General features: G+C 36.1%; 2 protein-coding genes and 1 non-coding gene across 3 annotated transcripts in view; 2 read left to right on the top strand and 1 right to left on the bottom strand.

The window, feature by feature from the left end:
• Nucleotides 1-5828, top strand: part of LOC134755004 (uncharacterized) — a 7471-nt gene extending 1643 nt beyond the window's left edge. The window contains exons 2-4 of the mRNA XM_063691483.1: nt 1701-1868; nt 2192-2443; nt 5627-5828. Of these exons, the coding sequence (XP_063547553.1) occupies nt 1701-1868; nt 2192-2443; nt 5627-5736 (530 nt within the window). The 3' untranslated portion in view covers nt 5737-5828. The remainder of the gene's footprint in view (nt 1-1700; nt 1869-2191; nt 2444-5626) is intronic.
• A 43595-nt stretch (nt 5829-49423) lies between these two features.
• LOC134753940 (mucin-17) lies at nt 49424-142801 on the top strand. Its single transcript, XM_063689927.1, has 10 exons — nt 49424-49744; nt 113145-113392; nt 129330-132231; nt 132889-133127; nt 133595-133671; nt 134554-134923; nt 135061-135191; nt 135675-135824; nt 139671-139828; nt 141366-142801. Exons 2-10 carry the CDS (start codon nt 113317-113319, stop codon nt 141484-141486), a joined length of 4224 nt encoding a protein of 1407 aa, XP_063545997.1. The 5' UTR covers nt 49424-49744; nt 113145-113316; the 3' UTR covers nt 141487-142801.
• On the bottom strand, nt 126011-126083 carry Trnaa-agc (transfer RNA alanine (anticodon AGC)). The gene has a single exon. It is a non-coding gene; the product is annotated as a tRNA-Ala (tRNA).
• Nucleotides 142802-144179: the final 1378 nt, after the last annotated feature.

The raw sequence follows: 144179 nt of genomic DNA, 5'->3' as shown, positions 1-144179 counted from the left end.
ATTTCAAAATATTTATCAGTACGGTTTTTACTCACTATTATTTTTAGTCGCTTTTGGCGACATGTTTCGGATTCTTTGGGAATCCATCCTCAGGCACGAGTGTCCGTGGCGGTTGTACGTCGTGCACTGCCCGCGCCGCCCGCCTCGTCGCTCGTTGCGCACGCGCTGATGGGGCGGGGGCGGGGGGCGCGGAGCAGTCCGCAGATGGAGTCGTCAAGTGAAGGTCTGGTAGGCGGCTGTAAAACCGGACTGATAAATACTTTGAAGGTGGTCATGTTAGTGGTTATGGCGGTAACGGGCGTTGATCACTTTGCTCGTTTCTGAGTTTAAAACTGAATATCAGCTTAATTGAATAATTCGTAAGTCCAACATACCCATATAAAACACATAACTTAAATTCAATAATATGTACAACAAACTCGCTTACTCACTTGGTTTTGGAAATAAATGATCCGGAAAAAGTGCAGATCTTAGGCTAACTTGTAACAAAGCTATGTTTTTAAATAAGTGCGGATCTTAGGCTAACTTGTGATAAAGCTATGTTTTTAAATAAGTGCGGATCTTAGGCTAACTTGTGATAAAGCTATGTTTTTAAATAAGTGCGGATCTTAGGCTAACTTGTGATAAAGCTATGTTTTTAAATAAGTGCGGATCTTAGGCTAACTTGTGATAAAGCTATGTTTTTAAATAAGTACTTAATTTAACATTTACAAAGTTTCGCATAAAATTTATGCGACAAAGGGCCATTTAAACCTGTAGTTATCATGGTTCCAGTACAATTGGACACTGGGTTAACGGTTTAACCGGTCAACCCCGGGTTATTGGGATGGTGCAAGTGGCTCTAAGTGTGATATGGAAGCGAAGGAAATGGTGTTGGAAGGTGTGTGACTTACTAACGAAAATAACGCTTAGATTTATAGGTAACATAATTATCCGCACTTATCCCTAATCCTCATTTATCCTAACATACCTCAAGTTCAGCAATTTTTACGTGATTGAGTGGCCAATGTCTTAAAAGAGGAGCGGCATTTGATTTTTTTATCTCTCCTTAATTTGGTGCTTATTAGTTGTCTAGATTATTGCTCCGTAGCTCCATAGTTTTTGTAATGTAAATTTAGTATAATCCTGAGTATGTTCTGGTCTTGGTCGCGTTTTATTAAGCTACAGGTTTCCTGTTATTCTCTCTTTCTATAAATCATATTTAATGGACAGAGGCAAACAGCGAATTTGTACCATAGAAGGTAGGATTCTATAATATAATTATAGCAGTGGCCTACCGCGTGCGCCCGTGAGGGACAGAACATACGCAATGCGACAATATGATTGGTCGAGTAGAGTTGTAGCCCACCATAAACCATACAAATTTACGGTGGGGAACAAAAAAAATGTGAGACCGTAACAAGGACAAACAATAATAACGCCTTCTCTGCTACTCCTACTGAAAGATACATAAGACTATCCTGTTCTGATAGTTCCCCCCACCACTCATGCCAAATCCAGTTTTATACTAGATTCATGATTTGTATGGTCGAATTCACAAACTTTATTACAAGCCAACGATCCAAAATATATTTAGTAAATACACGACCTTATTGTCAGTTTCTTAGAGGTGTGGTAATATATTTTTGGAACATTGACTTGTAAAGATGTATGTGAACTCAACTGTAGCTGTAGCTTTATAATAATTATAAAACACCCAGGTGTGGATGTGGAGTGCATTCTCGCGCGCGAGTGCAGGGCGCGATGCTCGCGCACGCTGGCGCCGGTGTGCGCGCTGGTGGCCGTCGGCGCGGCGCGCGACCTTCGCCTCTACACCAACTATTGCCATCTCAATAAAATACGGTGCCTTCTCAATAATCACCTCAAAGGTAACAACGTTAATTTAAACTAAAACTGAACGTAAAGAGTAAATAAATCTTATTTGCAAAATGTTTGAAAATCACCCATATTTCTATCGCATCAGAGTCCATTTCCGGAATGCCTTTACCGGGGCCTCAAACTATCATTGATCTAATCGGTTCAGCGGTTTATGCGTGAAAAGGTACCAGACAGGCAGAAAGACAGACAGGCAGAGTTACTTTCGCTTTAATAATACGAGTATTAGTAGGGATTATTATGTTTTCGATTCTGCACTTTATTTCATTGTAGATAATATTGCTGAAACATTATCTGTGATGTCGACTTTTTACAGTTACAGTTAAGCGACTCCCTGATTACGTTTGTGGTGTAGAAAAGCCAGTGGAGGTAACGGACAGCAGACGTTATATCGACCACACTATAGTGGGGAGCAGAAACTTTTGCAACCACACGTGTCCCACACACTGCACTGACATCTACGAACCGGTGTGCGCCATAATCTGGGACCAGAATAGTAAGAACCGAGGAACCCATGTTTTGGTCAACCACTGCCATGCTGACTTGCTGTCCTGTTCATTACAAGCGAGTAAGTTACGGGCCTTTGAGTTAAATTAAAGCCTGCAGACAAGATTCTATTTGACCCTGAGATAGTGTCGATAAAAGCAGCTTACCTACATATGTTAATAATGTGCTTACGTCATGTATATAATAGTCAATAAAATGTCAGTACAGTCAGTAGTTATTTCAAAACATAGTTTATTGGAATGCTACGCAACCTTCGTGCTTTTATCGATGTACGTAAATGTTTTATTGTATTTCAAATAATTCTTGATATAATCGTTTATAAGTGCGAAATCTTTTCTACTTGTTTACACCGGTGACATTCGATGACTCAACATTTTATAACTACGTGTTGGATTGTAATGAAACTTTGCACATACAATGACATTAGGTATATCTAGTTCTGTAATTAGTTTATATAACTCTAGTATATAAAACAAACGAAATAGAGCAAATACAAGTTTTGTATGAAAACCTTAAATTCGCTGTTTTTTTTAACTATGGTATCTAGCTGTAGCTTCGTACATAAACTAATTACAGGACTAGATACACCTTATTCTGTTGTAAGTACAAAGTTTTAGAGCAATCTAGCTAGTCGTTTTAAAATGAGAGCGTAACTACGTTTGTATGGAGAACCGAGCTTGCCGGGGACAAGCGTAAAGAGGTAAAACTTCTGCATTTATAGTGTTATAAAACAGTGATTTAAATTTTACGTTTTGTACACATTATTTGCTAAAACGGGACTTATTCGCGATTAAGTCCCGTTTAAGTAAACAATAATACCTATAATATTATAGTAGGATAAATAAAATACACAAAAATATATATCTATGATATCATGATTTCATGATATTCTGAATTATTTTAAGTGTTCTTATGTTAGGGTTCTAAGTAGTTTTACTATATGGTGACCGTTTGCGGGTTAACTCCTAGCCTAGTCGGTAGCGTCCCTGCCTATGGAATAGAAGGTCCAGGATTCGAATCCCGGTAAGGGCATTAATATTTTTGTGTTAATCACGAACAATTATTTGTTCTTGAGTTATGGATGCTATCTATTGATATCATTAATTATGTATTAACATATATCATCGCCTAGTAGCCATAGTACAAATACAAGCTTTGCTTAAAGCTTGTCCCAGAAAAAAATGACGTTTGTATTCGCACAGGTTGCACATCAGACTTCTGACCAAAAGGCTTAAGGAGACTGCTATAATGTAAAAAAAAACCTGTTTTCTTATTCTTTATAAAAATAAATCCCTTTCGTTTACATTTTCGAAGATATCGCCATGACAGAAAAGACTACATCAAAAAATGTTGTACAAACACTTATAAAATCGAGGCATTTCGACGAAAACTATCAGTGAAGTTAATCTATGTAGTTAGTAAGACCTGTTCAAAGGGTGTTAAAACAATTCTAAGAAACTGATGGTAGACTATGGCGGACTGGAAATGGTCATAAGCCCGGGTTTTCTAATAAATAATATAGAGAAGCACATCATAGCTGCGTTGCAAAAAACGCCTATTACCCTGTCTGTACTATATTTAGCCAACAGTGCAAAACGTACAAATGAACAGTGCAGTCCTTAAAAAAATTACTCTATAAAGACCTACAAATAAACTAAAGTGCCTAACTAAAATGCAAAATAGTAAACTGAAGTGGAAACCACATCTATCATTATCAAAGAAAGCGATAAAGCGGCTAAGTCAACAATATCGAATTTGTGGCAAAATACCTTATTCCTCCCAACTGCTCTGAATTACGATCCATTGAAAAATAATGAGCTCGTATGAAGCAGAAATTATATACCATAAAACTAACGCAATATCAGTTGTAAACTTCAAGTCGAAATGGAAAAAAAGCTTAAAAATTAATAACAGTCCTATGTACAAAACCGGTTTAATTACAACAAAATTACGAAATTTCTGGATTGATAAAGTCACTCAAAACATGCTTACATACATGTTGTTCATTAAATTCGCAACAAGAATTTACCATCAAACAGTTTATTTTTAACAGTTGTGTAAGATTTTGTGAAAATAAAATGCGTCATTTTTTTCTGGGACAAGCTTTAGTTTGAGGCTAGGTTGATCTGTGTAAAATTATCTCTCAAATAATTAAACATCAAAAATTTATTCAGCAAATAGGCCACAGGGGCACTTTTACATGTCAATTTTTACAAACAATAAAATTAACCCAATGTTTATTACAAAAAAAAAACAATTACATAAATATAAATGTCAAATTACACAAAAAAAGCTAATAAAAAAATATACAAACAACAGAAGTACTAACATTGTTTAGAGATGTAAAAGTCTAGGTGTCAGAGATAAAATGTATATAATAATAAAAAAGATCATCAAATTATCCAGAGATGTAAAGGGTCTCCAAGAATTGAATTGTTATATAATTAATAAAAAGACTAGATATTAAATCAGACAAACAGACAAGAACCGAATGAAGTGCCTCACGTTAATGCCACTCAAAAGTAAAGTTACATAGGTAAAATGAAGCCCGTGTAAACTTAAACAGACCGGTCTCCACAAACAGCACCCGTTCACGAGTATGACGAGTATTAAATATATATATAATATTAAACTTAAGATAGTTAGTACTTTAAATATATAATATGGTAAGGATGTACATTACAATCACATCCGTATAGAACTAGTAATTTAGATATACAATTATGTTGGAAATTTCCCCTTAATTGATAAACCTTTTTTTACGTACAAAAATGAGTACGTATGATTTTCTGGAAGATCTTACAATATCCCTTGAAATCTCCCTCTTGACTTCTCTAGTCTTCTCTAGACTTATCTTGACATCTCTTTACATTTATAGACTTCTCTAGCCTGCTCTAGACTTCTCTAGACTTCTCTAGACTTCTCTAGACTTCTCTAGATTTCTCTAGACTTCTCTAGACTTCGCTAGACTTCTCTAGATCTCTCTAGACTTCTCTAATCTAGACTTCTCGTGACTTCTGTAGACTTATCTTGACTTCCCTAGATTTCTCTAGACTTCTTTTGACTTCTCTTGACTTCTATTGACTTTTCTAGACTTTCTAGACTTCTCTAGACTTCTCTAGACTTCTCTAGACTTCTCTTGACTTTTTTAAGGGAATTCCAAGATTACTTTTGTTTTACTTTTGATGGGAAACATACATGTACCTATTACTCGTAATTAAACCTATTCATGTTTTGATTTCAGCTGTTCAGATTCAGACTATTGACTATTGCTTAGGGGCAATGACTCAGTTTGCCTATAATGCAATGTCACAAGCCGCCGCTATGAAAAAACTGGGGCTCATCACAGTTTGATTTTTGTGATAGTATAACAAAGGAATACTGTTATAATGTTTATACTTACACTTTGAATTATTAAATAAGTGGATTTCCTAATATTAGAGCAGTAATTTTCATGGTGTACTCATGTTTATTTTATATCTCATTTTAAATTCTTTCTCCTCCTGTCCTTCTGTAAACATGGATCATATAGGGTATACTGCGGTCAATTTATTGAACCACGGGATACCTACCGAGATATGCATGTTTGTAGGTGTACACACTGTAAACAGGTATGTAAATTAAGCGTGCCTCGACCTAGAGGTCAATTCAAACTTGCATTTTGACATCAAAATGATATCTGCATGATGTCATTTTGTTATCATTCGCCCGTGTGTCTCGCTTGCATCAATACATGTAGATACGGACAATTAGGAACAAAATGCACGCGTGAATTGTAATTAAATTGAATTATATTATCTATTTGATGTCAGAAAGTATGTTAGAATTGGGTTCCTTAAATTATGTTCCTGTTCACAGAGGCTAACTAACTATTTACCTCATAAAATGAACGTGGTAGATGACCAATCTAGCGAATTATCTACTAGCGAGTTGTTGGTAAATATTTTGTTTTATTATTTACTATCAAATCGCATTTACGACAATCTGCTACTGAAGTATGATTTGTTATATTTCGATTTAACTAACACAATTTTTACTCATAATTTTAAAACTGATACGGGACTTAATCGCATGTACCACCTACGCTTATTATTTGCCTGCGCAGCTAGACGGAGTAGATGGTGATACAATTCCTAGTCTGCGCGTGACCACGAACGCAACGTCACATTTGAAGCGCCAGGCCAAATAATAAACGTAAGAGCACGCGATTAAGTCCCGTTTCAGTTTAAAGTTATGATTATTAGTTATTGACTTCATATTGTTCCCATGTAAATGGTCAATTGTAACAGATAGTTATTTAAAACAATGAAATGTACGACCATCTAGATAATGAAAAATACGGCCAGAAACATAATATATAGGTAGTGGTTTAAACTGAGAATGTTAGTATATACGATTATTACGATTTAAAAAATAGTAATTTTAAATTCTGTGATTATGTCAAAACTATCATCTTATGTAAGAATTATAATTATATTTATGAAAAATATACTTATAAGTAATTACGAATAACGAAAAACTGTCTGGATTGTAAAATATTTCTATACCTACTAATTTAAGAACCCATTTCAATGCAGGTATGTAAAGTACATAAATTGGCCCGAAAGTACAGTCAGCAGCAGAAGTTGCTAAGCGGGCGAGGTGTTAAAAATTACCTTGACACACTCTTATTCTCTTAATAATAAAGTCACGTCAAGATCATTTTGAACACCTCGCCCGCTAAGCAACTTCTGCTGCTGACTGTAAAAACAAAAATTCACGATACTTCATACGGATACTTCGTTGTAAACTTCAGTGCCTCAACTAAAATGGAAATATTGATCTGAGGTCAGCGCAATTTAAATTACGAGCACGTCCAGCGGTTGGTCGCCGACAGTGTTAGCTGGATTTAACGGCATTTAAGTCCACTTGGGGGTTTGGAAGGGATCCAATAAATCCTGACTGACCCTCAGTCTTAAATAATTACAGACTTGCAAGTGCCACGTGGTGTGGTGAACGGCCATTGATTTAGGTTCTCTTTTTATAATTCAAGTGCGTGTACGACCACGCATAACGGAGCTTCCGTACCTTGGCGGGTTTTAGGTCACTCTTTCTGGTGGTCTCTGATCTCCTATAAAAACTTACTGCGACCGGGTAGGTACTGCAATTGAATCAGAATCAATGACATATATATGTATAACTGTAACATACTATTACTTTTCCCGGCAAGACGGCAATCTGAAATCAGTCACTAGCTGGTGTATGCTCAGAAAATAAAAGGAAATCTTCGCCTTCTTTCCGACAAATGGTACCATTTGTCAGTAGAACGGTTAATGGGTTTGATCCGGCCAACCTGTCTCCGCGAATACATTTTCAGTCATTAGGTAGGAATCAGCGACGGCCAAATCAAACTATGGAAATAGTTGAAGATAAAGTATAAGATGTTGGTAAATAATAATAACACTAGAACATTAGACAATAAAAAAATAGGTTATGTAGACTATACCTATTCTAAATTCGTTCTTTCAATTCCTTAGGCAAGTGAGTAATGGAACTGGGTTTTAATTTTAAGGTTTAAATTACACAATAACGCTTTTGTTTAGCTTCAGTTAAAGTTAAAACTGACGGAACAGACAGTACCAAATAAAAGTACTTTGACAATTGACATGATTTTGAGGCGTTGTTACCCACGATACGGTTTTACGTCATCCTATAGCTATAGGCCAAACCACGGTCGAACAGTCGCCAAGACTTGCTTTGTCAGAACATAAGGGAATTTAAACGAAAACGCCTGCTCTCGGAAAGCACGCGTCACTACTCCGTCGTTTTTCATTTACAGGTCATTGAATGTACAGTTCCGAGGCTTATGCGACAGCTACCTATTACTCCAGTCATAAACATACACCATAGTCCATAAAACAACATGTCCCGCACGCCAGTGTTATTCATTATTATAAATTAATTTGTATTTCGTATGTCATATGACAAAAATTAATCAATTTTATTCGGGCACAGAGATATGTGGTTACCGATACAGTGGTTACTAAAGCAACAGATATTGTAGTTATTGCAGATATTGGAGTTGCAGGCGTACATAGGATACGGAGACTGCTTAACATCAGGCGGGCCGTATGCTTGTTTGCCACCGACGTAGTATACAATTGTGGTCGGTCGGTATGAAACAACGCAGCGATGAGTCTGTTTCCCTCCTAAATAAAGAGCTTTATGTAGGCAGTAGTAAGTTCATTAAGATCTTTGTTTTTTTACGGATCACTATTGTATTTACCTTAATAGCCTACGTTGTCAAAAAATAATGTATACCAATCGCTTCGAATTGCTTCGAATGATCCCTATGACAGTTCATTTCTACATGGAGTCTGTCACGTAAAATGTTTCTAGACATTTTTGGAAGTTTAGCACATTCATTTATTTAAAAATGTACCATTTAAGTAATAAAACTACGGTAAAAACACATAACCTTAATTATTTTTTAAATCAAGTCCAACCAAAAGCGACGCGGTTGTTTTTAGGTAACGTTTATAAACATCAGAATAATTCTGATTTTTGCAATGTACGAGTATTTCAAATATATTTTACAGTACATATGGTGCTAATTTACCGCCCTAGTGCGGTAACTAGCACTAGACGTGCGTATGTCGAAAATTTAAAGGGCCATATGTACTCTAAAACATTGTACAGGCACCTGCAATAATATGTTACTCTTCGAAGGTCGCCAAAATATGCGACAGATATTTTTGCGGTTTTCGTTGTGTAACATATTATTGCAGATGACTGTATAAAACACGTGCGAAAAGCACTTTTATTGGACTCTATCTAATATTCACTAGTGTGAATTCAGACGTATGGGATATAAATTATTTATAGGACCAAGTTAACAATGGCATTATGTTTGTATAGAATAATTTTTCTTTATTGTTTTCAGTCAATTCAGCGTCTACAAGCCGACCGTGGGCGGCAAGGTTGTTTCAGTAAAAGGAGTGTGAGTGACGGGGCGATGCCGCGCGCAGCCAGCCGCCGCGTTGCTGCCCACGTGTCTGAGCAAAGGGCAGCCACGCACATAGTAGGTACCGTCATACCTTCATGTTTCACATTTTGACAAACCTTTGTTAAACTTGCTGTTAGATATTACTGTTATTAGGTATGTTAGCTTATGGTCATGGTAAAAGAGTTGACGTGTATCATGTATCATCATTCATTACGCTCACAAGCTACAAAGAGTACCTACTAATCGCAAAAAAGGCAGTGGATGACTGAGTGAATGTTATTTATATGCACGTCGTGAAAATGAAATCGCCGCAATAAGAGAATGAAAACAGGGAAAAACTATAATTTTAGATCAATGAGGGCTAACGCGTATGAATTCGCCGCTAGGGGCGCTAGTGTAGATGGTGGTCTTCGCAAAGTTCGAAATGTCAAATGTCACTTGTCACTTCAATGACTGACAGCTGTTCTTTAGTCTTTTGGACCACCATTAACAGAGGCGCCGGTTATATTGGATTTTTTTGTTATTACATATACCTCCCTCCACGTTATTTGACATTATTTCAAAATTAACTGTTCGCACTGCCAAAAAGTTTTCAGATCTCTTGTAGAGCCAAGCTTCTAACTCTAAATCTTCCATCCCCTAATTAAAATGGATAGGGGTTGGTTTACTATTAAAACTCCTGAAATACGTACCTATCTCATCACGTAGCCATCTTTTATACAATCTGCTTTTTACTAATTCCCCATACAAACTTCAACCGCCTTTTCCCCCCTAACGCCCTTTTTCACCCCCTTTTCACCCTTACGGGGTGATTTAAAGTTTAAAAACTATTATATATCCTTCCTCATAACAAAAACTATCCATATACCAAATTTCAACTAAATCGGTTCAGCGAAGAGCGGAGCGGTATTGATTCCCCATACAAAAGTCCACCCCCCTTAGGGGCTAAAAATTTCAAGTTTTTGAATTTTTTGTTGTTTGTGTACTAATACTATCTTACATACCAAATTTCAGCATCCTAGGACTTCAGGAAGTACCCTAAAGGTTTTGATGAACATCAGTGAGTGAGTCAGTGACGAAATCGGGGTATTTAGATACGAATAGAATAGCGATTTCGGGTTTGGTCCCATGGTAAAAGTTGCTCAGGTTAATCCCAAAACCTCCCTGGCAACGGGAATGCACTTATTTTTTTATAAATAATGTGTTAACGAATCATAATATTATATTTAATAACCTTTCGTTTGATATAGCACAAGTGTATGTGTGACTCATGGTATAGTTATAATTTAGATTTTGCAAATTTCGGTAGTGGTCACGTATGACGCCATTATTTGTTACTCAGGCACTATAGAGATTGTCTCCCAGCATAATCCTTTTTATATTGCTAATAACATACTAGAAGCTTATGCGGAAATGAACAATTTCGATTTTTAGGGTTCCGTAGCCAAATGGCATAAAACGGAACCCTTATAGATTCGTCACGTCTGTCTGTCTGTCCGTCCGTATGTCACAGCCACTTTTCTCTGAAACTATAAGAACTATACTGTTGAAACTTGGTAAGTAGATGTATTCTGTGAACCGCATTAAGATTTTCCCACAAAAATAGAAAAAAAAAACAATAAATTTTGGGGGTTCCCCATACTTGGAACTTGGAACTGAAACTCAAAAATATTTTTTTTCATTAAACCCATACGTGTGGGGTATCTATGGATAGGTCTTCAAAAATGGTATTGAGGTTTCTAATATCATTTTTTTCTAAACTGAATAGTTTGCGCGAGAGTCACTTCCAAACCCCCCCCCCCCCCCGTAACTTCTAAAATAAGAGAATGATAAAACTGAAAAAAATATATGATGTACATTACCATGCAAACTTCCACCGAAAAGTGGTTTGAACGAGATCTAGTAAGTCGTTTTTTTTATACGTCATAAATTTTAAACCGTAAATTGCGGTTTCACTCACGTTTCACATAAAAAATACATTGTTAAAATTATGTAATGTACGGAACCCTCGGTGCGCGAGTCCGAATCGCACTTGGCCGGTTTTTTTTAACTTTTAATGCATTTGTTCTAGCAAATACCTACATTTTGATGCATAATTTGCACATTTTTGATCTGATTTTGATTTTTTTGGTATCAGTGTATAGCTTGAGACATCATCTTAGGTATGTTGTAGTACATTGCTTTAACGTCCGACATTTGGTTTGGTTATAAAACCCAAATAATCGAATATTCTTTTACATCATTTTGATTTCTTTTTAAATTATTTTTATTATTATTATTTAATAAGCAGGCAGGCAGTTATGGCAACTGATATGGCCTGTATCCAGTAATCATAAAGATATATATCATGAATGAGTATTAGATGTAGTGTTATGCTTGTCTAATTTATTTTTAAACTGGTTCACATTTTTTGCTGAAACTACGTCTTCCGGGAGTTTGTTCCAAGCCCTTACTACTTGCTCTTAAACTATTGTATATTTTGGTAGATAGTGTAAAAATGAAATATATAATATTTAATTGGCTTTCATTTAATACCCCACACGTGCAATGCATAGTTTGGGTGCAATATGCAATATTCGCAACGAGGCGGGAGTCATTTTGATGGCGTCATTCCGCTGAAGCAGATGGCCGGCACCGCAGTCTCCCGGCAGTAATGTATACCCAATACTATGCCAAATAACATACTAAAAGTTGAAAGCGGTTTCCGGATCTGAACTATATTCCCATAAGGCAGTGCACTACATTACAAACTTTTTTTTAAATTTAGATATTAATATATGACCCACATTCTAAGTTTCGTAGCTCTACATGCAGTCGATTTCGCAAAAACTAGTGCTTACGCCAATTCTTGGGATTAGTTGCTAAGCGTACCCCAGGCTCCCATGAGCCGTATTAGCTAAGAGCCGAAACAACGCGAAGGAAGAAGAAGTAGCTCTCCATGTTACAGACCGATGCATATATGTGACGTTTTCAACCAAAGGTACCACATTGTCGCTTGTCGATAAGGTTGATTTCTAATTGAAGCTATATGGAAATAGCGCCTTAGTGACAAGCGACAGTAAGTACCCTTTTGGTTGATAATGCCACATATTTTCTTAGATGATAATTATATAATATAATATTATTTTTCCCCTCACTAGCTCGGAAAGCTGTCTTTTATCCTTTAAAACAAGCGGGGAAAACCGCATTTTATCCACTAGTGGGGAAAGTAATTTGACCTTGGTTGGCGTGTTTAAGTAGCTTTTGACAGATAACAAAACTTGATCGCCACAAGTCTCGCTAAAGAAAAACAGTTGAACTTAGTTTAAACTTTGTTATCGGCTAGCATTATGTGCATGAATATGTCCAGAATTGAGTTGTAAAGGGACCGTATTTCGGGTCGCATGATGTAATTTTCAACGGAGCGACTTCAGAACGGGGGAAAGTATCGAGCGTCGTCAACGCGACGCCGGACCAAGAAGTTTTATTTCACGTGAAAACGTTTTTATTTTGCGTTCGACGCGCCGCTCGCTAACTGTCCGACGCAGCTTTGAGAAAACACTTTCTTTCGCTTTTACAAGCCTCAGAAACTATTTTATTGAGTGGGCAATGAATTATTTTTGTATGCCGTAATATCATTTATATGTAGTATCATGATATTATTATATGAAATATAATCCAACAAGATATCGTTATATGCTTAACAAATATTCTATATTTTATTTCTACACTATGTACCAAAATATACCGTAGTTTAAGAGCAATTTAAAAATATAATATATAATATTTAATTGGCTTTCATTTAATACCCCACACGTGTATGTGCAATGCATAGTTTGGGTGCAATATACAATATTCGCAACGAGGTGGGACGTCATTTGGATGACGTCAATGGCCGGCGCAGTTTAGGTATATTTGGCCGGCGCACCGCCCGGGCAGGTGTATGGCAGTGGGCTGCCGCTCGGCTCGCACGACAGTCGTGTCACGTGGCGCTCGCGCGGCTCGCGCAAAACAATAATTGAAAATCTTTAGTTCCCGAAGTCTTTACTTGTAATAGTTAGTTAAAATAAACATCCTTAATTTATTGAATATTGGTCGCCCAGAAACAATATTAGGAACTGACCGACATATTTTCAAAGGAATACGGCTGTGGCATACCTACTTTCGTGAGAATCAGACATACTATCTCCGGCTAAAAATGTTTACAAAATCAACGTTTGTAATTCCTACATATTTATCATAAAAATAATAAATCAGTAGGTATAGGTACAAAAACTTGTCAAGTGACAACCCCGTGCCGACACTCACAGCTCGGCCATAAAACTGCGGCGCGCAAAGAAGATTCACGGTCCGTGCGCGGTTATAAGTTTCAATTTTGCTTGCAGGCGGCTAGTGTAGGTATAATTTTATACCTAAATCTGGCTTTTGTGAAGGAGTTAATTTTCTGTACGGTAGTACTATTAGTTATTCTGTGGCGCCGCTGTCTCCCGGCAGTTTTGTAGACCCAATAGTATGCCAAATATCATACTAAAAGTTGATAGCGGTTTCCGGATCTAAACTATATTCCCATAACGCAGTGCACTACATTACAAACCCTTTTTTTATGACCCAAATTCTAAGTTTCGTAGCTCTACATGCAGTCGATTTCGCACAAACTAGTGCCTACGCCAATTCTTGGGATTAGTTGCCAAGCGTACCCCAGGCTCCCATGAGCCGTAGCTAATAGCCGGGACAACGCGAAGGAAGAAGAAGTAGCTCTCTATCATGTTACAGACCGATGCATATATTTTCTTACATGATAATTATATAATATAATATTATTTTTCCCCTTTTATACTATAAAACGAGCGGGGAAAAACGCATTTTATCCACTAGTGGGGAAAGTAATTTGACCTTGAATGGAGCGTGTTTAAGTAGCTTGGCAGATAACAAAACGTAAAACGCTCATAATAATGGTTCGTTCGATATTAAGTTCAACTATAGAATCCTGTGTTTCAATTCCACACTCGCGGGTAAAATACAACTTTGCACCCTTGTATAACAAATAACTATTACTTCTTGTGTATTGAAACACTCGCGAGTGAAATACAACTTTGCACCTTTGTATAGTAAAATACAACTTTGCACAAATAACTATTTTAGTTTCGCCATGTCCGTCCGTCTGTCCGTATTTGCTCCGTGATCGTTAGTGCTAGAAAGCTGCAATTTGGCATGGATACATAAATTGTGCATGGCGACAGAACGGTACAATATAAAAACAAAAAAAATAAAAATAAGGTAGGGTCCCATCCCATACAATTTGTTTTAAATATTACGCTTTAATCCAGTTGTATCGGGTCTCCTTGGATAGGTCTTTTAAATCAAATACGGATCTTCAATAAAAAAAAATTTGATAAATTAAACAATTTCGGAAATAATCGCTCCGAAAAAAAAATGTGTCTTCCTCTCACTTCTGAATCAGGGGTCCAAAAAATAAGAAAAAATCGTAAAATAAAAGCTTAACAAATACTTTCAATGAAAACTATACACAGCGAACATGATCGGTCTAGCCGTTTTTGAGTTATTGCAAAAATTCTTCTCTTCTTATTAAAAAGACGTACAAAGCGCTGCGAAGGTACTCCCTTCTGCTTGTAATGTACATAATAATTAGTAATAGTCCCCGTTTAGCCTATTCTGTCAGAATGGTAACTACGGAACCCTACACTGAGCGTGGCCCGACATGCTCTTCGCAGATTTTTATTAATTGTTTACATTACCGTAACCGTATCTTTTCCGAGTTTTAATTATAGTAACTAATTTACTTATGTTTCTAAATAGTACGTTATACATAACTTTCTGAAGACTTATTATTGATGAATATCGCGAATGATATCGTATGCGGCAAGCCAAGCAGCAATTAGTTTTATTTAGCGCACAGCTTCGCTGACGAGGCGGTTTACTCCCTAGCCCTAACACCCGAGAGCGCGACACGCTGATATCTAATCTGCAATTTGATTGTTTGTTACACAATGGATATTTACTTTACCTCCACGTTGTATGAGTGGAGAAACCTACCTACATATTTTAACGGTAGGTGTTATTGTGTAAACAACAAAAATATGGTGTTAAAACAAGCTTTTCTTTCCTGCTTGGGCCCCTAATCCTATTAACAGTTTTACTTACAAAGGTACAACATGTAATTTTTGTAATATGATAAGAACACTATCATGTCGAGCTTATAAAACAATATCAGTGAAGCATAAAATAACAATTACTTATGGAACGGTTCATAAAATCTTAATTGTTATGATATCTATTCATGTTACTCAACGTTATAGGTACTGTCGTTATTTTGACTTTAACATTTACGAGTATTCGTTTTGAATTTTTAGTAGGTAACAAATTAGTTTATTTAATCGGCAATGCGAAAAAATGCCTAAATAAAAATAAACAAAGTAGTCTGATACACTAGTCAAGGAAAACATTGAAAGTATGTTAACGGCACCAATCATGGGATACTTAAGAGAAAATTTGGAGTATTTTTTGTTTTTTCACCGACACCTGAAAAATTTCTACCGCTTTATGTGTTTAAAATTTAAATGTCCTATTTATCATTTGTTTTCGATATATTGAATGAAAGAAATTTTGGTTTAAATAATATTAACAAACTAAAACTATTTTTTTGCTTCAGTCATGGGCAGTATGGCGCCATTGATTATAAAACTATATAAAAGTAACAATATCAAACTTAAGCAGCTGTATGGCTCTGGTTTATGGTGAAATGTTGCCAGTTTAAAACCTGATAATATAGTATATTTCGATGCTAGTGCGGAAAGTATGTCATTAATTGCGAGTGGCAAGACTCGGGACGAGTGAAGAATGACATATCCGCACGTGTATCGAACGACGTTTTTTAATACAGTTGCGAAAAAATAAGAAAAGCAACCAGTATTAAGGAATGGAATTCGAAACTTTTTATATTATTAATTCTGTGACATCATTGACATTGACATTATGAAGAGGTGTTTTTCTAGCTTTTGTTCGACTAGAATAGATTTTGTTATTATTATTGAACCCACTTCAATGAAAGTTTTTTTTTTCAAATGCATGTTCTATAAGACAAACAATTGTAAATATTAAAACATTGTACTATTATTACCTAAATATCGTTATTTACGATTATTTGTGTATCGTATATTTATAAAAACAATATCGAATGTTGCCTTTGGAAACTTAAAATTTCTTGCAGTAAGAAAATACGCCTCTTCTTTGACAGGCGTTCCGTTCCATTCAGACAACTTATTAAGAACGGTTTTTCAACATTAAAACATAAACGTGTTATAATACTTATAATGATGAAGAGGTAAGTAATAAAATATGAAATATGCATATTTTTCGTATTCTTACATTAACAGTAGGTTTTTATGTTGATTACGACGTTTAAAGGAAACTAATCTAAACGCTCATCAATAAGTAGTCATGAATTGGACCAAGTATAAATTTAAAAAAATTGGAAAAGTAAAAAGCACTAGTTCGCGAAAACCAACTTTCCGCACGCTAAACAGCCACGAAAAGTAGCACTTTTTGAGCAACTGTATTAAAAAATATTTTCTTACATGATTTATCTATTCTCTATCCCATTACTGGTGTCACTTCCATGACTTCCATCATAGGGGTGTTTACTATAGGTATACCGACCGAACGTAGCCTATATTTCCCCTAAGCTGAGCTACATCCTGAAAAGAGTAAACAAAAGGATCATTGGTGATGCTTACAGCGAGGTGAATCAAATTGTCATGGCGTGGCGTGGCGTGGTGGCGGGCAGGACCGTGGTCGCGGTCGGAAAATAAAAAGGGCAGCGTCACACATTGCCGAGCACGTTTCCAGCCCAGGGAACAGCCCCTCGAAAAGGAATCAATTGAAACCTGAAAATCACGTGTTCGTTCGACACACGTGACGATAGAGAGACATGGTGCTCTATATAGTGAGGTACAATAAATACCAAAATAATGATAGTATAGGTAAATAAGATAGAAATACAAGTAAGTAATTTTACTCGTGTCATTTATAAACTTAAATAGTCATTTATGATACTATTAATTTAATAATATTTCCATTTTCCATCCTGTATTATCACGTCTTAAATAGATACACACATACAATTTACAATTATAAGGATAAGTTCGCCTTTGTACCTCTATTTCTGTAAATTTATTTTAAACCTGTGTTGTGTACAATAAAGTGATTAGGTCTACAACTACAATTATACATGCCAAAACTGGCCCTTAATGAAAAAGGACCATGCCAGAGAAGAATAGAAAACGCCATTTGACCAATACGCTAAATACATATAAAGGTACCTAACCTTTGTACCTACTAGTTAAACCGTGTATGTACTTGAACATTCTCTACGATCCCACACGAAAACTAAATTGCTATATAGAGGAATACGAGAACCGAGCGGCCCCTAATGTGCTGTTTATAGTTTTACCACTACATTTCGTTGGCGTTGTATTGTGTCGGTAGAGTCGGTACCTATTTTAAAGGCTTGGTCGCCGTTTCGGTCCTTTCTGAACCTTTATGTCACCACAGACAAGGTCCATTGCGAATTTACAAGAGTAGGTCCGTGCAATGGCTGAGTGAAGCTTAGATAGATACTTAGTCTGCAAATTCACTTACACAAAAATTAACTAAGTATTCGTAAGTTTCAACTTTAGCGATTACTATTAGAATATATTGCAAGCAGGTATGATTTCATCTATCCTTTGGTTTAGCTTTCAAATTTCGGCAATTTCTCACTTGGTCTACGATAAAACTACATATTATGTTTCATTGTGCGACTAGGGGGTGTTATTTAAAACAATTTAATAAAACCGGCCAAGTGCGAGTCGGACTCGCGCACGAAGGGTTCCGCAAAAAAGGCAAAAAAATCACATTTGTTGTATGGGAGCCCCACTTAAATATTAATTTTATTCTATTTTTAGTATTTGTTGTAATAGCGGCAACAGATATACATCTGTGAAAATTTCGGTAAGCTAAGCTATTACGGTTCATGAGATACAGCCTGGTGACAGACGGACAGACAGACAGGGTACGGAACCCTAAAAACTGCACAAAGGTCTAACGAAATTTATAAATACTTAGCTCCAAATAAACTTTAATACACATGGAACACAACAAAATAATAAATAACACCAAACTCGTTTTTATATCTTAGTTAAAAATCGCGAAACAGAAATGAGAAAACTTACTTTTGCCCCGAGGCGCGCTCGCGTAGTGGGGAGGCGCTGGGGGTCTCTCTCAAAACTCATGGCTAGAATAGTACATTTCGATGCTAGTGCGGAAAGTATGTCATTAATTGCGACTGGCAAGACTCGGGACGAGTGAAGAATGTCATATCCGCACGTGTATCGAACGAAGTTTATTAATACAGTTGCGAAAAAATAAGAAAAGCAACAAGTAAGGAATGGAATTCGAAACTTTTATATTATTAATTCTGTGACATCATTGACATTGACATTATGAAGAGGTGTTCTTCTAGCTTTTGTTCGACTAGAATAGATTTTGTTATTATTATTGAACCCACTTCAATGAAAGTTTTTTTTTTTCAAATGCATGTTCTATAACACAGAAACAATTGTAAATATTAAAACATTGTACTATTATTACCTAAATATCGTTATTTACGATTATTTGTGTATCGTATATTTATAAAAACAATATCGAATGTTGCCTTTGGAAACTAAAAACATTCCTGCATTAAGAAAATATACCTCTTCTTTGACAGGCGTTCCGTTCCATTCAGACAACTTATTAAGAACGGTTTTTCAACATTTAAAAAATAAACGTGTTATAATACTTATAATGATGAAGAGGTAAGTAATAAAATATGAAATATGCATATTTTTCGTATTCTTACATTAACAGTAGGTTTTTATGTTGATTACGACATTTAAAGAAAACTAATATTATTACTCATCAATAAGTAGTCATGAATTGGAACAAGTAAAAATTAAAAAAAATGGAAAGTAAAAAGCACTAGTTCGCGAAAACCAACTTTCCGCACGCTAAACAGCCACGAAAAGTAGCACTTTTTGAGCAACTGTATTAAAAAACTAGTTTTTTGGCCTAAAATTGTTCAACTTTGATGCCTAATATGTCGAAAACTATGAACTTTAAAGTAAATATTAGATACTATATTGCTTAAAGCCGTTGCTGTCAATGTGATAAGCTACAAAAAACATTAGAAAATTGTAGGTATACATACATTTTGTACATTGTACACACAGGAATGTAAAAAGATTGAATAGTTCCAATATAAAGTGCACTAGACTATCTCAATGTGTGCGACCACTTTAAAGAGGAACGAATCAATAGTTATTTGTTATACAAGGGTGCAAAGTTGTATTTTACCCGCGAGTGTTTCAACACACGAGAAGTAAAATACATTGCACCCGTGTGTAACACAAAACTATAGCGAGGAAAGTGCAACATCCACAGGTGTTAGATCATCTTCATCACTGGAATCACTCATTTTTTTACGATAATACGATATTATAACAGAAAACTGGAAGTTGTGTATTTTTATTTTTTACGTGTCGGAGTCGGTGAGAAAATTTTTGTTGACAATGTTGACATTTCTGACGATGCGATTTGAAATTGCATCGACTCAACTTGTGCGTTCAGAATTAAATTCAATATCATTTAAAAAACCAAATGTTTCTTATGGAATTTAAGGTATATGACTTAAAATCATTAAATAAAGCTAAATTTGGTATTTTTTATTAAATTCTCAAACCATTTATTTAACGATAATTAATATCGAACGAACCATTATTATACTTAAGCGGTTTACGTTTTGTTATCTGTCAAAAGCTACTTAAACACGCTCCATCCAATCTCAAATTACTTTCCCCACTCCTGGATAGAAATGCGTTTTCCCCCGCTTGTTTTAAAGGATAAAAGACGGTTTTCCGAGCTTGGGAGGGGAAAATATTTACAAGGTTCAGAAGTCAACGGCAAGTGAGTTTCCGGGCCGGCTCAATATTGATGCGTAAGCCGGCTCGATTCAATTTCCTTGGTACGTATTTGGTTGTTTATATACCTAGGGGAGAATGATTGACATTAAGTAACATGCACATATGGGTTAGATAAAATATTTAGTTACGGTTGTACAACATTAAGTTCATGCTGGTAGATTCGAGTGTTTTGGATTGGTCATACATGCAACAGAGACCTCTCATCGAAATAAAATTTATTGCATCGTAGCACTTACATTGTATTCTTTAGTCATAAAACTTTACAAGCCTCAATTAAATAATTTATGTTTTATCGCTTTTACAAATACATAAGTCAAAAGGACAGATAAATACAAACGTATAATAGCTCCCCACTACCTCAGGCCGAAGACTTTTAGGCTCAAATATTGATTTTATGTGTCATTTCTGCACTAACATAAGTACATACCTCGGCGTGATAAGAGATTGCCGGCCTCTATGTGTACCTATTTACACCGTGTTTTTGAACTATGTACTTTAATTCGGAAAGTGCATTCCTTTTCAAGTTATTTTTTTTAATAGGGAATATTACGCGCAACTCTGCGTAGAGGGCGCCACTAACACAATCCATCACAATCTGAGGCGCCACTACCACAATCCATCACAACCATTTGTCCCCGCCGCGCCGGGCACAGATGGGAATAGGTGCTACAATCGCTACATACACATCATTCCCATTTGTGCCCGCCTCTTGTATGGCGGAGGTCACGTGGGGCGGGCACAGATGGGAATACACTAATCTGAGGGTCTACCGCGAAACAAGAAAATCGAAATTTCTTTATGTAACGTCTATCACTCTTGCCTTGCATATTCGAGCGATAAAGAGGCAGATAACTAAATTAGGGTGCGCGACAGCCGCCACAGTCTCCTGACCGTCGTGGCTGACAGATGGGACAGTGGCCTGATAAGACACTGGTCCTCTCTGCATTTATCTTTAGCACCTAAGATAGTTATTTAATTTTTAAGTTAACCGTAGTTATAAGTTTTATTTAACAACTAACAAAATATGGACAATGTCTGAAATAAATGTTTTTTATTTTTTTTATTTTTTACGATATTTGAGTTTGCCAGTATGCCCTTTGTAAACAAACCGCCTTGATGCATCAATGTCATATTATTCATAGAGTTATGAAAAGTATGGTAGTGAAGGTATTAAAGTGTTCATTGGATACCTATGAATTTAGGTTTCCTAGGGTTTTATAACTTTTACATTAATTTTGCCCTATAATATAATGTTTACATACAATATAAAAGTAGTATCGTCTTGAGTTCTCTGAGAATCGCCTGTTTATCATTTGTTTGTAAGCGCCTCTCTTCGTGGTATAATGGCGATACTAGCTCGGATGTGAACTGCAGGTGGTCTGCACTTTACACAAACCATTAACTACAAAGACGTGTTTTTTGCGTATATGAATTTGTTGAACCTTAATGGGCTATTAATTTCTATTACTGGTTACATCAAATTATTGAATGATTCGTCTCTTGGGAACTCATCCAAAACAAACTAACTTACTTAAGGGACCCACTGATTACCAGTCCGCCGGACGATATTGGCCTGTCAGTTGTTCGGAACTGTGAAATTTTTGTTCTAACTGACAGGCTGATATCGTCTGGCGGCCTGATAATCAATGGGCCCCTTTATATAGGTATTCATCCATTAACACGTGTAAACAAAAACACGTTCGCGGACTGTTAGTGACGGCCACATGACGTATTTATAATGAGCGTAGGCCAAAGGAAACAAAAAAAATACGCGAATGCTATAGCATTCGTGTCCGCGAATGTGTTAAGATGAAACGGGCATCGCTTTGTTTGAAATTGGAATCACTTTTATTTTATTAGACGTCTTAATTACGTACAGTCAGCTGCAGAGAGAGGTGACCCCCCTGCAAATAAATTTCTATGCAGTACATGAGGGGGCATTCGTTTAGTGTACTGTCCTTTATTGTTCCGTTTACCTATACAGTACTTAGTACTATTATTTAATCTGTGACAGTACACAAGGCAACAATGAGCACCAACAGTTAGAGGCGGCCTAGTTTATGGTTTGCCATGCGATTTAAGATATTCGTCCGTGAACTACCCATGAAAAAAGCCTAAAGCCACCAAAAAGCCAAAAGCGAAAGGCGGTAAGTTCGCCTTTGTATAAATGATGTTTTTTTTTCATGTTTATGTTTCTTTTTGTACAATAAAGAGTTTTACTACTACTTCTTCATATCACTGTGAACACCTCAACAAAGACCATTCATATGCAACCTAAAACTCGTCATAGCAGTTCAGGGGGCCTAGCCAAGATGACAAACGTTCGCAGAAAAACGAAACGAAACGTAATATGGAAGTGTGAGTAAGAGTAAATAGCGTTTAATTTGGCTAGGCCCCCAGGACGCCATGCATTCGCGGCGACGGTTGGCCAACGCCCGAGCATCTCTCAGCGTCTTCGGGCCTAAAATTAAATATACAATAAAATTCCAATTGACATAAGAAATGCAGGCAGTGACACAATTTTCAAAAATAAATTAACTTATTAAATGTGCTTATTACGGTATAAATGAATTTGAAAACCTAAGTGATAATTTGCAGTATTAAGTAGTGGATATTTGTTGCATGCATCTTTTGTTTGTAATTTAATCGAATCCATGACACTGATATTTTGTAATTGAATTATTAATTTATAACATTATTCTATAATTTAATAACTGACATATTGAAATTGTATTTAATTATATATATCGTACATTTAAGTCTAATCTTAAAGCATTTGGAAATATGACGTGTAAATTTTTATATTATTTTTACCAATAAATAATCTGAATCTGAATTCAATATCGATAAAGTACCAAACAGCTTGTCACTTCACTATGGTTTGCCCGTGCTTATCGAAATCTTGTAATTACTTAATTGACTTCATCAATTTCATCATGATAAGATTGATAATAGACATGTTTAAGTAATGCTCATAATATATTATCACAAATGAGATAACTCTCGAACGTGTAATATGGCATTACGTATCACCCAAAAAAATCAACCATTACTTCAAATATCACTCATTACGCGAGCGCGTACCACTGGCCGAAGCGCTCGTAATAGATTCGATTCAATATAAATTGCCGCGCCGATACGAATGGTCTGTTCAAGTATACACACCTTGCGCGTAATGTATAATACCACTTGTGTCATATTTTTTCGCCATGCTATCAATGCTTTCGGCACTTCCTTCGGTGTACCGAGACCGAGTGATGTGATATAGCATTACTTTTTGAAGCACTGTTTCGCGCATGTCTAATTAATAAGTAACGTTAGAATGTTGTTTATTTACTTGTTTAAACAAGTAATCAATTACGGCACCAAATTATCGCACAACGAGGCCGTCTTGTATTTTTGAGATTTACGCCACAACGGTCGGGGCCCGGGCCGGGGTTTCCGACACTTCAGTTTTCTATAGAAGGCGTTACGTGATCACCATCACCTTAAAAAAATATGTGTAGGGCGCCCCGGCCCGGGCCAAGACCGTTCTGAGTCATCCTTTACTCTCCGACGGCAGAACACCCACTGATAGCGTGGTTGCGCTTTACGCCTCGGCACAAACAGGCATTTTGTCTGTCACAAAGAATCTATAACGCTCGTCACCCTTTATTTTTAGGGTTCCGTACCCAAAGGGTAAAAACGGGACTTTATTACCGAGACTCCGCTGTCCGTCCGCTTGTCTGTCTGTCTGTCACCAGGCTGTATCTCATGAACCGTGATAGCTAGAAAGTTGAAATTTTCACAGATGTATTTCTGTTGCCTCTATAACAACAAATACTAAAAACAGAATAAAACAATATTTAAGGGGGGCTCCCATACAACAAACGTGATTTTTTTGCCGTTTTTTGCATAATGGTACGGAACCCTTCGTACGCGAGTCCGACTTGCACTTGGCCGGTTTTTAGTATTTGTTGTTATAGCGGCAACAGAAATACATCATCTGTGAAAATTTCAACTGTCTAGCTAACTATCACGGTTCATGAGATACAGCCTGGTGTCAGACGGACAGTCAGACAGCGGAGTCTTAGTTATAGGGTCCCGTTTTTACCCTTTGGGTACGGAACCCTAAAAACATTTACAGCCACCGTTCAGGTAGGCCGCTTTGGCAACTTCAATCATATTTCAGCGATGAAATATGTATTGGGACGGCGGACGAATATCGATGCTATGCTCCAATAAAAAAGTGAACTACATGTCTGAAAAACGATTGCCGCTGGCGTTGCACATATTACGCACTCGGCTCCGAGCCGCCGCATCTGTCAAAGTAAAATACATGCATAAATGGAACATTAATTGACGGCCTGGGCCGACCCGCGCTGCACGATCGACCAGAAACAATTGAAAAATATATGGAATTTTCACCCAGCATTTTCATCGTGCAGTGGAAATTGTAAGGATGTTGCCGCGACAAGTTAGTGTATGACTAAATATCAAAAAACAGCTGCTCTATTAGTAATACTTACTTACTCAATAACTGTTACCTATACATTGATAGTACACACTACGTTAGCATCATCTGATTATCAGTTTCCATTTTTAATCATCATATTTTTTTATTCTATAAATCATCAATATAATACATAATTATAACAGAATGGCTTAAATGTAAGAGTTATTATGATACAGAAAACTTAATTCACAATGTTTTAGGAACCTAAACACACACACACACACACACACACACACACACACACACACACACACACACACACACACACACACACACACACACACACTCATATGGACTTGCAGGTCCATCTTCTCATTAGGTTAAATTAAGCTATAAGTAATTACTTTTGTTATTCTCTGATATTGTGTTAATTTTTATTTCTTTAAATTTATATTTATATTTTAAAACCGTTTATTACCAATTTTAAGGAAGAGCGGTGCCTCTTAACACAGGTATTTTCTTACTTAAAAAAAGGCACCAACACTCACCTGTATAAGTAATTCTTAAACGAAATAAACAATTTTTCATTTTTTCATTTTCATTTTCAATACAATTCAACCTTAATACGCTAGCTAAGGTGCAGCTAATCAATGAGAATCGTGGATGTTAGGTTATTGGCTTATCTATTATTCGTTTGGTGAAGGGAGCTCGACACAAATTAATCAGGTCTTACCATTGTACCGGGCGGGGCTCTTTGTTTTCCCTTCTATACCTAGTTAAACAAATATAAGGCTTATAGTTTTGGTTGTTCCATCGACCGTTGACTCGATTCACTGTTAATTCACGGAATTGAATACTTTCGGGCACTGTTTACTTTTTCTCATTAGGAATTAACTAATCTACTAATGCGAGTGGAAGCCGACTTTAAGTGGTATGTTAGTCTGCAATGCATTCAACAATCGTTAAATGGCGTGTTCAAAGGTAGTTTCTACTGGAAAACTATATTAATAAAGCACATAACGTTTAAAGAAACAGCAATAACTGCGCACTAAATACAGCTACGAGTCATAGGAAATAGTAGATTGTGTTACAAAGGAGCAAAATGACATATTTACGGCGAGGGCGTACATTGAATCCTAAACGAAGCGAACGATTCTATAATAGAAATCCCGAGAGTAACGAGGGGTTCTAAAGTAGAATCCTGAGCGTAGTCAGGGATTCAAGTGTGTTACGCCCAAGATAGAAATAATTTTGCCACCATGTGACACATACTGCTTTTCACATCACCTATGAGGTAATTATGATGTTTAAAAATATTATTTAAGCTAAAAAAACCGGCCAAGTGCGAGTCGCACTCGCGCACGAAGGGTTACGTACCATTACGAAAAAAAACAGCAAAAAAATCACGTTTGTTGTATGGGAGCCCAATTTAAATATTTATATTATTCTGTTTTTAGTATTTGTTGTTATAGCGGCAACAGAAATACATCATCTGTGAAAATTTCAACTGTCTAGCTATCACGGTTCATGAGATACAGCCTGGTGACAGACAGACAGACGAACAGACGGACGGACCGACGGACAGACGGACAGCGGAGTCTTAGTAATAGGGTCCCGTTTTTACCCTTTGGGTACGGAACCCTAAAAATAATGTGCACAATTTTTTTTAAATAGTGTCCTACAACAAAAAAGCGTTACTTTGATCCCTCCTAGCAGGGAAGAAAAGTACAACTTTGATCCCTTCTAGCAGTCCTAGCAGGGAAGAAAAACCCCTTTTTCGAATTGATGTGAAAAAGTTTATTTTAGGACATAAACAAACTTTCCTCTGTCGCCTCTTTAAGCTTTAGTCTATATAGGTACCTACCTACACAACTGTATATCATGCATTTTAATCATGAATCTAGTATAACTGGGTATTTCTGTAAATGGTCAATCACGAGAAATCATATCATATCATATCATTTATTCAATGCAACCATGGTATTTTACAAAGATGTTAAAAGTCTAATCAAGTACAAACATGGACCCTACTAGGGTGTAGTAGTTTACATTATAATTATTCTTACCCAGTAGGTAGTGGGTAATCATATATAAAGTATATAAATATTTTTGAAAAGAAGCGGAAACTTTTAAGAAAAGTGATAATTGTAAATATTTTAATAAAATTCAAGACCGGGTGATAGAAGAACCAGAAATTTCAAAAAATACATCAATAAAAATATTAAGATTCAAAGATCTCCCGAATTTGAAAAATTGTATAATTTTACCATATGAATTAAAATATGTCTGGTATTAACAACTATATGATTTCTGCCAGAAGTAGTAAATGACGGTGTGACGTTTTCAAATTACCTCGAGACGAATTTCAAATTCTAATTCTATTTTATTTAGATTATGACAAAAAATCTAATCGCAATATAGTCATCAACCGAATATTAAGCATAATGTCATTAAATTAGGGCTTATTTTACATTGAGACAATAGGTATCCTTAACTTTTTACGGTAATTTTAACTATAAAACTCCCGTCACTCAAATATATTAGATTATTTTAACGGTAAGTTTAAAACTTTTTGTGAGAAAGCAGAACAGCAGTATCACCTTCGCGTGTTACCGCCGATACCCGATGTATTTTTCTAAAATCCGAAGGTCATTCTCAGAGTTAACGGACTGTACAGTCGAGTTCATAAATATGTGTACATTTCTTCACCTTAATCCATTGCAATAAGGTGAGAAATCGACTGTGCCTAAGAATGTTCTATTTTTTATTATTAATTATTAATGCCAATAAAACATCAAGAAACCGTTCAGTAAGTGTCGATGTCAGGCTGGCTTGTCATGGTGGAGTAGAATGTAATATCTTACCTTTTTATACCGATTTTATCATTTTAGCCAAACAGAGAACCTATACTTTATGGAAAGAATACTTTGATAAGAGATCAACAGAAAAGGGTATTTGGTACAAGACGATCCAACCTCATCCTCTAATGACACCGTGGATTGATTGTTTTCTTAATAGACGTGACATTGTATTGATGATGAGACTACGTTCTGGACATATCCCATTCAACCAATTCGGTTACTTAATAAAGAAAGTTCCTTCTCCTAATTGTGATGAATGTGATGTAGTAGAAGACGTGTACCATGTTATAATGGAATTATCCGGAATGAAGCTGCTCGGATACAACTGGCTTTTTCAAGCCATAATACTATGTTTGATGTCGGGGGCTGCAATAGCGTTCTGGCTGCTCCTCTGTCACTCCGCCATGGGGCTACTGCAGCTTGTACGAATGGCTATTGGGGCATTTCACGTCAAGCGGACAGCAAAAAAATTGTTAGGTTCTGGATTTTGTTCATAGTTGGATTAATTGGACCTATATGTAAACTAAAAAATTTGGCATCATTACTTTTTTAATATATTGCTTCGTTAAAAATTTATACGCATTTAAAGAAACTACAAAATTTGAGGAACGGATTTTTTTTCTAAATTTATTGCAATTCTTTCAATGGATTTAATAATAACTAAATAGTGATTATTTGAGAATATTAGTTGATTTCCTTGAAAATTTATAAAAAAAAAATTTTTAATCATTTTTTCATATAACAAACCGGAAGTTAGTATTAAATATCTTTTTTTTTTCCATCTGCATTTTTTTATTTTTTTTTATTTTTACACAATAATGTAGCTTATGGTGTAGCTAATGTGTATTACCTACAACTTCATATGCAACACTACAACCTTACTCTTTTCAACGTTGGATAGTCTATATTCCTTCCGACTCGAGGATAAGAATAGGCATGATGACAGTAATTAAAAGTCACTAAACTATTAAATGTTTTGTTAAAATAAAATTACAAAATACGCAAGTCCGCCATGATTTGGTGAACACCAATCAGAGCGAATGACATCACGTTCATGTCAACAAATATCCAAAGTACTGGAAGTACTGGTTCTCCTATGGTTCTCCTGCTTTTTTATTTATTTACGATTCACTGATTCAATATTAGTAGTTTAAACCGAATATTAACTAATAATAATAACTTGAATCATGGAACAAGGATTTACTAAGGCAAACAGGGCTAATTTGCCTAGAATCGATGTGATGATGCTTGGAGAGTTGTTACAATCAAACGAAGACTTTTGTTCAGCAGAATTTAGAAATGTCAAAAGTTCCTTGTAAGTACAATAAACAATATTTATAATTTTATACATATATAAATCATACTAATTTAAGTAATTAACTAAATCCAAATCCTGTAAAATCGCTTTTTATGTGTATTCCATAGCAGGTTAATATTAGACTTTGGCATTATCTATTAAAGACAAAACTGGTGCAATTTGAAACCTAACCTCAAAAACCTACTCTCATGCAACTTTTATATTAAAGTTACGCCTCAAACAAGATAGATACCGTTAGGATAGTAACTGAAAAATAAATTAAACACTCACATCGAAATGATCTTCGCAAAAATAAAGATGAGTTTTAAGCGAGGTTTAGACTAGCAAGAACTTGCATGCAATTTACGTTACATTGCTGACTACTAAGGTTAACTGCATTCAAAATGTTTATCAGATACCGCAATGTAATGAGAATTGCATGCAAGTTCTTGCTAGTCTAAACCTCGCTTTAGGCAATACGGCCGTTGTCTCGCCTTGCAAGTGTAGCTACTTGTTTCGTGTTGTTTTATTGTGTGGAACATGCATAAATAACTTATTAGGAGTTGTAATTGATGTATTATTACACTGAGGAACTGCACAACATTTAAACACTTTGTTATTCATATTTAATAATACGAAATAAACAAATTATTTAATAAGCTTCTAAGGAACGCCTAGAACTTGTTTATATGAACTTGACGTCACTAGGGACGCCATGACACTTACAAGCGTTTTGGAGCGAATTTAAAATCTAAAAACTAAAATATAGTTTTTTCCTACTAAACCTTTATTAAATGCAGAAATATGTTATTCATAGTAAATAATTTATGATTTTTAACATTATAGGACAGTTTTTCAAAATCTGTCATCATGCCTATTTTATCGATACGGTTTAAAATTTTTGAAAATAGAACCATACATTTCGTTAAAATATTTCTTGTAAGAAGACTCGATTCAATGCAAATTAGCCTACTTAAACACGCTGCTGCGTCGCATCTGCTTTGTGATTGGTTGGCCAACAAAAACATTTTATTTTATGTTGTAGTAGAAACAATTGCTTCTTGCTTCATAAGTCAGAAACGCGCATGTACACCCTTCATATAAAACCGCTTAGCGTTGCTTGTTAGTCTCCATAGGCTACGGTGGCCAAAATCGAGAAAAAAACTGTCTTAAAATTGAATTTAGCGCGGAGCAGGTATCAGGGCCTCATGAGTTACGAGGAGGTGTCGTTGACCAACCTGCCGGGGGCGCCGGGCCCGGCGGCCGGGGCGCGTACGAGTATGAAAGTATCGCGGGCTGCGGCAAGCTCGCGTATCTTAGCTGTATACTTTTGGTTTGTTCACCTATATGATTTTACTAGTTCAAAGTATGAATTTTTTGTCTCGAAGAAAAAGTATTGTATACAATAGTGATATAATCAAGCTTTTCAATCTCGTACCTTAACTTAAGCAACTCAGCAAGCTTCGTTGCTTAACCACGGTGCTCGACTGAAAAGCTCTCTATTATATCACGATTGTATAAAATACTATTATCGAGATATTTAATTCATGGGAAATTATTTAAGTAAACTAATATAGGAAACAAACAGTCAATATTTAAAGTCAATGGGTACAAAAAATATTAGAAAATATGAGAGAAAATATTCTACGTGTTGCTTGTTAGTAATTTCTTAGAAATCTAAAAAAGGGTAGAAACTTGACGGTAAACAAGTATTGTCTAATGCAGAATGCACCCTTAAAGGCCGACTCGAGGCGTAAGCAGCTCTATAATTAGTATTGGTATTAGTTTTACTGTGCATTACGTGCTTGTCAGCAATTAAGTCGTCACTTTGCTATCCGGATGAGTTTAATTACAAATAGGTAGTTTAATATATAATAGGTAGGTTTTTTTCTCTATTCGATTTTTTTGCCCTACAGTGACCACACACGCACACAACGGGGAAGTGTTATTAAATTAAATTAGCCTAACTACTAAATTACACTTAGGACTTGTCGCTTGCACTTCGAAATGTAGCCCTAATCAGGCTAAACGGAAAAAAAACCCGACGTTACATGCGTTGTCAACATTTCTACTATACGAGCACCTACATAGGTATTTATATTTTCAACACACTTGCTCAAAACGACGTTTTTATTCCACCGATTTTTGGCTCATAATCCTAGATATTAAACACGCGTGCTCTTTCAGTGTATTATTCCACTCGTGCTTTTTCATTATATTATTGGAACGAGTTAAGAAACTAACTGATTGCTAATAATATGCATGGAAAGGGAGCCTTCTTTAATTGGTCGGACTGGCGGGCACCGGCGCGCCCGACCGCCTGCGTATCTTTTTTTTCTCGCAATTGTGTTGAAAAACGTCGTATGAAACGCGTGTGCATTGGTCATTACACACATCGGCTTTCTTATTGCGCGCTCGCTTACAGCTCGCGCTCACAATATCGCCTCGTGTGTAATGACCAACTTAGCACACTTGTATCATAATGTACTATTAATACCTACACCCACTTACACTAACACATTAAATTAATGCTTCCTTTTTTTCATTTTATAAAATTTATTCAGTTTATGAATAGAAAAATAATTAATGCAAAAAAGTAAAACTAAATTATAACAAATACAATATTACCCCCCACTCTGATTATCCCCCGGACCAAATGTAATAATAATAATGTAATAATATGTACCTAGCGGATGATATTGTCTCATCTGCTTTAATACCTTACAGCGACATTTTACGTGGGTAAATGTAAGTCTTAACTTTCATTTAATGTACTTATTTACCCTACACTAATATCTAAACATTCTAAACCTTATTCCCGAAGGTCGTCTCGAGGGCGAATAGCGAAACATTTTCAGAAAAAATCAAATCCCAAATAATATAGAACTATATATAGAACAGATGTTTACGAGCGATTTGTATCCTTAATTAAAATTATGAGAACATTTTCTCATTATACAGATCCGTAACTGTAATTAAAGCGTGACTTTAAATGGCATAAAGGATGTTTATAAATGACATAAATCATCCCTTTTTATTCTTAAACATGATTAAATGCTAATTTAATTGGAGAGGCGTCTAATAATTAACAGCAAGCAGATAACTTCTAAATTCGTGCCTTCTGGAGATTGACTATTATTGTGCAAGAGATGCTCATTCGAAAACTCTTTGGCGCTGCGATTTATGCAGAGCCCTAGCCTAGCGAGCTTTGAATTCACACGTAGATATGAGTATCAAAGATACACCGGCTATTGTGGAAGGGTAGAGCGAGCACGCATTTCAATGCAAAGGCTTGACTACTCTGAGCGATCCATGTCGAATGACAATAAGTATTTAAGAATGACGTGCTGTTGTACAACAGTACATATACTTCCGAGTACCTAATACCCAAGCAAACATAATACATAAAACTACTGAAAGAATTAAGAAAAAACTAAAAGATACTTAAACAATAAACAAATCACAAACTAAATAATAATACTAAATAATACTAAAGTAAAAAATAAACTTAAAAATACTTACATAAAAGGCCCTTCTAAATTTTGCCCCCTAGGCAAGGTGCCCATCACGCAGGCGGCATGTAAAACTACTAGTATACAATTAATGTAAATTGTTCAACGTGGGAGTGATAATTACTCTTATGAAAGGCAATTTTGACAGTCAATCGAATGAAAGAGCCCTTGAGATACAATGTAATGCGAGCATGAATAGCTGGGTAGCAATAGGGTAGTTTGCTGCTAACGATACAGTCGGGGCCTGACACGGCAGCAGACTCAACGCCATAAATATCGGAACAAGACTCTATTAGTTAGAGCATAAAAGCGTGTTTAGATGTTTGAGCTATTCGTCTGCTTCGAATATCTATATCTAGGTAAGTATACGATGCCGACTGTACCTGAACGGACCATTCAAAAACTACCCACCCGTTGATTGCGCCAGAGAGGTCGTACGTATACAGGTCAACAACAGTGTTTTGTTTCAGCTGATAAACTACTATTGGTTTTGTGTTCAGAAACTTTTCCGGTCTCTATTTGTTGTAAAAGTTGTATTTACGGCTTTCAAATGTATACAGCTAGATGCAATTCTAACTTGGCTATAATATCAGTTTTATGTTTCGTATACCGAACCAATCACGCGAAACATACTTAAATAATTAAGTATTAGGCACATACTTAAATAATTACAATTACACAATACACAGCGTTTAATTTTCTGTTGTAGCTAGAGGTACCTATGTAATATATAATAAGGCTTATTATTAACCGGGCAACTAAAATATTACACAGGAACTTTCATTGAGCATATAATAATATAATTTGGCCGTGCATAAATATTTTAGAGCCTAATAATTTATATTGGCTCCAAATATGAGCATCATATTATTTAAAAAAACTGGCATTCAAGCCACATGGCATGGCAGGCAATGTGGCAAATTCAAGCCGCAAAAAATAATAATGATTTTTAGTATTTTTTGTCATATAGTTGTTTACACCTAAGTAATCATATTGAGCACATCGTTACAGGTAGTATTTAAATTGCGGAAGCAGCAAAATTTAATGAATATTGGTTTATTTTTTGTAATAATACATCGTTTGTTTCACAAGATACTCAAATTATAACGCCTTTGTATTAACAGCCAGTGTGGACTGCCATAAGGTCATAGTGGGGAAGACCAGCATACTTTATTTTGGCACTTGGTCACAGATTAATAAATAGTTACTACACTTGGTTCGGGTCATAAGTACTTATCTAAACACGTTTCTCCTAGGCACACTCGTCGTCGTACTCTAAATCCTTCTCCTCCTCCTCCTTTAAGAAAATATTATCTGCAAAAAATTTATACCCCAGTCATAGAGAAAATAAGAATCGCATTAAACAATTTAGACTTGTGGCTTTCTGTAGATGAAACTTTGGATGTTGCTGGAAAATGTGTCGTTAATGTAATTGTAAAATCACTACAAGGGCTTCCATCCAGACCGTATTTCCTGTCGTGTAAAGTAATAGAAAAGGTCAATGGATCCTCAATTGCTAAATTAGTAGAAGATAGTTTATTATTAATAGTTTTTATCTGATTAATCTTTCCAATTTGTCGTTTAAATAAGTAGGAAAGTATAGACGGACACATGTTGAAACGTAAAATATCTTTCAAGTAAACAAATAATCAATGACATTAATGATATAATTAATTCATAACTTTTTTAATTGCGGAAGGTTATTTTCTTAGGTGACAGTTCCATTCACTTTCGGCTCTATTGCAAGTATTGCAACAAATGAGGTTTAATAAATTAAACTCATATACGTAGAAACTATTTAGTAGTCTGTTCTCATATTAAATAAGATTAATCATGAGTATGAGTATGAATAAGAGTTTACATTTATGGCAAATGTCGACTCCATAGCTTGCTAGTCTTACCATGCGACAAAAACTCCGATGCCTGCAAATTGCAAAGCTAGTTTTGAAATAACTTGTTCAGTATCGAATTACCGTATCACATCAGATTATTTTAAATGTATTTCTTAACTTTTTTTCTTAAATTTCTTTAATTATATTAATATATTTAAATGTTTAAGTTACAATTTATGGCACTAATCGACCGAGCAAAGTGTGGTCTTAGGGATGGTTGTCCTTCTTGCGTTTGTAAGTCTCATTTAACATTATTTTTATTAGCTATGTAAGTTACTAACACATATGGGTGTATTAGGCCTGAAATAAATGACAATTTAATTTAATAAAACTATGAAAACGGATTATATCGCGTATATTGAATTTATAATACATCCCGACGTTTCGAACTCTTTACAGCGTTCGTGGTCAACGGGTGACTGAGGAAAAATTACAAAATGCAAAAATACCCACATACTAAAATAATGAACAATCATAGACTACAAACTTTAAGGCTGGTTGTACATGCAAAATCGGTTCATAAGGCTAGTTATACACTATAATTATTTTTCAAGTAAAGATATATATATATACGCGATAAAAATAAACTATGCCGGCTCCAACCCTACACCACGGACCCGAGAAGATTTAATTCCCTCCTAAATTGTAGGAGGGTATCCCAATATGGGACCGGCAACAAACTCGGCGGGACACATCTTTTCAAAACATCAGAATGTCCAGCATCATCCAACACTACGGTCTCACAGTCTATGTCTCGCTTGCTCCTTTATCAGGTGGACTACTGGATCCCAAGCTGGTGGTAGAGAAAAGCCATCTTCCCTATTAAAGTTTGGATATTTCTTAATCTCAATGGCCTCGCGCAGCATTCTGGGTATGTAACGCTTCTCCTTGGCAAGAACCAGAGGCTTATCAAACTTGATTGAGTGATTGGCTTTATCCATGACATGCTCACAGACAGCAGACCTAGGTCGACGGTGCTTGACATCAGCTATGTGTTCCTTCACCCGAGTGGAAATGCTCCGTTTCGTCTGCCCGACATATGATAGGCCACACTCACAGTCCAGCCTGTACACTCCTGCAGTCTGTAGAGGGGTATTGCATTTTACAGGCCTCAGGAATTGTGACATCTTCTTCATTGGCTTGAAATATGTTTTTATAGAAGCACGCTTCAAGATGTGGCTGATCCTGTCCGTGACCCCCCTGACAAAAGGCAGAATGGCAGGCCTGCGCTCGACTGTGGGGATCTTAATGTGGGACCTCTGGTTGACCCGCGGTATCCTGAGCTCGTTTGCCTGGAGCGCGCGCCTGGCATGCTGGAGCTCCGCGGCCAGATGCTGGTCATCACATATCCTCTGGGCTCTCTGAAACAAAGATTTGCCTACTGTAACAAGTTGACTGGGATGTATTATAAATTCAATATACGCGATATAATCCGTTTTCATAGTTTTATTTCATGAGTAACTATCGCGGTAACCGAAGACAATATTAATTTAATTTAATTTTAATTTTTAAAGTCTTACCTATATAAGCAATATTCATTAAATTTGGTATGAAAATAGTTTTAATAATACAATATTTAGGGTTGAACATTAGAAAGATCGGTATGGATGATAAGGAACCAGGATTTGGGGGAAAACAAGAACAATAAATCACTTGCCTGATAATAATATTCGAGCAAAAATTTCGCGTTTAGTCATAAAATCCGAGTCCACAGATCTCCATAAAATACTTCGTCTGCGTAGAACTCGTTATTACCTTTTAACCCATTGGGAGCCGAATAAAAAAAACTCCTTTTTTAGTGGAGAGATATATATGTATAATATATAACTGTTTTCGACCCGGAACCATTACCATTAACATCATTATCGAATGAGCGAACGAAGCGAAGTTCTCACATTCAACTTCGAGGCGAGGGAATTCCCGGCATTTCAGAGTTTTTTGATTTTTAACCGACTTCAAGATTTCAAAAGGACGAGGTTATCAATTCGGTTGTATAAATCTCTGTCTGTCTGTCTTGTCAGTCGAGACCCTTTGTGGCGTGGAGATATCGAGTTGAAATTAGAACCATATACTAAAATTGATAGGGTAGGCAGGTGCTTCCCGTTGACCTAGAACTGATATTTGGCCAGTAATATTATCTTACACTACAAGTACAGGGAAAAATCTAAAAACTATAAATTTGTAAAAAATAAAAATAAATCAGTTAAATTTGTACGAAACTCTCGGCAGACGGTTTTTTTTAAATGTTTGCTAGGTACATAATAACCCCGTAATTTCTCGACCGATTTTGAAAATTCTTTTTTTGATTGAAGGTATGTATGTCGCAGGCATTTTGTAAGAATCCGCCGTTTACAAAGGGCGCCGTCATTTTACAAACTCGAAGCGGTTTGCAAATTGTCAAAGGCAATTTGTAAAATATCTTTTGGCATTAACGGCGCCGTTTACATTTTGCCGCGGCATTTTGATCGAATTAGTTCTTCAAATTATCACGCATGGCGCTGCCCATCAAAACTATGAAAAACGTCATCAAACCTGGAGTTCGTCGGACTGTTTCTTTTCAAAAAACCTTTCGCTCACAATAACTAGACGGAACCTCGCGAAGCTGTTAGAAGAAAGAAAGAAGAAAGTTAAGTTGTGAACTTTAAGTTTTTTAAGCCATGGTCACCCTAGAGAAACCCACAACGTTTGACGTTGACGCTATTAAGTGCACTAACAAATTGCCTTCGGCAATTTGCAAACCGCTTCGCGTTTATAAAATGACGGCGCCGTTTGTAAACGGCGGATTCTTACAAAATGCCTGCAACATATACATACAGATTGGTCCTATTATTGACAAAAGTCAGTCATAAGGAATCGAGGGAACTCGTCAAATGTTAAAGGCATACATACATGTAGTTATTTTTGTATTTTCGCCAACGAATCAAGCATATTAGGTACATTAAAAAAAAAGTGACATTTGATGAAGTGGAACTACTCATGATAATCAGAATGGAACTCTTCAATGACGTATAGGTCACGTTTGTCGATATGTCCTCTTCGTTATGTTTGCTAAGTAAGTTAGGTTTAAGTCACTTTTTGTCAAGCTCGAGTTCTGATGATGCCATCCATGAGGAATCGAGGGAACTCCTCAAATTATGTAGCGGTTTTTTAGTTTTTATCTAAAAACTAAGCATTTCAATTTAAATAGTGATATATGGTGAAATAGAACTGCTCATGAAGATTAGAATGGAATTCCCGTACGAAAAAAATATTTAAAAGTCTTGACGCTAATTATAATTGTTATGTGATCAGCACTATGGCTGTAGATAATATTAAATGGCATTTAAAACTGTTTTGTAAAGTCGTTTTTTTTTTAATTAAAGATTATTTATAGTTTGTTAAGCGATAATTTTAGTACATTGGTATCATTTAGATTTAAAGAGGGCAAACTACTAGTGTAAGATAATTTTTGCTGGACATGTACTATTAGGTAGAGACATTGAAAAGTAGAAGAGTTACTCAACCAAGCGGGGAGCTTGTTAAAATAGTTATTTAGGTTAGAAAAACGACTGAATTAAGCCGAGCACCAGCCAGTAAATAAGTTGGAAAGGGTGAGAAATGCGACCTTTCACTATCAACAACTGCCTAGTAAAATAGGTTACCGTGAGTATACTCGTATAGGTTAGGTTAGAACTGCCTCTCTCCACGATCCCAAACTGCTGCTAGTAAAGAAGAAGAAGAGTAAGAAGATTATGTTAGAACTACTGTCACTATATATCCACTTAACAAGCCTACTTAATAAGGTTGAGTTTGGGCGGGCACAATCACAGAGTTATTATTACATTCTAATGCTACGTCATAAATATATATAAATTCAAATCAGCATATAAACGTATTAAAGAGTAATCTGCATCTATCTACCTATCTTTATTGTACGGTCTCGCAAATGCATACAAACACACACAAAATATAAATATAAGTTAACATTTACATATAACTTAACATAACCTATTACTATCCTAATATTAAAACCTTCATGCTATACTTAAATGCATATACTTAAATACTTATTTCCTCTGTACCTACTCTCAGATTATTGCATTGCATTGAACTGTTATCTTAACTATAACTTTAGATTAGTTTAATTATAATTCAATTTGTTACTTTCTGTACCTACATAATTAACTATTATTGTATTGGTTGTACCCTTAACTTGCTGCTGGAAGAGCGGGGTCTCCTGTCACAAGTATTGCAATACTTACTAGGAGGTCCCAACCCTTTCTCAAATTGTAACACAATGATTGTGACCAATAAACGATTTTTCATTTTTTTTTTTTTCAATCAAGGCGCCCACTGAGGTGAAGGGGTAATTTCCCCATGATTCGGGTCCGAGTCCGGACGGCCGCTGGCGAGGTTGCGGAAGAGTGCTTCAGCGTTCCTGGGACCTCGCCGTATAGCAGTGAGGCGGCAACAGAGGGGGTTTAGTGGGTAAACCATGGGTCCCATTAGCCTGTATGGGGGTCCCACATAACCATCCCAGGCCCGTCCCTGCGCCTGGGTGGTATGCGTAACGCATTCCCCCTCTATAAAAAAGGGTTAGAACTAGAAACACCATCAACTCAAACGGCTTCCAGTAAGTTGGTACCTATAGGTTGATACCTAGGTTAAAACTGGCAAAGTGCGAGTCGGACTCGCGTTCCAAGGGTTCCGTACATTACACAATTAAAACAATGTATTTTTTATGTGAAATGTCTTTAAAAAACCCGTAGGGGTCGGATCAAAAACCGGGCAATTAAGTCCGACTCACGCTTGACTGCACATTTCTAATAGGTTTTCCAGTGATCTATAGGTAAAGATCTATTTTGTGTATTTTTTTTCAAAATTTTTGACCCAGTAGTTTCGGAGATAAAGGAGGGGGAATGGTCATTTTTTGCCTATTTTCTTGAATAACTTCTAAACTATTTATCTTAAAATTTAAAAAAATATATATTTGAGATTTTCACAATGAGCTCTTTCATTTGATATGTAACACGATACATTTGACAAACTTTATTTTTTAATCTTCTCATTTACCCCCCAAAAGTGGCCCCCATGTTTAAAATTAATTTGTTTACGTTACATGTCCATCTTCGGGTCACAAACTTACATATGTCCAGTAGTTTCGGAGAAAATAGGCTGTGACAGACGGACAGACAGACAGATAGACAGACAGACAGACAGACAGACGCACGAGTGATCCTATAAGGGTTCCGTTTTTTCCTTTTGAGGTACGGAACCCTAAAAATGCGACCCTCAAACAACCGGTCCCAGGTAACAATAATAACAGCATAATCTCCTTACAAGTATTCATATACCTATAGGTACTTATTTCAAATTATATGAAAGTGGATAACGAGTGCAATGAAATTTCTAACTTAAATTCGGTTTAAAATAATTTGGGCCATATGCAACATAGGCATCTAATTTCCATTATCGGAATAGTCCGCAGCGGAAAGGTATTTGGACAACCGATGCATTTGCACTACTTACCTAATTATTCAATTTGAATTAAACGGGCACCACTAACAAACGGCTTGGCTGGCACTAAAGTTGTCACCGCCGGGCTGGAATTTAGTCTCTTGTTGGTCAGTTACGAGTAGGTACGGGGCTACAGGGTATACATGGAAATCAGAACTTGACTGCAAAGTGACTAACAATAGTCAATATCGAGGGCCTTTGGTATGATTTACGGAGATACGAACATGATGCTGTGTAAGCAGCTCATGAGCACAGGCACTATCAATCATAACTCAATCGTACAGAGTTCAACGGTAAACACCAAACACAATTTATTTGAAGATTTCGCAAGGGAATTGGGTGTGGGCATGCCCTTTGTTTGTTCGTTCATAAGCGGATCGATAGGACACATCAAAGGATTTGCGGGTTTTGTACAAATAAAAAATCCTTCGATGTTTGGTGGACACCGCCTTTTGGGTTATGTTGAACCTTCACCGTAGATTTCGCGAGGTGCCTTTAGCCATTATTGTCAGGGAACAATGTCATATTTTGTAGCAGAATGCCAGATTGAAAGAAAAATAAACCGAATACAGAGATTAATAAGTAGGTACCGGTAAAGATGAAATATTAATGCTTCACTGTGAATCGCCGTATCTAAAAAGATTCTTCTTTTTAATATAAGAAAGAAGACCACTGATTTTAGGCCCACTTAGAACTATCGCGTACACAGTTCATACTATTTTGTAAAAACAATAGTACGCATTTTATTGCGCTAAATTAAATAGACCTTACTATAAAAAGCTCGTATCTCGTAATGTAATGTTGTCTCGTAATCTTTGGAGTACATTACTGCTCGGTAAATTTTGAAAAATCACACGGATAAATACAATATCTGGTTTAATTTATTGCCCGTATTGGATTCACACACTGTTATCAAAGCGGCCACGTTATACGAGCTGATATGGCTGTGAATTCACGCTTGGGAAGAGCTCCATCAAAGAAAATATTTCATAAAATTGGACAGCGGGCTCGGGTCGGCAGTGTAATTTACTAATTTGGGCTGTTGTGTCCCAGTCGGCGGGGCATAGAAGAATTTTACGCAAGACTTCAGTGTACGGAGAATAACGCAGTTTCAGAGTTTTAGTTGGTCACATGCTCACGAATCTCACGATCGCCATAAAGTTGTCGATTGGAAAACCGAATTGTAAAGAGCTGCGAATCGTGAACAATAAAATGTTTATTGTCCTCTCCGTTTCGACTCGAGGCGCTGTGCTTTGCCACTGTCCTTTTACGACAAGATTATTTGGGGATTGAATAGAATATAGAATACAATAATCGCTAATTTTTAAAACAAAACTGTAAATACTTTTGTTGAGCCTATATTGATTATTAGTTGTTAATTAATAATAATTATTATTTATTAATAATAATTATTATTATTAATTAATAATTCCTTTATTTATTTTCAGTCTTAGGCTAGGCTTTTTACAACATGAGTATAAAAGTAAAATATAAAAACACTTACAAAACATTACAAAAATATATAAACAGATTATAAAAAACCTAACCTAGGGTGCCGCCGGCAGCGGGGCAGGGCCCAAGCTGCCGGTGGTCAGGGCCGCAGAGAGAGGAACCGGCGGACTATCCGCGCCGTGTCCAAGATCACCGCCTTCTGCATCTGACCCTTAATCCAACCACCTAGCGAGAGTCTCTCAAGGTGTTGGTCGAGACTCTTCGCTATGAGACCGTTCGCTGAAACGACTATCGGGACAATGATCGTCGAATCAACATCCCACATGGCGGTTATCTCGTGAGCCAAGTCTAGGTACTTACTGGACTTGTCCTTCTCGGCTTTCACGAGATTCTCATCATGGGGGATGGTGATGTCGACGAGCACGGCCCGGTGCTGCGATCGATCTATTATCACAATGTCAGGCTTATTGGCTACAATAGTCCTGTCCTGTTAATTAATAATTATTATTATTAATAGTTAACAATTTATTATTAATTTATAATTATTAATTATTATAATATATATTATATATCAAACTACATTATATGAAAAGTGAATTATTAATTTTAAAAGCTAGGAAGATCGGGTCAATTCGAACAATGCTTCTAAGATGTCACAGCGATATAATACCGATCTGTCAGTTTCTTAATTTTCTGTTTCGGGTCCTTTGGGAAATCAAAATAAATAAAACAGGAAGTTTACCGGTAAGAAATTTGCACCGTAATATTTATATTTAATATTTTACATGAATAACAAATAATCGGAGTTGCTTTAAAATTGAATAGCCAACTTACTCATATGTCAGCTGTTCAGAAAAATCTACGAGGTCACCGGGGACGGCGGGGACCCTGGCTGGCTCGTTCCTCGCCCGACGGATCGGCATAGCCATCCAAAGGGGGAACGCAGACAGCCTTATGGGAACCGTTCCACAGGGCTCGGACCTGGGTGATCTAGCCTAATATATACATATTGAGCTAGGTCACCCATGTTATGTTTTATTTCTTTTTTAGGTATTTATTTTTAGTTTTGTAGGTAGTTTTAATTTTAGGTTGCTTTTTATTGTAAGTTTAGAATTAATTTTGTTGTGTTTATGGTTTTCAAACTCAAAATATTCTTTTCCCCTCACTAGCTCGGAAAGCCGTCTATTATCCTTTAAAACAAGCGGGGAAAAACGCATTTTATCTACTAGTGGGGAAAGTAATTTGACCTTGGATGGAGCGTGTTTAAGTAGCTTGACAGATAACAAAACGTAAAACGCTCATGATAATGGTTCGTTCGATATTAATTATCATTAAATAAATGGTTTGAGAATCTAATAAAAAATACCAAATTTAGCTTTATTTAATAATTTTAAGTCATAAACCTTCAAATTCCATAAGAAACGTTAGATTTTTTGTAATGATGTTAAATATAATTCTGAACGCACAAGTTGAGTCGATGCAATTTCAAAACGCATCGTTGACATTTCATACGTCAGAACAGAAATGTCAACATTGTCAACAAAATTTTTACTGTTCTTCTCACCGACTCACGTAAAAATCAGAATTTCTAGTGTTTTCTGTTATAATATCGTAAAAAAATTAGTGATTCCAGTGATGAAGATGATCTAACGCCTGTGGATGTTGCACTGTCCTCGCTATAGTGAGGGGAAAAGTTTTGTGTTACACACGGGTGCAAATGTATTTTACTTCTCGTGTGTTGAAACACTCGCTACGCTCAGGATTCTAATTTAGAACCACTCGCTTCGCTCGTGGTTCAACTATAGAATCCTTTCGCTTGCTCATGTTTCAATTCCACACTCGCGGGTAAAATACAACTTTGCACCCTTGTATAAGAAATAACTATTTCCCCTCACTAGCTCGGAAAGTTGTCGTTTATCCTTCAATACAAGCGGGGGAAAACGCGTTTTATCCACTAGTGGGGAAAGTAATTTGACCTTGGATGGAGCGTGTTTAAGTAGCTTGACAGATAACAAAACGTAAAACGCTCATGATAATGGTTCGTTCGATATTAATTATCATTAAATAAATGGTTTGAGAATCTAATAAAAAATACCAAATTTAGCTTTATTTAATGATTTCAAGTCATAAACCTTAAAATTCCATAAGAAACGTTTGTTTTTTTATAATGATGTTAAATATAATTCTGAACGCACAAGTTGAGTCGATGCAATTTCAAAACGCATCGTTGACATTTCATACATCAGAAATGTCAACATTGTCAACAAATTTTTTACTTAAAACCTTTTCTCACCGACTCGCGTAAAAATACACAACTTCCAGAGTTTTCTGTTATAAATATCGTAAAGAAATGTGTGATTCCAGTGATGAAGATGATCTAACGCCTGTGGATGTTGCACTTTCTTCGCTATAGTGAGGTGAAAAGTTTTGTGTTACACACGGGCGCAAATGTATTGTACTTCTCGTGTGTTGAAACACTCGCTACGCTCAGGATTCTATTTTAGAACCACTCTATTATAGAATCCTTTCGCTTGCTCGTGTTTCAATTCTACACTCGCGGGTAAAATACAACTTTGCACCCTTGTATAACAAATAACTATTATTCAAATATGCCTAGCAACAAGCACTTTTAAATTGTCAAGTTTTAAATATTACCTTAATCTAAATATCAGAGCAATTTATTGATGCAGTTATTATTATTCTTAAAAACATTGAATTATGATCTGCTATCATTGAATTATAGATATGTCAAACTTAATAATAAGAATTTCACAAAAGGATCGTCAAACACCAATAAGAGTCTAGAAACTTTCTAGAGTAAAAATCTAAATGTCAAAAAATACGGATTACCTAATATAGGTGTTCATTGAATTATCAATTTCATCATCATCGTCATTATGACGTCATTATTACGTCATTATGACGTCGCTGACGTCACTTTGCTACTTGGGGAGAGACACTTCCAAAGTGGTAAAATGTGTGTTCCCCCTGTAACCTAAAATAAGAGAATGATAAAGCTAAAAAAAATATATGATGTACATTACCATGCAAACTTCCACCGAATATTGGTTTGAACGAGATCTAGTAAGTAGTTTTTTTAATACGTCTTAAATCGTAAACCACAATTTACCTTTCATTCAATCAACTCAAATATAAAAAAAATAAAAAAAAACATTTAATTTCATAAACATAATCTTATAGAACTTGCATGCAATTTTCATTTCACTTTTGAATGCAGTTTACCTCAGTAGTCGGCAATGTAACGTAAATTGCAAGCAAATTCTTGCTAGTCTAAACCTCGCTTTATGCTTGAGTCGGAAGTGCCAGACTATCCAACGTTGAAAAGAGTAAGGTTGTAGTGTTGCATATGAAGTTGTAATAGGTACACAGATTATACTCGACGAGTAGAATAAATAATTTTATAAAGTAAATAGAAAACATAAAAACATCAAATACAAATACCAAATATATAAAAAACTTGGTAAAACTACCTTTTGATTTTATAATACAATATTTAAGTAGAATAACATTTAGATCCGTTGGATAATAAATCTAAATGAGTCTGCGATATCACAATCTGAGGAGTCACTCGTTACGTGTAGGTATTCTTTGTTAAGATTTGTTTCCGGAAACTTGGTAATTTACTCTCGACTTTTAATTGTAAACGCTGAAACGAAAGAGAAACTAATTAAACCGATTTATCCATGTAATCAACCCTCGTTTCCGGAATTAGTGACGACACATTGAAACGAATCGAGTCTTGGCGAATGAGGGCTATCGTTTTTTTGCTCACCAGTTGGCGCCTCTGTTGATGGTGGTCCAAAAGACTATAGAAAAGCTGTCAGTCATTAAAGTGACAAGTGACATTTGACATTTCGAACTATGGAAAAGACCACCATCTACACTAGCGCCCCTAGCGGCGAATTCATACGCGTTAGCCCTCATTGATCAGATGAGATCGTTGGGACATACAGATAATAAAACTACGATTTAAATTTTGAAATTAAAAATAAATATAATGTTTTTATAATAAAATAGTATTAAATTCGTATGTTTATGGTAAGAACTATGAATAAAATAACATACTTTCATAATTTAATTTTGTGAGATGTAACTATTATGAGAGGTGACAGACCATAAGGCGACATGTCGAAATGCGTAATTTAACAGGTCATCGCCACTTGTTCGATTAAATTCAATTAAAATAATTTAGTTCCAATCAAGATATACAAAAAATAGGTACTCGTAGGTACAACAAATATTAAACTCGTTAAAAATTAACATAAAATAACAATTAAACTAAAATGGACCAATTAATCTAGGATTATATATTGGGCGTGGAACCGGTAATGGGACAAAAAACCACAAATCCTCTAAAATAAGTATCTTAAAGTAATTTATAAACACTGGTAATATTTTACTATAAACAAGAGTCATAGAACTGTTTAAGTTTGACTTTTTATGAAATTCGGTTAATTTTTAACAAATGGGCGCCAATCCAAAAGTTGTCGTGTCACTGAAAAAAATAATCAGTAAGAATTCTTAACAACTTTGCTAAGAGAGGTGAGTTCATTTAATTTTAATTAATTATTACTTGGTGTAAACTATAGGTAGAATGTGTTTTGTTAATTGCATTTACCATGAGATAAGGTATACAACAAACTATGTTGTGACTCCAGAAATGTAAAAAAATAGTGGTATTTTGGCCAATCCCATTATAGGAGCTGTAAAACTACATACCTCCTATGATGGGACAATTTACATAATGATGCTTCCCATGCCGTCATTTCATGTTTGTGTGACCAGCTGACGGTCTTTCCACCGCGATACAACCGGCTGACGATTTTTTGATCAACAATAGCATCTTTACTTTCATCTGACAAAGTATGAAATGGGAGGCGATGACTTAAAAGATTTTTCTTACATTTTCATGTGACCAGCTGACGATCTTTCCACCGCGATACAGCCGGCTGACGATTTTTTTAATTCACAATAGCATCTAAACTATCATCTGACAAAGTATCAAGCGGAAGGCAATGACTAATTGTATAAAATTTTTTACGTGTTTCGGTGGCTGCCATACCTCAAACCACCAACGGAGCGGCAGCTGACGTCAGGGTTCATCATACATAGCCATTAACCACTATACGAGTTTTCGCCCGGGAGGCGATTGGTCATGGAAATCTGTTCCTGGCTCCCGGTCTTTTAGTGTGGGTCAATTTTGGAAGCTGAATTTGAGCCACTTTCCGATTGAGTTAAAAATTTACATACGTATGCAAATCGGGTGAAAATGCAATATTATGATAACATGGACCTGATCTGATGATGGAGACAGGAGATAGCCATGGGAACTATGTGATAAACTCAAACTAAGTGTGTTTGGGGTTGTCGGAATTGTCTAGATGAGTATTAGTTGTCTGTGGAAAGAAAAATACATTCAGCGATATAAAAGCTTATTTATACCAAAAACCGGCCAAGTGCGAGTCGGACTCGCGTACCGAGGGTTCCGTACTTTTTAGTATTTTTTGTTATAGCGGCAACAGAAATACATCATCTGTGAAAATTTCAACTGTCTAGCTATCACGGTTCATGAGATACAGCCTGGTGATAGACAGACGGACTGCGGAGTCTTAGTAATAGGGTCCCGTTTTTACCCTTTGGGTATGGAACCCTAAAATTTTTTTTTGTCAAAATCGTATTCCCTGTTCCAATATTTTATACTGATAGGGTAATGCCCATTATAGGGGGCCCATTACTGGATCCACGCCCATTACCGGGGTACCATTACTGGAGCTTTGCTGACCATGACTGGAGAAAAAAAATCAGTTTTAATTTGTTAATTATGTGGAAAGTAATTGCTGAATCTTTTAAATAACACGCCTGAAACATAAAAGATGGATAGGACATTCAACTTCTAACATGCAAAGCGGTAACATTTTACATAACAATATAATATATATAGGTAATATAACAATATAATAAAATATCACAAAAACTCCAAATTTCCTCTTACAAGTCCCATGACTGGTGCCGTTACTACAAAGGTGCATCAAGTAGCAATACACCTATATCCCTATTGGTCATTATATTTATAAAGGTAGGTAGGTACTCGTCAACTGGCGTAACATTTGAGTCCTGCTTCAGGGTTTACGGAAACTATTCTAAACAAATGTTGTCATTTTTGAATATTTTGAATAAACCATTAATTTAGGACTAATTAACGTAAGGTTTATATTATCTTACTCATATGTGTTTTAATCTCATTTTAATTTAATGTATTTGGTTCTTTACTTTATTTTCTCTGTTCTTTATGCGAATTATGTTTTGTGCCTAAAATCGTTTAATTGTATTTTATTGTGTAACTGAGTGTAAATTTAGTGTATTTGTAGTTTTCGCTCTTTAAATAGGCCGTTCATGTTGAGCATGCAAGCCTGTACCTATTTAAAATAATATTTTGTGTAATAAATATTATCTGTTTCGTGTGCCTAATAAATAAATAAAAAATAAAAAATAAAACAATATACCAAATTGATATTGTTCAGCAGTTAACGTAACCGGATCTCAAATAAGTGTGTAATTACATCGTCTTATGCAATAAAATAGTCGTATGGTGATTAGAGGTAATCAGTAAATTGAGATGATGACATTGATGACAGGTAACAAAGAATCATGGAAATAATGGTTTCAAATAAACATATGTTAATATGATTCTTAAAAATGCCCCAATTTCAGTATAAACATTAGGATTACTAATATTTTCAATAAAATAAAAGTGAAAAATTCTCCAATAGGCCATTTTAACTAAAACACCAATCAGAAGCGAGTGAAACCGTGAGTCGTGACGTCATCACTCCATGACATATTTCTCTGAGTAGCATAGACAACTCCATTGACCGTAATCCATACGTCCTCACCAAAGAGTTTGGAGGTTCAAATTTTTATTTATTTCGCTACTAAACATTTATTACGTACAAAAAATATTATTACACTGACCTCCCAACCCAGAGGGAAAACTAGGCCTTAATAGGATTAGTCCGGTTTCCTCACGATGTTTTCCTTCACCGAAAAGCGACTGGTAATTATCAAATGATATTTCGTACATACTCGTAAGTTCCGAGAAACTTATTGGTACGAACCGGGGTTTGAACCCGCGACCTCCGGATTGAGTCGCACGCTCTTACCGCTAGACTAGACCACAAGCGCTTATACTAACTTTAACTTCATTTAATAATTTATAAATTATAAATACTAGTTAAACAAATATGTTTGGTTAGTTTTTGTCTTTATATCCGATCCTAAACGTCGTGTATTTTGAACCATACAGAACAGTATTTTTACAGTACCGTCAGCGGTATGCGGTGGGTCAAAAATATTTAAAAGCTTTTATTAATTGTGACCTTTTCAACCAAAAGGTACCACATTGTCGGTTGTCGATAAGGTTGATTTCAAATTGTAGGTAAAATTGTGGAAATAGCGCTTTATTGACAACCGACAATAAGTACCCTTTTGGTTGAGAATGGCACAATTCTTATCAGGACCATTTTAAGTCAGCATCTACCAATCGGTATCGAGAATTCGAGACCGACCGCAAGAATCAGTTCTTATCTAAGTATACTAATGTATTAATTAAATGGTTTAAGGTGAATAAATATTGGTAGTTATATCTTAAACTTTTCACCTTCTTTGGAAATTTTGAATCCAAACTTCGAAAACGGCTATAATATTTAAATGAAATTTTCAGGGTACTTATTTGATGACGTCGAAATATAATCCAGTTCGGTTTCATTATTCAATAACATCGGGTTTTTACTTATAACATATAACACTCTTTTAGTTCTACATATATTACAGTTACAATGCTTGTGAGTAATAAATAATTCAATAAGGTAAAGCACTGTCAAGTTGGAAGTATCAAGAGTTGAATTTGGGCTTTCCTGTGACTCGACGCTATCGTTGTCTTCTTCTTTTCCATGGTTTATTGGAGCTCTTAATTTTGTGTCTTGCTCTTACTCGGTAAGGCTTGCGCGGAAAGAGATTGTGGGGAACGGACGACCTTTTGCCGTTACGTACGAGCAAGCAGTGCGGCCCGTGCGTTCGACAGAGGTGGTTCACTACTTCGTATTAGACTACATCGCGCCGATCATCTAACAAGCTGAAAAAAATTACGTAAATATTGGCAACATTCAACATCGATTATGAAGCATCAGTAACAGTAATTGAACAGCCGAACAGTTTTTCCTAACTCCAGAACACTTCCCAACTGCCGAGTGCACGCTGCCCGTTGGCGTTTTGTTTAAATTTTATTGTTTCTCTTTGGTTATTGGTGATTTAAAATTATTCTTTATTTGAAATCTCCGCACTCTGTGTTGTGAACTGGATTATTGTGTGTTTTTGTTTCGATATTATTTTTTTTGGATTGTCACACGCGTTTATTGGTAAGTATTCCTGTAGATAGTAAGTAAGTTGTAAATATTATCGTCATTATTCAAAGCTTCTTGTGTATTATTGACATACATCGGGGTTTTGCGGTGCGGGAATGTTTGACATTAGCCAAAGAGTAGGTATTGACTTAAAAAACAGAATGTTCTCTAGCAGGTTTCTACCTAATGAATAATTAATTAATCAATATTAAATTAAAAATCATGTTTTTTTTTATATTTAAACGAACTGCTACAAAGTGAAACACATTTTTTTTTACCTCACCAACGCTAGTAAAATACTTACTGTAGAACATTACAAATCAAATCCAAATGAACGTTATTTAATACCTATCATTGAAAATCATCATTTAAAAGTCAATTCTACTCGCCGACATCAGAAATCAACTCAAAATTTGCATCAAATTACCTGCTTCTGAAAACTACTAATTCTGTTTTTGAAAACATAAAGAGGATTTTTACGAGCTTGTGTGGTGCAAATAAAATTGTATCAAATTCACAGAGAGGTCGTTATTCATTAGGCAGAATATGAGGTTCTCAGACTAACCTATCTCACTTAAACTATCGTTAGACATATTTCAAAATATTTATCAGTACGGTTTTTACTCACTATTATTTAAAAATAATAGTGAGTAAAAGCCGTACTGATAAATATTTTTAAATATTTTACTAACCTATCTGTTTATCTCTACCCTAAAAACCCCGATGTATGATTAATTGATTATTGAAGCTTCAATTTCTACTTAGTCTAAAAATAATGTTTATTTTAATTAAAGTAGGTACCTATCATGCCATTATTTAGGAATGTTTAACATTTTAAGAACTGTTGTAGTTATTAGCGCGTCGGAGAGTTTTAGTTGTATTCTAGTTGATTAATGATTAAATAATAAGCTAACCATCGTACCATTTGGTTGTTTGTAGTAAGTACGTACTTAAAGTTATAAAAACAACCTTCGCAGCGACGCACTTTCATCGACGATGTAAACTGGTGCGGACTTTTCCAGCCAACAGATTAATTAGGTCTACATACCTTAATACTCTATAGATAAATAAGAGACCTTGCTTTTCTGATATACAGTTCCAACTCAAAGGTGTGACTGACGTCTTTTTACATAATTTTTTTAGCAAGATTTAAAACAAGGCTTCATTTTTTAAAAGTAAATACTTACGGCTAAATCTTAGAGAATATAACCAAATGGAGATGCCTTGTCTGTAATTTTCTGTACAAAACAGTACCGATTTTTGCGGCGGAGGGGCACGTCAAATGTATACGTAACGTAAAAATAGTCATATCAGATAAACGTCAGTGCATACAATGTCTACGACCATTGGTCATAGTTTCGACAGAACGCCTGTTAATGGCTACTCCGTTTGGTTATAATATATTCTCCAAGGGCTACATAGGTAAGTAAATAGGTACATTTTATTTCTACCCCTAGCTAGGTAGGTACGGATAGACATTGTTCAAGCTGGCCAACATGGGATTTTAATAGGTTATATTTATATAGTAGGTGCAGCGGTATCTCGTTTTTAAGGATTAGATAGGTAGGTATTAAATAGTTCTACTTTAAAAATTATAACGTTTTTGTTGGTTTCTATTACCTGCCTGCCATGCGAAAAACCCCACCAGCGTTGTTATTTTTTAAATACTTTTAGGGAGTCTAAAATATTTTAAATATAATATTGTTTTCAGCTGATAATTTAGAATCCCTAAAAGGTTTGCTCGCCAAGCGATTATTTATTCAACTGATTTGTGATGTCATCAATTGTATTGGTCAGATTATTGTGAAATAAATTTTATTTCAGAGTAGGTACATACTAAGATAAAAAAATAGGTTATAATAATTGTCCATAAAATGGCAATTGCAATGCAATACAAGGTTTTTAATACAATGGTCATTAGGTCCGTAGTGTGGTATAGCCTGTCCAATTTCTAAGATCAAGTTCGCCATACATTAATACTATGGCGTACTTGATCTTAGAAAAACGGAATATACTTACCTATCGTTACTTAATTATTTGATCCAAAAGAAGCGTTGTCATTCGTAAGTGGGTTAGTGTGTCAAATTTCGTCCATAATATAATAAGTATAACACTACTTTTGCATATATAGTTGTGCCGTTCCTAGGAACGTTCCCCATACAAAATGGGCAACGTTCCCGGGAACGGCACAACTCTATTTGCAAATTATATTTTTTATAAAATAAACCGTAAATATTATTTAAGGTCAAGTGATATTAACCTAAAATAGACAATATGAGCAATACAAACAAATGTAACACATTAAAGTAAGAATTCTTTAAGATTTTTTTTCGCATTTCAAGGCATCTCCCAATTATTTTAGTTTCCGTCCACCATAGGCTCGTTAGTTTTCGTCCACGTATGAGCTAGTTTCCGACCACTACAATTATATATTTCATTTTTAGTTATGTTATACGTATATAAATCGTTTTTAGTTGATTTTATAGCTTCTGCCCGCGACTTCGACCGCGTATTATAATGATTATTTTCGTGATAAACCTAACCTATGTCCTTACTTGGGACTCAAGCTATTTACATACAAAATTCAATAATCCTTAATAGAAATAGGTTCAGAATCAATTGTACAAAATACCATTTTATTTACACACCGTTGACAAAGGAGTGGAAGTAAACTAAATGCCTGCTTTAATAGGCGATACTTTTATAGGCATCATATTGAGAGGAAAAGCAAATGTATATTTACTAGATATGTTTAAATAAAATTGTCAAACTAAATATTCGCCTAGCTATGGGTTTCCCTCCGCACGTGGACGAAAACTAAATACTTACTTCATAATAAAATTGGCACGTTACTTCTCGTCTACTATAGTTCATTTTTTTAGCATTAGATAGAAGGTAAGCAATCTTGACGTGTCTTTTAATTAAAAATCAGTTTTGAAAAATAAATCACAGCAAATACGTTACAATTATAAATCAAATACCATATACCTACGATCTTTAACATTCTTTTCCTTTTTTAAGTAATATAAACAATTTTTTTATAAGGGTTTTTCAATATTTATCAATAAAAAGACACGTCAAGATTGTTTACCTTTTTTCTAGTGCAAAAAAAACTAACTATAAATTTATCTAAGATTTCTTTAAAAAACTTCTTAAAACTGATAATTTTTGGTTTTATTATACTTCTAAGTATACATACGTGCTAAAAATATTACTTAAAATAGCTAGAACAGTTAATAAACTTACTGTGAACATTTCCCGTCTAAACTTTTTTTTCTTGGTTTTATGAGCTCTGAAAGGCACGGATGCGAAGCTGCAACCAATATATATGTTTCATTTTTATTTCGCTTCTAGCGAAATATATTTTTTATGTAGATCAATCTATTGTTTAGACATTAAGGATTGCAATAAGTCCAAAATTATGCGGTAAGGTAGGTTTATATTCAAATTATATGCAATTATTTATGGCAACTCCGTCAAGTGGACGGAAACTGGCACTGGACGGTATCTGGCATAGGTACCTACCCTATGTCCATTCAAATAATAACCAAGGACATTCCTGAACAATTTTGATTCAAGTTCAAATTATATGCTTACTAGAGTAGCTCAACCTCCTCTAACCTTTCTTGATCTAAACTTAATATCATTTCTAAAATTTAATATTTAACAATAAGTAGGTAACTTAGCAAAATAGAAAAGTTAAAGGAGGTTGATTAGTTTGATGTAGCCATGTAGGTATTGCATACATACCTATTACTAATCAACGCTATAAATAGGTTCCTACCTACGCAATATTTAATGGTTCCTCTACACGATGGCCCAGCGCTGGACCAGCGAGATGGCCATGCGATGGTTGAGAGCACGCAATGTGGAATGGATGGACCACGTGTAGATGCGTACGCACCATCGCTGGCCCACTACCTTTGATGTGCGGATGAAAAACCGACACCGTGGCCATCCGATGTATTTCTGTTGCCGCTATAACAACAAATACTAAAAAGTACGGAACCCTCGGTGGGCGAGTCCGACTCGCATTTGGCCGGTTTTTTTAGAATTGTTTGGACTTCGGTCACATGTTGTTTATTGTGTGCGTTAACAAATTGAATTCTACGTGTCACTTGTAATTGGTTTTCTACATCCGGCTGCTTTGTCGCATAAGTAACAGGTAGTTACCTACTTACATTACTCATTGAAGGTTTTTTTCTCATGTCATAATAGTGACTAGCGTAGGCATATCGATGTGTAACTTACGAGCTGAGACAGTGAGAGAGATATAATTAATGACACTCTCAACATTATAAAATACCAAAACAAATTTAAAGTTTGATTGACCACATATTTAACAAATCCTTATATCAGATCTATTAAAGCAATTTTAAATTGTTTTTTTTTTAATTCATTAATATTTGAATAATGTATACTTATAAGTATCCTATTGATAAAGAAAAAAAACTTATTAATTATATGAACAAAAATAAATATTGTACACTATGACTATGGAATATAGTTATAAAGTACAATATTTATTGTGTAATTTTTCCTCTAAATTAGATAGTTACAATTTACGAGTATAACCCTAACAAATTTTCACAAAAATGAACGTTCGTGCAATAGTGACAACACGGTATTAAAGAGATGTCCAAGCACTAATTCATTCGTAATGTTATAGGTAACATAATTATGTAATAGAAAATAAAATGAGAAGTACAAATAAATAAGAAAATACCAATTACCGCGACAGGTACTCATGAAATAAAACTATTTTAACGGATTATATCGCGTATAATTAATTTAAAACATCTTGATGTTTCGGACCCTTTACAGCGTTCATGGTCAACGGCAGACTGAGGAAAAATATTCACCTCTTTCAATATTACAATATGCGAGTCTACCCACATACAAACATACAGTGTGTAAAACCAATACGGGTCAATAAATTAAACCAGATATTTATACAATTTATCCGTTTAATCATTAATTAAGAAGTTTTTTTAAGTTACACTTAATCATGACCCGTTATTAATTTTTGAAAATTTACCGAGCAGCAGTGTACTACAAACATTACGGGACATAACATGACATGACATTACGAGATACGAGCTTTTTATAGTACCTAACTGCCAACAAGCGTTGACAGTTACTTAAAAAAGCTAGTAGCTAGTAGCTAGCGTCAGTATTGGATTTCCACACTGTATACAAACAAACATAATACAAGCGCTTCAAAACCTAAAACTATTTTAGCACACGCTCAAAAATTCCCACCTTTTATGATGATTATACCACTGTCATGAAATAATTTCCACTGGGAACAACTAGTAGTACTGAGTAGTTTAGATCATGCATGATAGCAGTTTATGGCTATTCGAAACCATAATTATAGTTGTACATAAATGCAGCATAAACTTCACAATGACGCTAAGTGGCTGAATATATATCAGATAATACATATCAGGACACATCGTAATTTATATGGTAACAAAGGTGCAAAATAAAATACAAGTGCTCGATATACACGCATCAGCTCCAAGAGCTGCTAGTGTATCAAATAAAAAATAAATAATAATATTAAAGGGTGTGTTCCCATATATATGGCCACTTTGGCCGTCACTATCTATTTGATGCTGACTGTACATGGGGGTCAAATCGTAGCTCTTAAAGTCATTTATCTTTGGCTTCTGTTTGACCCCCAGGTACTAAACGTTACACCGTGTATAATTTTATGTTAAATAGTTAAGAAGTTGTAAAAAAGGCAAACATTGACAAACCCCTCTTTAAAAGCGAAAGTATCGGTCATAAATTAAAGAAAAATACGGATAATATTTATTACAGAAAAACCTACGAAAAAAGAAGCGTGAGTCGATCTTACGTACGAAAATAAATTGTGTGTCTACGGAACCCGTGGGGAGCGAGCCCGACTCTGTTGGTTTTTAAAGATTAAGAGCCAACAGGAGTGATCATTTCTCCATACAAACGTACTCGACTGTTTCCTCCCTGGTTTTTGAAGCTAGAGGAATGATTTTTTCAACACAGATTAATATTGTCAATATCTGTGTCGGTGTGTTTTGCTTTTTTTGATATTTTTGTTTTTTAAGGCGCTAGAGCCCTTCAAACATGGCCAAAAATGGCCTCACTGACTATGCCGCAATGAGAGGCGTGGTATTCAAAACTGGTATCAATTAGCCAAAAAATCAAAACAGTCCGACACAGACAATTTCATAATCATTTAGATTTCCAAATTTGGTTACGATTGCTTAAGTTTTGGAGGAGGAAACAGTCGAGTACGAAACCTCGATTTTTGAGATTTTTATGCAGGATTTTTCGCCTAAGCTGCAGTTGTCCTTATCGCACTAATTTTAGGGGCGGGGTCAAGTTTCTAAATACGTACACGGACAGAAAAGTGATGGGCAATAGTCGACATTGAAAGTCGATAATCTAGTGATGTGATAAGTTATCGATAAACCATAACAAAGTCGCGATTTGCCTCTTAGTAGGCGAAGTAAGTAAAGTGAGTATGCACTTTGGCCTCAGGGGATATCGTTTAACACTATTTATTATTCCTTGGTTCATACAAAGCTGAGCTGACGCACTAGCTACGAGATTAAGTCCTGGCTACCCCCCAAAAAGGGAGGGGAAAAGTCGGCTTCTGCGGTCCAGTTTGCCTCTATTTCTACCTATCTCTTGATATGAGATCAAATTTGGTATAAATTTTGTGTAAATTAGGGACGAATAATTTATTTTAGAAATAATAGTTTCACATTTTCATACACAAATCTGAATATACGAACGAAAAATTAAAACTATATATAATTTTTGGTCACAGATTTGCTCTTTAGAAGCAAATTGTGGTGATTTGCACTAAAAATTAATTACACAATTTAGTTTATTCATTCTTTATTTAGAAAAGTATCAGTTCTAAGTACGTATTATTATATTGCTTTATATTTTACAATTTTCACTATTATTCAAAAATTTATTTTAAACAAAGTATTAATTTTATTAAAACTTTTGTGACGTGATCTCATGAAAGGGGCTCCACGAGGCGAAATACTTTTTACGCCAATTATTTTCTTTTTTTTTAATTTACAACAAAGACGAAAGTTCGAAAAAAATGTGGTTACTTAATAATTGCCTAACTTGTTGAAAAAATTAGTTTACATAATATCAATTTATAACCGTAGTATATTCCATGATATGTTTTAAATACACCATATTATTTCCTAATTTTTAAAAGAATATTTAATACCTTTAAAATAATATCTGTCTGTCTGTCTGTCTGTCAATCTGCCTGTCCGTCTGTCACCAGGCTGTATCTCGTGAACCGTGATAGCTAAAAAGTTGCAATATTTACGGATGATGTATTTCTGTTGCCGCTATAACAACAAATACTAAAAACAGAATAAAATATTTTTTTAAGTGGGGCTCCCAAACAACAAACGGGATTTTTTGCCGTTTTTTGCGTAATGGTACGGAACCGACTCGCACTTGGCTGTTTTTTGTTAATAGCTTTGAACTTTTTTTATGTGGGAATAAACGCTTCGAATACATTTTTCTAGACATCATTCTGAATCCAATGAGGTATCATACGTATTTTTAGGAGTTAGTATCTCTATTAGTGGCAGCCGTACAAGCCCAATTTCAAAGAAAAACCGCAAATCGATGTACAGGTTAGCCGTTTGGCACACGCATACTAAGAGGTCAAAACAAAATTTTTGACCCGCAGTTTCTAAAAAAAATCCCTTAGGAGGGGTATGCTGAAACATTTTTTTTGTATGAAAAAAAAAACATATTTTTTTCCAAAAACCTATCGTGTGTGGTATCATACGAAAGGGCTTTTTGAGGCGATTCTAAAATTATACCACATCATTACATTTTAGCCATTTTTTTGTAAATTAAAACAAATAGAATTTTCAAAACACACCAAGTTTGGGGTCAAGTTAAAGGGTTAAGTAGAACTGTGTCACTTTGTATTGAAAAAAAAAACTAAATAAATTTTTTATTGCTTTTTTGGGGTTACATATGAGGATATCACGTATCATTTGTACAAAAAAAATCAGCCATATCGTATCTGGAGGAGCCCAAACTTGGTATGTTTTGAAAATTCTTTTTCTTTCAATTTAAGAAAAAACCGGCCAAGTGCGAATCGGAATCGGGCGCCGAGGGTTCCGTACATTACACAATTTAAACAATGTATTTTTATGTGAAACGTGAGTGAAAGGTAAATTGCGGTTTACGATTTATAACGTATTAAAAAAAAACTACTAACTAGATCTCGTTCAAACCAGTTCTCAGTCTCAGTTTTTTCAGTTTTATCATTCTCTTATTTTAGAAGTTAGAGGGGGGGTTACACATTTTACCACTTTGGAAGTGTCTCTCGGTCTCGCGCAAACTATTCAGTTTAGAAAAAAAATATATGAGAAACCTCAATATCATTTTTGAAGACCTATCCATAGATACCACACACGTATGGGTTTGATGAAAAAAAAAATTTTTGGGTTTCAGTTCTAAGTATGGGGAACCCCTAAAAATTTTTTTTTCCTATTTTTGAGTGAAAATCTTAATGCGGTTCACAGAATACATCTACTTACCAAGTTTCAACAGTTCTTATAGTTTCGGAAAGAAGTGGCTGTGACATACGGACGGACGACAGACAGACAGACATGACGAATCCATAAGGGTTCCGTTTTTTGCCATTTGGCTACGGAACCCTAAAAATGGCTAAAATGCAATGATGTGGTATATTTTCAGAATCGCTTCAAAAAGCCCTTTCGTATGATAGATGAGAAGTATACGATAGGTTTAAAAAAAAAGTTTTTTTTTATACAAAAAAAGGTTTCAGCACTCCCCTCCTAAGGGAATTTTTTTTAGGAACTGCGGGTCAAAATTTTTGTTTTGACTAGTATATACGTGTACCAAACGGCTAACCTGTACATCGATTTGCGGTTTTTTTATGCGAACAGCTTACACTATTTTTTTCACCACCTTGAACCTTTTGTAGACTAGACTATTGTCCCAAAATATTGGGCGACGACCGGTCGTCTGGCCTAGGAGGTAGTGACCCTGCCTGTGAAGCCGATGGTCCTGGGTTCGATGATATGATATGATGAGCACAGATATTTGTTCCTGAGTCATGGGTGTTTTCTATTTGTATTTAAGTATTTATATATTATGTATATCGTTGTCTGAGTACCCATAACACAAGCCTCCTTGGGCTTACCGTGGGACTTAGTCAATCTGTGTAAGAATATTGATTTAATATTTATTATTATTTATTTATTTATTGGGTTTCATATTTATTCCGATCAGAATTAGGAGCTCTTCAATTTATACCTATTTTTATCAAAATCTGACACATAAATAAAAAAACGGACCATCAATAAAACTGTATAATTACATCAAAGTAAGAAATATCACATGTCACATGTTTCTTTATTATGATAATTTTATCTAACCTGAGGCTTTCTTTTTTTCTATTCAACGGAGCCGGAGAGCGGCAAATTTGTTTTTCAAGACGCTTGCTCGAAAAGATCTTATTTCATGCAGGTGTACTGAAGGGAAAAGGCCTATATTGTTCCCGCGGGAGTTATAGCTTTCTTTTTTAATTAGGTATGTCACTAATTCATACGAACCAAGTAAGTTATAAGTAAAATACTTTGTTTAAAATCAAGGTATAAGGGAGTTTTACTTTTAAAATACTCACGACTATAATTTAATATTTTTGTTTATCATATTTAAAAATATTTAATTGGATTAATTTAACAGCCGTTATCTTGTATGTTTTTATACAACAATGTTTTCTTGTATGTCCATGTTATGTTATGTTTTTTTACTATTCTGTAACTCGAAATGTTAATTAGATTGCAGGTTGTAGAAGGATATTGAATTTAGTTACTAAAAACGCGAGCGGCGTGAGGCCGGCGAGGAGCGCAAATAACGTGCGCGTCGGTGTGCGTGCACCACACACACTGGGATAGTCCCTCGGTACGCGGTACCGCCCCCGTCAGCGCGACGACGATATTCTCTTTCAAATCTCAAAATTGAGTTTGGTCTCGGCTCCTGTTGGCTCTTAATATCGGTAGTCAAAAATACAGCATCAAAAGGGGTTAGACGATTTGAAAACATATAACTAAAACAGTTTCATCACTAGTTAGCATGAAATGAAACGTGAAATGTTCTGCAGCCGGTACGGCAAATTAGGCTAACTGTGGTGTTTCCATTACGTAAAAGGCATTCACGAACCCGTGAGTATGGCTGTATGGATGGTGTCAACATTATAAGCCGCTGCCTCAGCTAGTTGTTGCCGAATTAACTGCGAAACTAGCTTCGTCCCTGTCTCTATTACCTATTCATGGTACGCGTAACAATGCTTAAAATCATATTTGAATTTGGAATTTGTTGTGCGAGAATACGGTAAACAACTGAATGAGTTTTCTTGTTACGGCTGTTATGGGGAAGCTGAATGTAAAGTGAAGTTTATGCTAACAAATAACCAAATATTTTACTCGATATTATAATGCTTGTTAGAAACTGACTGGCATGGTGATAGGCGATAAAAGCGCAACCATCGTAGGTTAGTGGGTATGAGACAAGAAGAACAAAGGCCTATTTATCATAATGTATCTAGTGAGATCCATAATGTAAATAGCGAGTTTGCATTAAATTTAACAACGGATGAATTACAAAAAATATAGATTTATAATGTATAGTGAAGTTCTTTTATTTTACGTGGGGTGGAAAATAAACGCAGTCTCGTCAATACTCAAGGGATTGCATTTTAGGGAGATTTAATGTTTCTAGATCGTTATGTTCAATACCACATTTATAGTCAAGGTGTTTTAGACTTTAGAGAACTTTTTTTGTTATCTCTCTATCCTATCAATATTAATGTTATAATGATGTTTTCATATTCATACTGCACATGCAATCTCAAGTCTACTACGAACATAATTACTAAAGAGAACTTTAAGTGTTAAATTTCTCTTAAAAGGTTTACCTACCCGCAGTATCATACCTAATTGCTTAAAGGATTTAGCCACGATGGAACCAATGTGAGGTAAGAATGACAATCTGTCATCCATAATGACTCCAAGATCACGGATCTCCTTCACTTTTACTAAAACACTAATATCTTATATGTTCCTATAAAACACTATATTGTATGTTCCTATAAATAGATGATAATGCCTTAATGCATTAAGTCTTACATTTTGACTTTTTTATATTGTGCAATAAATACTCTACAACTATATAGATCGACTCCTACGTGTAACAAAAGTAACCGATATAAATAAATTATGTATGTACTATTCGCTAAACAATTATTTTGCTATAACTAGTTGCATTTATTTATTATTTAATATGTACTATGAAAACTACTGCACAGTGTAAATTCTGCCTTGGTAGTACCTATGATTATGTTTCGGATTCCTACTTACATAAACATATTGTAGTTTCGTTTAAGCCAGTGTATGTGGACTCGATTTTGGCGATACAGTCTGTATTAATAGTTAGTCAAAATAGAGATAATTTTTTACGTTTCGCGTTCATAAGTATCTGGTTGATACTTTAAGGGCCTCCGGCAAGCTCGATTCTCCATACAAACGCAGTTCCGCTCTCATTTTAAAACGACTAGCTAGATTGCTCTGATACTTTGTACTTACAATAGGATAAGGTATATCTATGTCTGTAATTAGTTTATGTAGCTTTAGATGCCATAGTTTAAAAAATACAGCAAATGTAAGTTTTTCATACAAAATTTGTTTTTGCTCTATTTCGTTTGTTTTATAAACAGGAGCTATATAAACTAATTTCAGACCAAGATATACCTCATGTCATTGTATGTGCAAAGTTTCATTACAATCCAACACGTAGTTTTAAAATGAGAGCGGAACTACGTTTGTATGGGAAGGTGCAATTCGGCCGAGCTTGCCGGGGACTTACTCGTAAATACTAGGCATATCTCTAGAGAGTGACTGTACTTTGCGTAGGTATGGGTAGTTAGTAGTTCTGTAATCGGTTATGTTTATGCAAGTTTATGTGTTCTACACGCTGCATAAGCCGTGACGTGACCACTAGCTACGGTCGTCACGGTCAAATGAGCGTGTTAAACGCGAAATAGGAGTCCCGCCACAAGTTATAATGGACTTAGAAATGTCTACTGAATTTCTTCTTGTTAAAATTCTATGGTGCAACATTAAAATAATTATAATTAATAAAATAAACTCACGTTACATGTACCTATATAATTAACGAATAAAAATAGGAACCATAGTATTTTGTTACATATTAAATAATATAGTTAATAACAAAAACAGCCTCTGCCTAATTACACCTTTATCAATTTAAACATTGAGGTTTAAAAAATAAACAAAATCCAAGTAAATTATTGATAAAACTGCGCGAAAGAGTGGACATCTGGGGCCCGTTTCTCAACAAGTAGAAGTCCCTTTCTAACAAAAGCTGTTAAAAAGTGACATCCGCTTGTATTACAAGTTACAAGCTTTTGAGAAACGGGCCCCTGCTTGCACAGCATGCGTCATCAATGAGATAGGTATTTATTTGGTAAAAGTCGGGAATATTTTGCCAACTCCACGTTTTACGTAATTTAGGCTAGATGCCTGGTAAGGCGAGCAGCGATTCGGCTATACTTTCTATTCATATATGCCGGGACCCGTTGAAACCAATTAGACGGCAAATGGATATGCCACAATGGAATATGTCACTTCTTACCATAATATTTTCTGGTCACGTTTCAGGTTACTGTTCCGTTGTTGCGTGAGCCACTTTCAATGAATACAGTCCAAGTGCGTAGATGTGCATTGAATGTAAAAATGTAATTAATACGCAATTAAAACACACATTGCGTAGCCTGTAACAGCTAGATTGCAAATGAATTACTATTATAAAGAATACTCGCATCTTCCTATAAATTAGTTGTCTTCTTAATTAATTTAAAGAAATCTTAGATATTAATTAATTGAGTGTATTTGTGACTTGATATAACGAGTGATTGATGCAAGCGCCATGTTCGCGGATTAACATACAATTACTGATGTAGGTACCTACGTACGTTCTACTTCCTTAGCTAAATTAGTATCTACATATAATTAATAATTCGGCCAGAGGATAAGACTGGTCATCCAAAAAGGTAACGCTGCCAGCCTTCTGGGCACCATAACGCATGAAGGTGGCCTGGGAAGCATTTTTTATTTATAAGTTTACTTTAAGATTTATGAGGTATAGTTTAAATTCAAATTCAAATTCAAATTCAAAATGTTTTATTTGCAAATATAGGTAGTACATACAGTGATGGTAATCTTACAATAAGTGGTGTCTCTATATTTGACCATCAGGCATGCAAAAAACAGTGTCTTAAGTCTAAATTAAAAAATTGTGTAAAAATAAACTGAACAGAAATCAGTATCAAAGAATTAATGACAACAGTTACTATTAAGAAGACTAGTTTTATAATATTAAATACCCGGATGTCAAACAATTAGAATTTATATAGTAAAACTAGGAATACAAATGTCGCAATGTCAAAGTCAAATAATGAAAATTTCATAAATAAAGAGCGAAGGTAGAGTAAGCACTTTTAGTCTTTTGAAATGTGGGGCGCAGCTATCGAGTGTTTTTAAGCCACATATTGCTCTTATGCATCTTTTTTGGGCTTTAAAGACTAAATCTCTGTTAGTAGAGTTGCCCCAAAAGATAATTCCATACCTCAAAGTAGACATAACATAACCATGATACGCAGCCATAACCGCATCCCTACTGACTATATTTGCAAGTCTAGATAGTGCATATGAGAATATATTTAGTTTTCTACAAACTTCTTCGGTATGCGGCTTCCAGGTTAATTGACTGTCTATTTTAATACCTAAGAATTTAGTTGAGTTCACAGTTTCTATCTCAGTTCCTAGGTATTCACATTTGATTGGAAGAGGAATTTTCCGTTGATAAAAGTGCATAATTTTTGTTTTGTTCATATTGATTAATAAATTATTATAAGCAAGCCATTCAATAATATTGCATAATGTCATATTAATTTCAGTTTCATAATTATTATCATTATCACATTCAACAATTACAGTGCTATCATCAGCGAATAAGACCATTGGATATTTTACATGTTTAGGGAGATCATTAATATAGATTAGAAATAAAAGGGGCCTTAGAACACTCCCTTGAGGGACTCCGTAGACTATTTTGCGTCTATTGGACACGAAAGATCTTTCCTTTTTAGTTTTTGGACATATTTGGACAATTTCAGTTACCTGTTCTCGGTCACTAAGGTATGATTTGAGCAGATCAAGAACATTGCCACGTACACCGTAAGAGACCAATTTTTTTGCTAGTAATTTATGGTCAACGTGGTCAAACGCCTTCGTCATATCCATATAAATTGCACAAATACGTTTTCGCTTGTCCATAGATTCGATTACAGGCTTTACTAAATCAAAGATGGCCATGTTAATTGTTTTTTGCTTTCGGAATCCTTTTTGTTCTTTAACCAGTAAATTATATTTCTCAAAGTATGAGTAAAGGGCTTTAGATATTACATTTTCAAAGACCTTCGAAAAAATTGAAACAAGAGCAATTGGCCTGTAATTTTTGGCGTCATCTCTGTCTCCTTGCTTATAGACTGGTTTTACAATTACTGGTTTAAGTTGGGCAGGATAAATTCCAGTTGAAATACTGACATTAATTATATGGCTAAGGGGATGAGCAATAGTGTAAGAAACATGTTTGATCACTTTTGTACATATACCATCATATCCAACACTGTTTTTATTTTTAAGTGATTTTATTATATTAATTACATCTAGGGCGACGGTCGGTGGCATAAACATAGAATGTGGACAATTTGCTTTTGTATCAAATGTTTGCGTAGATTTTTGATTGTTTCTTTGTATTTGGTCTATAAAATGGTCATTAAATGCATTCGCTATATCGCTTGGGTCGCTTATCATTTGTTTATTTAATTTAAGTTTTCTTATGGGTTCCTTAGGGAAGTTTTGTTTAACACTGTTAATTATTTCCCAAGTCGCTTTGGATTTATTGGCTGAAGATTTAATATGATGATTATTTTGTGATCGCCGGGTAAGCGTAATGATTTTTTTATATCTAGCATTATAATTCAGATAGATGTTTTTATTATTGATATTAGGGTTTAACCTATACTCCCAAAGAAGTTGTCTCCTCTTTTTGCTACAAAGTTTTATGCCTCGAGATATCCACTTAGCTTTTTTGTTAGTTTTTAATTTAATGGTATTCATGGGGAAACACAAGTCATAAAAGCATTTAAAGGTTTCTAAAAAAGCGTTATAAGCCACATTCGCGTCGTAGGTATTGTAAACTTCTGAAAAAGATAAACTATCGAGCCACTTTTTAAAAGTTTAGTTTTAATGTTTAGTTTATTTTGTTATTATTTCAATATTTATTGTTTTACATACTGTAAACACTAACATATATATAGGTAGCTAAATAATAATTTTTGTATAACACTATATGGGATCTGTGCCTGAAGTAAACATTTTCAACTCCAATATGATTATCATATTACAAAATTATAATCACTGCCTCACAGCTATACTAGTTTCACCGTGGCTTATCCCTTGCTCCTACTAAGACTATTGCCGTGAAATTTGAACAAATAAAAAAATGTTTATTTAATATTTCCCTCATTTCGTGGCCTTGCGCAATGATTTTGGCTCAAGTCCAAGATGTCTTGCCAAGGGTCAAAGACTCAGTACTTTTTGTCTGGCATATTATTATAAGAATACAAAGTAATTTCTTACGCTAAAGAATTACATTACTCACCTCTGCGAAAATAACGATTGACATTAAAAATAATGAATACTTCATAGATATCATTAAATATTAATTATAATTATGAGCTTGTTATGTATTTAGGAGATTCCATAATAACTAACCATTGGTCTTGCATTTCGACGAAAAATTATCTGCTATTTTATTCCGCAATTTTTCTGAACGTTATAACGTCATTTTGTGTCAAGCCGGAAAAAGAAAAGCAGAAAAATCAAAAGCAAAAGCGTTCCCCTAGTACACTTCCTTTATATAAAAGCAGTTGGCACCAAGCGCTTAGTTAAAGATTTTTCTTTTGTTTTAAGTAGTAGCAGCACTTTCGAGTGCTCCATCCACAACATACTTTAACAATATTTTGTTATTCTTTTGCAACGGAGTATATAGGAGCAAATCGTATTTTATTAGTTTGATGCTCAAAAAAACAATAAAATAATATTAATAAAAGTCATACATTGAAACTAGTTTTGATCTTAGATCCTCTTCGAAAAATGTGATAGAAAAATCTTACGTATATGTTTGGCAGCAATTCAGACTAACGCAACGAACAAAGTCGTTTTAAACCCGCTACAGTGACAAATTAATCATAATATGTATAAAAAAGCGACTGAAGTTTGCCAATGTCTTACTAAAGCGAGGTTTAGACTAGCAAGAACTTGCACGCAATTTAAGTTACATTGCCGACTACTAAAGTAAACTGTATTCAAAAGTTTGATTAGATACCGCAATGTAACGAAAATTGCATGCAAGTTCTTGCTAGTCTAAACCTCGCTTAAGATAAAACTCAGCCAGTGATGCGGGGAATCCGAATGTGAGAAAGTAGCACTATGTTTAACAGTTTTCTAATGCAAAATATCAATAGTTAGTGAACAAACACTTTCTAACTTGTTCGTTCACTTTCACTGCTGGGCTCGAAGGCCAAAATAATTTGCAATCATTTAAAAATGCTACCTTATTGTGAGCTCCGTATGACTCGTAAGTGTTCACCTGCGCGCCGCGCGCCTAAAGTTGGGGTGACGTAAGAATAGATTTTTGGCGCTTGTATATGATGAAGCTAAGTTTCAGTTAAACGCTACCGTTTTAGCTTCATATATTTATTTATACGTGTATGACAAACAACGTAACCTCAAGTGTGAAATATAATAAATTTTTCACCACACCAGCTAGTAAAGGCTCTCTTGATTGTTCAAAAACTGATAAAAAAGTTGCATACTACATCGGTATTTTTATATGACTTTAATTGGACACGGCCATGATCTTTTCTGGTGTTAATTACAGGATTTTTTTATATATATTCGTATTGCGTATAGATTCATAACGAGTTACATTTAAGATGTTCTTTCTGTCTTTAAAAGGTTTAAGGTATAGGTTTAGGTTAAGGACAAACGAGTAAACAAGCAAGAAATATTATTAAAAAATACTTAATTAAAATAAGAGGCCAGTCTACCGAAATCGCTTAATTGAATATATGACCTATGTACCTAGAAAAAATAATATGTATAAATAATCAATATAAGACTCCCTAACTCAAAAAATCTTTTTAATTTAAGATTAGTAGTTTAGTTTAATATTATATAATGTGCTTTTTTTTATAGAAATAAACAGTTTATCATGTAATGTTTCCGTAAGTAATTACATATATACTAGTAGCGGTATAATACTCTTCGCTCGTATATAATATACTCCTTTTGCATATTTTATAAGACGATCGCCTCGCCCGCGGTATGTTAATGCGTAAATACTCTGGGATTCCAAATGAACAACTAAATAAAACGAATGGGTAACGATACTTTGGTTTCGTTATCTAATCGCTTCGTTTAGTTGTTCCTTACCTGCGTTTTTAATTTGGGTTCATCTATTAATTATGGGACACGAATTTCTAGTTTTTGACCCCCCCCTCCTCCTTGTAACTTTGGGTTACATTTGGCAAACCCCTCCCCCCTGATGTGATGTCACATTTTTGGCATATTTGCACAGCAAACCGAATTAGGTATTATCAAAATATTTTTCATAAAAGGAATATTACTAATTTTATAACATAACACAAAGCCGATTAGAAATGAAAATTAAACAAATAAGATTATCTTTTCAAAAACCCGTTATTTAACTGTTTTGTGACTCTCCACTCCCCCTTGTCACAACATGTCACATTTTCTTGACTCCCTCTCTACCCCTAAACCTGCGATGTAATTAATGGATGACCCCTTTTCGGGCAATCGTAGTCTATTTTTTCAAACGTTATACGCAATTGCTGTGCTAATACAGTCGGTATGGCCTGCCTGTTGAAGAGAACGGAATTTGACCTATTCGGAATGCGCGGGAGACCGAGACATGTCGCGCCGCGCCGTGACGCATAACGCACACTCTCGCCATTTACATTATAGAGATACGAGTACTTACCAATAAACGTTCAATCAAAGATATACGGTAAGAATAAAATGTGCCTCGGAAAATCAAGAAAAAACTATGCTCGAAAAGATGGCGCCATACCTTTAGCCTATGCTCGTGTAGATGACGACACCGTTTGATATTAAACAATTTTAACACATCAGTGAAAGAACATGAGTTAAAGTCATATGGCGTTCTAATAATAATAAAAAAAAACATATAGTTTTTTTATATATTTTTATTCATTTTCATTTATGTTTTAATCCTGTGTCGAAAGATGGCAGCAAATTCACTGTGACTAGAAAATTTACTATGACAATAGCCCTCTATACAATCTATTTTTTTTTGGTTCAACTAAAACAAAACACAAAACACATTTGAAAAATCTTTTTGGGTCAATATGTAACTATATATTATTTGTGGTTTAGGTAAACACATAATTTTAGCTTTTATTTTACTCATTCAGTTTATTGATACGCTTGCAATCAAGATTCGAAAGAGTAACCAATGTCCAATTGGGTTGAGTATACATACATACTCGTAACTTCGTTTACAATGCAGTTGTGTAAAACCTCTAAACTGGTCTGAGTATGGGGATTGAAACTCCAGTCTTATCAAGTTTGATTGAACTTGTTAGATTCGTCTCGAGTCTCGAGTCTTTGATGAGTAATAGAAGACTGCACAAGGATATGTAGGATGTAGGTATATCTATTGGAATGAAAACTTGTAGGTATAGCAAATAACTTATAAAAGTTGTTAAAGGTAAAAGGAACATATACATAATATAATATATATGTATAAGGAAGATGAAAGCTTAGAAATATTCTTTTTGATATTCGAGTAAAATCTGTAAGCCTATTTATAGAATCGTAAAATTTAATAGAATCCGGAAATATAAATACAACATATTAATACATAAAATTATATACTGTAGGTAAGTAATAATTGTTTAATAAATGTTTTTGTTAAGAACTTTTCGTCTTGAGTCAAATGAAGTCTTTAAGTATGACAGTTCATTTTTCTATGGAGTAGCTGTCATGTGACATGTTTGTGTTAATTTACTTAGCGCCACTTGCACCCCACCTGACCGGGTTAACCCAGTGTCAAATTGTACTGGTAACCATGGTAACTCCAGGTTTAACAGGTTAATCCCGGGTTAACCGGCAAGTGGCCCTAATTAGAAATGTACAAATAAGTAACATTTAATTTTTTTTTTAATTAAGCCAAATCAAAGGAAACTGAAAAAAACTGTCATAAGGAGGAAGGAAGGTCATAGAGAGATTGCGGTCAAATGCTTGCCTTTTTTTAATAAAAAAAAGGTATTGTAAATAGTTACCACTTCAGATATAAAACTATACTCTAATAGGTAAGCAAAAGACGTTTGTGAGTACATACTTTTGCGAAGTTACGTCGTTCGAGACCAATATGAGCTCTTTCTCGATATATGAGAAATCTTTTTACTCCTTTTCGTTTACGTCGGCAGAGAAGAACCGAGACGTTATTGAAATTCTTATGCTGATTTCTGGAAACAAGAGTGTATATAGATTTTTAAATTGAAATACAGGCGCATGCTGAAGGAGGCTCTAAGAGAGTTGCATGCTCCGAGAAATGTTGAAAGGAAGGACAAGTTGTGAAGTATGTGTAAGGACAATTTTATAATATTGAAACACGTGAGTTATGCTAATGGAGTTACTTTATTGTTAAATTTTGTCCTCATTTTTGGAGTTACTTTATTGCTTAATTTTGTTCTCAAGTTTGTGCTCATTTTAAAAGTAGGTAGGTATACGATATTGTAAATAGGATTTATTTACACAGTAAATAGAGTTGATTAAAGAGATGATAATTAAGATTTTCTATTTCAAGACAGGCTAAAGAGCCCGAACCATGAATAAAGAAAAGTCTTACAATAGCCGTAATTTAAATAAACCTCCAAGTAAGAGAAAAATATAAAAAGCAAGTGAGGCAAATTCTGCGCCGCGCCCGCCGGCTGTCGTGCTTGAGCTGCAATCACATTTTTAATATTATGGTAAAAAATAATATCTGTAGGGGAAGAAATGAGCCTGAAAACGCCGCATTGTTGTTAGAATTAGACCAAGCTAAGTTGGCAGCGATTTAGATAGCCCATTTGGTGCAAGTGTTATTTTAAACGTCAAACTTCTATGAGATTACCTATGACGAGATTACCTATGAGATGAAAGAATGCATTAAAGAAAAAAGAGTTACAAAGTGATATACTTAGTGACGTTTATCGTTATCAAAGGAGCATCAACTTACATCATTGGGTACTTCAAATACCTACTTATGGTATCTATTTATTCACTTTCCCCTATTTACACGAGTACATGTAACCTGCAATAACATGTTACTCTTCGAAGGCCGCCAAAATATGTGACACGCTCTTATGGCTCTACAAATACTCGTAAGATCGTGTCAGATATTTTTGCGGTTTTTGTTGTGTAACATATTATTGCAGTTGACTGTACCAATTTAGGTTGTTAAAAAAAGTTAACCCGTATCTATGTTTGGAATATCCTGGTACTTACTCTAGTTTATCTGCGACATTCTAACGAGTAAAGAGCTTGTAACACCTTCATAAATTTAGTAACTGACGAGAGAGACGCCGCAATACGTGAGAAACGATAGGATTATTAGCGTGGCTCACGTTATGCGGCGAGATGCAGAAAGGTGTTACAAGCTCACAAGTCTCACAACCCGCCTTAAAATTACTAGTTAAAAATAATTATTACATTAAATGCGTTATATTAATTAGTAGCTGACTAATTACTTATTATTATTATATTATAGATTTCGATTTAGATTTAGATATTTATTCTCATAATATAAAATTACAATATAAATTATCTTAGACTAATCTACACGAATTTATATTATGATCGTCAGTACATACAATTTACATTATTTGATAAATTCAAAAATACAATTATATGTACATGTTTTCAAGACATAATTATTAGGAACATATCTTATGAACCTTACTCACAATGCTCGCATTAATAGTGTAATTTCGGGTAAAGGATCGCCCATTGAATCGCCCTAAACTAATGTTAACCCTTCAAAAACCGGACCAGTGCATGTAATGGAGGGTTCCGTACCTTCGTAAATACAAAAAGCCATACAAGCCAAAAGAGCGTATCTTTGCGGCACGTCGATTTAATATGAAGAGTTTTTTAAACTCATTAATGGCTCAACGGATCATATAGATAAACATTTTTTGTGGTAAATGGTTATTAAGCATTATTTACTGAATCTTTTCCAAATTTTTTGCACCTCCGGTTCAAAATTTAGAGGGGACAATATTTTTTAATTTTCGGAGCTTTTATTATCAATAGTATCCACTGAATGGTCTGAGAGCTGGTAGGTAGTCATTTTCGGTTAGGTATTTGAGGCAAGACCATGTCATTAGGGCTAACGCTATTTCAATTAGGCTTATTTTAAATAGTTGAAGATTGTTGTGATGTTATGATTATGAAGCCGTGCGATGGCCAAGTCATTATATGTATTTAAACTAAAGGTATCTAACATTGATACGGTTTTAAAATAGGCAAATCGGTGGAAATCGAGTTCCGTAAACACCCCTCGCTACTGACTAAAATAAAATAACCGAACATGGTTTGGTTTTAACATTACCTACATCTCAAAACTTTTTTTATAGCAGAAGAGCTGCATTGCGAAATTTGCATCTTCTAAACTAAGTAGCGGGTGGTAGCAGCTTACAACATACACCCATATAGTTTCTGGCGGATGGCTTCGGACGGACGGATGATCGGACGGACGAATATGATGAATGTATAAGGGTTCCGTTTTTGCCATTTCGGCCACGGAATCCTAAAAAAGGGAGTGTTAGATTTGTGGAAAATAATTAGAAAGAAGTCAACTGTCTCGGCCCGGAAATTGCTCGTCATTGTCGGCCATTTCCTCTTGAGCGGCGTACAATGTCGCCCATGACGAATCGGGTTACAAAAGGCCTTTCCGCTCATCCAATCGGCTACGTTAACCCCGACTTTAAGGGGTTTATAAATACACACGCAAGGCAAATTGCGTAGCGTTGAGTGCTGACACCGCGGGATTCCGAACAATAGTAGATTGTTAACCAAGGGATGAAAGGCACCCATTCCTGTCGAGGTAGTCCGAGATGGAAATGGTTTGGAAATGGTTGATTTTTATTAATATTTTATTTCGCTGAACAAAAACTCATTGTATAAAAAGGTCGTCAAAGCTTTTTTAGGCCCAGGTGAAGATGGTCATCGGATAGGCCTTGATTTGCGACACAGGTTTAAAGCTTTGCAATTTTTAATATATTTAGTCAGCGCTAACTTAATTAATTTTCACTTTCTACTACCGTATCTTGGTAGTAGAGAGTGAATGATATACATATACATAGGTACTGTTCTAAAATAATAGTCTATATAATCGTGATATAGAATAGAATATAAAATAGAAATAATTTATTGGTTACAAACACAAAAATAGAAGATTATACTAAACAGAGAAATGTAGAAAGAAAAAGTGCAACGAAATGGTCTCACTCACCTCAGCATGTTGCTGGCGACTTCCAGCGCTCATCTTCCGGTGAGACCATCCAGTGAAACAATCACGACAGGTAACAAGAAAAACAACAAAATTAATATATGACAACAAAAACAACAAAATTGATATATGACATACAAAGACAAATACAGAAATAAGTTAAAAATACATATTACAATAAATGGTAGCATTACGTACAGCTGTTATATCGGGCCAAACTCAACTTGGCCGTACATTACGCCTGAGATTATAACTAGCGTCATGGGGTAGCTACAAACTAAACTAAAATTACAGCTAAGACAGGTCGATTTTTAATACAGTTTTTGGATATACTATAATATTTCGATATATGTATAATACAGTTTTTCAATCGAGTACCGTGTTTAGGCCACGAAGCTTGATGAATGGCCGAACTAGGTATGAGATTGAAAAGCTTGATTATTATATCAATGTATAGGTACTCTCCTAAGACCCAGAGTAATTTTTCTAGTTTTGAATTTGGAACCTATTTTTATTCGATTATAGTTCAAAATGCGATTTGAATTTATCCTCTTAAAAGGACATCGGGACTTAGGAAGATACAATACTTTTTCTACGAGTCAATTAAAATAATGTATTTTCTACTATAAAACCTAAATAATTAAAACAATCAGGTAAGTATCTCTCTAGATAAAAAGACATCAACGAAACTGCTTATTCATTAAATAGTTGCGCGTTGGTGTCTTTTCCTCTTGACCGCGGCGACACGATATTAGTCGAATTAATTACAGTTGACTAAAACGTGTCGTAAGAAGTCATCATAGTGGAGTCATCGTATACTTTACACTATGGGCTCCCATAGTGTAAAGTATACGATTTCAGTTTGATATACGAAGTCTTAATTCAACCATTAAAAATCGACGAGTAACTAGAAAACAGAAAAACATTTTTAAAATAAGAGGATGGTGTCACTTGAACCCAATTCAGCTCTGTCTTGCTAGTTTTAAAGCGCCGATTAAAAAGTTGTAATACATGAAATGAAATGCGTTTGTACGGGACAGCCTGTGGAATGCTCCTATATGTGATGTAGGTACTCACATGACATATTCTGCTTAGATGAGACCTATAGGCTATTTGACTAATTTTTGAAAATGGTTTTAATTTATTGTTTATGACTTAATAATTACACTACATTGATATTTCCGTGAAATTTCCTGTATTAAATATAAAAAAAACAATGTTAAAGTTTATTTATTTTGAACGCGCCTTAAACGCTGTTTTTGCAAAGGGGCTAATCACGTGACACGTGTGACGTCACACGCGAGTAAACTCAGTCAATGACCTTAGTAAATCTTATGGTTTATGTGCATTGAATTGATTATTTCACTGTATAATGGTATATAAATGGTGTATAGTGCCGCAATGTTTAAGTAAGACTATAAAAAATCCAGATAAATTGTTTGTTTCCGTTCCAACGAATCCCAAAAAAAGAAAAATGTGGTTAAAACTAGCGCGAAGATACCCAAAGAGCATTTAAGCGCATATAAATGTTTTTATGTGTGAAGACCACTTCGATGTAAGTAATATTTAACTGTAAATAAATATGGTAATTAAAGCAGCGGATTTTGTTATTTAACGATACAAGATCTAGGTATTTAATGTATTACTACATGTATAACCTCATAACATAGCTCTTTCAGCATTAGTAGGTAGTTAGTAGCATACTTTTTCTTTCAAACTAAAGTGCAGTATGGAGATATTATTCTCGTCATCGTATTATATATATATATATATCGTCGTCGTATTCGTATCATCGAAATCGAAATGTTTTTACATTTCTAAGTTCCGCAGCATAGTAATCCGGATTATCTTTAAAGAAAAGTGTAACCATTAATGCGTCTGTCTGGTAGGTTGCGCTATCAGCTTTCACATATTTCGGCTCCATTTTTAAAATTCTTATGAATATTGTGCTACTAGATATACGGATATATCGGAATATATCAGAAAACTGTGGAACAATAACTAAAATTAACTAAATACAAATAAAACAGTTAAAACACTCAAGGCAATCAAGAATTTTTACCCGCGTGTGACGTCATCCGAGCGTTGACCAATCACAGAGCGTTCACGTCCCTGATGAAATTTCAAAAAATATTAAATTTTCTTTCGTTTATTTTCCAAAAAATAAACATAATTTACATTCAAATATAGTGAAATATACTTTATTAGTTTATTATCTTTCAGGATGACAGCAATTCGTTATATATTTTTAATGTTGTCAAATACCCTATTGAATAAGATATTAAACCTAATAAATAACCCCATTCTAATAGGTATTCCGAACCTGGTGAGATTTGTGTGCAACGGCGCGTATTGGTCCGCTTTGCTCTAACACGCCAATGCCTCGCATATTAAAATTCCAATCTATCGCGTTGTTTGATAGGCAGGCTGAGTTTCTGTTTAACGAACATTCGAGGAGAATGTGATGTAAATATGATATAATACCAGTTTTATGAGATTTAGAGAATAACTAACTCGTCGCGACCTATTTCGGCCTCAGAAGTTGCATTTAAATAACCCGTGGCTTCATTGATTTCTCTCGTGCTACATGTACTTAAATATTTATAACTTTGTCTGCTATGGAGTAGTTTTACTTATATATTTTACTTGTATTTCTTCTTTGCCTTTGATTACAAAGTGTATAAACTCCAGGAGATCGACACCCGACTAATCGTTGGAACCTTCAACCTCATTTGACTTTCCTACGGTAAAAGGTGCCGTCGTTCTTGTACTTTTCAGTGTCACTGATTGCTTATAATATCACACGTTAATAGACAAAAGTGTAATAGCGGATTAGCAAAACTTTTTACTTGTTCTGTTAAAGCCATGACACGATACACTACGTTCGTCATATTTTTAACATTTTAATTTTACTTGATACATGTACGAGTATATGTCGTAATATAAAATTATAATATGAATCAAAATGTTGGCGGACGGTTGGCTCCAGACTCACCTAACTACGATAAATATACGTGCTCACCATTTACAAAGAACTGATTGTATGAAAACATTATTGTTACCTATAAGGATCATTGCGTTCACAATCATCTAGATCTAATGGGTTTAATCATAGGTTCCTAAGTATTCTACGGACTACATAAACTTACACAGGAATAGATTACTACATAATAACGTCCACTAATAGTGTTGTTCTCAGCAATATATACTTATTGCGATGGTGTAAGAATAATGCAGTAGGTAAATATATTGTACATCTAGAACCACCGAATTTACCAACGAGATGATGAAGACAATACAAATTACAATACAAGCCACGTACATAAATGAAAGGTACGAAGAGTATAGGAACGCGTAAAGTTTTCGTCGACCGATCTCGACCCTGTCTTGGATATGTTTACGGAATGTGTATCCTGCCGAAACATTACACTTTGTTTTGGTCGCTGTTTATTGCGAGAGTTGGCGAAGTACTGTAGTACCTACTACCTACCCCCTCTAGCCGCTTTATGTGAATGAGCCGCGGCCGCGGTATTTTGATTGACGCGTATGCAAAAGGGTAGGTAGGTAGCGTTACTTTACTATTTATCGGCTCAGATTTATTTAGTCTTTTCATTTATCTATCTATATGTATAAATGCATATGTCCTGACTGACTGACTCATCAACGCATAGCCAAAACTAAAAGCTAGAAAGTTGAATTTGCACAAGGTTACGTTTATAATGTGTGCAAGAAATAAATAGCGAATTTGCAAAATTCAATCCTTTAAGGGCTTAAAAAGAGGATTTAAGTTTGTATGTGATATACAAGTCTAATTTTAAGTTAAAACTTGATATTTCGTAACAAGACATTTTATTAAAATATACCTATACAAAGTCATTTCGGCGTTTTTGAAAATGTATCCCCTAACTGGTGAAAAAGGAATTGAAAGTATCATTTTTTTGAGTAGAGGACTTGAAACTTCATAGAAAGTCTTATGATGAAGATGATGAAAAACTTTTATGTTATTACAAATTAGTAGCTTTGGGAGTATAATATATTTTATTTTTGAATGGTTTGTTGTTATTGTTTTATTGATTGTAGAGCAATGTTAAACACACGTTCCCGTTGCGTGGGTGTTAGAAATGAGTGAGTTAAAAATAAAGCTTTGACCTTTATTGACTTAACTTTTTTTTTCTGGACAAAACATCTCTTTTCATGCAGGAAAAAAATTGTTTTTACAAGTCCTGTAACTTGCAGTAGAATCTATACGAAAAGTACCGTTTATGACCAGTGATCTGAATAGGCAAAGTATTTGGTAGAACAAAGTCATTATGAGTCATAATCTAAAGTTATTTTATTAATATCCATTGAAACGAGTTTCTATGTGGCGGTATGCGAACGTGGTCTAGGCGCGCCGTGTCGAGGCCGCGGCCGCCGCGCCGGCTAAAACGAAAGTCGCGACGGAGAGGTGAACTAGTTGACGTAGTGGTCAGTTGGAGACAAATTACACTACATGCGCAGTACAACAACTAATTTCTAACCTATCGAGAGTTATTTTGTGTAGTCAAGCTGTTTTAAAACCAGTTTTTGTGTAACTTCCTTCTAAACAAAGACGAAAATTTATCTTTAAATATTTATAATTTTAAAACTAACACGGGACTTAATCGCGTACAAACTTACGTTTATTTATGGCCTGACGTTTCGAACGTGACGTTACGTGTGTGGTCACAGGCAGACTGGCGAGGAATTGTATCAACATCTTCTTGCCGCGCGGGTTTTGCGAACTACCCGCACTTGATCTTGATTTAAATATTTAGTTTTTAAGTGACTCAATCTGACATCTGAAATCATTACTGGGTTGCAATACAACATAACGTCGGCCTAAATCGCAAACCTCGTAACTCAATTTGACCAAATTTTACAGGAGGCACAAAAAACTTCATTACCAAAAATTTTGCATGAAGACTTACTTAGTATTTTTTTTAGATAATGTTAAATTAAATTTAGCCATCAGATTGTTAAAACATATTTTTTTTTAAATCACCTGAACCTGGAAAATTTGGAGTTACTAGTTTTTCTTAAAAATTTCTAGAAAGCTAATCGGGAGTTAAGAGTTTTTCCTATAAAAATCCGTAAAAATAGAGGATAATCTTTTGATCTCAACAAGGTAATTGTGGATTTAAAAAAAATAACTTGCAAATTAAAAATATTTATTAAACTTAAAAACAGAAAAGCCTCCTCTGGCTTCCCACGTTAAAGTGGGAGTACAGAATTGCAGCGAGTCGGTAGTAGGATCCCATGGTTTGGGTAGCCAGAATCATAGGGGGCAAATGCTTGTCAACTTCCTCGAGAGGGGCTTTTCTTGATGAATTCGTTCTTCAACCATTCTAGGGCATTTATTTGTGTGATGAGCACAGAATAGATAGTAAATTTGTTCCTGAGTCATGGGTGTTTTCTATGTATTTAAGTATTTATGTATTATATATATCGTTGTCTGAGTACCCATAACACAAGCCTCCTTGGGCTTACCGTGGGACTTTGTCAATCTGTGCAAGATTGTCCTATAATATTTATTTATTTATTCAAGAAATAGCCCCAAAGGAACATGGAAGTGGACGTGATGGAGCCCAGATACTATGACAAAAAATGAGATCACAAAAAGCATATATATTCAGAGACGTCTCAGTGATCAACAGGTTCAACACCGGTAGTGATCACCGACTTGTTAGAGGCTCTCTGAATACAACCATAAGCTCGAACGTGTCCGTTTGATAAGTCCAGGCTCCGACTTCCGACCTAGGCTACTCCAAACCATGGTAGGATCTAAAGCATTTCAGTCGAACCTGGAGAACCGATTCGCTGCCGTGGAAAGCACAAATGCCGTTGACATAAACCAGACCCTCAAAAATGTGGTTGGAATCCTCGGGAAAGAAGGTATGAGATCTTGCGAAGTACAGCGTAAAGCCGGGAGGTCGAAGCTTTCAGAGGAAACCCTCAGGCTCATAATGGAACGATGGGAAAGACCCACCTGCCAAGTTGCAGAAGAAGAAGGAAGGGAGGGAAGGTGGAAGAAGTCTTCACAGCGACGGGCTCTAAACAAGAAGATCGGCAACTAGTACGACGTGACTTCCGGTGCTCCAATACACGCTTCATTGAGCAAGCAATCGGGGGTCAAACGTTTTTGTCCAGTCCCTTGGAAGAAGCCACCTGACGAAGCTGACCACAACTGATGGGGCTGTTGTATCCTCCCGGTCGGGGATTCTCTCTGAAATCAAATCCTTCTATAGCCTACGCTTCGCACGCATCTCAGTCAGATCCCGAAATGAGGATTCTAGAGCCATATTGATCCTCACACATTTTATGCGGCAAAGCTTCTGGTTTATGATGAGCGGTTCTCATCACGATGAGCCGATTTCGTGGCTTGAAAAGCGATTTTTTTATGTCCACAAGGTGCCTCCAGAGGCAAGCTCTTGAAACTAGTTACCAGCAGAAAACCACGTAACTAATCTTCATGAGTAAAGATCCAGGCGAAGCAAACCTCGTATGTCCATGGCACGCAACCAAAGGACATTTTCAATAGTCTAATGTGTTTAAATATGATAAATATCTATCAAGAATAAACAATCAGTAAAATCGTAGAACCTTATACACATACCTGTTATTCAGCACCCGTTTTCTTCTTAAATATTTACGCAAAACTGACGAGCAGTCACAACGCCATCGCAAACTGTACTGATGGGAGTGGCGGCGGGGGGAGATACGAGGTATTTCTTTTACAAAAATGGCGGTCGGGAGTTGCGAGTTTTTCTATTTTGCTTTTTAAACGTAAACGGTTTATTTTTGGTATTTAAGAGTTTTGCCGTTAGATGCGTTCAGAATAGTACTATCTAAAAGTGTCAAAACACGATTTTCAAAAAAAATGGAGTTACGAGGTATGCGATTTAGGCCGACGATAAATATTTTTATTAACTTTATTGTACCCTAATAACGAATAAACAATACAAAAAAATTAAGCTAATGTATATTAAGATTTCCTAGCGAATTTCACTCTTACTTCGGCACACAGCATCTACATATGGTTTGATATTTTCGTGTCGCTCTAGGTTTGTAATTTGTATTTTTTCGAACTCCTGAAGCAGTCATAGTACTGATTATTATAATTTAACGATAATAATTGAACTGTTCTTTGTTCGTAAACTGGTGACGTATTTACGAAACTTTAACAAAATGACATCTCTCATTAAGTAGCTTAGGATTTGGCGATCATATGCCTAACTCTATAAAATAGATAAGACTGACTCGTTTAACTAAAAGTGTCTGTATCCTAGGGGGGCTTTTATCTACTGTGAAGCCGAAGATTGTGGATCGCTAGGACCATACTACGATTTATTAAGCAAAGAAAATTATGTCTTATATCCAGTTTTAAGCTAAATAAAAAGTATTACTCACCGTCTTCTTTTGTTTTTTCAACTTTTGAGACGAGAGAACTGAGTGAGTCCACACTTCATTCTAAACTAAAATACAGCTAAGTGATGAAACCTGCAATGTAGGTAGCTTTTGTATAAAATAAAGTGAATATTTGTACTTCTTATACGTTCATACTTAAACGTCGAAGACTACTTATTACTAAAGCGTTATCACATGACTTTATTGAGAGGCAGATTAAATAATAACAGAATCCCAGCTTACTCACATTTATTACATTGACATTTTTTACAGCTAATAAAATATTATTAATTTATAATTAGGTATTTAAATAATACAGTTTGATACATAGTTTGTCTTAGGATTCTTAGGTACTGTATATAAAATAAACTTTAGACCTGACATAGAAACCCACAGCTTATGGGCGGGATGTTTATTATATATTATATAGCAAACTCATAAACTGAACTTACGAATTGTAGGAAAAGCTCTCGAACAGCTTATATACACCTACATAAGTTAACAATATTCCTTTTTTTTTTTCAATATTTAAGTCGATATTTATATAAATCACCAATTATGTACCTAGTAGGGTAGAACGGGGACAATTGAAATACGTTATGATTGAAACAAACCAAATTTCTTGAAAACTGCAATACCTACATATGATACATGTGATACGGCACGATACTTACATAAAGTCTATAATAGAAGGAAGAATAGAAAAAAGGAGAGACAGAGGAAGACCGAGACGTGCATTTTTGGACCAAGCCAAAGAGAAAATCAACGTATCAGGAGCTCAAAACAGCGGCAGAAAGAAGAACGGAGTGGCAGTTACTCCACCGACAAGAGCCAGGCTCTTATGAGTTATGATGATGATGATGTGATGCAGTACTCAGTCTATGCGGTCGGTCATTCTTAAATCCTGTACCAATAGCGCTCGAGAGAGGGAGCAACGCTGATGTAGTGTTGAGGAGCCGTTCGAAAATTTTGCAGTATTTAAGTCAAATACCGTAAAATGGGGTGGGTAGGAGCAAAACTGACATTCAAACCGCGATAACATTTTATTTTTACATGTGCAAACAGAATGGTGTATATAATAAGTGTTCCGGACGTTTGTATTTTAGTTTTTATTTTATTTTGGGTAGTTCCATTTCATAACTGACGATAAACAGGAAGAACCGCCTCACCCCGTAGTCCCTCGTATTTGGGGTGAGATGGGTTTTCATACAAAGGTGATTTTGGAAGTATAGCCCCATTTTGAATTGGAATACATTAATTTTGTAGCAGTAGCCCTAAAAACCCATCTCTTTCAAACCTCTCCCCATTCATAAACCAATTCTCCCCGCGGACCCTACTCACCCCATTTTACGGTACATGTGCTAGCATACTTTTTCGTTTAATTTTTTTTACTACTTGAATTCGATTACTACTATTTTGATTACTTAAATTCGTTTGGTGTTTTGGATGGGAATTATGGAATCTATTAACTGCCATTAATCAGCGATGAAGTGTTGTTTGTAAAGAATATTGGTCCTTGAAGTAAAACATTTGTGATGTGAGGATGGTAGAATAACGTATGGGGACGATTGAAACGCTCCCCGTGTTTTAATCGTCCCTACATATAACTGACTAAAAGTATGGTAGTATTTGTATACAGTATTTGTTATGGTTATTGTTTGAAACATTCTTACAATTAACAAGCTTTAGTATAAAACACAATTATGTATTTATACTAAAATTCCTTATGGACTTATAAAGTAATCACAACTAAGAAGTCTAGATGTCTACTATTACTAGTATTTGTATACCATAGTATTACTAGTATTTGTTATGGTTATTGTTTGAAACATTGTTACAATTAAAACAAGCTTTAGTATAAAACACAATTATGTATTTATATTAAAATTCCTTATCGTAAGTATCACAACAAAGAAGTCTAGATGTCTTACAATTTTTGTTGCATCCCTTTCTTAGATCAAGATCTTCAGACGCAGATAAATTGTGAAATGTTTGTAATTTCTTTGCGAATTTTAGTTGATCTCATTGAATACCGTGATAGTTATTTAAAAAAGATTAGAAATAACAAATTATCTTTAATTTTGGCATATTAAGGTGTTTCACACGTCCCCGCATAGTGTTTCAATTAACACACCTATGGGGTCAATTAAACCACTCTTCCACATTCTCTTTAATTCCCTATCATTACGTAACCATGTGCGATAGGCTTTTCCCACATTTTATTTAAAAAAAAACTGAATAAATAATCTTTAATAATAACTACAGGCACATACTCTTCTGACCGTAAAAATAAAATAGTTACAGGCGGTTAAACAAAGTGTTTAAATTGTCCCCAGTCTTCCCTAATATTACCGTCACCAAGATTCGAATTCTATTCACCAGTTTTATGAAGATTGAACGATTTAACTACAATTTAATAGGCAGTTTCACGATTTCCTTTTTTTATTTTAGTTATATAGTTAACGATGACGAATTAACGAGTTTCCTGATACAACGTAGTTAGTGGTCGACTAAATTGAAATACTCACTTTGATAACAAGGTACGAAAGGCAAGTTAGTTCACAGAACTCTGATGAATTTATGGAACAGAATAGCAAGCAATATGAACCACTACGCACCTGCATACTTACTCGTAATATACATAGGTAATGTATTAAAGATTAACTTAGTAAGTGCTTATATCACTTATACATACCTATTGTATAACATTTTTATTGTTTACCTAAATAAGTTGCAGTTATAATATATTATATATTTCTCGCGGTTCTAACAACATTAGCACCTCATCTCGTATAGTAAGTGAAATAAATGATGGGCGATATTATTTATGTATAAAGTATATAAATAATGTATATACAAAGGTCACATACGAACACCTAACTCTCGGTAGGTAAATAATAATGTCACGTATTGCAGGAAATATAGGCCTAAAATAATAGTAATACCAACGAGTACGTAATTTGATACGTACCTACTTATACACTTAAAGCATTAAAAGTGAAAATAACCGGATTAAGGCAATGCACTGTCCAGGAAGATCTATTTACCTTCCTTATTGAGGTACGTATCACAAGTTTTACCGCAATCGGAACCAGCTTCCAAGGGTTAGGCTGCGTTTACAAGATAAGTGAAAACATCGTGAACCCTAGTTTATAAAATAAATAAGAGTAAAATAGCCTTTATCACTGAGTGAGCCATATACCTATATGTTTGTTTTACTGAATATAGAAACTAAATGTTGGTTTTTATATGGTATCACGCAACTCAGTTTGCCTCCTGGCAAAGACCTCCTCTAAATTCCTCCAGTGAATTCAGTCCATTCTACAAAATGGTCCCGCCGAAAGCTTTATCTCATCATACCACTTGCGGAACTGTGGGTCTTTCTTTCGGCTATATCCTCTAGGGTACCAGTTTGTAATTTATTTACTCCTCTTTCCTTCTTTAGAGCGCATCATATGTCCCGTCCATTTCCGTTTTAGTTGATCCATTCTATGTAATATTATGTGTAAATTTGTTTTTTTCTCTAATGTCAATATTTGTGCCATTCTCAACCAAAAGGGTACTTATTGTCGGTTGTCAATAATGCGCTATTTCCATATAGTTTCAATTTGAAATCAACCTTATCGACAAGCGACAATGTGGTACCTTTTGGTTGAAAACGTCACATTTCTCAACCTGTCCCTTCTTCTTAGTTCTAAAACGCTCCTTTCCATTGCCTGTTGGCATGACTTTATCCCCCCTAGTTTGCATCATAATATTGTTTTGTGCTCACTGAGCCATATGTGGTCGAACGTCAACTTTTGACAACCGAAGTGACAACCAAAACTAGCCAGATGTCAACCAAAGTAGCACAAGCCAGCTGATTATGGTCTGCATACTTAGCAGATCTTTTTTTTAATGAAATAGGAGGCAAACGAGCAGACGGATCACCTGATGGTAAGCGATTACCGCCGTGCATGGACACCCGCAACACGTTGGGTTGTAAGTGCGTTGACGGCCTTTAAGATTTCTTGAAGGTTTGAGGGTCGTATCGGTCCGGAAATACCGCAGGCGACAGTTCATTCCACAGTGTAGCTGTGCGAGGCAGGAAGTTTCTGGAGAAACGCACAGTTGAGGACTGCCAACCATCTTAGTGGTGAGGATGGTAATGTTGTCGCGTAGGGCGATGGCGAAAAGAAGCGGCAGGGATTAATCCGAACAATTCCTCGGAGCACTCCCCGTTATACACGCGATAGAAAATGCAGAGCGAGGCCACATCTCTACGCAGCGCCAAGGAGTCAAGCCGTTCCGAAATACGCTGGCTGTCGACAATTCGAGTCGCTCTTCGATGGATGCGGTCCAGAGGGAGAAGCTGGTATTGGGATGCCCCTGCCCATAGATGAGAACAGTATTCCATGTGTGGGCGAACCTGCGCCTTATACAGCTGTAGGCGGTGGGCCGGCATGAAATACTGTCTCGATCTGTTGAGCACACCGAGCTTTTTTGAAGCTAATTTGGCCTTACCCTCTAAATGGCCGCGGAACTGGACTTCACTCGAAATGTCGACGCCAAGGATTCCGATGCTGGCTGCGGCAGTCAGGGGAGTGCTCTCAAAACGAGGTGACACGACAAACTAACTTTTTTGCGGTAAACGCGCAAACCTGTGTCTTGGTAGGGTTAAAACGGACTAAGTTAAGTCGACCCCATTCAGAGATTTCTTTTAGGGAAGTCTCAATTTCAGACACAAGTTTGTTCCGGCTCTCGATGACGTTTTCCCGAGAGATATTGGTGCGGCCGGTGTAAGAGGCCTCACCCGTACTATCATCAGCATAACAATGAATTCCGCTAATTTGCAGCATGTCATTGATATGCAGGAGGAATAGCGTGGGTGATAGCACACAGCCTTGGGGGACACCAGCATTCACAGACATGGAGTCTGAGCATTCACCGTCAACTACGACCTTTATGCTTTTGTCTGCTAGAAAGCTACTGACCCATACACATAATCCTTCGATATATCCAAACACACAGCCAATGCTTCACCCTTTGTCTCGATCGCCTGTGCCTAACGATGTGTCAGGTAGACTAGAAGATCACCAGCCGAGGGGCCTCTACGGAAACTGTATTGTCGGTCACTAAGCAACTAGTGGTCCTCTAAGTACCGAAGGAGCTGGCAGTTGATAATGGATTCCATTATCTTTGAGAAAAGGGAGGTTATAGCTATTGGCTTGTAGTTGGACGGATTTGAGCGGTCGCCTTTTTTAGGGATCGGGTGCACCAAAGCTGACTTCCACGAGGTCGGGACTTCGCCAGAAGAGTAAGAAAGCCGAAAAAGACGCGTTAAGACCGGTGCCAACTCGGGAGCACACATCTTCAGCACAATCGCAGAGTTTGCCCAGAAGATCGGCTTTGTCTTTTGCGTCGTGGGCCAATGAATTGAACGTGTGCAGAGGTGGAAAAGACGACGTGCAGAAATTCCCCTGGATAGCTTTGGCGAGAGACCAGAACGCACGAGTTCCCGACGGGAGGCGTTCTAATTTCTCGCCAATTCTACCAATGTGCAGCAACTTTGCTCTGGCAATAACTCTTTTGAAGGACCTGGAAGCAAAGTTAAACTTCTTTTTTAATGCGCTAGTCTTTACATCCCGTACTGCCGCTGCGTCTACCCAGGCTTGGTATCGTTCCTGCTTTCGGCGAGAGGCCTTTTTGCAGGAACGACCAAACCAAGGTTGGGATTTGCCACCAACAGGAACCATAGAGGATGGAATGAAAAGCTCCATTCCCTGCAGCACCACGTCAGCAACAGAATCAGCAACGACGTTCAACGGCGTGAAGCAAACCTGCGTCCAAGGGTAGGATGCAAAGAAGGACCGCATCCCGTCCCAATGTGCTGACCTATAGTGCCACACACGGGTGTCACAAGCAACTCGCCGACGCGGCTGGCACGCGAGTGGCACCGTACTCCGGATCAAGCAATGATCCGAAGAACCGAGTGGGGCTTCAACGGATAAATTGTAGTCAACCGGATGAGAGGTTAGCAGAAGGTCCAACAGGGAAGGTTCATGGCCTTCCACATCTGGGATTCGCGTAGGCGCAGTAACCAATTGTGTCGAGCCATATGCTAGAGCAAAGTTATAAACAAATCTGCCCGCATGATCAGTCTTGCTAGAACCGAGCCATTCGGCGTTGTGGGCATTAAAATCACCAAGTACAATGATCTCAGCGGAAGGGATCTGCTGCTGCTCAGAGTCTGCACCCATTTGGACCTGCTCAATGAGTCGGTCAGTTTCGGCATCACCGCTATGGGACCTATACGAATAGACACGGGGATGGTCATCGTTGTCTATACGCGACCATAAGGTGGAGAGGTCCCTGCCTTCAAGATTGTTGAGGCGACGAAAACTGATATCATCTCTAACGTACACGCACACCCCAGCCCTAGGCCAAAACGAGTGTTCCACTGGAGACGCTATCTGCGTCTCGGTCAAAAAGAGCAAGGCCGGCTTTGCTGTCTCGAGGTGTAGGTGGACAGCATTAAGATTGGAGTTTACACCCCTGATGTTGCAGAAGTCCACGGCCAGCGTGGCAAGGGGTGCCGAAGATGCTTTGCTGCCTCAGGCAGATGACAGATGGTTGAGCGCGGTTTTGCCCCCCCAGAGTACGACGTGGGGCGGCCTCGGCGTCCACGCTCAGGCAAAATGTTACCTGAGCATGGAAGCCCAGTGAGGGATTCTCCAGCGCTAGTGCAGCAACTGGTACCCTCCTGGGGTAACCTCTTTAACTGCGCCATCATCATTAGAAAGGGGGGGTTTGGGGGTCGGAGCTATCTGGGGAACCTTACTCACCATCAGGAACACAACACTACATGCCTACAAAATAGGCAGCAATGCTATTATGGCTGTGGTCTTCTGTAAGGTGGAGGTACTTCCCCAGTTGGGCTGCTCCAAATTCAAGCGTGAAGACATAACGCTGTGCCCTATACCCCTCTTGTTGGACGTAGTTTAAGGACATACCCGGGTCCAATGCGGTTGCTACAGCAATTATACCGCAATTATACCGCAATTATACCGCAATTATACTGGATGTAAGAATACATCTTCATACAGTTAAAACTCTTGACGAAAGAACTTACCTATACAGCTTAAACTTAAAGTCGTATAAAGCGTTTTCGGTTCTGATATGCGAGCGAACCCCTTAAGAGTCCTCGGCAAGCTCTGCCGAATTGCACCTTCCCATACAAACGTAGAGTTCCGCTCCCATTTTAAAACTACGTGTTGGATTGTAATGAAACTTTGCTCGTTCAATGACATGAAGTATATCTGATTCTGTAATTGGTTTTTATACTTCTAGTTTATACACCATCGCTAGAGTGGACTTCTGGCCGAAGGGTGTTGTGTTTCGGAGGTTTCGGGGCAACTTGCCGAATTCTACACCAAGTCAGACGACGCAACGGAGCCACGCTGTTATGTCGTCGCCCAAATCCTAAATACTTAATTGTATTGTATAATTGTATCTTTGTATTTTTATTTGTTTTGTAGTTCGCAGTGCCTTAGTAGTAATACTTTAATGCTGTGTAACTAATATGAATAATAAAATAAATAAATAAAACAAACGAAATAGAGCAAAAACAAGTTTTGTATGAAAAACTAAAAAACGCTGTATTTATCTACCTTATTCTTCTATTCTATCTATATTTACCTTATCCTATTGTTAGTACAAAGTTTCAGAGCAATCTAGTTAGTCGTTTTAAAATGAGAGCGGAATTACGTTTGTAACTAGAACCGAGCTTGCCGGGGACACTTAAGATTACCAATAGTACAGTTTAGAGCTGCATATAAGTCATGTAATTACCCTTTAGTCATCGTTTGGTCTACTTGGAAAGGCACGTCTATTTCTATACATTACTTTTTTGAATCAAACAGTATATCTTGCAATAGCTGACAGATAGTTACATACAAATTAAAACTTGTTAAAACTAATATAAATCAGTAATATGTTGGAGGACTTCTGTAAATACCAGATCTTAAACATATGTACACACACCCATTCACACACATTACGTCATTAGCATTTTGATAAATTATCAATACGTAAACATATATACGTATTGTACATATAGTTAGAATACACTAATGTGTATAGAATATACTTCTGACACTGGAATCTGTGTCGTTCTTTACTTAACGTCCTTCATTTAACTTACAGATGACTTGAAACATCGGATAGTAAATTATAAATAAAATAAATAAATATTATAGGGACATTCTTACAGAAATTGACTAAGTCCCACGGTAAGCCCAAGGAGGCTTGTGTTATGGGTACTCAGACAACGTTATATATAATATATACTTAAATTCATAGAAAACAGCCCTGACTCGAGAACAAATATCTGTGCTCATCACACAAATAAATGCCCTTACCGGGATTCGAACCCAGGACCATCGGCTTCACCCACTAGGGCAGAATTATATAAGATAATTTATGAGACAGGCTACATATGAAGGTACAAGAAATTGATTGCATTTTAGTTTTAAAACGAAGTACTTTTATTAATACAAAGAGTATTACAAAAAAATATAACAATTACACATAAAATAAATAATAAAACTAAAACTAACTACAATTATAATAACTAAAGCTAAAAATTAAAAATACTTATCAACATTTTGTGCCCTTGGTAGGGTGCCCATCACGCAGGCAGCGTTCCCACGCTGGATTGCTATGGCCAATCTTTGCTTTAAAACGATATCTAAATCCAAATATATCGAATTAATTGTAAGCTAGTATGGTTATTTTGTATCTTGTACGTTGTATAAGTACGTGTTGACTAAAGAGAAGGTCATCAAGCGACATTTACTCTTCCTATATGTTAACGCGCGCGGGCATTTATTAAAGTAAACCGGTTGTGACGGTGGCCATTTTGGTTTTGGTTAATAAACAGCGCGGTCGCTGCCGGACCTTCTACTGCATATTATTGATGTTATCGGGTATTTACGTCTGCCAAACCCGAAATAAAAATGTGACAATTTCTTAATACACAAAACCTGTTCCATTTTTGATAACGATTGAGTAACTAGTATTCACCCCGAACTGAGAACTCGCAGTTCGCCAAAAAACTATAGAGTAGATTCATATAGACATCTACTTAACTTTCGACGCGATAGAATAAAAAATGTGAAAAATCTATTAAGGAGAAAATCAATGTGGGCGAACATTGTCCATTATAAATGGGACATGCGTCTGCATCGGCGTCCGGAGTCAACTATTAATAGACCGCGGGCCAGGAACAGATTTCCATGACCAATCGCCTCCCGGGCGAAAACTCGTATAGTGGTTAACGGCTATCAAAGATAGATATAACTCCGTAATAGATGGATACAGTCTAAGGAAAAAACGTGCCTCGAAAATCACGAAAATTTGATTCTCGATCAGAGGGCGCCACTAGTTTTGGCCTACTCTCGTATAGAGGGCGTTGACGGTTTCGTGGGTTATTTATAATTTTTACGCATATCAGTGAAAGAACAGGGGTCAAAATCATATAAAAATAATTAATGCAAACAAAAAAATCATTTATCCATATTTAAATACATTTTAACGTATTTTTATAAATCTTCATTTTTAGTTTTAAAGTATGTCGATAGATGGCAGTGAATTTACAGCGGTTACAAAATTTACTATGACAGTACCGCTCTATCTTATTTATCCTCTTTGCGGCTATGTATGAGCTCTTTGCCGCTCCGTTGGTGGGTTGAGGAATGGCAGCAAATAAAGTCTATAAAAATTTTTTGTCATCGCCCTCCGCTTGATACTTTGTCAGATGATAGTTTAGATGATATTGTGAATAAACAAAATCGTCGGCCGATTGTATCGCTTTGGAAAGACCGTCAGCTGGTCACATGAAGATGTAAAAAAGAAAATTCTTTTCAGTCATCGGCGTCATCGCCTCCCGTTTGATACTTTGTTAGATGATAGTTTAGATGCTATTGTTAATAAAATAAATCGTCAGCCGGTTGTATCGCGGTGGAAAGACCGTGTTACGCGTTTAGGTGGCTGCCATTCCTCAACTCACCAACGGAGCGGCAGCTGACGTTCACGAGGGTTCATCATACATAGCCGTTAACCGCTATATGAGTTTTCGCCCGGGTGGCGATGACTGACGAAATTTGCGCCTGGCTCGCGGTCCATAAGGCGCGCACGGATTAACGCAACGGTTGGAGTGAGATAGAAGACGGGCATGCTACTCTCGTAAGCGTATTGAGTGTGCGGAAGGGTAATCCTGGATTGCTGCATTTTCAACTACCCGTTTTATGTATATGGCTCTTAAAATTATAATTGTGTGTATTGGTAATAAAAATATATCAATTACAGTTCAAAAATCAGCTCTACCCGTTGTTGATTACAGATTGAGTAGTAACATATTGTATAATTAACGAAGGTCAATTAAATGAATGTTGACCTGACTATACCTTTCACTTTTATTAAGACGGGAGAAAAGTATAGGTACAATTATCAAAAGTTACTGAAATAATATTTTTAATACAGTTGCTCAAAAAGTGCTACTTTTCGTGGCTGTTTAGCGTGCGGAAAGTTGGTTTTCGCGAACTAGTGCTTTTTCTTTTCCAATTTTTTTAAATTTTTACTTGTTCCAATTCATGACTACTTATTGATGAGTGTTAATATTAGTTTCCTTTAAACGTCGTAATCAACATAAAAACCTACTGTTAATGTAAGAATACGAAAAATATGCATATTTCTTATTTTATTACTTACCTCTTCATCATTATAAGTATTATAACACGTTTATTTTTTATTGTTGAAAAACCGTTCTTAATAAGTTGTCTGAATGGAACGGAACGCCTGTCAAAGAAAAGGCGTATTTTCTTACTGCAAGAATGTTTTAAGTTTCCAAAGGCAACATTCGATATTGTTTCTATAAATATACGATACACAAATAATCGTAAATAACGATATTTAGGTAATAATAGTACAATGTTTTAATATTTACAATTGTTTCTGTCTTATAGAACATGCATTTGAAAAAAAAACTTTCATTGAAGTGGGTTCAATAATAATAACAAAATCTATTCTAGTCGAATAAAAGCTAGAAAAACACCTCTTCATAATGTCAATGTCAATGATGTCACAGAATTAATAATGTAAAAGTTTCGAATTCCATGCCTTACTTGTTGCTTTTCTTATTTTTTCGCAACTGTATTAAAAAACGTCGTTCGATACACGTGCGGATATGTCATTCTTCACTCGTCCCGAGTCATCTCGACGTCGACTCGCCTACGGCTCGTGGCAAGATATCTCGGTACTCGTGAAGTAATGACATACTTTCCGCACTAGCATCGAAATGTACTATTTCGGAATAAAAAGAAAGTGCCAGTACAACAGGAATGAGTAGTCGATATTATATTTACGAGAAAGTGTCCGTTTTACACTTATGTACTTAAATTTTTATTTAAGTTTTAAAAGGAAGCTGTAGACCGGTTTCCTCTTGATGTTGTTGTGACCCATGCCATGACCGAAATAATAATTAAAATATATAATTATAATCGTAGGAGCGTTTTCACATTGTCTGATCCGTTATCGGATGTCGGAAGGAATGAAAAAAGTAAGGTATATGCGTTTCTCTGTATTTATTTATGGATTTAAAAAATCATTATTCCTTAAAAAACTGGACAAGTGCGAGTCGGACTCGCGCACGAAGGGTTCCGTACCATTACGCAAAAAACGGCAAAAAGTTGTTGTAAGGGAGCCCCACTTAAATATTTATTTTATTCTGTTTTTAGTATTTGTTGTTATATCGGCAACAGAAATACATCATCTGTGAAAATTTCAACTGTCTATAGTCTATAGCTATCCCGGTTCATGAGATACAGCCAGGTGACAGACCGACGGACGGATAGCGGAGTCTTAGTAATAGGGTTCCGTTTTTACCCTTTGGGTACGGAACCCTAAAAACGATGAATAACACAAAAAAGGCCAATGGCACTCTCCTGCAGCTGTTTATGTCATAGGCGCCTTACGACATCCGATATCGGAAATTCAGCCATGTCGCAGCCCCCCGTCAGCTGTCGGACCGATAATATTTGTTTGTGTGCGTATTTGTAGGCATAAGGCTTGTAGTAGTGTGCGTCACCGCTAAAGAATGTCGGATCCTACATCCGATATCGAATCGGACAATGTGTAAACGCTCTAAGTAGGTAGCTATTTATATTTATTCAGATAAAATAATTCGTCGTCATAAAATCAGTAAATTTGTTCTGTAACTAGAACAAGTTTCGAAAACAGCCAGCCATTGTATAAATGTTTATATTGTTTATACTCGAGCAATGCGGGAGACAAGGCCGCATCAATTTACGGGAGCTCTCGAGTTCGTAGGATTATTATTGCGTCGTAAACCGTCCCTACTCTACCCACGGCTAATTTCCATCACCGGGATAGGGATAACTTAGCCAAATTTAAATAAGGAATTTTATGTATAAACTTAGTCCCATACTTGTACTCAGGGCAGGGCATTAATATGTTGATGAAAAGGTAAACAAGAATTTATGAGGTATGCGTTGCCCGGCAGCACCCTTAAAACCCTAAACCTGGTGGTGTAATGGGGATAATTAAACTCCCGCATTTCTATGTGGGATTCGCTACGAACGCCTGGCCAAGGTAGAAGGAACTTTATTATAGCTATTTATGCAACAAGTGCGGAAATCATCTTTACGCACGTGTATCATACAATGTTTTACTATGCATTGTGCGAGTAAATAAAAAACATATCATGGCCAATAAGTTTAATTATTAAAAAATTAAAAAAAAAGCACTAGTGCGGAAAAGTGCTCTTTTCCGCACTAGTGCGAGAAAGTAGCACCATATGTACTGTAAAAAAAAATTGAGAACAAAAAGCACTAGTGCGGAAAAGTAGTACTTTCCGCATGATATGGCTCCGTAGGAAACGCACTTTTCGAGCACATGCATTGTAAAACTATTTACGTCCCTTCTCGTTAAGATTTCAACGAGCGAGATATCATTTCTTTATCTCTTTTATTTAGGCCAGAGCCAAAGGGCTAACTAATAGTTATTTGTGCAACAAGAAATAAAAATCTGATATTTTCTCCTAGTTGTAATTATGAGTCTAGAGAAAGAAAACTAAAACACGAAATCTTACCGTAACGATAACTTTGAAATCGTGTTGTAGATACAACTTATCGTCAGCAAGAATATGTTAGAGGAAAAATAATAAGTACTACATACCTGAAAGTGAACATCTTCCTCACTTTTGACTCATATTTTCTTATTATATGGTACTTATTCAAACATACGAGTTCACATAGAAAACAAAGACGAAGGGATTCTTGCGAAATAAAACAATATGTGAATGACGAATTTCAATTGCCAGTAAGGTAAACGTCCGAGTGCTAGTGTTGTTAAAAGACTAGTCTTTAAGACTTTTGAACCTTAACGACTCGCGAACCTTTAAGGCTCAAGCTTTGAAAGCTAGAGCGTTAAAGGTTTGCTCACAAAGCGGTTTAGAACCTTAAACTAAAAAAAACTAACTCCGCTGGCTCAGCGACACGAAGTGAGTCTTGGCCTCCGATACGAGTTGGCGCCAACACGCCCTGTTTTGTGCGATCTCCTCCCAGTTTTCTGCTTGCAGGGCGCGTAGATCTTTCTCAACTTGGTTTAGAACCTTAACGACTCAAACTTTTTATGACTTGTCAAAATGAAGTCTTTAAGACTCGGGCCTCATAGGGAACTCTAGCTTTTTAACTTAAGCTCAAGCCCCCGAACCTTAAAAGCTTGTGTCAAGCTCTAGTTAGTTGAGCTCTCTTTGCAGAAATTATTTTTATGTAGAGAATTTACGAATATATAATATACCTATCTATATCGGAAGAGTAACTTAACATCAGTTAACGCATTTACTGCCTGCAACGTATACAGGTTGGACCATTTAGAACCGTGATTCCGTTGCGTATGTACATCCAGATACATTTTCTATGAAACAATATTTTAAAATTTCCGTCCTATATGAGTGAGTCATAAGAAATAAAAATAAAAGTATTTAAAAAAGATTTTTTTTGTTTTTGCTCGAGCACTCTTTGTCAGCGTGTTCAAATTTCACAACACATTCACCTATTCATACCAAGTTTCAACTTTCTAGTACTAGTTACTGATGAGCCAACCCGTGGACTGACAGACAGACGAACGGACAGACATGGCGAAACTATAAGGGTTCCTAGTTGACTATACGGAACTCTAAAAACGCGATAAGTCATAATTATCTTTTTCTGTTTTTCCCTATTTCACAAAAAACGTAATAAATTTCACCCTACCCTATAGCATAGGTTGATCTTATGTGTTAAAAGCTTTTACTTTTTGCTCCAAGCCTTTACTGCTAAAAACCTTACAGACTTAAACCTTCAAAGCTTAGGAGGCTTTAAAGCTTGAGACCAAAAGAGTCGAGGTTTCTTTGCTCGTAAGCAGCAACACGAACTCTTAAATAGTCATTAAGGTTCCGAGGCTTTAAGGTTCGAGGCTTCAAGCTCAGCAGTCGCGACTCAAGTCTTGTAGTTTACGCCTCAAAGCACAACACTACCGAGTGCTCTACGAGGTACTAGTACCTATATGGCATGTGCACTCTATGTCAAAGTGATATATATGACTTAAATTCGAACTAAGAGGATTTTTCTATATTCGAATTTAAGCCATGTGACTTTGACATAGAGTGCCCATGCCATTTAGGTACTAGTACCGCGTCGACCACTCGGACGTTTATACCTTATCAGTTTATTAAAAAAAAGTGTTTCAAATAACTGATTAATTTATTATTGAAGATCGTATCTATAATATTGTATAAGTATTCATAAGTATACCTATTGCTCATTTAACTGCATAAAGACGTGTAAATCAGGCTCAGGATAGTTTTCGACTTAATGAAGTCAGTTATATGACTTATATGTATAATGTGCAAAATTGCGGTTATATTGCGGTTGTATGTGTATAACTAGTTAATACGATATAATGTCTCCACTGTAACCATTAAAAATACCTGCCTATCAAAGATTATCCAAGATAAGCCATTCCAATTCAGCATATTCGAAAAAGATCGATAAATCCCTATTTATACGTGTCAAGAAAAATTCAGACCGCTTGGCAGGAATAGCGTCCGCTAGACCCATGTCCTGCAGCGCGACAAGGGATATTAAAAAGTATCCCGGAGAGAGTCCACTAACATTTTTGCTTAACTCAAATCCTCCACGGCTCAAAGCGCTATTCAAAAAAGTGGATGAAAAATAAGTTATCTTTGAATTAAAAGCAATGTGAGCAAGGATGACCCGCGGCGGGTGGCGATGGCGATATTGGCGATGCAGCCCCAGAAACCTATAAATAAGTGAAATAGTGTTTTATTAATTCTTGACATTTCATTGCTACATTCAATCTTCGTAAAATATTTTACCCATGTTACATTTTTTCAATTTATAACATAAAGTAAGTAAATAACCGTAGTAATTAGTCAATTAAATTACAAATAACAAAGAACATCAATTACGTAATAAATATATTTCACATTGGGTCAATGAAAAGAAGCCGAAGAAATAAATAATAACGAAAAATAATTCACTAACTATAATAATTATGTGAAATGCGTGGTGGGGGATTACAAACGATGACAATGCACGACGTGGGAATTTGCGAAATTCCATGGGACAACATCATTATATTATTTCACAGCTGGAACAACCATATGAAAAACTAATGTACCTATTCCTTACCCGTCAGGGAGGCGTCAAAGTCATACACAGAGCTAATACGAGGTTGTGTGTTCGTTGATAATGATAAAAAATAGTGATACAGAGGTTTCCGAAAACACTCGAAGAAGGCCGCGTCGAGTGAAAGTGAATTGAGGAGGCCGAGGGGGGCGACAGGGGGGCCGGAGGGGCGGCGCGGGAGGGAGGCAAGGTTGCGAACCGGCTGCACCGGCCTCAGGCGTGCCGAACTGTTGAGTAACAGCATCGAGCAATAAGCATTCAATGCTGCCTAGCCTAATAGACAATTTGGTGATGTATGCTAATGTTGAATGTTACCATCCTCTTCTATTCAAGCCGAGTGCCATTTTAAAGGTGAAGGCAATGACAATTCCGATTAGTGACGTCATATGCTTGCATCATTTATTCTATCCACTCGCACACATTAGGTAGATAATAAATGTGCGTCGCAAGACTCCACAGACCAAGGAGGTTTTAGCTTGTCGATGTCGATGCCCTCTTATATAGTTTGTCAAATCAAAGGATTGTCTCATTTCAAGAAAATCATACTTTATTTGTCTTACTAGTACTAGCACCCAAAAGAAAAGGATGAGTATAGTTTTTTAAGTTATTATTTACTGACAATTTGGTTTGACCAACTATAGTTGGCCTTGAACGTCATTTTATATGAAAACTATCTGTCTGCACATTTGTCAAGTAATTGTTCATATCTGCACATTTGTCAAGTAATTGTCGATATCTGTGCTAAAAGATTTCATATTTTTAAATAATGAAGGAATCCGGATAGTCAATTTAGCAATTAAACATAAATAATGTATTTATGTCGTATTTAGAATGTAACAAAGGTAAAGGCTTTGAAAACTTAAAATGATATCATTATTGTCATTCTACTCTACATGAAATTGTAAAAACGCAAAAATACGCTAAAAATGATAAACATCTAAAAAACGTAACACATCACATAGATTTTTATTCTAACACAGAACATGCATGCTAAGTTTGCTGACTTTGGGTAAAATTAAAAAAAAATCGAAGGCCTAAGGGGTACCTAGTGTACCTACATAATAAAGACGTTGACATATTTAGCGATACATACGATATACTACATATCAGTGTCAGCGCTTAAAATGTGTAGGACACTAAACTTTTGAAGCGAATTTCAACTCTTTCTTATAGAGATGTCTATTATTGAGCTAAATTATCTTAAAATTGGTAAGCCGGTTCATATAACTTCTCTGAACTACTCTTAATACCGATATGGCGCCAAACCAGGGCATCCTATTGTTCTCATTGTATTGCAAATTTCAAAATTTTGTATTTTATGAACTCCTTGAGATAAAAAAAGGTACGATATATGTTTTCTTTTGAATTTTTGCTTTAATTAACTCCTGGACCAAATTATGGAACAAAAAGGTGTTCTTAATCCTTTATTGGATAGTTTACTCAACGACGGCCAAATTGACACTAGCGGGGTGGTTGCGATGAGGGCTGAGGGCTACCACGAAGCATGCATTGTCCGTCAACGGGTCTAGTCCTAGCTCTTATACAATAGAATAGCTGGTATGTACAAGATGCGATACCTTCGTAACAGTCTGTTACCTACGTAAGTAAATGCCATTTAGACCCTTGACTCATAGTTTCAACACCACTTGGGTGTAAGTCGAATTCCTGAATGGCAATGACGTGTTACAATAAACCTCACGGTGACGTCATGCTACTTAGCATAGTTCTCTTACAAACACGTTAGCAATAATGCAATAGACAGACAGACTATGAAAGTGACTTCATAGAATTGCCGAACTAGGAAATTAAATTAATGGATTAAGTAATTTGGTAAAATTGTTTTGTAACAAGTTATCTCGACGAGTAACTTTCTTAGAACGCTACTTTACAACTGCCTACTCTTTGAATGTTTTGAGTTTGTGCTTTTAAGTTTACTGAGGGCCTACCGCGAACCACGTTCGACGTGTTGCCTCCCTGTCACACTTACGTACGAATTTACAAGTGCGACAGAGAGGCAACAAGCCGAGCGTAGTTTGCGGTAGACTCTGATGTCGTTTTTAAACATTTGTTTAAACGGAATTTCCGTAGCAACACTTGCTTGTAAATTTGTTTTTCGCCCGCGAACGCAGGGATTACACGAAAGATTATACTCTTTATGTTTATACATACTCGTATATACATAAGTGAATAAACTTCATCGTCACCAGTCACGCACGTCTGCTAGTATGGTATGGAACTAGAGCCACATTTAGATCCTGACATGTTATCAATGTTATGTATTAGGGATAAACTAACTTGTATCTCGCTTGCACCCTTATATATTTATTATGTAATCGAAATGCACTAGTACTAATACGATATCATAATATATAAATACATAAATTATACATTACTAGCGATTCAACCTTAATCCATACTAAAATTATAAATGAGAAAGTCCGTCTGTCTGTCTTTCTGTCTGTGTATTCCCTCTTCACGCTTAAACCGCTGAATCGATTTAGATGAAATTTGGCATAGAGCCCCTGAGAAGGACATAGGATAGTTTTTATCCCGAAAATCATCCCTTAACAAAGTAAAAAGCGGGGTGGAATTGACATAATTAAAGAAGTGCCTGCTAATTTGTGTGCATAATATGCTCAAATTGAATGGTTGCTATGAGATTTTTTCCAGGCGCTTTACTTACTTTAGCTGCTGTTACTAAGTCCACGCAGACGAAGTCGCGGGCAAAAGCTAGTAAATTATTAACTTAAACCTTCCTCAAGAATCGCTCTATTGATAGGTGAAAACAGCTTGAAAATCCGTTCAGTAGTTTTCGAGTTTATCGCAAACATGCTGACACCCAGACATACAGACAGACGCGGTGGGGGACTGTTTTATAATATATATACATAGATTTGTACATAATGTGTAGGTAATAATCTTGCTGCTAAATTATACAATTTAGCAGCAAGATAATATCTATTAAAAAGAGTTAGATACCTATTTTAGTGATGACATACGCAATCTTTACGGCAATTTGTAAACCTATGTCCCATACGCCTACCACGAGCTTTACACTAACCTGACACTGACATATATTATTCACTAACGTGTGCGTAACTTACTTTCTATGCATCTCGCTCGTACTAGCATATTAGTGCGAGCTAAATGTATAGAAAGTAAGACACGTAGACATTATCGAATATATCAGTTTCACATTGCTATAGGCAGTCGTGTTAAATAAATTTTCCTACTCTAAAATGCCGACGCCAGTATATATGTTATTTCAAATAAGTATGTAAGTAATAAATATTTATATATCTAGGTACAGTCAGCAAAACTATTAGCTTAGCACCCCTGCATACATATTTGTATGCAGGGGTGCTAGCTACACCTACATGTACATGTTACTCCTGTATATTATTTTTAATTCCAGATTATACTGTTTGTCAAGATTTTATATATAGTTTAAGTATAAGTTCTTATACTAATTAATATATTTATGTACATATTTATATACATTTTATTGCACAAAAGAAATATGTACCTACTTATTGTCAAAAGTTGCATTCTCTACCAACTCTTTAATAGGTAATTTTATTATTAATGTGAACTTCTTCAGGATTTCATTAAACTAGTTTTAACTGAAATATTTTCACGACGCGTTCCAAAGTTATAGCATCGTGAGTGCAGTTTTTATTATAACAACATAATCCCTAATGTAATGAATATCTCATACGTTATTGGGTAATGGAATCATTTTCTCTTTGCGCCAACTCGATCAGGCGTACTCGTAATGCTGGGTGGTGCTTGGAACGATCAAAGATTTTTTACGCTCTACTTGTGTGTGCCCGCCGCGCCTGTACTCACTCGGAGTTTGCCGATCTGATAAATTTGTTACGTGTAGTGTGGGTATCTGTCGGGGCTCAATGCTTTTATAACATACGTACTATTACGTACCTATATATTTGAGTATTTCATTATCGGTAAGTAAGCATGAGATTCGTACCTATACCATAATAATATGACTCGAAATATTTTAAAATAAATTTAGGAAATAATTTGAACGAAAAAGACATACGACTGTTAAATTCTCGTCTATCAATAATTTCCAATGAGGCATTGATCAACTAACAAAATTATATCGATTTCATATCCGCAACTAATTGCAAAAGGCCTCGCATATTCGTTTTTATGCCCTTGTATGATTTGACTTGGTTAAATTTGTGTTATAATTATAAATTACAATATAAATTATGCTATGTCAATCTACACGAATTTATATTATGATCAATTATATTTTATATAACCTGGTTGAGTTAAGAGGCCGGTGTCGATTTTAGTCGCAAAAATGTAAAATGGATAGATTTACTCGTAGTCTGTGAAATTGTACACCTTTTGTTACCTACCTAATTGAAATAACAAGTACTGGTTTCTATTAGCACGTCTTCTTATCTTGCCTTTTATCACATCATTTTTTTTAAAACAGACACTAAATTAGTAATGATTTTTTTTCCAACCATGACCAGATGAATGACAGCAAGCAAGTAAGCTCCGAGCCGAAACATACTTACTCGTAGCCGTCACAGTACGTATAATTTGAGGCAAAGATGCAATTCAAACCCTTGAAGCCCTTGATTTGTAGTAAAAGTTATTGTGAAAGTTATCCCCCACTTTTATGTGTCCAGTTTTAGGGTTCCATACCCAAAGGGTAAAAACGGGACCCTATTACTAAGACTCCGCTGTCCGTCTGTCTAGACAATTGAAATTTTCACAGATGATGTATTTCTGTTGCCGCTAACAACAAATACTACAGAATAAATAAATATTTAACTGGGGCTCCCATAATACTTTTTTATATACATTGTAAACTCCTATTATTTTGTGACGTGTAAACACTAAAAATGCATAAAATTTATTTATTTATTTATATTAATCAATCAATCAATCAATATCTTTATTGCTTACTTTTAAATAGGAGCATAACTTAGAGCATAAAGCGGTATGGTACATATATATGGCGGTATGGTATGGTTATATGTATCTATGCTTACTATTGACTGCACAATGACAACGACAATCCGACCCTCAGTTTAATTTACACTCAAATTGAATTAGCTTTGTACTTATATGAGTGTGAGAATTTGATAAGAATAAAAAATAAAAATATGTAGCGGCTTGTCCGTCCATCTGCCACAGCCGAATTTCTCAAAGTATAAGGCTGGAAACAGTGCTCGACCGACAGTCAGCAGTCAGCGCTGACAGTCAGTCGGCGTAGCTATATCTATGCAAGTCTATGAACGCACACACAGCTACACTGACGGTACGCGCGTGATTTGGTATTGGATTTGGTCAGGACCGACGGTCAGCGCTGACCGTCGGTCGAGCACTGTTTCCCGCCTAACGCCGCAAGTCCAACTTACACTTGGCCGGTTTTTTACATCTCATAGAATTAATTAATCTTTGGTCAAGTACACTCAAGAATAATGATAACGTGTGTGAATTTTTCATACAAAGCGATATTATATCAATTTGATTGTTAGTGCGTCGCCCACGACATTACATAATTAAACAATTTAGTACATTCTAGCCCTTACCTACTGCTAGCGCCCGTCCTCTAATGAATTTCAAGACCAAACTTCCAAAGCTCCGTTTAGCTTGCATTTTAGCCACTTAATCCCACGTATAAATTTACTCTTATGCTCCGAACTGTCTAACTTTGGCTTTAAAAGTTTAGTTGTTCCGCAATCAAGGGTTTAATTGCCTAGTGTTAGTTTTGTCTTTAGGACATGGGGAGGATTGAAGGGTATGTTAGGGTCTGTAAGGCTGAGATAAGGTAATTTCGGATTTCGGCACCTTTTAGGCACAGTCAACAAATTATAGTACCTAGTAATTAGTCATTTGTAGAATGCCATGGGATTGGTAAGCGGTAATTAATTACATAACTAGTTGGGTAGGTATATTACCTAAACCATTCGCATACATGATTTAGGTATTTGAAATATACCAGTTTGGTAACAGTTAAAATAGCTAGATTCAAAATTCCTATACTGACAATTTAGAAATCATTACAAAAATGCTTAAACACTAAATAAACGAGTTTTATCTATTCTTATGGCAGAACAAACAGCTCAAAGTATATCTTAGAGTTAGACCATGCTAAGTTAGCAGCGATTTTAATAGCCCTGACTGTACAAGTTTTATTTTAAACATCGAATAACTCCTATGAAATTATGACGTTAAAAATAGCACTTGTACAAAATCGAAATCGCTATCAAAATCGCTGCCAACTTAGGTTGGTCTGGTCTAACTCTACTTATTCGTTGTCCTCTTAATTATACAATATTATAAAAACTTAAATAACATAACAATTATAAACTAATAATATATATCAAACTAAAACTACCATTAAAATAAACTAACTAAAACTAAAAAACCTAACTTAAAAATAAATACTAAAAACTAAAAACTTACAACTAAACCGGGACCCTTGGGCAGGGTTCCTAACACGCAGACAGCATTCCCGCGCTGTATTGCAATGGCAATCCTTTGTGCGAGAAAGCTGCCCGCGCAAGGTTCGCCCGTTGCCTCCCTCAGGCGTTTACTGAGCTCCTTGTGGAGACCGAGTGCACCCTTGCCCCAAGGTCCGAGTGTCTCGACGCCAAATGGTGAGAAAAAGTATTGGGCGCCGAGACAACTATACTTAGTGACCTTGAGGCGTTCCCGGGCGTCCGCCGCGGCTCCCGCTCGTTTGCTGGTTGCTGGGAGGTAGGACGCCGCCAGCGTTGTCCTCTTTGGCACCTACATGTTGCTGGAAATTGTACCTATAATAATGTCTTTAAAGCTTGTTAGGAACATCGTATTAAATGTGTTATTGATTGTTCACCTAGCAAATTTATTTCGATTTCATATCCAAACCGACTCGGAAATATGCCAAATGTAACGTAAGTATTTGACTTAAGGGGCCCACTGATTACCAGTCCGCCGGACGATATCAGCCTGTCAGTTAATCGCAAAAGGCCACATACCTACTAATAGTTCTCGTTTAGGTTTCGGCCTGACGACTAACACGAACATAGTGTTTGGCCGCTTAATGATTCCGTTCAGCGACGACAGATATCGGCCGGACAGTCCGTGGTCTTGGTGGCCTTGGGCCGAAAACTGACGACTTTCAACTGCTAGTCTGTAGTCGCAGAGATGGTAACAGTCCATTGCGGGCAGGCAATAATCGCTTATGTTTGTGGACGTTGTTGGTTTAGGACGGCAGGTCGCCCGATAAGACCAGAGACTGCAGGCGGACTGATAATCAGTGGGCCCCTTAAATAATATTTGGTAAAATAAAACATGACCAAGTTATTAGTGAAACAATAAGATGCCAAGTAAGAGTTTTGCTAACTATAAAATGGCGGTAAGTTGTTTTGGTAAATATATTTTTTTCAAATGCTAACTGGAGTAAATAAAATAGTTTGCGATGTGATTGCCCATAAATTAAAAATACGTAATTTCCTTATATGTCTTATAAAATTAAAAGATAAATTAAATTAAATACCATTTCGGTGACACATACTGGCAATTCACCTCTTCTTTTGCTTTGTAGGGTAGGTGGATAATTCACATCATAGGCAAAACCACTTATTGACTAGTGTTTATGTAGTACTCGTAAATTTCTACACCGTAAACTTAGAAATTTAACCACCGCGTAGATAATTATAGCCTTAAGGATGACTCACGTTAGACCGGGCCGTGTCCGGGCCGGAGCTTCCGGCGCTTCGTTTTCTATGGAAAGTATCACGTGATCACCTGTCATGTCATAGAAAAGTAAGCGCCGGAAGCTCCGGCCCGGACACGGCCCGGTCTAACGTGAGTAATCCTTTAAACTTGTTAGCAACTTGAACCGCTGTGTATGATAACATTGATAACTCAATAAAACAAAATTCCGGAATATGCTGAATACACCAATTAATTAACATAGAAATAAGATTTCCGCCGGATTGCACTCATATTTTCTACCTAAAAGTGACTACATACAAAGCGCCAACTCTTGCATTTATACTGTTATAATGCAGAAAAAAGCAATAACAGAAAGTAACACAATTCCGGAGATAGCTCCCGCTAAAATGTTATTTGCCGTGCTTTTATATAAGCTTTATTAGCTACCTTCGAGTCAGCACGCGGCAGTTAATTATTCAACTAGTAAGTTGACTTATATTTTCTTCCCAGTAACAAAATAAAGTCCCACAGTAGAGTTACAGTATAGTAACTATAGTTGAGGAGAGTCTTTTGAAAAGGGCTTATTTCTCTATGAACACCATACAAAAATAAGCTCTTTTGAAAAGACACTTCAGTTATTGTGAGAAAATAAAGCGCCTTGACATACACAGAGATATTACGTTCTGGTTTTACCTATGGATAAAACCTCAAGTTAAATGATTTAAAGCCTTAATTTCTGATTTAATCATCATCCGTATCCGTATAAAGTAGGTATAGGTATAGGTATTATTTTCCATTAAGTTGTATGATAAAATCATTCTTAACACACAAGCTATGTCCAAAGGAATAACAACTTTTATGATTCTTCATAAAACAACAACAGTTAAGTTCGAAAGCTCTCTTTCTAACAAGAATGTTAGAAAGAGAGCTTTCGAACTTAACTAAAACAATGCAAAAGTAGCATTTTGTCTCAGGTAATTTAATATTACTCGTCGTGTATTTAACTCGTTGACGCATTTTTAAGAGTAGAAAATAATTTATTAGCAAAACGTGACCCAAATAGTGGGCAACATATGTACAGTACAATACATCGTACATCGACCGTGAGAGCGTTTCGTAACCGCCACAATGCTGGTAATTTAAATCTGCCTTAGACACGCGTGTACTTACGTAGTTTGCATGTTACGGACTGCTTTTGTTGTATAATGTGTATTTTAACAATTAGCGTCATAGTTTTTTTATTCCATCTAAAGTCTAAACGGATCGTAAAGTGCACTTATATTTTCAGTGAACGTATACAGTGTGTACAGATGTGCCTAATTATTTTCCATCGTATTTTGACGAAAACATACGAACGTGACTTGCTATTTCAGTCAGTCTTGGTAGCATGACAAATACGAACGTTTCCGAGAAAATACGATGGAAAGCAATTATGCACTAATACATAATTATGTACTACTCATACGACCAAATATGTATTCTAAGGGTAGTTAGTATAGGCTCAAATAAACTTTCATATACCTACAGTATCCCTACGAAAACCATTAGTTAAAATTGGTTGAAGGGAAACTGCAGTACATTGTAATATGTTTTGAGGCATTAAATTATTTAATAAATTTCTTAATTACATACCTTCTTTTTGCAGTCGGTTAAAGGTCTTTAGGTGTAGGTACCCTGTAAACAAGCTTTACAGGGTACCTACACCCTGTAAAGCTTGTTTACGTTTTTGATATATGACAGTGCATGCGTTCTGTACAACTATGTGTTCTATGTAACTGGGTGTACTGTTGATATTGTATCAACATTTACGTTGTTATTGACAACTTTGAAGCGCTTTGAGAAAATAGTAACTAGTGGCTCTGTGAGCTGTAGACCTCGCGATAAGCTACATTAAAAAATTAAAAATTAAAATTACTTACTTCGTCGTGTCATTTATGACAGCGGACGCGAACTCACAATTGTCTTAAGTGCCATTGACCCTACTGGCACTTAAGTCCTTTATGCCAGCTTCCACCATTTTGACCATTTTCCAAAAAACTAAACGACTAAAAATGATCTAACTACCGAACCTGATCACAAAATTTTACGAGAAATCGGTTGAGAAATGCGACCTGCAGAGAAGAACATCCGGACATATGAAAGCATTTTTGCCCTAGCTGAAAAGGAGATCTTCGCTAACCCTCGGTCAATTATTTCAATGGCTGTTGTCAATGAGAACACGTGCGTATTTGTATTGTTTATTTGCATCCAGGCGGAAATTCAAACTTCCACATGAAGCTTTTACGCCTGTCTATCAGATGCCAGCTGCGATTTAGATGCTGGCATTAATGAAATTGTAAACAAACAATAAAAGGTTTTTAAAAATTGTTTATAATATTTTTTAGACTTGTCGTGTCCTTAAAAGAGTCCGAATTTAAAAAAAAAGGTAACTTATTCTCGTTCATTCATATTCTTTCTATTCGCCTCCCTCTAATTTGCCTGTCCGTTAGACCTCAGGTAATGACAATAATTCCCAACTTGCTATAATACATAACGCCACTCTTCAGAAGGATATTTTTATACAAACTACTATTTTATTACTGTAAGTAGATATTTTCTGTTTTTGGCACGTTCATCAATGACTTCTGTATATCTTTCTTATGAGCCTAAACTGGAAGTATTCGCGTCTTTCCGTCGAGGATTTCCTTTGGAAACGTTTAAGTACGTGTTCTGTCACTGCGGAGCTTTGGCCGTCCCGGTTTTTCATACTGCGTATGTGCTCAGAAACGGACGCGACGCTCTTCATTAGGTCTGATAGGGTAACCGTTCTGGCGTGAGACCAGAGAGGAGAGAAAAGTTCTTCGTTCAACGAAAAATACGGGAAGCTATTGAAATCAGTCGTTATCCAAATTTCAATCGTGACAGTGGTTGGTCGGTGCCGCCTAGTTAGAAAACAGTTTTGGGTACTGCGTCGGTGGTCAGTGTGGATCGGCCTTTAGCAAGTGACTCAGTGAGTGTTGTGTGCGATCCGACATTTGACAGACGCAATACGGAGGGTAGAGCCATCCTCGCAACGGTGACGTCGCCGGCACCGCCGACGCCGCCTGTTGTGAGCGGCCGGGCGAGTCGGGCTTTGGCCCGCAGTACACGGCGCGCCCTCGACCAGTGAAGACGTGTGGTTGCTCCGTGAAGACGGTCCTCGTAAATTGGACCGAAACATGTCGAGCTATTCGACCTAATAATACGTGAGTGACCCGATTTAAAATAATTTAATATGTTTGAATCTCACGGGAGTTATATAGTTAAAATAAAAAAGCGTTAACATTTATTACGATTTTGCAACCCATTAGTGCTTCTAAAACGCCAGAATTAGACTAATTCTTGTAAAACGATAGCCAAGGGTTCCGATTTCCACATTATTTCTTAACATAAAATATATATTTTTTACTTAGCTCTCCAAAAATTCCTTTTCCGTACATGCCAAGAACAATAAATTTTTAGGACCGACCACTAGAAAGCTTTACGCAGCATAACACAGTGTTTTGTGCGTCGTGTTGATGACATACATACATTTTGCTGCGTAATTGCTTGCTTATCGTGTGATTGGTCTTTAGAGAAGCCGCGTTGGTATCAACTTAACTCGAAGCTAATATGACGCCTGTGAGGTAAAAAATTACTGTTAATTTTTTGACATCACGTAATGTTGCTTGTGTTTTTACGTAGCTGCCATATATGAAAAAAAAAATATCGTTTAATTCAGACTTCATATTGGTCCATACATGTGACGTGCTATATTGTAAATAAATAAGGAATATTTCTGCATTTATTTTTATTTATTTAGTTTCCATGTATATGTACCTACCTAGTTATATGTATAACTAGATCTTATACTGCAGGTATATTGATTCGGGTAAGATGAGTAATATCGTGAACTAAGAGGGTTCCTTATTACAGTGAAACCTAGATAAGTGACACTTCAAGAATATAATATAATAGAATATAATAGAAAGGTGTTTATTTCTCTAGTTTATATGTTACATTATGTCCATCAGGTCGGTGGTGTGTTCGGCCTGTGGTTGTGTCAGCTACTTACAATCTACCTATGTTTGTCTAAAACATCTGTATAGGTGTCATGTTGTTTGTGCTGTGTGCTTGTTAGTGTTACAGAGTGCGTACAGAATATTTTTTTATAAATTTAAGTTATTTCATATTGTCCTATCTTACAACTATCCGGATCCGGTTCCGTTGGTCCCAAACGTCATGTACATACATGTTGAAGATGATTGTACCCAGGATAGAGCCTCTGTGTGGCAACACTTTCTCTTCCCCGTTGGTGGTTCTGAAACGTCCATAGGTTACTCGATCGCTCAGGTAATTTTCCATTATTTTGATAATGTTATTTGGAACATCGGCTGTTTGAAGTTTCCAGACCCTCGTGATTTATGGAGTCGAAGGTTTTCGAAAGATCAGTGGATACCAAGGCCACGCTCTCCTTTGCTTCTAAGGCATCCGTTAAGAACTTTCCGGTACGAAGTATTTGCGTGCCTGTTCCTCTATTCTTTGTAAAGCCATGTTGGAATGGCGGTTGGAGTCTGTCGGTCGTCTATCGCAGGCGTGAAAGAAGCAAGCGCTCGTGTAATTTTACCCATGATGTTTAGAAGGGTAATGGGTCGATACGATTTGGCGTCGCGGTGATTCTTCCCTGCTTTATGTAAGAAGATGCATTCTCCGATCTTCCACCTATTGGGATAGTAGCCTGTCAGTAATAGGTAGTCGGCTATAACTTTGTACCGGGTGAGAAAAGGGTTGCCTCCGTGTTTGAGAGCATCTGCTTTGATTTTGTCCGGGCCTGGGGCCTTCTTATTTCCGTGAGACTTCAAGGGATGAGCAAATTTGTCTCATTTACAGAGGGTCCCATTAATAGAGGTGAGAATTGAGGATTATTTCAGTTATAGAGGTGGTTAATAAGGTATTTTGTAAACATTATGTGTGAGTTGTAATCTTTAACAATAAAAAAGTAAAATAATCCTTGTCCTTCAAAACATTGAGTGATTTTTTTTAGTAAGTATTTTTTAGTAAGCGTTTAAAAAATTAGTTTAAAAAATTTGCACCTATTTTATATTAAGACATAGAATGGCTATACAATAGCTGCAAAGTCTTAAACTACAGGCTGAGGTAACATAAAAGTGTTTAAGAGGTTCAGCTATAGCTTTAAGATCCACAGTAGCTATTTTGGCAGCTATAATGCATGTTAAGGAGGTAGGCAGTGTAATACAAAGTGAATTTTATAAATTTAACATCTATAAGAGATCGAAATGCCTGGAAATCTGCTATCCGGAATCATGTGCTCCACGTAGGAGGTCACGACCCTCAGCACTGAGGAGAACGAAGCAAGGAGGAGGAGGATGAGTTATAAGCAGCTGCAAGTTGCAGTTAAGGGTCTAAACAGACAAAAAAAAGTCTATTATAGCTTCTTGTATTGCAAACGTTACCTAACTCCCTTGTATCACTTACAGTTGAATAGAGAAATCATGTAGTCGCATGTAGCGTTATATATAGGTACTAGACCTTATTACATCTTATACTGTTATAAGAGACTAAATTACAGCTAACGCCATTTTAAGATGAATCAATAATCAAATCAAAAACTATAAATTAAAACGTAAATACTGAATAACAATACATAGCTTTAAGGATGACTCACATTACACCGGGTCGTGTCCGTGCCAGAGCTTCCGGCGCTTACTTTTCTATGACATGACAGGGGATCACGTGGTGCTCTCCATAAAAAATGAAGCGCCGGAAGCTCCGACCCGGACACGGCCCGGTCTAACGTGAGTCATCCTTTACTCAATATTGACCAAACGTTAGTATTACTATACTTAAAACCGTACGTCATGAATATTGTTGAATTCTTCGAAAATCAAATACGGTGGATCACTATTAAAATTGGTGATAACAATGTGTGCCCAATCCGAATATTACGGAGTTATAGTCGGCTATAACTCCTATTTTAGAACGTCAATAGAACCTGAGGAGTAATCAAACGCTTATGTAGATCTCTTTTACCCCTTATATTTAGCACCTAATGTTAGTTGGGTTAGAATGATTTAAGGGATAAATTTTGTCACATTAAATTTGATACAGACTTCATTGCATCTTACCACTTTAATAAATGATACTCGTAATATTATTTATTTTCATCTTGCGTACCAACATTTTAGCTTACGTTTCGAAAGTTTTAACTACTAAATAAAACTTGAAGACGTTTAGACATACTCGTAATCAACCAAATGCGGAATCTGTGGGCAGACTAAGAATTAGTAATAAAAAACAAAAATTAATCTACAATAAAGTCATAGACTGGCGTTATCTCAGATACAGAGGTCAGTGCTATAACATAAAAAAGTGGGCAAAAGCATTGTTTCAAATATAGTCTCAGTAAAAGAAGTAAATTACACTCTGTCTCACTAACAGACATAATTTAGTGCTAAAGTGTCGTGACCCCAGAGGTTTCCCACTTATCGAGGTCCCACTTAACCAAGTTTCACTGTATTACGATAAGGTACAGTTAGCATCAAATAGATAGTAACGGCCAAACTGGCCAAATAGATCAAAAAACACCTTTGTGATGATAGAACAAGGATCTGTACCCATATTTTTGGCCACTTTGGCCGTCACTGCCTATTTGATTCTGACTGCACTTACTTCGACCCTCGTAGTGATGACTCTTACTCGCTCTCGGAAAGTCAACTCCATGTACAAATCGATTGGCGCGTAATGACCTCAGGAACGCGTTTGCATGCCGGTGCCGTAGAAATTGTTCGACGAGCCGTGTCGCATGCCGCGCCGACGCCGCTTTCCCGACGCGAGCGCGCGCAGCATCCCAAAGCGGTGTGACGCAGCCGCACGTCACGAATGTCACGATACGTTTCACTAACTAACTAGCAATGTGCAGCGCTCAACGTTGCTTTAGGTGCCGGTTTCCAATTTAAAAATAGGCATTTAAGATGTGTTTCTTTCTAGATTGTTTGTTGCTTTTTCACTTTACAAACGTTTATCGCTGACTGCACTTTTCTTTCAACTGGGAACTAATATCGAGACAACTCTAACAATTCCAAATAACCACAATTAGGTTGTGTTGTTTTATCACAGTTCCTATGGCCACCTTCGATTAGCTCGATGGTACCATAATATTGCATTGTCTCCCAACCAACTTACATAATTATGTATGTGAAGTTCTAATTTAAGTTGCAAGATGTTTTCCTTGACTAGTGTATCAGAATATTTTGCTTATTTTTATTTATTATACTTATTACAAACAAAAATTGCAAGATAAATAAAAGCTTGCAAAATAGCGCTACTTTAATCCTCCGCGGTAAGGTGTAGATTAATTTTTATTTAAAACTAGCATCATCCCTTGACTTCATTCGTGGAACTCGTGAATGGTACATCCATACAAATGTAATTTCTTAGGTACAGTCAGCATCTAATAGAAAGTGACGGCCAAAGTGGCGAAATATGTCGGAGCACATCCTTATTTTTATATGGTAACAAAGGTGTTACAAATATTACGATATATTTGGCCACTTAAGCCGTCATTTTCTAATTGTTGTTGCTTACTTACTTCTCACGTTAATCTACTTGAGTTATTTATACATTTTCTGTGTGCCAAATTGTGTTATAATCAGGCATCGTAAACTGCGAGCGAAATCCATTAAAGTACTAGGGTTTTCATACGTCTTTTCAATGGATTTCGCTCGCAGTTTACGATGCCTGGTTATAAAATCCATTCAACCGTTTCTACGCTACGTGACGGGTTGACAACATTTTTATGTAATCTCGACATTTGTAATAACTATTAGTAGTACCTACAGGTATACATTAAGTAAATCTCGAATCTGAGACCCACTTTCAAAGAGTACATTCACCAAGATAAGTAAGTGCATCTGCACCTTATTTATCCTTAGGTTCCTTCAAACACACAATCTAATAAACGACTTATCGACTAGTCTATAGACTGCGGCGTAAGCTTACCATACGGCCCGTTTGTTTGCCACCATTCTGGTTAAAATTTAAAAAATCTCCACGCTTCGTTTTGAGGAGTTAAAGATAAGTAATGATGTTATAATTTACTGTCATCATGAACAACTGGTTTTTGATCTATGTAAGTCGTCAAACAATCCTGTATGTATACGTTTACTGTGTTTGTTACGCGATGCTAAACTACATAGTCAATAGGTATAATGACCTGTTCGACTCGACTACGCAATAAAATAAAACTGGCTACACCTGATTTGAACAAAGCATCGTAACAAAATTATGAATTGTTTAAAAAAAACTGAGTAATATTGTGTTAGACACGTTCCGTCATAATCGAATAAAAAAAAACTATTTCTAATCCTTACTAGCGCTTACTTTCGGCCATTTTCGTATAAAACATATAGAACCAATGTTGGATCTCATAGCATTATACCAAGAATATGTAAAGAGCACAATTTATTATTTAAATTCAATAGGGTAGACTTATCAAAAATGTCACATAACCAATTTAAAACTTATTTGCACAAACTTAAGGCCAATTGTTAGTTTTAAAGTAATGTATTAACATTTTCATAATTTTAAATTCGTTAAACATGTCTTTTAAAATTTCTATGCAGTTTGTTAATTAACTTAGATTTGCGATTTTCTAGCTACTTAATAGGTATATGTAATGTAATGTAACTTTAGTAATTAAATTTACTGCTTATAATGGAAGCAATAATTGGTTTGTAAACTACTTAGTTTAAGATTTATGTAAGCAATTACTTTCATATGCATGTTGTGTTTGCGTGTTATTAGGTGAATACTCGAGCAATTTGTTTTTATTGTAACGTTTTCAATAAGTTTAAGTATGTATTACACCTGTTGGCAAACTTTAATAAAATAAAATAAAAAATAAAAATAATTATTATCATAGAGAAATAAGTAGACATAGAGTGCTCACTCCATACATCAGTTTTGTTATCAAAACGACTATTATTTTCGTGGTAACAAAACTGATGTATGGAGTGAGCACTCTATGCTTACTTATTTATGTATGGTTTTATATTGGCTGTTTCGGTAAATCCTACCTTTACCTGTATTAACCATAGATTTTGATATGTTCTTTGTACTTCCTCGCGTTATCCCGGTTTTTGCCACGGCTCATAGGAGCCTGGGGTCTGCTGGCAACAAATCCCGAAAATTGGCGTAGGAACTAGTTTTTACGAAAACGACTGCCTCAGGTCAGAAGGCAGCAGCAGAGAGGAAACTAGGCCTTGTTGGGATTAGTCCGGTTTCCTTACGATATTTTCCTTCAAATTAAATTTCTTTAGGTACTACGAGTACTTAAGAAATATTTAGTACCCCTCTTGCATGTATATATCGTGGTTGTATTTTCCATTCATACTTCAGGCGGGATACCACCAGTGAGCGGCACAAGCATTTTTGTATTGAATACCTATGCTTGTGCCGCACAGCGCCGCATACTGGTGGAATACCGCCTTTATAAGATAATATTACTCAATAGTGATGTTGTTCCTGCCGGTGAGTAAGGTTGCCAGAACTCAACGAGGGTGCGGAGTGTTAGGGTCGGCAACGCGCATGTAACTCCTCTGGAGGTTACACATATGCCACGGAGACTGCTTACCATCAGGCGGGCCGTATGCTTGTTTGCCACCGACATAGTCTAAAAATAAATATGTATAATTATCCAAGTAAAGTATACGATCCATTAAAACGTTAGGTCTATATGTTTAAATAAAATTAATTAAACGACTTTTCCCTTGTTACAGATGTGACATCGGCGCGATCATGGTGTAAATGAAACCAATGACAGAACCGACTTCGCCGCCGATTATGGCAAAATTTACAGTTGCCGTAACATTTCTCGAACTTTTATAAGTTGCAAGTACTCTGATGCCGTAGAACATTCAATGATACGGTAAAAAAAAAAAAACAAAAAACATGGTGCGACGACGTTGGAGATTTTTTACCATCGCGGCTTTCCTGATTTTCTTAATAAAGGGTGCATTATGTCAAGGTATGTATCAATAAATAGTTTACTTAAGCTAACCTAAAAATGTTTGTAGCAAAAACGAGTGTCTAACAAAGTGCAACGTCGCGTCGGTAGATGCCGTCGTCATTATAAACCGTCATATTTTCATAGAAATGTGACATAAATGATGACATAGCCACACTTTGACATTACAAATGCCATGTAGAGTTAGCTTGGTCTGACTCTTAACCTATTGTCGACAAGCGTCTTATTGTTATAGTTAGGTAACTATAAACAAATAAGTAAAAGAAAATAATTACTGAGAGGTTACAATAGTGTAACTTGCGGCTTTTCCATTCAGGGCTGACCCCCCACAATATATATTTTTTTTAATAGCCTACTTTAGTGTCCCACTGCTGGGCAAAGGCCTCCCCTCGTTTCCTCCACTCGACCCTGTCGTTTGTAGTGTCCCGCCAATCCGGATAAAATGCGTCCAAGTCGTCCCGCCATCTCCTTTTCGGCCTGCCTGCACCCCGGCCAGAACTCAAGTTGTAGATGTAGGTGTCCAGACCGCTAAGCTTAAGTGGGACTGGGCTGGGCATGTCTGCCGCATGCACCCTGAAAGGTGGGCCAAAATGGTTACCGAGTGGGACCCACGGAACACCACAATAAACAAATAAAAATAATTCTGTAAACTCTTCGGCGTGGCTTTTAATATGTATGGAATAATAGGATCCAAATTTTTATAGTCATTATTTGTATATAAAATTGAACTTACCTAGTTACTCGAACTTCCTCCATGTTATACACCGATCAGATTATGCGTCAAATGTATCTACCATTCATTAATACCTTAACACAAAGTTATATGTCTATACTATATGTAGAACAATTAGACTGTGACAGATACTTTAGAACGCTAACTGTAGAGGTATAACTTATATTTGAAAAATAATTCCACGATAGCAGATATTTATGGAGCGTTGTTTAATCGGCGACTTTTGATACCCACTGCACATCCAAACATACAAAATACGCCATTTCGTTGCCTTTTTTTTCTGTACAATCATATTACAAATATATCTAGACAGGTAGGTTACCAAACTAATTCACCTAAGTGCCCCTGGAAAAGTTACAGAGCGCTTGCGGTTCCGATATGATTGGAAAAGTATACAATATTACCTATATAGGTATACTGTTATTTGCTTTTCCGCTGCGCCGAGCGATCGTTCGTTCTACATTTTCATTATTAATACCCAGAATCTGAAGCGGGAGGCTAATTTGAGTTGTTGAGAGGTATAACTGTAGAATTAAGCTGTATAAAAAGGTCGAGTTCGTAGGCGGACAACGAGGCGAGGTGGCGAGTGTGGCGACTCGCCCACGACTCATGAGCGCTACCCGGCTGGCGCTACATATTTTATTCACATGTACTTCGAGTCTGTTCGGACAGCATTTCGCAGTTTCAAAGTGTTCATGTCTGTACTCAGCATCGCTTTTCAGTGTAATATTAAACTGAACAATACTATTCATCTCGAATACAAGCACTGTAAACGACAGTTTATCTATGTAGTTGTTTCGCAGTTGTAAATAGTTAAACTACAGTTGCACATACCTTTAGACCGGAAGGATAAGTTATAGTTTGGTAACTGTAATAGTCTAGATTAATACACCAAGTTTGAATTCTAACCTTTTAAATCATATGGGCATTTCCTGATAAAAATCAATAATGTTTAAGACTTACCTATCTATACTAATATAGTTAAAAAATTGTATGGGAATATTCTATAATATTTTACACGGAAGTTTTGTTATTAAAAAAGGATAAGGCAGCTATTTTTATCTAACGTAGCTTCCCAAAACCTAGACGAAATTATTGCGACAAACCGTAACATTAAAATCACGTTTGTCGATATGGGTGACAGTTATAATTAGGTGCCGCAATAGACTCGGGCCGTGATGACTCGGGGAGTCTTTGTCTCAAATGTTTGGAGTTCGTACGTGAGGTGCCTCGCTAATTGAAGATCTGGCAGGATCGCAACCTCGCCGTCCTCGCCTGCCACCTCCGCATTTGTGAACCCTACGGATTTAAAAGACCAAAATTACGCTTTTCACAATGGTTTTTATAAATTTAATTGGAAAAATATTTAGGTACCTAAAAACACAGAATGCACTACTGGCTGCGAAGATTATCTTCACTTTACTTACAGTGACGCCAAAACATTGCTGAAAAGATTAGTCTTAAACCAACGATATTCGAAAAACTATTGTTTTGATAGGGTTCAAATAGGGATGCAATATGCTGTCAAATAGCAATACAGATCCAACAATGCTAATAACGAAGTATTGTTGCCCCCAGCTCGTTGAGGTGCATGCATAATCTATCATTTCTGCACAAACTTGTCAAGTACCATCTAGACAGAACTTTTGAATAAACATATTTACAGCGTTGTTTAGTTATTAAAGAAAGAAGTGCATTGAAAAAATCAACTGCATTTCTATCTAATTCCCATGGAATTTTGATTTAATGTATTTCTTAAGCTTTTTTGAAATTTGGTACAGATATTTTGAGTCCCGAGACAGGACATGATACTTAATTTTTATCTCAAAAATCATCCTTTAAATTTGTTAAATGGAGTGCAGAGTACGTCTTTTTACTAATAAAAGAAGATTTTTGCAATAACTCAAAAACTACTGGACCGATCATGTTCGCTATTGTTTTCATTGAAAGTATTTATTACTTTTGTTTCACGATTTTTTTCATAAGTAGTTTTTGGACCTATGGTTCAAAAGTTAGAAGAGGGCGGATGGGGGGGGGCAATAATTTCTGAAAATATTCAGTTTATGAAAAAATATTTATTGAAGAACCCTATTCGTTTTGAAAGACCTATCCCCCCCTATATATATAGGGTAGAAATATTGTTACACAGACAGACATGGCGAAACTAATAAGGGTTCCTAGTTGACTACGGAACCCTAAAAAGGGAAGTGCAGTACAAGTCAAGGCTTCACGGTTGATGATGTTTATTGCCTTTGATCTCGGACAATATTAAACATCGATCACGAGTTATTTACCACAAAAAATGAACAGTGTAGGTATGTGCTCAGTGACAGTAAATTTACTATGATACCTATTTATATCTAGTTTAAGAATATTACTAATACTAACGTACAGTTTTTTGTAGAAATGTTCAATGTACCTAATGTATCCAAAACCCCTATTAATAAAAAGATACATTATTGAACACTCAATCGAAACAAGATCTGATGTGTTAGATCAGGATGAATTCATGTCGGTGCAAGAATGAATCTTAACTAGATATAATAAAAACCGGTCAAGAACATGTCGGGCCATGCTCAGTGTAGGGTTTCGTAGAGACCTGTCATAATAGACTGCCACAAACAAGAGATATTTTTGGGTATTCTGTATTGTAACAACTTAACAAGCAAACGACCTTAAATACCTTATTTCTTAAAATATTATAATTATAAAAAAATGGCGACCCCTATTAATTTTGAAAGCCTATCCAACGACACCCCACACCATAGGGTGGGAGCGAAAAAGTTTTTCATCCCCACTTTACGTGTACCTAAAAAAAATTTTTTTTTTGGTTTTTATTTTACCACTGTCGCATTTATTGATTTACATATACATACATTTCAGCCTTCTAGCATTAACGACCACGGAGCAAAGCCTCGGACAGACAGACGGAGATGGCGAAACTATAAGGGTGCCTAAATGACTACGGAACCCTAAAAATATAGGCATTAATACCAGATTCGATCGGTTACGTTTCTATTTCACGATAGTTATATGTAATAGATATCGTAATCAAGCTCCTCCAATTTGTTTCGGGTATTACTAGGCCAGATATAGTTGTTATGACTTTGTAACCTTAAAGGTGGCTAAGTTTTCAACAAATCGTACTTCCTACCAATCGCTTCGTTTAGTTGACTTACGCATATTAATACTTTATACCGGGTTTCTTAAATGAAATTAATGATTTATTGGATTTGAGTTAACGGAACAGTGTCGGAACTTCAAGCTTCGGTCTTCCTGCCTCATTTAAAGAAATTCTTAACAAACAAAATAAATAGTAGACAAATTTATTTTATATTTAATGCACATGAGAGTTGTGTACGACTCAACGTATAAGTTATTGTAGTTTCGGCTCTGCGTTAATAAATCAGTCAGTCAGTCAGTCAGTCAGGCAGGACAAACGCATTTATATAAATATAAATTATAAGAGGCGAGCCAATATTTGAATTTCTCAGATGTTGATTAGGAAATTTATTTATTTTCCCCGACTTAAGGATGACTCACGTTAGACCGGGCCGTGTCCGGGCCGGAGCTTCCGGCGCTTCGTTTTCTATGGAAAATATAACGTGATCACTTGTCATGTCATAGAAAAGTAAGCGCCTGAAGCTCCGGTCCGCACACGGCCCGGTCTAACGTGAATCATCCTTTACACAGAAGAAGGTAAGTTTTTTTTCAGTCTGCGGGAAGGGTAGGGTAGTTTTAGCAGTGTTTGTGTTTGGGTAGGGACCTACTGGGTATGTTTGTATGTATTATGTGTGATATGTGCAAAATTAGCTTGCGAGTATTTAAAGCGTATAAGTTGTCAATCAAATCGTTTTACACATTAGGTACATTTTAGCCAACTTTGAAAAGAAGAGTTTTTTATGAAGAAACCCGTAGTCAAGTTGCAGTTTTTCTTACATTTTGCTTGTTACTTAATACTTTTAATTTTGTTCCGGTAATGTGTAAGTACTTACATATATCTACTTACTTACTTACTTACGTCACATCTACTTAGATGTGACGTTTTCAACTAAAAGGTACCTCATTGTCGCTTGTTGATAAGGTTGATTTCTAATTGAAGCTATATGGAAATAGCGCCTTACTGACAAGCGACAATAAGTACCCTTTTGGTTGAAAATGGCACAGATACGCTATGAAAACTTATCACAATTTTCTGAATTCAAATGGTACCGATTTTAACTGTACCTGTATTAAATCGAGTCACTCACGTTCTACTTGACCGAAGCAGACTGCCAACGCATTTGGCTCTTGATGAAGCTCCTTGTTATGGAGCAGAGCATGTCGAGTAATTTTTGACTTAACCCAATTTAATTAAAGAAAACCAATCGAAATCCCTCCTGCGGAATTAGTAACTTTTCGAAACAGTTAAAAATACCTGAGTTGAATTGTGCGTGATTATTGATTAATTCCATCCCGAGTTTGATTGACACAACTGCACTGATGATTAATTATTCCCGGCAAAAATCATAAACTTCGTTCAGTTTTCCTTTTCCCTGGGGCGCCATTCGGCGCCATAAGGTACATCTAAACACAAAAGGTTGGTCGGTTCGTCAAATATTCACCAGATTAAGGTGAGATAATTTTTATTGTATTTAATTAACATTCATTTTGATTTAAAATTGTATTTGCCTATTTCCACAACAGCGTGATTAGTTATACCTAAAAAGGGCAACATTAAAGTTAGTTTTAGTCATGTAACTACTTAGGTAAATTCTCCACCTTCAGTGTCGATGTCGGGTTTCTGTTTGACTTATTGCACGAGGTACATACTGTTACGTGAAGTTGTGAGAAAATATAACTTGCGTGGAATACCAATGAACGATATAACGCAGGTCTTGTAATTTTGTAAGAAATGCCGACACTAAAGCTAACACGCGCAAACCCAAGACAAGTGGCCACGCTTAGCATGCAAATGTATTGCCACTCGCCCAAGCACCGCCCTCGAGCTAAACGTCAGGTCCTTAAAAAGACACGTAAGTAGGTAGTGACACTTTTTAAATTTAATGATCGTTATTTATCGCTAAATGGGACTCAAAACACTGCCTGGCTCTGAACGTTATAAAGAGCTTTTAAGCCCGCTTCCATGAACATCACGTGCGTAAATGTCCCGTTATATATGTGCCTTTCTAATTTCCCGTGATTTTGGTTCATGGCCCCGCTTTTAGAAATCATTTCAAAACTCCGGTATACGTTAAAATGTATCGTTCTAAAAGTACTAAAAAAAAAAATAACTACGAGATACTTACCTATACCAAAAATAGGAATGAAAAAGTTCCATTTGCATCAGTTTTCCCACGAGTGCTCCGATTGCGTACTATCTGTCCAATTGATATTTTATCGGTGCCGCTTTAAAAGAAAACAACGAAAATACATAGTATTGAATTCACGCCGGAGACGATCGTGTTTGAAAGACAAAACAATCAATTACTCCTTTTTCTGTTGCCAGTATTCACAATTCAAGATATCTGAGCGCCAAAACTAGACTTTGCACTTAAGGCTTGTTGTTTTTATTGGAGGCGCTCTTGCTCGAATAAATATTCCAATATAACCAGATTATACTGAACTGTTTCTGGTTTAACCTCTAGTGTATTTTAAAGACAACTTGTAAAAATATAAAATTGGGTGTTACTAACTTTTTCATTTGAATATTAGACATTTTGTTTAATTTCACTAATTAACCAACGCCTCATTGATTGACGAGGACGAGATGCATATCGTGAACACGGAACGGAACCCTAAAAGGTCTATGATATCTGTATTAATAAATTATCATGTATAGATAAAATTATTGCTACTGTATTTTTTTAAGTTCTGTCTAATCCGCCTAGGCTAGTCTTATAGACACAAATTCACATCTCCATACGTATTGTGTATCTCATTGCGCTTGCCGAGACGCGTAACGCGTAACACTGGAACATACAGACAGGAGAGTGATAGCTAAAAGGCTTCCGTTTTATCCTTTGTGCAGCGAAGTGTATTATTTGATGCGCAAACGTAGTTGTTCAGAAATAACCATGCGCTGCATTATGCATTTAAATTAAACGAACATTTACCTTAGCATCTGGAAAGGCTTAACATACAAATGTTAGTCAATTCTAAACATCGGTAGGTATTAGTTTTCGTTATACCGCCCCTTATAGGACGTACAACAATAAGGAGTTAGAAATAAATTACGTCACGCTCTCTGACAACCCCACATTGCGTTTTGCCATTTTTTATTGTATGAGGATTTAGTACCTTCTATGTACCTACACAATTTGTACTGAGTTTGTACTTACTGAAAAAAAAGTTTTTTAGTTTGGGAGTAAAAGCCAAATGAAGCTGGGGTTTGCTTGAAATGATGTAGTATTTAAGCACATTGTGATTAATTTAATAAACCTGAAAATTAAGTACCGTAAGGTCGGGGTACTTTAGCCCTCCAAGGTTACTTTGCACACCCATGAAAACCTATTTTATTGAATTAATACATTCTTAAAAACGACTTATGTGATGAATCTGTTTTTGTGTAAGCGTTTAGTGTCGTTTTTAAGAATTTATTAATTAATTGGTTTTCATGGGTGGACAAAGTAACCTTGTAAGGGCTATAAAGTACCCCGACCTCACGGTACTCTCGTCGAGATAATAGTATTATAATATACGAGTAATATTCCGGGCGAGATTCGATTGTGGTATTTTTTTGCGAAAACATGAAAAGTACTAGATTTCTACTAATACCAAGATTTAGTACGAGCATTATTTTCATATAAATATAATACATATTTTGTGCCGTCGTACTGTCGTACACAATATAACCATTTTAAATCGGTACTGAGAGTTGGCTTAATTTGCAAGTTTCCTGCCAACTACCAGGTATTAAACTAAATAAAGTTTACTTATTTTACAATAAAATTATGAGTACTAATTTCTCCAACATCTCGTTTGCTGAAAAAGTAAACACCTATGTTGGAGTTCGGTACCTAGACCAGCAACCCCAACTTCATTTAGTTTTTACTCCCAAACGAACGAGGTTCATTTTTTTTCTGTAATAAATTCTCATATAATAAAAAATGCCAATATGCAATGTGGAGTTGCCAGAGAGAATGACGTAAGAAATTTTATTAAAAGTACCTGTGAGACAGTAAATAATATATGAAAATATGGCTTTCCTCTTTATGAAAAAATATGTTTGTCTATTTTGAAGCCACTATTAAGAGTATCGATCTCGATGTTCCCTCACCAGACGTGATGAGGCTCACCTTCTAATTAGGTATATGATCCGTGAGCGAGTAATTTCCTCGATATTATCTTTCTCGTATATTATGACCCGAATCTCAGGGAATAACGTAGGTAACATGATATAGGCACCAGTCTCGTTATACCAAGATATTTATTGACGTTAAGGCAAGGAAAAGCCCGATTTCTTAATGCCTACGAGTATATTTTTTGGGATTCACTCACACATACAATAAATATAGATGATTTTTTTTAATAATTTGATACTAGTACCTTACTTACTACATATGTATATTGTGTGATTTAACATAACTATCGCCAGTTCATTTGCGTCGCAAAAAGTGACGTAGAGACTATCTAGGAAACCAATTACATAAAAGAATTATTTTATTGTTTTGCGCAAGGGATTGTTGTGCTGCGCCAAGAGTTGTTTGTGCCCGTACAAGGAGTGCCAGCGTTTACTAAGCGGCTTTTTAATAATTCCATCGTTCTATAATTCCAGCTTCTAGGTGTTGAATTGATTTAGTTTTCTAGGAGTTAGGATCCTATTGTTGTAATTTTCTCTTGGGGTAAATTAGATAATCTTAAATCGAAGAAAAAAAACGGCGTCACAAAAAGGATGAAATGCCATTAAATTTATCTTCGACCATAGTGCATCGCAAAACGATTACAATAAGCCCTAAGATACTTGTCATGGAAGAGATCCATTCTGGGGGTCCAGAAGTGAATCCCTCTGTCGAAAAATGTCTATACTGCAAAAAACTGCAACACAAATTGTCTGAGGCAAAAAACCTACAATGCAAAATATCTTCTTATAAAAATGTTTATACAACAGAAAACCAATGGCGAAGGCTCCCACTAACTTGGATAGTATTTAGGTAGTTAAATTTAGGAATAAATCGTTGACTTCTTAAAATGTACTTACGCTCAACAAAAAAGCAACGTTTATTGAAATTTATATGATATATTTATTTGTACTATATTTAATTTTGTATCAAGCAGAAACGTCTATAAATTAAAACTGGAATAAAAACTTTTATAAAAAAAAGATAAACCGACTTCAAAAAGGATGAAATAAAATATTATCCTTTTAGGGTTCCGTGTTTAAGTATATGCGTTACCAACTGATATGTTTGAAGTCGGTGCCAAGCCAAGTAGTAACAATACCAGCCAAAAATAATAAGCTTTATGTCTATAAATCCCATTACAACTGTACAAGTGTCGTTTTATCTTTTTTTTATAAAAGTTTATTTTTCCATTTTTAGTTTTAAGACATTGTCAAGAGCGTGACTCATGAATGAAAAACATATTCATGTTTACTCTTAATTCGTAAACTTTATTAAATAATCAGAATTTTCCTCGAGTCAATCTGGGAAATCATTCCTGTCACTAAATCTATTCTCCGCCCCGCCACTGACCCGCCCTCAAACCCTCCGATCACTCAACCTCACAGCACATCAACCCCTGATCACTGAACCCCTCGACCCTAAACCACCAACCCTTCAACCGCCATTCCCCGACCCCTAACCCCAGACCCCTTAACTCCTAACCCTAACCCCCAATCCCTTAACTCCCTACCCCTCAGTCCCCGACCCATCAACTCATCTCCCCGCAACCCCCAACCTCAAACCCCCCAAGCACTCTCTACCTCTACTTTCACCTCTCACACACCTCACGTCACCTACCCCTCACCTCTCAGTCTCTTTGGTTGTTTCCAACACTATCTACATCAAAAATCATAATACACATACGAGGGAAGTTCCACATTTCGTCCGTGGTCTTTATCATCAGTAGCCTTACCACGAGTTTGACATTGATATATTCGCTATCGTGTGCGTAACTTACTGTTTATGCATCTCGCTCGTACTGGCATATTAGTGTATAAAGTAAGTTACGAAGACGCTAGCGAATATTTAGTGTCAAACTCGTGGTTAGGCTACAGTTGCACTACATCAAATTGGTGGTTTTTGGGAGGAAATGCTTGAGTTACGGTTGCGGATGTTTAGAAAACACCGAAATCACCATACACGTTCTTTAAAAATTGAGGAGTTCCCTCAATTCCTCACGGATTCCATCATCAGATCAAAACCAAAAGTTTTACGAAAACACCTTGGAGGTAACTTCTTTCAAACAGAAAAAGAATTACTCAAATCGGATCATGGGTGCCGGAGTATCGCTGAAATCATTATAATCAAAACAATCATCATCATCAGCTCCACTTCGTCAAATTGGTGGTTTCCGAGAGAAAATGCTCGAGTTGCTTAAGAAAACATCCAAATCACCATACATGTGCCTTTCAAAATTGAGGAGTTCCCTCAATTCCTCATGGATCCCATCATCAGAACAGCACCAGATTAATGTGGGACCACTTTGGAGATAGTTCCTTTCAAACAAAAAAATAATTGTTCAAGTGGGACCACGGGTCTCGGAGTAATCGCTGAACATCTAGTCTAAGATACGTTATATTATATGGTCGACCTCCACCGATACGTCTGACGGATGAAACTTATATTTTATGAAAGAAAATATGTTCCTGAACATAAATAAGTAGGGTTGCCTAAAGAAATATGGTCAAGGCTATTTATAATGAATTTTTGAAAATATATTTTTTTTCTTCAAATTTCACCGATTTGTCTGACGAACGAAATAAGTTCCAATGGAAAGTAAACAACTTGTACAACATGAATAAATTAGGTTGCCTATGTTTTTCCGGTCACTATTATGAGGTTGCCGTGTTTAAACAGTTGAGTTAAAATCGATAATTGCACCTATCTGTCTGACGCTCGAATTATATATCAAAATAATGGTAATTTTATTGCGAATACAATGGTATAGGGTTGCCTGTAAAAATCCGGTCACAAATAAGGGTTGCCAGGGTTTTAAAGAAAATAAGAAGGAAAGACTTTTAGCGATAACTCAAAAACGGTTTAACTGATCACGATTATTTTAACTATTTTCTAATGTGTTTATTAAGCATTATTTATAGAATTTTTTTTTTCGTATTTTTTGGATAGATGGTTCAAAAGTTAGAAGGAAAAACCCTTTTTTTTTTCTTTCAAAATAATTATTTCCGAAATGATTAACTTTATCAAAAAATGTTGTCTAAAGACCCCTCTTTATTTTGAAAGACCTATCCAACGACACCCCACACTATAGGGTTGAAAAGAATAAAAAAATTGTTACACACATTTTGTTTCTTTCGAAGCGATTATTTCCTAAAATATTCACTTTATCCCTATGGTGTGGGATGTCGTTGGATAGGTATTTTAAAATGAATATGGGTTTTGAACAAACATTTTTTGATAAAGTTACTATTTTCGAAAATAATCGCTTCTAAAGGAACAAAATATATGTAAAAAAAATTTTTTCGTCAACCCTATAGTGCCGGATATTGTTGGATAGGTCTTTTAAAATGAATATGGGTCTTCCATAATCAATTTTAGATAAAGTGAATATTTTCGGAAATAATCGCCTCGAAAGAAACAAAATGTATGTAAGGATTTTTTGTTTCGTTTCAACCCTATGATGTGGGATGTCGTTGGATAGGTCTTTTAAAATAAATAGGGGTTTTAGAATAACATTTGTTGATAAAGTGAATATTTTCGGAAATAATCGCTTTGAAAGAAACAAAATGTGTGTGACAATTTTTTTTATCGTTTCAACCCTATAGTGTGGGGTGTCGTTGGATAGGTCTTTCAAAATAAATAGGGATCTTTAAACATCATTTTTCGATTAAGTGAATCATTTCGGAAACAATTATTTTGAAAAAAAAAGGGTTTTTCCTTCTAACTTTTGAACCATCTAACCAAAAAATACGAAAAAAATTCCAAAAATAGTGCTTAATACACACATTCGAAAATAGTTAAAACAATCGTGATGAGTTAAGCCGTTTTTGAGTGATCGCTAAAAGTCTTTCCTTCTTATTTTCTTTAAAAGCCTGGCAACCCATATTTGTGACCGGATTTTTGCAGGCAACCCTATACCATTGTATTCGCAATAAAATTACCATTATTTTGATATATAATTCAAGCGTCAGACAAATGGGTGCAATTATCGATTTTAACTCACCTGTTTAAACACGGCAAACTCATAATAGTGACCGGAAAAACATAGGCAACCTAATTTATTCATGTTGTACAAGTTGTATACTTACTACTCTACTATATTTCTTTAGGCAACCCTACTTATTTATGTTTAGGAACATATTTTCTTTCATAAAATATAAGTTTCATCCGTCAGACATATCGATGAAGGTCGACCATATATAACGTATCTCCTACTAATCATCATCACTATCATCAAAACAATCAAGATCATCAGATCCACTTAATCAAATTGGTCGTTTTCGAGAGATAATGCTCAAGTTGCTTAAGAAAATACCCAAATCACCATAAATGTGCCTTTAAAAATTGAGGAATTCCCTCAATTCCTCAGGGATCCCATCATCAGATCAGAACCAGATTAATATGGGACCAACTTGGAAGTAGCTCCTTTCGAACAATAAAAATAAATAATTACTCAAATCGGACCACGGATCTCGGAGTAATCGGTGAACATACATAAAAAAAATAGCCACAACAGAATACAGAACTTCCTCCTTCTATGAAATTGAAGTCGGTTAAAAAAATCACTGTCTTGGGTGGGACTTGAACCCACGACCACTGGATCGCTAGTACAGTGCTCTACCATCTGAGCCACCAAGATCTATATTTCATAAAATACGACAAGGTACAAATGGCGGACTTAATGCCAGAGATGATGAAGCGGTGTAGGTATAGGCTAATAATAATAAAATAAAATAGGTCCCCATTAGATACATATATATTGGAGCGGCCAATGTGCTCAAAAATCTTGAATATAGAGGCTTAAGAGGCTTTGTTCAGATATTTGTAAATACCTTGGCCGCTGTTAGGTATATAGCTAATAGCGACTGTACACGTAAACTTATGCGTTATTACTACTGCAGTATTGCAGCATGACATTACTGTTGACTGCATTGCTGCCGTAAATCTCTAAATCGATTTCGATGCCTAGATTTTTGACACAACTCGATCATCTCCGGCGTTCTGGTCATCATCAGCAGTTCCATTTCATCAAATATCACTGTTTATTCAAATGCTTGATGCTTGGTTTTGCAGGTAAAAATAAGATATCGCTATAACTATGCTTATAAGATTTGTGGACATCATCAGAACTCGACCTTGACAAACATGTTGTTTAAAAACCTAACTTAACAACGAAGAAGACAAATCGTCAAACATAATTTAACGTAAAATACGCGACGTTCTGGTCTTCCTCTGCAGTTCTAAATGTCTCTTTTTAGGGTTTCGTAGTCACCTAGAAACTCTTATAGTTTCGTCATGTCTGTCTGTCTGTCCGATCGAGGCTTTGCTCCGTGATCGTTAGTGCTAGAAAGCTGCGATTTCGCATAGGGTACTATTTTGTTAATCTTTTTTTGCTTTGTCCCAACTAACGTTGGATAGGTCTTTCAAAACAAATACGGAACTCCACAATCCACAAACCATTTTTTGATATTGTTCATATTTTCGGAAATAATCGCTTCGATGGAATAAAAATATATGTCATCCCCCCCCCACCCCCAACCCCTTTAACTTTTGAACCATGAAAAAAATCGTAAAACAAAAGCTTAATAAATACTTTCAATGAAAACAATAGCGAACATGATCGGTCCAGTAGTTTTTGAGTTATTGCAATAAATCTTCTCTTCTTAATAAAAAGAGTTCCGCATTTGACACGGTCGACCATGTGATTCTTATGGAAAAGCTTAAGTTTTATGGAATCAGGGGAAATGCGTATCATCTCTTAGCTAGCTATCTTCAAAACAGGAACCAATATGTAGAAATAAATAATTCTGAAGTTAGTGGTGAATGTAGAGTTGATATTCCTGTTAAATCAAAGTTAGTTAGAGTAAACAGAGGGGTACCACAGGGTTCCATTTTAGGTCCTATACTCTTCCTCCTATTTGTTAATGACCTGGTCAACTAAGTGTCTGGTGTCGTGCCGAGCTGCTCCTTGATTGTTTTTGCTGATGACACAAACGCAGTCATATCTGCGAATAGCATGGCTGAGCCCAATAGTATCACCAATAGTGCTATTTCAGCCTTTACTCATTGGTTCTCGTGTAATAACTTACGCCTGAATTCAGACAAAACGCAAGCTTTGCTATTCAAACTAAACGCCAAGAAAACTGACAAACTTGATGTTACTATGGACCAAGTTTATTTGAATACTGCTGACCACGTTAAATTTCTGGGAGTTAACATTGACTCTAATCTAAATTGGAAGCGAGAGCTTGAGGCTTATAGTAAATTCAATCCATTCTGCTTGTTATGCCCTTAGAAGCCTTAGAGATGTTTTAGAACTAGATCAACTCAAAATTGTTTATTATGCCCTGGTAGAATCAATATTGCGGTATAGCATAAGGTTTTGGGGAAATAGCTTTTTATATAATATAAACGGAGCCTTGATTGCCCAGAAAAGAGCAATTCGAGCAATGGTACACATTCCTTCTTTTGGTTCATGTAGAGAGTATTTTGAAAAATTGGGTATTCTCACGGGTCCCAGCTTGTACGTCCTTATTCTTCTTACCCAGTTTGTTAAAAATATTGCGAAAGATTGTACTGATGAAGAACAGGAGTCTCGCCTAGCCACAAGGACGAAAAACATAAAGGGTAGCTTCCTTCCGAAACTTCAGGTAGCCAAACATTGCGCAAGATACCAGGCAGTCACTCTATTTAATAAGCTCCCTACTGACCTAAAATCCATTACGGATTGGTTTTTATTTAAGCGTAGGTTGAAGTCGTTCTTATTGACTAGATGCTCCTATAGTATTGATGAAATATTTGATAAGTCGCTAATTTAAGGTATTTATAATTGTTATTTAGTATTAGTATAAATGTGTTTATTATTATTGTTATTTATAAATTGTATTTAATGTAATTTCTGACACAATGCTTGTATTGTTTAAGAATAAAATAAATGAAATGAAATGAAAGACGTATTCTGCACCCCATTTAACACATTTAAAGGATGGTTATTTACATAAAAATTAAGTATCATGTCCTGTCTCGGGACTCAAAATATCTCTGTACCAAATTTCAACTAAATCGGTTCAGCGGTTTAAGCGTGAAGAGGAGTTTAAAGAAAAGGTATTTCTTTAAAGCGTGTATGTCCTTAAACTACGTCCGTATCCGGGTATGTCCTTAAACTACGTCCAAAAGAGAGGTATGGGCACTGTGAATGACATCTCGCTTTGTGTAATAGGGCACAGGACAGCGGATGTCATTCCAGATCTAGAGCAGAGGCAGAGTCCAACTGGGGAAGTACCTCCACCTTACAGAAAACCGCAGCCAAATAACACTAGACCCTACTCATAGTGTTGTGTTTCTGCCGGTGAGTAAGGTTGTCAGAGCTCAACGAGGGAGAGGAGTGTTAGGGTCGGCAACGCGCATGTAACTCCTCTGGAGTTGCAGGCGTACATAGGCTACGGAGACTGCTTAACATCAGGCGGGCCGTATGCTTGTTTGCCACCGACGTAGTATAAAAAAAAGTTAATATGTTTTTATTTCGGAAGGGTGTCAATGCAGTCCATGTCAAATTAATTTAGCAACCCCGATTTATACGTAAACGATACCAAACGTGGCCGAGTAGCTTCATTGATGTAGATATCAAGATAAAATTGAGAGCCCCAAAAAAACTATTCAAGATATCGAAAAAGTTGAATAAATTAAACTTGTAGAAAATTTAATGAGCTTTCGTTTTGTCTAAGTAGTCATGTCGCTAAGATACAAAATTTTCAAGATATGTGAAAAACCGAAAAATGCATGGGACTTTCAAACCCCCCCTCTCTCCCCCGGCTCAAGGCTACGGCCAGGGACATATATTGTATAAATTAGAACAGTACTTAACTATGGTTTTATGTTGTTTCAGACGAAAATGATTTTTATTACTCACCGATAGAAAAGAACTTTGCTCAAGTTCAACCACCTCTGTTCCCGAGTCGACCGTCGACGTTCTACGAACACGGGGACTCTTTTCGAGTACCACAGCCGCAACAACCTCTCTACAATGACGGCTACGTCAGGTTCCCTAGCCCAAATTACAATCAGAACCCGTCACCTTTCCAATTACCGACGGGTAGGAGTCAATCTGGAGGCCAATATTATGTCAATCAACCAGATTACAATCCTCAGCAACGCCAAAAGTACAGGCCAGCGCTACCTCATAATTACCAAATTGTACACCCAGCTTCAACTAAACGACCTAATAATGTATCACAGATACATTCCATAGCATATCAAAATGACCCATCAAAACCAGAAACATTTTTAGGTCAAATAACAATAAATAATCCTGACATTGATTATTTGCAAAATACTCGTTTTAAAAATATACCTTTCGACGGCAATAGCCTAAAAAGTAATGGTCAAAGTGGACACATCGCTCATGATGAAGATATTGACAATGATAATCAAGATCTATTCGATCTTCATAGGGTTACCACGTACAATCCAAACAAGATAATCCCTAAGATAAAACAAAACGTGAAACCAAATGCTGCACGGTATACGAACTACGAGCATTCAGACTCAGGAGAAGAGAACACTGACTTGGGTAATGTTCCGGGAAAACTATTTTCGAGAAACAACAACCTTAGGCAACCAAATTCGCAATCAAGTCCTTATCATGCTTCATCTACAGAATATAAAGGACTTTTAGACTTGGAGCCCTTACTTGAAGAAGATATAAGTGATATCAGTTCGTTTAGAGAACTAATGAAACATACACAAGGTTCGTTTGACGTTCAAGTAATTAAGTCTAACAATAGCAAGTATGCAGAAGTTTCAGATGATAGCAAGCCAGATGCTTCTTCTATGAATGAAGGTAATGTACCAAAAGATGCTTCATTAAAATTGTCATCGGAAGTAAGTGACCCACCTATAGCTCCAGTTCCATCAACAACAACAGTTGCTAAGGAAAATTTTAATTCTCACGAAGAGAATAGTAGCGAGGAAGCACTGGCTGATTCAGAATATGAGGATGTTTATTATGACGAACCGGAAAGCACCGAAGTGCAACATACCACTAAACCGCCTCAACATATAAATCAGCATACGGAAACGACGACGTCCAATATTTATGATGAATACGATGCTACCGATGAACCAGAAAATACAACATACGAAGCTAATACAACTGTTACTAAATCATTCGATGTGTTAGTTATGAAACCAGATAACAACACTATGGTGGAAGATGACAATTTCAAGCAATTTGTCGATACACCTATTATTGACCAAACTGATGATTTATCAAAGAATGATACTACAGTTAACAACAATATGACGAGCTCTGAGGAAGATCTTACATCTATAGAAACTCCCTCTATTCTTGGTCAAGAAGTGGTGTCCGTTGTGACTACGAAAAGCGTAGTAAACGGGACAATATCTATACAAGACGTTACATATGCACCAAGTACCAAAAAGATAGGCGCAATCACAGAAACCGCATTTATGGCCGAAAATAATAACAATGATACATCTTTGCCCGTCACAACTGAAAATTGGGTAGTAGTGGCTTCAGTACAGACTAGTCGGAGTGTTTCTGGGGCGCGATTTTTACCATTCCCAACTGTTGAACAAGAAGAAAAAAAACAAGTACTCACCGATGAAAAGGATGATAATGATGAAAGCGTAGAAGAAGACGAGGAAAATATTACACGAGATCCGCAAGAGCAAGTAAGTGGATTAATTACCAGCTCGTCTACAGAAAATATAAATGATAAACTTGACAGTATCCAATCAGAATTATCAAGTGATGTGCTTTCGGGCTCGTTGGATAAAGCAAACAAGAATATTGAGTTAATAACAGAAGCTACGACAGAACCGACAACCACAACGTCTACAACAACTACAACGTCATCTTTGAATATATTTACTTTAAAGAGTACACAAGTTCCAGTAACAACAGAGCGATCAGCGCCGGAACCTTTACCAGTTATGATCAAAAAATTTACTCCGCGTGTTACTACTTCCACCACACCTAAACCTAGAAAAAAGCCGTCATTGGTGACTGTGATGGACGATTTGACAGGACTGCTACCTCAAGGCTATAAGCCTAGATTGTCTTATAAAGACAAACGCACCAGCACCACCACGACTACTACAACACCTGCACCTACTTCTACCACGGAAGAACCAATCGTAAACAATACGCAAGGTCGTTCATCAGGCATAAGTTCTAAGAACAAAGTTATACTTCTAGATATCAAATCTCTTCGGCCTAAGGAATATAAACCTAAAGAAAATAAACCTCCAGAAGAAGGTTCAAAACACGGATTGAGTATGTTATTGCCACCAGGATACAAGTTCCCTGCCAGTGAAGAAAGCACTAGTAAAGAATCTAGCAAAATAGATATTTTGGACAAAGTGCAAAAGGTAGACATCTCTGCATTCTTACCTAAAGATTTTAAATTGAATTCATCGACAGGTGCCCCCAAAATAGAACTACCTGTAAAGACTGCGCCAGTGGATATATCGGCGTTCTTACCACCTGGATTTAAGTTAAACAAAACTGACAACGACAAGAGCGACAATCCGTTGGATAGTATTAAAATTGCAGATGTTTCTAATTTGCTTCCACCTGGCTTCAAATTGAATAATAGCGAAGAAACTGCGGCGCCCAGTTCAACTACGAAAGCTCCTGGGGGAATTAAACTAGTTTTCCCATCAAGGCCAGGAAGCAAACCCGTAAGGAAAACTACGCCCAGACCCAGTGGCGAGAGTGGACCAAGTCCAGTTACTCCCAAGATCCAGAAAGGTTGGCCAACGAGGTAATTGAGAAACAGAAATGTAAAATTAGAGTTTGTAAAACGTAAATACATTATCTTTCTTGTACCAATAATTTTCTCCTCTTGCCACTCTCATTAAGGTGCAGTGCGTTCAGTGAAGTTTTTAAAAATGGTAGCGCTTTTTTGTTTCACAAAAAATATGAATAGCAATCTTCAGGCCTTTTTCTAGTAACTTCATCGATTCGAAACCTGAGTGATTCGCTTGATAGAAAAAAATCACGAACATAGGTTTAAAATGCACCATTAAAAATTGTAACTAATTTTGCACAAGAGCTATTAACGTGATTTTGATCGAACTCATCGATTACTTTTTAGGTAAAAATAACTAAAAGTAACAACTGAATAACAATAACATCCGCGATCCCGGGCACACACGCACTGCCGATGCCGTCCGCTTAGTGATCAGCGAACTGCGTTCTGAGAAGGACCTGAACTCACTGCTCCTTAAAAACTTTTTATACGTTCTGTGTGGTACGAGACCAATATTTGACTTTGCCACGTAACATTCTACTCGTGTATTGTTTTCTTTTGCTTACTAGTTACTTCTCTGAAATAAAAAAAAAATTATATACCTATATTAGATATTTTATAAGGCAATTTTGTGTACCTACTTGTTCACGGGTCTCCTTCATATCGTAGAGCGTCAACTGAGTTTACCGGCTGGCCCACTCCATCTACGACACCGTTTTCGATTGAAAAGTTGCTGGAAGCTCAGAGAAACGCGACAGCTACCAGTCCTTCTCCCGAGTTGAGCACTGCGCCGACCACTCGCCGCGTCGTCAGCACCACGACGACCACGCCTGCGCCACCGCCCTCCACCACCCCTGGCGTATGCCGCTATGAATGTGATATTGCTGCTACTATTAAAATTGTTTCCGGTATGTTTAATACTTTTACCATAATTTACTAAGAAATGATTGTGATGGCTGTCTGTCTCTCAATTCCTTATCAGAGCTACATTGTTAAACACTAGAACCTGAGTTTTTATGATAGTGCCTTTCTATTTTGGTCTTCATCTATACAATCCGTTTAAATAGTTTTATTTCATGAATAACTATCGCGGTAACCTAAAACAATATTACTTTAGGAAAATAACTATTACTTGCAATAGTAATACATTAATGTGCGGAAAATTGGGAAAGTTTATTAAACAATAAATTAATACTGTAAGGGATGATACCCGATATAGACGGATTGCAACCTAACTGCAATTTGTATGGGAATTGCACGCCAACCGCAAAACGTCGGCGTGCAGTTCCTATACAAGTTTCCGTCAGGTTGTGGTCTGTACCGGCACTAATACAATTAAATGTAATAATGTAATTTTGCTATTATATCGTTTCAGGCGTAACATGGGTACCAGAGTTATTAGACCATCATACCGAAGAATGGCAAAGATTGGCTGAAGAAGTAAAACAAGAGGTAAAAATGATAGCTACTCACTTTTTATGCTCCACTTATTTTAAAAGCAATATAATAGTAAAACAACCTTGACTGATTTCATAATTTCAAAATTAACTTGTTAGGATCCATTATATCATACCACTTACTTTAATAATATTCACGCTTCGTTGCAGTTATCTTATTCCAATATAGAGTCGTAATTCAATGACCAGTTGAAGCCAGCCAACCTTTTTTTATACAACAAAAGACAAAGGATAAGCCGTTCGGGGCCAGCTAGAAATCGAAATACTATACATTACACCACTTTATTTAAAACAGCTTTATATCTAAACATAATAAAGTTTTTTTTTATGAAATTACGCAAGTCCTATATTATAGGTATACATCATAGTATTATAACACCTGACGAAACATTTGAGCGTCAACTGAGAGTCCTTTTATTGGAAAATCAACTTTATTCAATGAATCAGTTTATGACCTCGAGATTCGACATTGTTAATTAATATTTTAAACTGACATGTTTTTCATAAATTGTTTTGTATTATAATTTGTACCTAGTTTTTACTTAGAAAATGACGATCATTAAGAGATACTCGTAATTAGTTACTCCCGAATTTTTGTTTTAACATAAGTGGATCAAATTATGATTACTTACTCAGACATTTTTAAATTGTAATTTTGAATTTATTTGATAATGTAATGTATGTATATTATGTAATTAAATTGTATTTTTGAATTTATCAAATATAGGTAATGTTAATTGTATGTACTGACGATCATAATATAAATTCGTGTAGAGTCTAGGATAATTTATATTGTAATTTTATATTATGAGAATAAATATCTAAATTTAAATCTCTAAAATATATATGCCTAATAACAAAGAAAATTTTCTTGCAGCTGAATTCTGTCTACTCTAAATCTAACTTTCTCAGCAAATGGTACAAAGGAATAAGGATTGATGGATTCAGTAAAGGTTCCGTACTCGTGGACTATTTCATAGAGCTGAACGATGTAGACAATAGAGTGGACACGTTAGAATTAAAGAAACTGTTTCACAAATCTTTACATGAGGCTAAGCCAGGTTCCGTCATGGAGCCCGTCCCTGAGGAAGAGCAGGAGCTGGACCCAGACGTGATGCTAGGTGATCAACCTGATGAAGATAGAATGAAGAAAAGCAATGAAAAGATGACTAAAACTATCGACAAATCTGCTGGGAAATTAGAAATTGGTAAATTCGTGATGGACCCTGCGTACACGGAATTTATAGGTTTGTTATAGCAGTCTCATTTTTTTTATTCCTAATATGTACTTCCAGTCATATTTATTATAAATTTATAAATTCGCCGACTAATATTCATCAAAAGTAACCACATAATGATTAAGAAACTTGCATATTTATTTCAGTACTGCCAAAACGAGAAGAACCGACGCTTGTCATCCCAGAAGAGGAATCCTTCTTGCCGCAGTGGGGAATCGCAGTTATTGTTATAGCGATGGCATCTTTACTATTTGTCATTATATTTGGCGTCACCGTTGTAAGTTTCATTGATATATAAATGATGTCATTTTGTTATCAGTCGACCATGCGTCTCGCTCGTGCCAATATTTACATGTACGGACAAGTACGGGCTAAATGGGCGCGCGAATGATAACTAAATGACATTATTCGTAATTTATTTACCAAAGAGAAACGTCTGCGAACGCTGCTATTGAACTTAGAATAAATTTAAAAGTGCAATAATTACTGCCTTGGCCGAAGAGGCCGTGAGTTCAAGTCTCATCCAATGAAGTAATTTTTCCACTTTTAACATCATTGACTAATGTTATTTTATACTAGCAGCGTCATAAAAGATAAGTACTCGACATAATTAATAGCCCGCTGGTGGTTCGCTGGCGGCCCGTGTGCCTTACTGGAAAAGGTCTGAAAATTCATATTAATTTTTTGTGGCCCATTTGTTTCATTGGCCCTCAGTGTGAAGAAAGTTAAAATAATAAATAAAACCCTTTTTGTATTTTAGTTAGTGAACCGGCAGAAAAGCTCCAAAGCCAAGCAGCCCATACCGCTCAGTGAGGACATGCTTCGCGAGTTGGATAAGAGTCACATGGGAGGATTCGACGACGTGCATCAAATGAAGGAACGTGATCTACCTTATTTGCCGCCAGGAAAGGTTATTGCCTAAAACTAATTTTACTTCTAAATAACTTCTTCAAATATTTATAATATGATAGGCATCAATGTGTAACGGAATATCTTTAGTTTGTAACCTTTATGATTAACACCGTTAAAGATACTCTGTAAAGTCTACTATATAATTATTATTGTATAGATCTACAAAACGATATCCCTTTGTTTCCCATCAACTTATTGTTTCGAATTTCGATAATTAGAAATTGATATCCATATGATTTTTGGACATAAACCCCATTAGTCATAGTTTTTTTTAAGTAGGTACGAGTATAACGCTTAATAAAGGCTGTGCCAGAAGTAAAGAGACAACTTTCAAAGTCTTACTGGCCGAAATAATTATTAAAACAAAAGAAAAGTTTTGGTGTCGTGGCATCTACGATTTCGTTATCTGTCATTTAAAGCGGGAATTTCGTTATTGCATATTACTTTTTCAAAATGAATGATCAGATTAATATGAAGCACTTGCTAATAGGATTATTCAGAATTGCCTTTATTTTAAGTCTCATATCAAAAAGGATATAGTAAAACACTCTTCAAGTAAAAGCTAGACAAATTAGTATAATAATAAGATTTTATGAAGAAACGGGTGAGATTAGTTTTAAGAAGATTCCGGTTAGAAATAGGACAATCATGGTACATCGAAATATTAACAAAATTTATTTTTGATAAGACTCCTTTAACGTCCGTCAGAGTGGCAGCGGATAAATTAAAAGTATCAAAGTCGTCTGTCGCCAGAATGAAAAAACCGGACAAGTGCGAGTCGGACTCGCGTTCCAAGGCGTATTTTTTATGTATACAGAATACAGAACTTTATTGGTAAAAGCAAATTTTACAGGTCACATTTTACATTTATAAAAAAATATATGTACATATGTTCGTTAATATAATGAATTACATATTTCATAATATTTTTAAACTTAAAAAACATTATTAGATTTAAATATAGTTAACATGAATATTATTATTTTTTAAATTACCATGCAGAAGTCAATGACCTCATCGAGTATTTATAAATTCGTCAATGCTGTAGAATGCTTTTTCTATAAGCAGCAGTTTAAGTTTAGATTTAAATACTTGGTTACTATTTAAGTTAAGTATATCTGAGGGTAATGAATTGTAAATAGTTGGTGCCATGACGCTGAGTAACCGTCGTGATTTGGCGAGTCGGCGCCTCGGGGCAAGTAGCTGGGGACGTCGCTCACTACTAGAACGTTTATAGTTCTGTATGTTTTGCCTAACGCACATACACGCGGCCAGTATGTATACACAGGGTAGGGTAAGGATCTTGTGTTTCCTAAACAACTAGTGTGCCGGATGGTCCACCGGCTTTCCATGTGAAATGTTTTTAAAAAACCCGTAGGGGTCGGATCAAAAACTAAGTAATTAAGTCCGGTTTACGCTTGACTGCACATTTCTAATAGGTTTTCCGGTAATCTATAGGTAAAGATCTATTTTGTGTATTTTTTTCAATTTTTTTTCCAAACGAGACGGCTGTAAAATCCTGAACAGCCGTAATATGACTGGCCGCGAACAATCTAAGATAAATAAAAAATTAGTTGTCGTGGGAGCAAATTCGGTATCACTCTAATAATTTAATTAACTTTGTGACTACTTTCAACCAAAATCATTACTATTAATGTTTACCTTAAATTACATATTTTGAAAATAAATTTGTCTCTTTACTTCCGGGACACCCCAGTAATTTTAATATTAAAGGTCTATAATATTAAACACTATAATCACAACAGGTATAAAATTGATGACTATAACATTCAAAGATATATCAATAATTATTAAGAAATATTTTAATGCATATATTTTAACGTACTAATAGTTGTTCTTCATATAGTTTTATTGACTAAAGTGAATTATTAGTAAAATGATGCTAATTAGAACTGCAAACCTTACAGACCTAAATGCTATTAGAAAATTGGGTTAGGTTAGGTTAAAGCTGCGACCCTCACAGAACCGAACTGCTACTCAAGATATACAGCCAGATTTGTAGTAGTTTTAAGATTTTTGCATGCTAGTACAATCTGTATAGTACAAATATCAGAATAAGCAACCAATTTTCACTTACCACCTAAGACACTATTGTAACTACTTCGCAAATAAATACTTACTTACTTGCTTACTAAAAAAAGTCGGTTAGGTTAGGTTAGAACTGCGACCGTCACAGAACCTAACTGCTACTAAAAAAGTCAGTTAGGATAGAACTGCGATCCTTACAGAACCGAACTCTTACCAGAAAAGTGGGTTAGGTTAGGTTAGAACTGCGACCCTCACAGAACCGAACTGCTACTAAAAAGTCGATAAGGTTAGGTTAGAACTGCAATCCTTACAGATCCGAACCGCTACCAGAAAATTGGATTGGAGTCATTGGAGGAATTAGAACTGCGGCCCTTACAGAACCGAACTGCTATCAGGAAAACGGGTTAGGTTAGGTTAGAACTGCGACCCTTACAGAACTTAAATGTGTTAGATTAGCTTAGGTAACTAATTTGACGACCGGTCTGGCCTAGTGGGTATTGACCCTGCCTGTGAAACCGATGGTCCTGGGTTCGAATCCCACGCATTTATTTGTGTGATGAGCACAGATATTTGTTCCTGAGTCATGGGTGTTTTCTATGTATTTAAGTATTTATATATTATATATATCGTTGTCTGAGTACCCATAACACAAGCCTCCTTGGGCTTACCGTGGAACTTAGTCAATCTGTGTAAGAAAGTCCTAACAAACTAATCACGTGACTACCTATCATTATAACCTGCGAATAAAGGCCTAACAACAATTATTATAAGCAAGTTTATTATGTAATGGTATACCATCTGAACTTTGATTATTATGACTTATGACTAACAATAATATGAAGGTAAAATTGATTAATGAGTACATTATGCCCCTCTAACGCATTAGTTGGCATTTCTTGTCGCTAATTCCTTTATTATAAAGATGAAAAAGACCGTCCTTGGTTGTCAGCTGTAACTTATCAAGTATTTAATAACGGTTTACGCTACACATTATGAAGGGAATGATGAATGTGGTAGAAGAAAAAGGGGTTGGAAAGGGTTTGCGAAGTGAGTCAGTAGTCTCGGGCTTTTTCATAACGTAATTACCTAATCGTCACGTTATACAATTTAGGAGATTATAGTGTAAACATTATTCTCAAAATGATATATAATGGATATCATTAGGCTGTTTATGAGATAAGCATGGATGGGGAAAGCGATCTAATAAAAAAGTGGATAGGTAAGGGCTGAGGAAATCAAATTGATAGGAATTAACAATACATACGATTTCAAGCTAACATAGTCGTATACACAATAAATATTATTGAAAACAGGGTACATGAATTTTACAGCTGATGTAGATGGCGCTGTATGGGTCTCTTCATTAGGGTGGAATTACATCTATCAGTATCGGGCCGCATTTTATATAAGTATGAGAAATCGCTCGTTGGTATGAAGATGCGTACGCATGCTTTCAGCTATCCGATGCGTAAGCGTCTTATCCTATTAAGTACTTAATTCTTGTCAAAAGTTGACGTTTGTCAGTTCAGCTATCTCAAAACATATAGCGCCGTACAGCGCCATCTTCTTTAGTTATCAAATACCTAAAGAAGATGGCATGGATGGAAACCTTTTTAAAAGTATTTACATAAAATAGCTTCATAGTTAACGGTAGTGCCAGGTTCATCGGTTACCAATTAGTAGGTCCAGTTAGAAAAATAATTGTAGTCCTTGTATAAGATGTATAAATACATTTTGATTCTTACTAAATCAAACCATTACCTACGTACCCATTATAAAATTTTTTTAATGACAGCGAATGTCGACGGCGTTCATCGAGCAGTTAGCGTTCCCGACGCCCGGCGACTCGTGGCGGTCCGAGTGGACGCCGCAGCTGCAGACGCACATGCAGCACTACACACCGGACTCTGGACGCGGCTCGCAAATCTATGGCGCGGGAGGCAACGCTTACGGGTAAGCCGCAATACACAAGAAAAATAATCATTAACCCATTTGTACTTTGTTATTAGTAGGAAGTTTTATTTTTGAGCGACGTGCGACTCTTGTAGACTGATGTTCATAAAATACAGTGGAAACTGGATAAGTGGAACCTGGGTTAGTGGTGGACCCAAGTTCTCGGTTCCAGTCCCTTGGCAACGAATTACCTCTATAAGTGGAATTTTGAGACCTCTATAAGCGGAATCTTTTTCGAAAATTTCTTATTTTTAACTCTGTAACTGGAAGCAGCCGTCTCCGAAACCTCTATTAGTGGAGCTCGGCGTTATAAAATTTGTATTTTTAATAAACCGTCACAAGGAGGGTAGTTTGCTTCGTTAACATTATATGGTTCGTGTTTTAACTACGTATTTTGTATGAGATCACACATCGTTCAGTTTGGTTCTTTTAGCCGTGGTGCGGATTTTCTTCTTTAAAGTACAATCGGTACATTGATTTATTTAACCATACTGGTTTCTCTTATACAAATTAATATTAGGAGTGATTTTGTTTAAATATAAGTTACATCAGTCAGGATTACATACCTATTTTTTGTTAATACATATCTACATACATATTTAATAAAAGATGATTATTTAAGTCTTGATCTTTTATTTGACCATATACGTGACCTCTATAAGCGACATTACTAGCATCCACAGCCTCTGTTAGCGAGAGCCTCTGTAAGTGAGAAAACGTTTTATTTGAACCTGGTTAAGTGGAAAACCTGGATAAGCGGAACTAAACAGCCGGTCCCTTGCTATTCCACTTATCCAGTTTCCACTGTAACTCCATAACAAGTTCATAATAAAATTAATAAACTATGTAAGGTAAGGTGGGGTAAGGCTAACATAGTTTATTATGCTCGGGGCAAGACAGACAGTATGAGGATTCCATACAAGTGATAGTCTTATCCCGGTGATAGTATTAACCCACCTTACCTTATATAAAGATTGAAAAAGGTTATTGTGAGAGAGTACTGTACTTTTTTCAGCCTCTCATTTGCTAAAAAAGTAACTTGAGGGAGGTTACAAGAGCGTTGCTCTACAGCACTCTCAAATACATTTGACTTGTCCTTCGAATCTGCACGTACTTTTGAGCACTAAACCATCAAGTTTTTAAAATAAAGTAACTTTATGACAAAAAACGTACCTACATCTAAGTACCTATAGTTATTTAAACATTTTACAAAACTTGACCTAAGGGTAAGTAAGCGCCTTGAGTATGCACTTTTGTCTCAGGCGATGCAGCTTTACCGGGCCAAATCAGCTTTGTTAGACCTAAGGAACAATCGTGCCAAGCGGCATTGCCTGAGACTAAAGTGCATACTGCTCCATACATTTACTGTCCTTACTAAATAAGGTTTTTTTTTCAGTCTATATACATTTACAAGAAGTTTAAGTATCAGAGTAGGGTTTATTTGTATGTGTGCTTACTGGGCGATTAACTAACACGAGTCCACATTGTACCGCTGTAACGTGGCGACAAAGAGTTTGAAACGTTGTTTTGTTGGCAGGTATGGCGGTGGATCGCAGATTTACGGGCAGACGGGCGGCTCCCAGGTGTACGGGTACACGGGCGAATACCCGCGCTCGCACTACTCGCGCCGACGCTCCGACTACGACACCAACTTCTAGAATGTCTCCCTAGGAGCCACTCCTTAAATAAGAGCTCTCTTGACTCAATCTTGACAATACCCTTTCATGTATTGATCACACTGATTTTATGTTATAGCGAGGACAGTAATGTCCACTGTTTGTGGGAACCATCGGGACATAGACCCGACGACTCCTGTGTCAGTCAGTAAGTTTCATCCCGTCCTATCATAGACATCCTCTTTATTTATTGTAATTATCAGTTCCAGGCGGGAAATAACTATTATCCTAGCACCAAAATCGACCTCTTTAAAATATACCTACCTACTAAATAACTATTTAAAAAGTTTTACAGTACGAATTTGGATATCCATATTTCATAGTTACATCTATTAAAGTAGACAAGCTTTTTAGACCGGCCTATAAAGTATTAAAACAGTGCCACGAATAATAAAATGAAATCACATTTTCGAGGTACCTAACGTATTTAATCGATTAATAAAGAATTTAGCTGCCAAATTTTTCGTAACTGTATATTTACGACTGATTGTGAAATGTAAATAAGTAGCATTAAGTACTCACCAAGATAATGTAAGTAATGAGAAGACGGTGTAATAACGAAATTATTTCTGTAGATATCTCTATGCATACCTATATTTGCTCAGACACGTAGTGGAGCGCCTGTGGATAGAATGCAAGCGTGAAACGCATAATTGTGCCAAATATTCATGCGAAGTGCTTACAATGCCCCCGTGACCGTGAGTGGTTAAGGAGCGCATCATGAGGGCGTGAGTTGTTTGAGCTCGTGATGTGATCCGCTGCGCATGAGCTTCGATGAATTGTAGAAGAGATGGATGGGATGGATTGTGTCATGTGTGGTTGAATCATTGAAGCTGGCGCTGGCGGTTCTAGTTCGAGGAATCAACTTCTATTCACTACCTAGTTAATAGTGTTTACCCGGTTTACCCCTTGATAACAGTCAATTTTAAAAATTGTTACTATCAAAGAGATCATTGTTCGTACCTATTTATACCATTACTGTGTACCTACCTATTTAACTATGTATAAATAGACATCCGTTAATCATGAATAACTTATCAATATTCGTAACAATATTTTAATACTAAGGTTTCCTTCATATTATGTGTCTCACTCAATGTTATAATGTCATCGTATAAATGTTTATTGTAAATCCATTCTTTAATTATTATCTTTTAGAAAATTGGGTACGCACCTGCATTAAAATTGATGTATATAAACCATTTTTGTACATGTAGTATTTTAATTTAGTTTATTAGAGTTAGATACAAATTTAACCTCGAAGACCCTGGAGTATATAGACTTAATAAATATGAAAACATATTTCCTTGTTTATCTGTTCTTGATCTACTCGTAATATCAAACCAAACTTTCTTGAGAGCGTGAGTTATTTGTAGGGGGGGGCGATTTTAAGGGCCCGTGGGTTTAGATTCTTATAATCTCAGTCTCACTGAGCATAAGCGTGGGCGAGATGGCTGTGCGTGCCCAGGATCGCGGGTATCATGTTTTTGAATTAAATTTTTGGTAAGTTGTAACAAAAAAAAGTAATCGTTGAGTTCGATCAAAAATAAAATTGCGCATTTGTAGAAGCAATTTTGATGTTTTTAGCTTTTGTACAAAATTTTTATAAAATTTTAAGGTGCGTTTTAGACCTATGTTCGTGATTATTTTCTATCAAGTAAAAGTCAAAAAATTAGGTTTCGAATCTATGAAATTACAAGAGAAAGACCTCAAGATTGCTAATAAATTTTTTGTCAACCGTATTGTGATAGCGCGCTGTGATTTTTCTGAAACTTTGCTGGCTGAACCTACTGCACCTTAAGAGCGTCAATTAGATCCATGCATGAATTTTAAGCAATTAAATGATAATTTAATAACGGAGATGTTTTGTAACATAATATAACGGTAACAAACATCCGAATAATAAAAATATTAAATAAGAACTTCATGCATGAGGCTAATTGTCAATGTCAAGTTATTAATTCCAATGTATCCCACAAGCACCGTACAGAAAGGAAACTTCCTACAAATCCGAAGTTTGACAGCGGTTCAGGGTCGAATCATGCTGTCCCTTTCTAATATATGGCACTATTCACTATCTTATCTTATCTGTGGTCGTGCACGCAAAGGGACGTCAAGTTGTGCCAACCCTAATAATTGCTCGGAGCAATGTTGAGCCGAACGAATCCGAGTTTGACCGAAGCGAGGAGTTTCGCACCCCTGCCACAAGGTAACAAAAGCTCCTACGCGCTACCCTAGAGGCGCCTACGGGTAAGTATCTGTTTTATAAATAATTATAAAATTTACTTTTACCTTTATGCGCCTTAGCGCTGCACTCTGGTGGCAGAATATTGCACTAATACTCCCTATTTTCTTTCTTCTTTCTTCTACTTTTATTAGGTTTATGAAGAAACAATTTTAGTCTGTGAAAGTCAGGTTATTATAGGATTATAAATTTGGTAAACTGAAGAACTACTGAGTCGCCAACCTGTGCTCGTTTGCATTACATTGTTTTTAACACACCACAGGCACGTCACCAAACGAAATAGAACATGATATAATATATTAACTTTTGCAAAAGACAACAATTATTAACTTAACACTTGAAAGCCACAACAAAATCACAATTATACATCCTTTTATCAACGATTGAAATATAATAATACCAATGACACTCAGAGGATTATTGACACTGA

The sequence above is a fragment of the Cydia strobilella genome, chromosome Z, assembly GCF_947568885.1.
Source record: "Cydia strobilella chromosome Z, ilCydStro3.1, whole genome shotgun sequence".
NCBI classification, from domain to species: Eukaryota; Metazoa; Arthropoda; class Insecta; order Lepidoptera; family Tortricidae; genus Cydia; species Cydia strobilella.
The sequence above is the reverse complement of the archived record's forward strand: the minus strand, read 5'-3'. Positions and strand labels throughout refer to the sequence as shown.

Bases quoted from the DNA above. Each gene is read 5' to 3' on its own strand.
- LOC134753940 (XM_063689927.1), top strand. From the start codon at position 113,317: ATGGTGCGACGACGTTGGAGATTTTTTACCATCGCGGCTTTCCTGATT. The intron at 132,232-132,888 runs GTAATTGAGAAA...TTCATATCGTAG, and splicing joins CAGAAAGGTTGGCCAACGAG to AGCGTCAACTGAGTTTACCG. The intron at 135,825-139,670 runs GTTATTGCCTAA...TTTTAATGACAG, and splicing joins CTTATTTGCCGCCAGGAAAG to CGAATGTCGACGGCGTTCAT.